The following is a 144179-nucleotide window of genomic DNA, read 5'->3' as shown; positions in this document are numbered from 1 at the left end:
GTGCAGGAGTGCACTATTTCAGATTGAGACGCCCTTCGCGGTGTGGCGAGAGCACAGTATATGCTGCGGGCAAGGGCAAAGCCCTGGGTGACTTTATTTTTCTGATTTGAGGCCGTTTCGGAGCCCGTTTTGAAGGCGGAAGTTCTTCGCAGGCACTCAGAAAAAGGCCCTGTTTTTTGCTGTGCGACCACTGCTCGGCTAGTCGGTGGAAAGGTGCCGCAGAAATTGCATCGTATGCCTGTGTATAGAGATATTGGGGGTTGCAAATTCATGCCTGTTGCCTGCTGATGCAAAATCGTCACTAGGAAGTGACTGTGTAGTGAAATACCACTTTCGCCAGTTTTGCAGATCTACCTGTGTGAGGCAAAAGCTGTGTTCTTTGCAGTGACAGAATATTTTGCAGTGTTCTGTAATGGCATCTGATTCTCTTTCATAGATTGTCACTGAAAAGCTTGACAAGAACAACTTCCAGGCATGGAAGTTTAGAATGACGAATTTCTTGATGGGAAAAGGCTATTGGGAATTCATTACAGGAAATGAAGAAGAACCTGTTCTTCCTAATGTTCCCAGTCAACAGGAAATGCAGGCATTCAAAGGATGGCATGAGAGAGCCAGGAAAGTTATGTACTGGCTGTCTATCAGTATTTCGGACTCCATGATTGTGCATATTCAGGATGCAAATACGCCAAAGGAGGCATGGGATACTTTGGCAAAAATGTATAGCACAAATACGCAAGCCAGGAAAATGCAACTCAAACAGGAGTTGTACAATGTGCAGAGAGAAAATTTGGGTATAAATGACTACCACATGAAAGTGAAGAAAATTGCAGATGCACTTGCTTCCATTGGGTCGCCAGTGGATGATGATGATTTGGTTTCTGTGACCTTGAATGGTCTAGGAAAGGATTATGCACAGTTCCGGACATCCATTGCCGTCCGTGAAAAATTTCCTGATTTTGAGGAGCTGATTGCTCTTCTAATTTCTGAAGAGCAGAGAAATGGTGGTGCATCTTCTTCAGCAGGAACTTCAAAAGAAACTGTCTTCTACTCAATGGGATGCTAATGCTACATGGGAATTGGTGCCTTTGCCTAAAGGCAAGAATGCAATTGGTTGTAAGTGGGTTTATAAGATCAAGCACAATGCAGATGGTTCTGTGAATAGATACAAGGCAAGATTAGTTGTCAAGGGGTATGCACAGACATATGGCATTGATTATGAAGAAACTTTCAGCCTGGTTGCAAGGATGGCAACCGTAAGAGCAGCCATTGCTATGGCTGCATCAAAGGGATGGTCTTTACATCAGATGGATGTAAAGAATGCCTTCTTGCACGGTGATTTGCAAGAAGAGGCCTTTATGGAGCAGCCAGCAGGTTATGTTCATGCTATTTATCTTGAGTTTGTTTGTAGGTTGAAGAAAGCCTTGTATGGCTTGAAGCAAGCACCTAGAGCATGGTCTGACAAGATAGGACAGTATCTTGTCACTATTGGCTTTCAGATTTCCAAGGCAGATTTCTCACTCTATGTGAGAAAAACAGAGAAAGGGATTATGCTGCTGGTCATTTATGTTGATGATTTGATCATCACAGGTGATAGTGATGAAGATATCCTTCATGTGAAAATGCTATTGAGGCAGAAGTTTGAGATGAAGGATTTGGGAGAGCTGCGTTATTTCTTGGGCATTGAGGTGATTAGATCACCAAGTGGGATACAGCTCTTGCAGAGGCAGTATGGATTGGACATGCTGTCCAAATATGGGATGACAGGCTGTAAGCCTATTTCAGTTTCTTTGGAGCAGAATGTGAAGCTGAGCGCAGATGCAGGTGAGCTTCTGGAGGACCCTACTATGTACAGACGCATAGTAGGAAGTTTGATTTACATGACTATTACCAGGCCAGATTTGAGCTATGCTGTTGGGTTGGTAAGTCAGTTTATGCAGGCTCCAATGAAACCGCATTTGGATGCGGCTAGATGCATACTCAGGTATGTGAAGTCCACATTGCAGTATGGACTATTTTATGAGGCTAGGGTTCAGATACAGTTGCATGGATACACTGATGCTGATTGGGCTGGTAGTATTTCTGATAGACGATCTACCAGTGGATATGTGTTCTCTTTTGGGAATGCTGCAGTCACTTGGAGCAGCAAGAAACAGCCTACAGTTGCCTTGTCGAGCACAGAGGCTGAGTACAGGGGTGCAGCAATGGCTGCATGTGAGGTAACTTGGTTGCATAAGCTACTCTATGATATGCATCAGTCTACAGATGGGCCGGTTGTCATTTATTGTGACAACATGAGCAGTATACACTTGGCAAAGAACCCAGTCTTTCATGCTAGAACAAAGCACATTGAGGTGCATTATCACTATGTGCGGGAGAAGGTTTTACTAGGTCTTATTGATCTAGTTTATGTCAGCACAGAGGATCAGGTAGCTGACATATTCACAAAAGCATTGGGCGCAGAGAAGCTGCGCAAGTTCAGAGACCTGCTTGGTGTGTAGGATTTGGGATTGAGCTCGAGGGGGAGTGTTGAGATATCGAGCTCCACTCGAGATATGCCAGGATGACTGTTGTGCGTTTATGTCACCGACTTATTAGCTGGAGATGCGGTTGGTACACCGCCCACGAATAATAGCTGGATGACAGCTATCCTTATCTACACTAGTTCGTGGCTCAGTTAGTATGCCACCTTAGTTAGTTGAGTTTGGTTTGAGACCCACCTATAGCGTTCTTCTATTTCTTTGTACCAGAGTTCTTTTGGCTTTCACAACTAAGAAGAGGAAAACTGTTTTCAGCCTCCACCTTGTGTGTATTCCCCCAATTGTTTATGTGAGAAAGCCGCAAGTGAGACTCCTTCCCTCTCTCCCACTATCTTCACAGTCTTGTGCCATCGGTGGGGTTTGTTTTTTCACCATTGTTGGTGTTCTTCATTTGCCATGCCCCGCAACCGCATGTAGGTTCACATTGGAAAAGTCCTCCATAAATAGATCATGACTCTGGCCACTCTCTACCAGGATAGATAATTGGCAATTAGGTGCAAACTACAAGGGAGCTACTTCAAGTATGCACCTCCTATAGCATCCAATGAGATAACTTACTGGTTAGGTTCATCTTATTGACAAGGTACATAAATATAGAATGGTCCACATGGAATATCATACCTTTTGAACTTGTCGAGGGTGTAAATCATGCCGAGGGCTTCTTTCTTGATCGTGCAGTTCTTCTTGGTTTTGGATAGCTACCAAATAGCATAGTAGAGTGTCCATTACCACGCTTTGGTCTTCTATGCATCAAACCATGCTAATAGTTGTGTCAGATGCATCAACAAACACGTGGAATGGTAACTTCTAGCCTAGGGTTCAACAATCGATAGGGGCCTTCATGAGCATGAGCTTTAGGTATCAGAAAGTATGGGCACATTCTACACTCCACACTAAGGGCTTTATGTTAACCTAGGAATTAAGGGGCATGTACATTCAGGAGGTGCCAAAATACCCGGTTGTGGCACTAGAGTTGGCTAAAAACCTGGTTCACTACATGTCAATAGTAGGGCATTCAACCTTATAAATTAGCTCCACCTTGGCAAGATCAAGGGTGACCTATCTTTGGAAACAATGTGCCCAGGTAGTATTCCATGGTGGAATGCAAAAGTTCACTTAGGTGGATTGAGTGATAGCTACATGGCATTTGGTGAGGCACAACTCAAGGTAATGGAGCTTATTGGAATGCCACTAGTGCATACATGAGACCATACATCATAACATTGGATGCAAAGATCCCCTGTTCGATAATAAAAATTAATTTCTATCGATCTTTCTTGGCCATGAAAACCTATCCTAGCCATTGAACCCGTCTAGGAAAGAGTACATCTCGTGGTTGGCTACAACATGCAACATGGAATCTAGGAAGCGTATAGAGAAGGGTCGGTCACAGCTGTGGTATTGAGCCTATGGTGGTCCACACAAATTTGTAAGTTATTGTATTTCTTAGGTATGATGACTATCGAAGAGATCCATGTAGTCCAATCAATTGGGTAGACAAAGCCTACCTTAGTTTGTCAATATCTTCTTTTATCTTCTGGCCATAATTCAAGTCCATCCAACATTGTTGCTATGAACTTGGCTTTGTGTCATCCTTGAGAACAATCTGATGCTGGTAGAAGTGAGGATAAATGCTCTTCATATTGGTGTAACTTGGACCAAGGAAAGAAATCAACCAAGGAGCCAAGTAGGTTTTGAATGCTTGACCTGAATTCAAGAGTGAAGCGAGAGCTAACCTAGACCATCCCCAGGTCAGAGTCTATGCCAAGGCTAACATCAATTAACTCATCTTCTTTTACCCTTCAAGACTATAGTAACTCACATTCAAAGGATTGCTTAGCTTGAATAAGCCCCCTAATATTGGGGTCGGCTTCCAAGTTAATCGAGCTTGAGGTTTGATAGTTCAATTTCTTTTACACTTCAAGACTATAGCACCTCATATTCAAAGGATTTCTCATTTTGAATAAGCACCCTAATCTTAGGATTGGATTTTTAAACGTCATGCAAGGCACTAGAAGAGGTCCCTTCTTCCTCACCATGGATTTGTGGCATCTTTTCCTATGGGAAGTCATACTTGTTAAGGATCAGCACTACATATACGTCAAAGAGGCTGATGAGGTTGGGGTTTTTCTTCAAGAATTCATCCTCTATGCATGAGACCATCGATCATATTGTTGCTAGAGGTGCCTATGAAATGGTCACTTTGCCTTTATTGGCATCTTGACCTTTCTCTTCTCTTCTGGATGCTGATCTAATTAGAGTGCCAATTTTTCTTGAGATGTGCCTACCAAATCCAAGGCCTTCCCAATGACATGGGGTGGACACCACTAATATCCTCCATCTATAGCACAACAATGACAATTATTAATGTGATTTTTGCAACAATAATTGTAACCCCATGGAGAAGGCTCATCGATTTTACATGCCGTTGATTTGCCATTCTCTTTGCAAATAGAGCTAGCTCCCAACTGGATAATCTAAGCCTATGATACATATCATCAGACATGATGTTGGCCCTTGGGCACACTCAAAATTGATTGGCTCCTTAGAGTTTCTATTATCACTATGACATTTTCATCATACACTAGTCTTTCCAGGCCATCTAACTACAAGTCTAGTTGTGTGGCACAAACTATCTAACATTGATCAGACCCATGTTACAAACCATCAATATTGCTCTTGCTAGAGTGACCTCCTTTCAAATTGGTGTAGTCAACTCATTTGGACCCAGAAGCTACTTTCAAAAAGTTGGTACCAAATTCAACAACTACTACACCAGCATGTTGATGTACAAATCCTTTAATGGCTCCTCTTGATGCCCCATAGCTATTTTGGGATAAGTATTTTATTTTGAATTTGTAAGTATATTTACCTTTTTTAGTATTTGGAGGAGAGTCGTGCAATGGAAGCATTGAATGAAGAATTAGAACATGTAGAGGTGTGCAATGGAGGGGACTGTTGCAAATTGTTTTATGATTTTAATGTTACTTTTTTAAAACAAATAAAGGTTGGTTTTTTAGGGTTTTTAGGTTTGGTCTCTTTAGAAGAACCTCACTTTAGGTCATTTTCACGTCCACTTTTTAGTTCTAATCTTCTTGCCACTATCCTTACTTGCTTAGACATTTGATAATCTATTGCACTAGTTCACACCATTTGTCTTCCTAGTGATGGACTCCTCTAGAGTAACATTCTAGGATTGGATATCATCGATTATGAATAGATTTGAGTGAACAAATGTACTTATTCAATTGGCCAATTCTCTTGGAAAGGTGGTGTACACACCCTTCAGTATAAAATCAAATCAATAAACAATAGATATATCATTGTAGAGCCATAAGAGCTAGACTTGATGAGAATTTGCGAGATGGAAAAACAATAATAGTACTCAAATTATGCTACAGGGTCAAAAACTTTCCATGAACATTCTACTTTCTATCATTCTTAACAACATTAATAGATTGACCAATTCTCTTGGAAAGGTGGTGTACATATACACCGTCTTGGTGTAGAAATACACCCTGAAGTATAAAGTCAAATTAATAAACAATGGATCAACTATTACAAGCCACACATGCCGAGACTACACTAGAAGATTTCATCATTAGTCTCTCTTATCTGCTCAGTAACCCACTCTTCAATTGACTCCATGTCTATATCCTCAACATAATTACAATGAAGGAAGAAATTCAAGAAGTCACAGATTATTTGTTGATAATTTCTTTGTGAGGCCCTTATTGTTTCTTTAGCATCCGCATCAATCACCCATACCGAGTGCTACAATAACAAAGGTTGGCTTTGTGCAACCTGCATACAAAATCGGGGTGTGCTTTATCCTCATAACCTTCTGGCTGCATCATATAAACCTCTTCCTGCAAGTCACCATGCAAGAAGGCATTTTTCACATCCATTTGATGCAAAGACCATCCCTTTGCAGCAGCCATAGCAATTACTGCTCTCACGGTTGCCATCCTTGCAACTGGACTGAAAGTTTCCTCATAGTCAATTCCATATGTCTGTGCAAAACCTTTGGCAACCAATCTTGCCTTGTACCTGCTAACAGACCCATCAGCATTGTGCTTTACTTTGTAAACCCACTTGCAGCCAATAGCCTTCTTATCATGAGGCAAAGGCATCAAATCCCAAGTGTGGTTTGCATCCAAGGCAGCCATCTCTTCATCCATAGCTGCTTCCCAATTTTTATGCCCTGCTGCATCCTCAAAACATGTGGGCTCTGGCTCCTCTAGAACCTTGACCATATAAGCATAGTGATGTGCTGTATACCCATCATATCTCAGCCTGTCAACTGGATACTTAATACGAGTGGACCTCCGTACAACTGGATCAGTTGCAGGAGTCTTTAAATCATGCCTGCTTTTCCTTGCACCAGGTGTAACAACAGAAGGAATCCCAAGTTCCTCATCAAGGCTCATTTCAGAGCCACTTGACTCTCCATCAACATGAGAGCTACCAGCAGACACATCAAACACTGGAGCATGGTTCACTTTTTCTTTTCCCTTATGTGATACCTGCACAACACTATCAGGACTGCCATGTGACGATTCACTAGATCTCAATCTCCCTGTCCATGCATTAGATCCACTAGTAGAGGACTCTCTGGGTCCACTCCTGGCTTGAGATTGCTGCTCTGCATTTATTGCAGCATTCCCATTTCCTGCATCTGCATCTCCTACCATAACAGTTGGTGCATACCAGCTGCTCATTTCATCAAAAACAACATCTCTGCTCACTTGCATTTTGCGGGTGGAAGGGTTATAACAGCGATACCCTTTCTGGTGCTGAGCATATCCAATAAAGATGCATTTTTCTGCCTTTGGATCCAGCTTTGTTCTCTTCTCATCAGGAACATGAACATAAGCTATGCAACCAAATACCTTCAAGTGAGAAATATCTGGTTTTTGGCCTGTATACATTTCTTCAGGCGTCATGCCATGGACAGCTGCAGTGGGGGTTCTGTTCATAATATAAACAGCAGTTGCTACTGCTTCAGCCCAAAAATAATCAGGCATGTTTTTCTCATTTAGGATCGCCCGTCCTACTTCTGCAATATGCCTGTTCTTCCTTTCTGCAACCCCATTCTGCTGAGGGGTAGACCTGCATGAGTACTTCCTTTGAATTCCCTGTTCTTTCAAATATTCACAAAATTCTTCTGAAAAGTACTCTCCCCCTCCATCAGATCTTAGCACTTTAATATGCACACCTTTCTCTTTTTCAACCATGGCCTTAAAAGCCTTGAAATGGCTGAACACTTCACTTTTGTGCTTCATAAAATAAATCCACACCTTCCTAGTGTAGTCATCAATAAACGTCACATAATAATGGCATCCACCAATAGAAGCAGCTTTGGTTGTCCAAACATCTGAATGGATCACTTCCAAAGGTCTTCTGCTCACCTTAGCATTTTTGGGAAATGCATGTCTGGCCTGCTTACCCATTTGGCATGCTTCACATACCTTTTGCATTCCCTCAACTCTGAATTTAGGCAAACCTGCAACAATGTTTTTCGTTTGCATAGATTTCAGCCTTTGTATATTCACGTGCCCAATGCGCTTGTGCCATATCTCAATATCTGCAATGACACCTCTCCCATGTGCAAACATAGCAACTTTCACCTCAGGCATATCAACATCCAAGGTGAACATTCTGCCATTTTTGTTGCCTTTCGCAACCAAGCGGCACTTATTTTTCAAGTCCTCAACGAAGCATCCATCAGGGTTAAATCTAACCTGCAGACCTTGCTCAACCATCTGGCCAACTGAAACCAGGTTCTTAGTGATTTTTGGAACATGAAGTACATCTGCCAAGTACTTTGTTTTGCCATCCTGCATAGCCAATGGCACTTTACCAACCTGCGTAATTGGGTGCGCAGTATCATCACCTGTTTCAACATAACCTGGCTTATCCAAATTTCTGACATCATGAAACCACTCACCATGACTGGTCATGTGGTTAGAGGCACCTGAATCAACATACCAAACATCATTGCAAGCTGCAGCATCTCCTGACATGGAGTTAACCATATGCTGCATCACAAAAAGGTGCTCATTTCTGTCGTCACCATGCCCACTTGATGATGCATAGTTGCTTTGCTGCAACTTTCCACTTTTGATGTCATTCTGCTTTTTATAGCATGTATTCTCCTTGTGTCCAGGCTTTCCACAATAATAGCATTCTATGCTGCTATTTACTTGCTGGTTCCTTTGCCATGAACCACGGCCTCTTTGGCTCCCCCTGCCTCTAGAGCTACCACGTCCTCCTCCATAGGACTGGTTTTCCTGTTGTTGCTGTTGGTTCTGATTTCCTGCACGGCCACCAGAACGGCCTCTTCCTCTACCCCTGCCTCTACCTGTATTCGAGTAGAAAGCAGTCTCTTGAGAAGTTGAGGTGGCTGAACCACCATTCCTTTGCTCTTCACTCAGCAAGAGAGCAATAAGTTCCTGAAAATCAGGAAATGTTTCACGGACTCCAATGGATGTCCGAAATTGTGCATAATCTTTCCCAAGACCATTCAAGGTCACGGACACTAAGTCCTCATCATCAACAGGTGCTCCAATGGAGGCAAGAGAATCTGCAAGGCCTTTCACCTTCAAGGAATACTCATTTATATTTAGATTTTTCCTTTGCACATTGTGCAACTCCTGCTTTAGCTGCATCTTTCGTGCTTTGGTATTTGTGCTATACAGCTTCACCAATGTATCCCATGCCTCCTTAGGCGTCTCTAGATCCTGTATATGCACAATCATAGAATCTGAAATGCTAACGGACAGCCAATACAGGCATTTTCTGGCTTTTTCATGCCATTCTTTAAAGGCCTTCAATTCAGCAGGAGTGGGAGCAGCACCCAAAACTGGTTCTGCAGTTTCACCACTGATGTAATCCCAAACTCCCTTTCCCATAAAGAAGTTTGTCATCCTGAACTTCCATGCTTGGAAGTTGTTCTTGTCAAGCTTCTCACTGACAATGGTAGACAGATTCTCAGACATTTTACAAATCACGAATTGCAACAGCAACCTGTAAACACAGCAAATGCCTCAGAAGGGCAAATAGCAAAACTTCTGCAAAGAGCCTCACAGGGGCAGATCTGCAACACTGACGAAAGTGGTATTTCACCACACAGTCACTTCCTCGTGACGATTTTGCATCAACAGGCAACAGGCATGAATCTGCAACTCCCAATATCTCTGCACATAGGCATACGATGCAATTTCTATGGCACCTTTCCACCGACTAGCCGCGCGGTGGTCGCACAGCAAAAATAGGGCCTTTTTCTGAGTGCCTGCGAAGAACTTCCGCCTTCAAAACGGGCCCCGAAACGGCCTCAAATCAAAAAAATAAAGTCACCTAGGGCTTTGCCCTATCCCGCAGCATATACTGCGCTCTCGCCGCACCGCGAAGGGCCTCTCAATCTGAAGCAGTGCACTCCTGCACTTCTGGCTGTGCTACCTGCAGAGATTTGCTCCCAAACTCGAAGTAGGAAAGCAACACTGGTCCTCTTACCAGGACACCACAAACTTGGCTTTCTTTCTTGAGCTCCTTACCACGAACAAGGCTCTGATACCATGTAAAGAATAAGGGAGAGAGATAGGAGACTCAAGTTCAGCTTTCTTCACAACACACAAAAGAGAGAGGACACAAGGTTGGAGGGTGAAGCCTTTCTTCACTTTTGCACACAACAACAATACAATAGAAGAGGGAAATACCCTATATGTCAAAACCTAGAATACGTGGTTCATATGTGAACCCAAACCAAAAACATACGTGGTAGTCTAACTACACCACGAGTACAACTAACATAGACGGTGACATAAATGATAGTCATCCAGGAGATATGTCGGGGATAGAGCTTGATATCTCAACACAACCATCGTAAAAAATTGGATGCGAAGTCACATAAATGCATCATGGTTGGCTATAGTGAAGAAAGCAATGCATACAAGTTGTATGGTCCCATCAACTGAAAGGTTATTATCTCTAGAGATGTAATCTTTGATCAGAATCAAAATGTAAAAATATCAAATACATAGGAGATAGATGCACCCATTACTCAGTCATCTATAGAAAGAGTGATGAAGAAGAGCAAGAATTGATAGAAGCACCCTGAGAAGAGCCACAACAACTCAGATAGTCTACTAGGGAAAGCAAACCTCCAACCAAATTGACATATGATCATAAAGGCAAAGAAATTTAGGATTGTTGACTCTATGCCAACATGGACTTAGGTAGAATAGAATGTGTGTGTAGAGTAGCAGTAAAGCTCCGCTTGTACTTGCATAAGGCTAGAAATAATCCCTCTTAGAAATCCAACTTGCATGTTCTACATGCAAGTTCTACATGCAACTCCTGCATGCGAGTTGTACATGCAAGTTCTACATACGACTTCTACATACAACTCCTACATGCAACTCCTACATGCAAGTTGTACATACGAGTTCTACATGCAAGTTCTACATACGACTTGTACATGCGAGTTGTACATGCAAGCTCTACATATGACTTCTACATACAACTCCTACATGTGAGTTCTACATGCAAGTTGTACATGCGAGTTCTATATGCAACTTCTACATATGACTTGTACATGCGAGTTCTACATGCAAGTTCTACATACGACTTGTACATGCAAGTTGTACATGCGAGTTCTACATGCAAGTTCTACATATGACTTCTACATGCAACTTCTATATGCAAGTTCTATATGTAGAGAGAGAATGTGTTACAATCTCTACATACAGAGAGAGAAGCTCTCCAGCTTGTATAAATACCCCATAATGAAATGAAGCCCACACTCTTTGGGGCATTGTGTTGAGTTCTACTTTGGTATTCCAAGCAATCGTCTCAAGTGTCCATGCTTCCTTGCACTCCACATCCAAAAGCATGTCCTAACCTTGCAACTCCTCCTCCCCTCTCCTCCAACCTTGCAACCCATCCTCTCCCTCTCCTCCTCCCTCCTCCTCATCCCTTCTCCTCCTCCCTCTTCCTCCTCCTCCTTCCTTCTTCTCCTCCTCCTCTCTCCTCCTCCCTCCTCCTCCTCCTCCCTCCTCTCTCTTCTTTCCCCCATGCTCTTATACCTTCTTCCTTTCCCACTCCTATGCTCCCCCTAAACCCTTTGTTCCTCAACCCTTAAACTCCATGATCTATGAGGGAGACGAGTTCTCCACCATGTACTCTACCCTAAACCTTGGAACCTCCGTCTAAACCTTGGAACTCCTTCTAACCCTGGAACCTCCTTCTAAGCCTTTGGAACCTCCTTCTAAACCTTGTAACTCCTTCTAACACTAGAACATCCTTCTAAGCCCTAGAACCTCCTTCTAACCCTGGAACCTCCTTATAACCCTTAAACTCCTCCTAAACCTTGCAATCCCCAATGAAGGCAAAAGCCTTCATTACCTCAATCATGATGATACACGTTCCTTTTACACATGCATGCACTTTGTTTGCTTACCACACTTAAGCCTATGTCTCTCACCGAAACATGACTCGAGGTCCTAAGCTACACATATACTACAACCGACAACCCTGATATATCTGTACGTGACAAAAAGACTTGGAACCCTGCATACTAAGAATACCCTAATCTTCCTACAGAAGCCGTAGGAAAGAGCTAACAAGGTTGAAAGCACCAACTATGCTCTTATGACTTCCATCATGGCTACAGAAGAGTCAGTGTACTTCAAAGATGCACTTGACAAGATAGAATGGCAAACTGCTCTATGAATGAGGAAATGGAAGCTTTGTACAAGAATAATTCTTGAGAATTATGCAACCTTCCACTAGGAAAGAAGGCCATAGCAAACAAATGGGTATACAAAGTGAAGTACAATCCAGAAGGAAGTATTAAAAGATACAAAGCCAGACTAGTTGCAAAAGGATTTGCATAACAATATGGTCAAGACTATAATGAGACTTATGCTCCAATAGCAAAGATGGATTCCATATGCTTCTTGATATCACTAGTGACACTCAATAGATGGAATGTGTATCAGCTCGATGTCAAGAATGATTTTCTCAATGGATATCTAGACAAGGAAGTCTACATGCAACAACTAGCAAGCTATGTTGAACCAAGGAAAGAGAATTAGGTTTGCCATCTCAAGAAAGGTCTCTACGGCTTAAAGCACAATTTAGGCATGTCCGCATCCAACGTAAACATCCTACCCTTCTTCTTCCCTTTTGCTATCAAGCGACCTTTATTTTTCATATCCTCAACACAGCATCCATAAGGATTAAATCTGACCTGCAGGCCCTGCTCAACCATTTGATCAATAGAAACCAGGTTCTTGGTGATATTCGGGACATGAAATACATCAGATGGGTATTTCTTTTTCCCATCCTGCATAGATAAAGGAATTTTACCAATCTGCATAATAGGATGTGCAGTATCATCACCAGTCTCCACAAATTTTGGTCTTTCCATTTTCCTTGCATCATGCATCCATTCTGCCTGTCATGTGGTTTGATGCACCTGAGTCAACGTACCACACATCATTGCTTTCTTCTACACTTGTCATAGAATTGGTCATGTGCTGCACCATAAACAGATGCTCATTTCTATCATCACCCTATCTACTAGAGGATGCATAATTGCCTTGTTGCAATTTTCCATTCATGATGTCATTCTGCTTTTTGTAGTAGTCTTTAGCCATATGACCCATTTTACCACAGTAGTAGCATTGAACATTGCCGTTTGCATTTTGGCCTCTCTGCCATCCATCCACCACGACCTCTTTGGCTCCCCATGCCTCTAAAGTTACCACATCCTCCTCCATAGGACTTGTTTTCTTGAATTTGCTGCATATTCTAATTTCTACCACGACCTCTAGATCGGCCTACTCTACCTCTGCCTCTACCTCTTCTAGCATTTGAATAGAAGATAGCTTCTTTTGAAGTTCCTCCTGAAGAATATGCACAACCATTTCTCTGCTCTTCAGAAATTAGAAGAGCAATCAACTCCTCAAAATCAGGAAAATTCTCATGGATAGCAATGGATGTCCGGAATTGTGCATAATCCTTTCCTAGACCATTCAAGGTCACATAAACTTAATCATCATCTTCCACCACTGGTGACCCAATGGAAGTAAGTGCATCTGCAATCTTCTTCAGCTTCATGTGGTAGTCATTGATGCTCATATTTTCTCTTTGCACATTATGTAACTCTTGCTTGAGCTGCATTTTTCTGGCTTGTGTATTTGTGCTATACATTTTTGTCAAAGTATCCCACACCTCCTCGGCGTGCTTGCATCCTGAATATGCACAATCATAGAATCTAAAATACTGATAGACATCTAGTACATAACTTTTCTTGCTCTCTCATGCCAGCCTTTAAATGCCTGCAACTCCTATTGATTGGGAACATTAGGAATAACTCATTCTTGTTCAACTCCAGTAATGAACTCCCAATAGCCTTTTCCCTTAAGGAAATTCGTCATTTTAAACTTCCATGCTTGAAAGTTGTTCTTGTCAAGCTTTTCAGTGACTATCTGTGAAAGAGCATCATACGCCATTATAGAACACTGCAAAAAACACAACTTCTGCCTCACAAGGGCAAATTTGCAAAACTGATGAAAGTGGTATTTGACCACACAGTCACTTCCTAGTGACGATTTTGCATCAACAGGAAATAAAAATGATTCTATCACTCCCAATATCTCTATGCACATGCATACGATGTAATTTCTGTAGCAACTTTTCACCAACCTGCGGAATAATGGCTGCATAGCAAAAAATAGGGCACTTTTCTGAGTGCTTGCTGAAAACTTCCACCACCAAAACGGGCCCCAAAATGGCCTCGAATCAAAAAAATAATGTCACCAAGGGTTGAAGCAAGGTGTGACATTGGGAGAACACCTTAATTGGATGAAGACCATCCTACAACAATTGGTAGATCTCAAGGTACAGGTTGAAGATGACTATTCAAATGCAATCTTGCTCACAAGTCTTCCCCTAGCATACGGTGAGATAAGTAAAATTCTTTGTGTAAATGCAATCATGTCTTTAGACAATTTCTTGTATGCCCTATAAAAATAAATAGTTGAAACATTCACTAAGATTTGAAACTTTTATCGGAAAATATTTAAGAGTTTTGCCAAGATTTACATCTTTTACTTCAAAATTTAAAAGAAAATATATAAACGGTTACTATGTTCCATCAATATTGTGAACCTTTAAAAAATAGCTCAATAAACTTTTGCCAAGATTTATTATTAATATATTATGATAGATTTAACTATGTAGTGCCCATGCTTCCAGGTGTCTTGATTGGTGGAAAAGATTATGTTTTCCTCCATGATATAGAGTGTATGTTCAATTTGAGGGAGGACTATGCCATTTCCCTTATTGCCCAGGCTTCAAGGCTTGACAAGGAGGTTGGCATAGAGGATGACCATTCACTACTATGATTGGAAACAACTTTTGATCCTGCAGAGGCCCTTACTATTTGTTTCAAAGAGGCTGAAAAGTTCCAAGAGCCAGGTGAAGCTGCCTTCCAGCTCACACAGGAAGCTATGAATCTCTCAGCACTATACACGGAAAGCTTAAAGAAGAGGCTGGACTGGAGGGGAGAGGAATAAATCTTTGGAAAGATGAACTGCTTGTTGCTTATGAAAATGAGAAGGTACGATCTTGTTACTTCAAATCAAATACTTTGTCTTCTGCTTAAATGTTTTGTAGGTTATGTATTGTCTCACTCCAATCTTTTGATATGTGGCAGCTACAAATTGAGGATGACACATTCCTCCAGAGAACAAGTGGAAGCAGGCCGGCTGGGTTTGGCAAATTGTCAAGCCTAGCTCATTATATTCATGATCTAGGCAGTGCTAAGATCTTGATTTACCATAGGCAGTTGAGCAACAATGGAGAAGCCATTATTTACTTCTTAAAATGTTTGTCCACGGTTTTAGGTGGACATGATCTTTCATGGCAAAAGGAAAAGATCATTTTGATAGAGAAGTTGTCTGCCATAGATATATTTGGGGATTATGTGAATAAGCAGGCCTCTAGGGCCTCTTACTTTTTGTCTTAGACTTCTTATGCATTAGCATGTGGTGTTAAGGAGCCCAAATGTCTGGAGGGCTATGGAAAACATAAGCTCATAAGGTTTCGAGAGCCACCCATGATTGCATCAGGTGACACAATCCAAGAAGAAGAACACGTGGAGACAGCCGAAGAAAAGGATACCCCTCCCAGACAAGCGACATCAAGCATTGATAAACAGACAGTCGACATCAAGCCAATAAGGAAGAAAAAGAGCCCAATCAAGATCAAAAAGAGAGTTCCGATCGGCAGGCCCTGGGAGAAATAGGATTTAGTCATCAAATATAGCACAGACATTGTATTGAAGTTGAACTGATTTGTACAAAGTCTTTAATATCTGGTATGATCTTGTATAAATGAACAATAAGTTGAAGATGAACTGATTTGTACAAAGTCCTTGGGATAGATAGAGTGGTGTCATTAAATATTAAACAAACAATATATTGAAATTGTGAACAAATTGTATTACGTTTAGATCACATGTTTCACAAAAGAAATACTATTAATGGAGTCTCAAATCATATAGGCATAACACCAAGAGTCACTTGTTCCACAAAAAAAAATTCTATTGATTGAGTTTGAAAACATGTGGACATAACACCAATAAGTTACAAAGTGCTATTCATGTTTACTTATCCATTTATGGTTTCTAAATATCTTTGATTCCCTCCATTGTCTATGTCTCTCTGCTGCCATTGAATTGTCCAAAGTTTGTCTTCATCTTTGCTTTTGGGCTAGAAGAAAAGCAAGCTTGACTTTGGAGCTTGCAACTTTTCTTTTAGCATGCAGCCTCTGTAGTATGCCTCAGTAAAACCATTGGAAGACTTCCTTCAGACTATTTGCCTTTTGACTCCCTCCATAGTGTTGTGCATGTCTGAAAAATGCATTACATGCCATGTAGTGAGACTTCTTCATGCCTTGGGTAGACCAAATTGCTGGGCATCCATACTTTTTGACAAAATAGGGAAGGTGGTTGTAGATGATATGCTGTAAGACATAAGAATCCATAGTAAGTAATTAAAAAAAAGAGGATCACACTTAAGTAAAAGAAGAAGATAGAACCTTACCATGTAATGAGTTATATTGCAGGCTCTCCATGCGTCTTTCATTGACTTCCCAAAATGTTTAATTGCCTCTTCATAGTTCTTGTAATCACTCTTTGTCCATGTTACTTTGTCACAGAACATGAAGGGTTGATCAAGAGACCTCCACACCTCTGCCTTCACATTTCATGCTTCCCCATTTGCCTCATGATCTTTCACGGCATTATGGACTTGCTTCCACAATCCATAATTAATCTTTGAAACTGTTCTACCTTGCCTTCCTTGCTTATTGTGTTTGGGTCGAGACAAGAATCTTCTTGCCTTAACACCACCAATAGAGGGCTTGATTGCTACCTCCTTGCCATTGGTAGACTTTTTAAAATCCTTTGCGATTTGAACATCTCCTCCATGCAGACCTATATCGGATAACACTTTTTCCAATGCTTGAAGAGCATCCTTTCTATTTTTTTTGGGACGGAGTTTCCAAGCAAATCCAATATACAAAAATACCAATTTCTCAATAATTTGACATAGACCATGCAATGTGCAGATGTGAACATTACATAGTGGAATGTCCAAAATGGCCTTGAAGTCAGGGTCAACTTTATCTCTATTAGGTGCTCTCTTCCACCATTTCTAATCCATTACTTGAGCTGATTCTTTGCATAAAGACAAGGAGACTTTGAGTTGCCTCCTTTACTATTGTTATACATGCACTTAAGTGTTTTAAGATCCCCCGCCATGTGCCACTCTACTTGAAAATCACCTTTTCCTGCAACATGGAGATTCTTGCCTTGCACTTGTCTTTTAATTATTCTTGGTATTTCCGTGTGGTGAAACACCCAATCTAGTGTTTCATGGTCTTCTATCTTCACCTGCCAGATTATAGAAAACAAAAGTCTTACTATAATAGATTTGAAAACAATGACCAAAATCAAGTACGAAACAAAAAATGATCATACCTGGAACGAGCCTAACCACCATATGTGTTTCTCCGACTACACACTAAAATACTTCGAACTCGCTTCAGTCAATGAAGTATCAAGTGCTCCATTCATCAATGTAATAGTAACCCTTTCCATTTTCTTTTCCTTTACAACCTCACACTCATCCAGTTTGATAACAAATTTCAAAATGCCTTTGCACTCCTCAAATGTTATTCTATAAATCTCGACCATTCTTCTTTGAAGTTGTTGTAGATCTACAAATATATTGTTCCAAGGGTCATACACAGTGGTTCCTTTACCACCATGAAATATTTCTTCAATATGGATATATTGCCCAATAAACTCATCTATACTTTCATTCAAATGACCTCTTATCCTCCACACGATTGCTAGTTTGGTAATAAAACTCGTTTAATCCTTTGATCTTTCAAAGTTGAGGATATCGCATGGAAAATCGAACTATATCCCTTCCTCCTAACTCCACTAACATCAAGAGCCTCTTGGATTGTAGTGCCATCAACTTGATTATTGGATACAAAGTCCTCTACAACATTGTGTTTGACTGTTTTGTATTTTTTTTCCTCAATCAAACCTTTTGCTACACCACAAGAAAGCAATCCTTTCATTTGTTTAACAGGAAGAAGGTTCGGATCCATATTTTCTTTTGCAGGTTCCAATAATTTCCTATAGTAACAACACAATATGCCTAAATCATTCAACACTTCCATTCTTGTTTTGCGGTAATGGATGAAATAGATATAGTCATTTGAGAGCCTTTTTGAGTATACAAAATGATAAATTTCAATCTAACCTTGCTTCTTGAATTCTTCACTTGCATCCACCAGTCTCAGCCTTCAAATTTGCAATGTTTTTAATCTTCCTGCTTCGTAGTCTGTCTCCAAGCATGGTTCTCTTCTTTCTTGCTCTTGTCAACTCTTTTTTACTCTTTGAATGCTCCTCAATTTCATTCTGCAACTGCTGCTCCAATTTTGTATGAATGGCTATCTCCTACATCCTGGCCCCCTTTTCTTGTAGGTACATCATTTTATACGTTTCTACAAATGCAGACTGCACTAAAATATAACCAAGAAGTCCATTTTGTCCATCGCCGGCAAACCTCAGTAATGTGGTGGGATTGACAAATGGAGGTGTAGAGTTTTTTACTTGACATTTTGGATATATGCTTCCATCGCACCATAAGTCAATATGTTGAAGCCCTTCTCTTCTCATATTTTCCTGCTGTTGAGCATTCAGCACTGTATCCTTTCGTCTTTTTTGTGCTGGAGCATATTGTTCTTCTAAGTCGATGTGAAGATGGTGTAATCGCTTCTCTGAGATAGTGACTCACTAGTATCGGCCATTTTTTGTGCTTCTAAGGTTGTGAAGTTCGCTTGTCAATCTCATAGTTGTTTTGTGACATGAATCGTGGAAGTGTGGCGGTATCCATGTAAATATCTTGAAAACGTGCAATCACCAAGTTCAGTGATGGATTCTTTATGAAAGGCCTACACACGTCGACAAAAGAGATGCGGAATCTTTGGGAAACAAAAAAAAACTAAGGAGATATTTAATGCAAAATCGTGTTTGTTAGACAAAAGATTATCTTATTCCTTTCTGAACTGACAGTTCTGTAGTCCTTACTGACAGTTCTGAGCCACATTTCTGTACTTTACTATTTTTGAGGTCTTTTAGAAGAGAAATAAATCAAAAAATAGTGAATTTCTTATAGGGCCCCAAAATGAGCTCCCTTTTTCCCTAATCTGAGTTTCCTTCTATTGCATGTAGTCTTTTATGGCCATCTTTGTATCGAGTCACATGTAATAATAAAATTAAGTATTTCTTAGCTTGGTAAGTTTAGATGTTAGTATTTTCACCCTTGCCCCTTCCCCCCCCTCCTCCCCAAATAAAAAAGCATGTTGCACACACATGTTAGTGGGAAAAGGGGGGGACGAGGGGGGCAACATGTTGCCTCCCCCCCCAACCACACACACAGATACACAGACACATACACACACACACACACACACACACACACACACACACACACACACACAGGTGGGGGGGCAATGAGGAGGGAGGAGGAGAGGAAGTGAGGCATTGGGGAGAGAGAGAGAGAGAGAGAGAGAGAGAGAGAGAGAGAGAGAGAGAGAGAGAGAAGGTAGGAGGGAGGAAGAGGAAGGGTAGGAGGGAGAGGAGAGGATAGGAGGGAGGGATGGAGAGGAGAGGGTAGGACGATGGAGAGGAGAGGGGGCAACAAGGGGGAGGAGGAGGAGAGGAGGTAACTAAGGGTAAGGAGGAGGTAAGAAGAGAGAATCAAGAGGAGGAGGAGGAGAGTAGGAAAAGGGATTACATAGGAGGATTATTTGAAGTGTGTGCAAAGTATCATGCCAGTCAAACACTTGCACGTTTAAATAAGACACCGAAAGAGCATTTTTTATTATTGTGCATGATACTTGGTGAAAAACATGGTGTATTGCATCCACAACCATACAAAATATATATGATAGGAACCATACTTTGCATGGTCCCATCAGGCACTTGCACATTCAATAAACCACCCTGATGCACCTTTTTTTACTATTGTGCATGATACTTGGTGAAAAAACATGGTGAAATGCATCACCAACCATGCAAACCATATCTGATGGGCATAATACTTTGCACGTGCCTCATGATAGGTGAGTTTGAGGTGCATGCAAAGTATGGCACCCATAGAATACTCGCAGGTTGGAATATGTGACCCCGAAGCATGTTTTTGATTGTTGTGCATCTTACTTGATAAAAGTCATGGTATAATGTGTCTTTAACCATGCAAAACATGTCAAATGGACACAATACAAAACATGTCAGATGGACACAATACTTTGCACACTACATAAATAGGTAATATTTATGTGTTTGAAAAGTATCATGCTCATTGCATACTCACACGTTTGAATAAACCACCCCAAAGTGTGTTTTTTATTGTTGTGCATGATATTTGATAAAGACCATGGTATAATGCATCATTGACCATGCAAACCATATTAGATGGACATGATACTTTGTACGTTCCCTAAGATAAGTGATATTTACATGCGTCCAAAGAATCATTCCCATCAAACACTCGCATGTTTGAATAAGCCAGCCCAAAGCATGTTTTTTGACTCTTGTGCATCATACTTAGTGAAAAACATGGTATAATACATCCTCAACCATACAAACCATATCCGATGGACATGATAGTTTGCACGTGCTTGAAGATATATGGGATTTATAGGGACCATGGCTGCATACAAATGCCTACATGTGTTGGAATTACTGGGCCTTGGAATAAATTGGAGGAACCATGGCCGCATACAAATTCCCACATGCATTGGAATTACTAGGCCTTGCTAGAGTGAAGAAACATGGGCATGGGCAAATACGCTCACTAGAGGTAGGCACATGGGCATGAATGCATCACTAGAATAAGCTTTCCTAATCGATCCCTCCAAGAAGGCCCTAGAGAACTCGATTCACATGGCTACCCCAATTCATCTTGGGTATAGCTTGTCATAAAAGCTCACTAATTTGTGAAGAAGAGGGGTGTGTCAGAGAGATTGACCTCTCGACATGCTACTATGGAGAGGATCAATACATGGTTAGAAATCATCCAAGCTAGAGTAGTTAGAAGGACTAGTAGCTTTCTGATGGCATAACACTACACTTATATCTGAGTTTCATTTGTAATGGAAATTCTTTTGATGGGGATTAGGTTGGACCCAATTTTGGGCCCAGCGTGCATGTGGTGGATACATAATCTTTGCATCTTTATGGAGTAAATGAGGTGGACGATTGAGATATATGTATGTGTATGAGAATGAGCATATTCTATTGCGATTAAGCTATACATGTGTATATGGGTCCATGAGAAGGAGCCATTTGGAATCACAATCAATTATGTCTATGTATTCATGAGGACGACCTATTCCAACCCATGTATCTATCCACATGTGTGCATGAGTAGAGATGTCTACAACACATAAGTATATGTGCACATAAGTATATGTGTTGATTGGGTAAGTGGAAGCCATGTGGAACAGTATCCATCTACTTAGATTCATAAGAAGGATATGCCAATTCCATGTTTGTGTATTGGGTTGTTTGATAGGGAAGAGTGTGAATCATAGTTCCCCTTCACAAATCCCATATACACCTTTGACTAGACAAAGAGATGTTTTGTGAGAGTAGCCCCCTTCTTGTTAGATCATCTCAGGTTTCAACAACCATCTCAGAGGCACGATTGGCTTACTATTGTGCACATTATGCAATGTCAGTTAATGATGACATTACTCAATATAGATAACCAAATTCAACCCAACTTGTCACCTATCCACCAAAGCCATAGCTGGCCTTGCCAGCACCACCAACTACTCAGAATCAAGTGTTAATCAACAATCAAGTATGGACCCAACCTTCATGAGGCATGTATAGAGTGTCAGATATCCCTTTACCCCCACCAGTCCTAGGTCCTCAACAACCACATCCGCCACGCATCACTCATAAAAGTTTTTGTTTACCTCTTTCTTCTTCTCTTTCACTTTCTCTTTTATTTCCTGTGTAGATTTTTGGTCTTTAGAAAAACAAAAAATCTAAATTTATATGATTGGACTTATTCTAGTCTTACAAAGGTACATGTCTGCTTTAACCCATTTTATTTGGCACAAAATACAAACTTTGTCCATTAATCCAATGTAGAGAGATCTTTCTACCTGCTTTACATGGATCCTGATACAACAGAGGCTAAAGCTTCAACCTCTAATGCATGAGGTAGATCTAAATGACTCTCTTAAAATATTTCTGATGCACATTGAATTCTGAACCCACAAACTGTAAAAGAATAGAGAGATATAGTAGCACAAATGTTTATATTATACCAACCATAGAAGTGGAACAAAAAATCTCTAGGAAAGAGCTACAACATCTAGCAAACTGCTAAGCAAAAGACAGCTAGAGAAAGGATGCATAAACCTAAGATATGAGGGCAAAGTAAGATGGCTATGTTCTTCTCCTATATGCTTCAGTGGGAAAAGAAACTTAGCGACCTATGGCTCCTTTTATAGGTAGCCAAGGTCCTGACCAAGCCTACTTGGTTTATAAAATGATCCAACCAAATCTAGGCCAATTTGGGTCTATCAAATTCGATCCGACTATAGGTTTGCCGACATGCTTGTAACCGACCTTCTACTAGGCCCTGCTAGACCTATTAAATAGGCCTATCGCTATTGCACAAATCTATTGTTTTTATTTAGTTGCCTTCCTGCATACTGTTTCAACGGGAAATGCAGGATGGGACATGGGCCATACAACAAGCGCATGCTCTAGGTATGTCACTATACTAACTAGATTTACTAAACGTGCATCATCCTCATATGGGGGGTTGGTGATCTATTTTAACACTCCATCTCAATGACTCACTGTGTGCCTATATGCATGCATCACATGAGGTGCCGTAGGTAAGAGATTTCATGAACACAGCTGAGATGATGTGGGAAAGTCAAAATATACGTAAACTCCAGAATCTCATTGGTGATGAGGTGCTAAATCAATGGTAATGGGCTTCAATTTGTTTCCTTCATGCATGAAACCCTAGGGCACCAACACCCTTTAGTAAGAAAACCTATCCAAATCTTAAGTATGAGATGATTTAACAAGATGCCATGAGTAGAAATTATTCAAATTAACACGGTTGTATTTTACACTAAAAGAGCTTCAAATATATCTTTACACCTTGAAATTTGGATAACACATGAAAAAGTTACATTAATTTGAAAGGAGATGGGTTTTCATATTTTAGTGTATTTTTTGTTTTACCCCCCCTCATCCAAAAGACCCCCCCCCCCTTGGGCTTCACATATTATGAAAAATATGTACAAATCTTAAAATCTTGCATATTTTTCAAGGTACATATCTTATATTTTGTGGGAAGGGGGACATAAAATTTTTAGATTTTTCCCTTGCATATTTGAATTTTTTAAGGGAAATCCATGCATATTATATATGGTATGGTGCAATTTACGACATCCTCAACTGGGTAAGTAGAGGATGCTTGTACAATACCTTTTTGTGGGTTTCATTTGGTGTGTATGATAGCATCCAAAATTGAAAAGAAAACTGAAAAGAAATCATAGTAGTATGTGCATATGCGAGCACAATGACTATGTAGGGAAAGCATGTACAATGAATACAACTTACGTGGTCCTATACAAGATGTGTATTTTTCCCTCTTAAGTTGTGGGTCATCCTTCACCTTTGGGAATAAAACCCAGAAGATAGGCCGAAAGGGAGAGGAAGGAAATGTGCAGAAAGTAAAGTTCACCTGGATCAAAGACTGGTCAATCAAAAGATGACTGCATGAAGAACTTTGTGTATGGTTGCATGCTAAACATGTCAAAGTTGAAGATGTCATAAGTCGCCGTGGACTGTGCAGTTGCTCTGAAGAAGAGGCATCCGAATGTGAAGCTAGCCGGTGTAGCTGTGAAGATGTGATCCGGTAGGCTATGACATACTAGAGATTCACCAACCCAAAATGGGTTTAATACTTTGAAATTTTCTTAATAATGGTAAGATCCATGCAATCACAAATTTAAATGTGATTGGATACCATTTTCATTGTAAAACATGCACATTTTCATGCTTTTAATCATGCACCATGCGTAAGTGTCAAAAGAACATGCATTGGTCTTCTTATACCATCACATGTATGTGTCTCATAAATACTATATTTTTCAAAGGCCTTAATGTTATTAATATCCATGCACTCACACATTTTTATGTGAGTCAAATAGTGTTTGCATGGTAAAACATGCGTATTTTCTTTTTGTTCATGCACCATGCATAAGTAAAAAATATGCATCGGTGTTGTTCTACCATCAATCGTATGTGTTTGATGGGTATGATAATTTTTAGAGGCCTTAATTTGATAAAGAAAGATCCATGTGCTCACCAATCTTGATATGATTTAGTATCTTTTCTATTGTACATGCATGTTTTCATGTTTTTTATCATGCAATAGGTATTTTGTAGAGGTCTTGATATGGGTAAGATCCATACACTCACAAATTTTGATGTGGGTACAATATTGTTTGCATGGTAAAATGTGTATATTTCATTTGCTTTTTCTTGCTTACATGTAAAAAAATTATATATCAGTATTCTTCTCCCATCATGTGTGTGTGTCCAATGGGTATGATACTTTATAGAGGCCTTAAATGAGTAAGGTACATGTTCTTGCAAATTTTATTGTGATTTGTGATATCATTTTCATGGTAAGACATGTATAAATATTTACGTGCTTTTTTATCAAGCACCTTGTTTTAAGTGTCAAGAGGATATGCATCGATGTGCTTCTACCAGCATGCATGTCTCCAATTGGTATGATACTTTGCAAAGGCATTAATACAAGTAAGATCCATGTTCTTGCAAAATTAGTGTGCTTTTGATAGCATTTACATGGTAAACATGCATATCTCAAAGCTTTTTTATGAAACACCATGCATAAGTGTTAAGAAAGTATGCCTCAATGTGCTTCTACCACCATGATATACGTCTAATAGGTATGATACTTTGACAAGGCCTTAATTTGATTAATATCCATGTGCTTGCAAAGTTTGTTGTGATATAAATATTAGTAGCATGGTAAGACATGCATATTTCTATGTCTTTTTTCATGCACCATGCATAAATATTTAAAAAATGCACTAGTATGCTTCTACCATAAAGGGTATGTTCCTAATGGATATGATTCTTTGTGCAAGTATCAATCTATGTGATAGTCAAAGAAAAATGCATCGGTGTGCTTCTACCATGACCATATGTGTGAGAGTTGTGGTGCCATGAGCACATGTAGAGCAAAGGTATGAGTAAAGGGCAACCTGCCACATGGCATGGAGGAGATATCCCACATGTGAGCAAGCATATGGATGTAAGTACCCTCACCTATAAAAGGGAGGTTCATTTGAAGTAATATCAATCAAGCACTTTGCACTATCTCAAGATTCTCTTTATGAGTCCAAGCTAATCTATCTTGGAAACTAATTGACTTGAGGTACATGTCATGAGCACTCTCTTCATCATCTTTGCACTTAGGTTGCATCCTCCTTAGATTAGTGTTGTATTAGGATGTTGTCTTAGTGAGTAGGAGAGTACAATCCTCACTTTGTCATGGTATCAGAGCTTAGGTCTAGTCTCCTAGATCAGTTATAGGCTTACAGTAGGAGTTCATGGGTTCTCCTAGGTTAATTTTAGTTTTTTAGTTGTAGATGGAGAGTGTTGTTCTTGAGTGTTCTTTGTGAGAGAATTCCATCCATGAAATTTTGAGATATTTCCGTTCTTGTGAGAGAGATTTGAGAGAAAAGCTTTTGAGAGAAGGCTCTAAGCCCAAGCTGCTGCGTGACTACAACAGCCCACTATGCTTCATGCCAAGCCCACTACGACAAGGTCTCTTGCTATCTGCAGCTCTACTCAGCTCATGGGCGCAACGCCCTACCTATGACTAAAGCCTCACGGCTAGCCCTTAGCAAGCCAGAACTAAGGCTCTAAAGCTCCTCAAGTCTATAACGATGACCTCCAGCCTCGACTCTTTGCAATGATACACAACACGGAGGCAATAGTTGGCTCCTGCAACACCAAGGCGGATGAGCTCTATCTGCAAAATAGCCGAAAGCTTTAAAGAAAGCTCCCATCTCCATTGACGGTTCCATCACACCTGAGCACACGGGCTCACGACAACTCTCAACCTCTCAGCTTGACCAGCGAGCCTCTGCATCAACGTCCATCTCCAGATCGGCCAGGCTCTCTAAAGCCGACCTCTACCAGCAACTCCAAGCCTCACAAGCCGGCCCGACCCTGCACGAACTGCAGTGACTCCAACGAAGCCAATAGCTCCATCAAACATCGCTTCTCCGATGATGTAGCACCTCTGCAACCAACCGGATCACCACGCTCCATGAACTCGCCAACAACTTCCCACCGCAATGCTGTCGTCGCTGCAAATTCTCCGCAGCCTCAAAGTTTCTCTAAGGTGTAACCTTAAGACACGTGGTAGATAATAACTAACCAGGGTTAGTTAGAAACATCCTTGGTTGAGTTTGTGGTCACACTAGGGTTAGCTCACCCTTGGTCAAATGGCAACCATGGTTAAAGATAGGGTTAGTTAAGCCACATCAGCATGCTAATCTATCTTGGAACCTAATTGACTTGAGGTACATGTCATGAGCACTTTCTTCATCATCTTTGCACTTAGGTTGCATCCTCCTCAGATTAGTGTTGTAGTAGGATGTTGTCTTAGTGACTAGGAGAGTACGATCCTCACTTTGTCATATGATTCTTTGCATACTAGGTCTTAATATGAGTGCGATCCATGCACTTGCAATTTTGGTTGTGATTTAGAAATTATTTGTATGGTAAGACATGCATACCTCTATGTTTTTTTGTGTCCAATGGGTATGAGGCTTTGCATAAGTCTTAATATTAGTAAGATCCATGCTCTATAAAGTTTTGTGTCATTAAAATATCATTTGCATGGTAAGACATACATATTTTTGTGTTTTTCCATCATGCACCATATGTTAGAGTTAGCTCAAATGTCCACCTCTCATGTAACCCACCAATATTCTGTGTACCCAATGTTGTAAGGCCCCCATATGAGGAGAAGCCATGATGGGTATCAGATATTGGGAGGGATCCCCAGTTTAGACACTGGAAGGGGTCTTAGAGTAGACCAGATGGTTATGAGACGGCTTAGGAGCCAAGAGTAGATACCCGTCTGCACAAAGGGGGGGTTCGGGGGGGCGATAGCCCCCCCGATAGCAGGGGGTCCGGGGGGCGCAGGCCCCCGGTGGGGGTCTGGGGGCAAAGCCCCCAGCGGCAGGGTCCGATGGTATGACCTATGCGCGATCCTTCATCTGCCCGACGGCATGTTTTCTGAAGGGTCGGTGGTCTTCCAGGCCGACTGTCTATTAGGCCGACTGCCTATTACAGGGCCGACCGTCAACCACTTTCACTATATAAGTGGCCACCCCCTATCATCAGATCACCAGTTCTTCACGCTCATAGTCCTCCGTCCAGCATCTGTCTAGATCACCATCGAAGCTCTGTCTGTAGAGCGCACGGGTGGACAGCCAACCATCAGTTGTATCAGCAGTTTGGTATATCAGAATTTTTGTATTCTCTCCAGCTTTCCATCGTGTACTTGCGTTTTGTTGTTATCTTCCGCTGCGTACTATTTTCTTACATGGTATCAGAGCTCAGGCTATCTGAGTAACGACTTTATTGCAAGTTCAACGAGCTTTGTTAGCAAAGGCTACTAGGAGTGATGGCTGCACCAACCCCGTTGCGAATTCGTCCACCTACCTTCAATGAAGGCAAGCTTGATGGGACGAATTATACTTTGTGGAAATTCAAGATCAGCGCGATCTTGGATTCATATGAGCTTCTGGATACTGTTCTGGGATTGGATCCAGAACCGGTTGGATCACCGAATCCAAACAACCCCAACGTCATAACGCCACCGAATGCAAATCTTCTTCGCGCATGGAAACGAAGGAACGCAGATGCACTCTGCGCTCTTGTTACCAGTTCAAGTGATTCTGTTTTGACTCTGATTCAGCACACAGACAAGGCAAGTGAGGCTTGGAACATACTGAAAGGTCAGTATGAAACGCGGAATCAGACCAGAATTCAAAATCTGGAGAATATGCTTGCTGCAGAGAGGTGCTCTGATGGAGAATCAGCTGAGACATTCATCACACGGATCAAGAATCTACGTGATCAGATGGCGGCGGTTGGGATTACAAAGACCAGCGAAGAGTTGGCCAGAAGGTGCATTCGGATCCTTCCACAAAAGTACGATGCGTTGGTCACGACACTCAACATGCAGGTAAGAAATCCACCCCTCACTTTTGAAGAGTTCAGCGCGATGCTTCTAGAGGAGGAGATGCGAATGAAGACCCGCGATGGCGGAAGTGATGCAGCATTCTCAACCACATCCAAAGGGAAGGGTGGAGAGAAGAAGAATGGTAAGAAGAAGAAGTTTTCAGGTAAGTGCCACTACTGCAACAAAAGCGGTCACATGATCAAGGATTGCAGAAAGAAGCAGCAGGACGAAAAGAATGGCACTACACAGTCTTCTTCGAAAGGCAAGGAATCTGCCAACACAGTTGAGACTGAGTTGGAGCTATGGGTTGCAATTGAAGAAATATGCTCCTCAACAGAAGTTTCAACAACGAATGATTCGTGGCTCCTTGATAGTGGAGCGTCCCGTCACATGACCAGAAAGAAGGACTGGTATAGCTCTTTCAAGCCTCTACAAGAGCCCATGAACGTGACGGTCGGTAATAATGCAAAATGCCCTGTGGAAGGTACAGGTACTATCTCTCTTTCCATTCAAGAGGGTGAAACTAAAGAGCTTTCTGATGTATTACTAGTTCCTCAGCTAAAGAAGAACTTGCTTTCGGTTGCTGCGATAACTGATCGCAACTTGGAGGTGCGTTTCAAGAGGACCGGAGCAGAAATCCTTAATGCAGCGGGCAAGGTGGTCGGCAAGGCAGTAAGGAAGAACAATCTCTACGAGCTGACGGCACTAACAGTCTCTTCAGGAGTGGGCATCAGTAAGGTATTGCATGAAAGATTTGGTCATCTTAGTTATCCTATTCTTTTGGAAATGCAGAAAACAGGGATGGTTGCACACTTGCCTGCACTCTTAAAGGTGCAGGAACCTTGTGAAGCTTGTATGATGGGCAAGCAACAAAGGAAGGCTTTTCCACATGAGAGCGGCTATCAGGCAAAGGCTCCTCTAGAATTGGTTCATGCTGATCTCAGTGGGAAAGCTCCGACTCAAGCTTTGGGGGGATGTAACTACTATATGCTTATCGTCGACGACTACAGTAGATACATGTGGGTGTATTTTTTACGAGATAAGGCTGAAGCTCTTGGAAAATTCAAACAGTGGCAAAAGATGGTGGAAAACGAAAGCGGGCTGAAGGTAAAGAAGCTTCGCACGGATCGAGGAGGAGAGTTCCTGTCAAAAGAGTTCGACACATACTTGCACGAGAATGGCATTAAGCGCCAACTCACGACTGCACATACTCCGCAACAAAATGGTGTTGTAGAGCGTCGCAATCGTACTGCCATGGAGATGGCACGATGCATGGCACTAGGTAAAGGATTGCCTAAGTCTTTTTGGGCTGAGGCAGTCAATACAGCAGTCTACATCCTCAATCGAAGCTTCACAAAGGCCTTGACGGGCAAAACACCTTTGGAGGCTTACTCAGGTAAAAAGCCTTCCGCTTCTCATTTCAGAACATTTGGATGTGAGTGCTTTGTTCATGTTCCAGATAGCACCAGAAAGAAATTAGATCCAAAGAGCAGAAAGTGTATCTTCATGGGCTATAGCCAGGAGTCAAAGGCGTACCGGCTATATGATCCAGAGGCAAAGAAGATCGTGGTCAGTCGTGATGTGGTGTTTTGGGAACAGCCACATACAGTGGAGGAGGAGGTATGCCCTTCCACTTTATCATCAGCCGTAAAAGTAACTCACCTTGTGCCCGTATCTAAAGCAGAGTTGCAGAATGAGGAGGAGTACTTCGAGGAACAGACTCCACCAACACCACAACATGCCTTGGCTCCACAAGGTAAGCCACTTCCAAAGTGGGCAAGGCAGCTCTTTGATGAGAAGAATCCGGTTCCAGACTTGGCGGAGTCATCTGCAGATGGACTTCGACGATCAAAGAGGATAGAGGAGCAGAAAAGGGCTTCTGAACACATAGTCAATATGGCCTTGATGGCTGAGATTATGAAAGTTCAAGAGCCTACGAATTTGGATGAGGCAATGGACGATCCAAATTGGAAAGCTGCCATGCAAGAGGAGTATGACAGCATCATGAAGAATCAGACTTGGGACTTGGTTGATCGTCCAGAAAAAAGGAAGATCATTGGTACCAAATGGGTATGGAAGGCCAAGTACAAATCTGATGGATCTTTGGAAAAGTACAAGGCTAGGCTTGTTGCACAAGGATACTCTCAAGTTGAAGGCTTTGATTTTGAGGATTCATTTGCTCCTACAGCAAGGATGACAACTATTCGGGTGGTACTTGCCTTGGCTGCTCATAAGCAGTGGCCGGTGTTTCAAATGGACGTGAAATCTGCGTTCTTGAATGGACATCTCAAGGAGGAGGTATATGTGTTCCAGCCACCAGGATTTGAGGTGCCCAATTCAGAGAACAAGGTTTGCAAACTAAAGAAGGCATTGTACGGGCTGAAACAGGCCCCAAGGGCATGGTACCAACGGATTGATAGCTTTCTCATATCTATTGGTTTCTCAAAAAGTGCTTCTGATGCTAACCTGTATGTTTGTAAGCAGGATGGCAAGTATGTGGTAATAGTCCTTTACGTGGATGACTTGATCATCACAGGAGATCATGAGAAGATGCCGCAAAAGTTGAGGGAGTCGTTGAGTTCCGAGTTTGAGATGACAGATTTGGGGCTCATGCACTTTTGCCTCGGCATTGAGGTTTGGCAAAAACCTGGCAGGATTTTCATCTCTCAGCAGAGATATGCTCGCGAGATCTTGAAGGCATTCGATATGACCGAGTGTAAGGACGTGGTCTCTCCCATGGAGGTGAATGGTAAGCTCTCAGTGGAGGATGCATCACCACTTGTCGACATCAAGGAGTATAGGAAACTTGTGGGGAGTCTCATTTTTCTGTGCAACACTAGACCTGATATCAGCTTTGCAGTTGGTGTACTTAGTAGGTTCTCAAATCAACCTCGAGAGAACCATTGGAAAGCAGGGATGCGTGTGCTAAAGTACGTGAAAGGTACACTGGAGTATGGCATTACCTACAGAGCAGGGAAGACCTTGGCGGGTTACTGTGACTCAGATTGGGCGGGAGATTGTGATTCTAGAAAGTCAGTTTCTGGATATTGTTTCTCACTTGGTTCAGGAGTGTTCTCTTGGATTAGCAAGAAGCAACCAACAGTGGCACTATCTTCGACGGAAGCTGAGTACAAGGCAGCATGCATTGCTGCTTGTGAAGCAGTTTGGCTAAGGAGGATCCTGCAAGACATAGGAGTTCCAATCGAAGATGCGACGGTTCTGAAATGCGACAATCAGAGTTGCATGGCCATTGCAAAGAATCCTGTGTTCCATGCTCGTACAAAACACATAGAGATCCAGTATCACTACGTACGAGAGCTCATCGAGGATGGAGTCATAGAGCTGGAGTATTGTCCCACAGAGGATAATTGCGCAGACATCTTCACGAAGGCTCTTGGGAGTGATTTATTGTTGCGGCATCTACATCGACTCGGCATTGGTCCGATCACATAGTTCATCTTCGGGTGAACATTGAGGGGGGGTGTTAGAGTTAGCTCAAATGTCCACCTCTCATGTAACCCACCAATATTCTGTGTACCCAATGTTGTAAGGCCCCCATATGAGGAGAAGCCATGATGGGTATCAGATATTGGGAGGGATCCCCAGTTTAGACACTGGAAGGGGTCTTAGAGTAGACCAGATGGTTATGAGACGGCTTAGGAGCCAAGAGTAGATACCCGTCTGCACAAAGGGGGGGTTCGGGGGGGCGATAGCCCCCCCGATAGCAGGGGGTCCGGGGGGCGCAGGCCCCCGGTGGGGGTCTGGGGGCAAAGCCCCCAGCGGCAGGGTCTGATGGTATGACCTATGCGCGATCCTTCATCTGCCCGACGGCATGTTTTCTGAAGGGTCGGTGGTCTTCCAGGCCGACTGTCTATTAGGCCGACTGCCTATTACAGGGCCGACCGTCAACCACTTTCACTATATAAGTGGCCACCCCCTATCATCAGATCACCAGTTCTTCACGCTCATAGTCCTCCGTCCAGCATCTGTCTAGATCACCATCGAAGCTCTGTCTGTAGAGCGCACGGGTGGACAGCCAACCATCAGTTGTATCAGCAGTTTGGTATATCAGAATTTTTGTATTCTCTCCAGCTTTCCATCGTGTACTTGCGTTTTGTTGTTATCTTCCGCTGCGTACTATTTTCTTACACCATACATAAGTGTGATAAAAATATGCGTCGGTGTGCTTCTACCACCATAAACGGATGTCCAATTGGGTATGTATGGGGTAGGACATGTGCATACCCATGTTTTTTTATTATGCACCATGCATAAGTTTCAAAGAAAAAATGCAACAATGTGCTTCTACCATAAGAATGTGTGTCCAATGGGTATGAACCCGCAAAGTTTGTTGTAATTCAAATTTCCTTTGCATGGTAATACATGGTTTTTTATCATCTACCATAAGTGTCAAAAAAATATGCATTGGTGTGCTTCAAGTGAATCTCTCGCTCTCTCTCTCTCTCTCTATATATATATATGTGTGTGTGTGTGTGTGTGTGTGTGTGTGTGTGTGTGTGCCCGTGTGCATGCGTGCATGCGTGCGTGCGTGCGTGCGTATGTACACACGCGCATGCGCTCTAGTAAGTCTCAACTTGAAGATCGATTCTCTTTCAAAGAATCTCATTCAAGTGTCTCCTCCAAAGCTCGAGGCATGTTAAATCATTGTTTCGTGTAACTGACAAACTCAAAGGCACAAACCCTCAAAAATATTGTGAATCTTGATGAAAACACTTTGAAATAGAGAGGGAAACATAGAGAAGGGAAGAATAGCAAGATTGAGCATAAGTACTCTCAGAAAGCAAGCAAATCACATCTCACTCAAAAATTTCAAACTTTTTGAAAGAATGAAGCTAGAGAGGGATGGTACACATGGCAAAGATGAAGAAAGGCGATATAGAACCCATACAACATGAAGAAGCCTAAATTTAGGCTAGTACACTAACACTAGCGCACATAACTATAGCATTGTAAATGTTCTAACATCCTCTCCATTAGTCAAACTCTAATTTTACAAAAGAGTGATCTTCCATGTTATTTTAAGTTTCTTTTGTATGTAAATGAAATTTTACCATTTATAATCTTTATATTAAACTTTTCTATCTCTACTTATGTTAATTTTGAGCTGCTCTCATATAGCTAGACGCACCAATATAATCTATTTAGAAAAAGTATTCAAACACTGGAAATCTTATAATAATATTAAGCTTTGACTTTAATTAGTGTCAAGTAGCATAGTTCCTTATAGAGTCCTCACTTTGACCTTTTACTACTACACCTTGCTTTTGAATAGGTTGCATTCATCTCAAGTACATCATCGTGGATGTAAGTATACACTACAATCACAACAGTAATCATGCTTGAAATATAATCATGGTAGCAAAAGCAATCACCAACCAATTATTGTTCACTAAGAAATATAATGGACACATATCAAACTTCATCTCAATTATAATCTTAAAGGATCAAAGTAACTACATACTTCTCAAGCATAAAATATCTCCCATCACCACCAACACTTACTCTTTTCTTTGCCAAGCAAGGAGGTATTCGAGAATAATCAGCTATTAAGATCACATGATTGTACATAGGTTAGTGTGTGGATTGAGTTAATGCAAATGGGCATGGGGACGACATAGCCATAACCTATGCTACTTATAGCAACATTACAGAACGTTGTCCAAACCCACTTGTGAAACATCCTGGCAAGTGACTAAGCTCAAAGCTCAATAGATGAGGGTACAATGTAGTAGCCCATCAACAAGCACAGAGCTGAGGCATGAAGGAGACCCAAGAAGATCTTGGGTGAAGCAACCAAGCTTGTACAAAGTGAAGGGAGAACTTACATTAGAGCCCTCGAAAAATTGAGCATTTGAGTGGCAAGTTTAAAATAGTGGATCTCATGGGAGAGTGGCAGATTTAAAATAGTGCTACACATAGCAACATTATAGAACACTGGGCGAACCCGCTTATGCAACGTGGAAGTGACTAAGCTCAAAGCTCAATCGATGAGGGTACAATGTAGTATCCCATCAACAAGTAGAAAGCTAAGGCATGAAGGGGACCCAAGAAGATCTTGGGTAAGCTTGCACAAAGTGAAAGGAAAACTTGCATTAGAGCCATCGAAAAATTGAGCATTTGAGTGCAACAATCGAGGATTTGACGGAAGATGAAGGGCTACTTCAAAAACACCAATAAGGTGACAAAGTCGAGGAGCCACAAACAAGGCTTTAGTTACTATGTATGGCCCAAGCATCCTTGAATACCCCCAAGACATTGGAATTGGTAAAGTCACACCGAGCTTCAAAGCAATCGAAAGTGACCAATAGTTGATGACACAAGCACACGAGGGACATGGTAGCACGAAGAGCTCATGGAAGAGGAGCTTACAAGGCAAATTTGATTGCCACTTGGAGATTTCATTACCGTCCTATCCAAACGTAGTCTTCACCTCGTTTACCATGTGACATTCTCCAAGTACGTAGTGAAAAATATATTTTTACCCCTGCATCTCACTTAACTCTCCGAGGCTCAGTATTTTACTCGAACCTTGTTCGAGCACCAAGGTTTTCAAGGTTTTAAGAAGTTTTCGCTAAGACAATAAACAAGTATTATTTCAACAATGTAAATGCTATCTATACAAAACAACATTCAGCTTCACAACATTAAAGGTCGTTAGGCTTGCCTTGAGAAGGCTTTATTTGGGAGGAAGAGAGCTAGCTCATTAAGGGCAGTTCAAGCTCTTGGGCTTTGAAAATGGTATCAACACCAAATTTGAGAGACCATGATCTTTGATTTAAAAATTTATCACAAAGGGTTAAGAGCTTAAGAGTGAGCTTGAAGTTAGAAAGTCTCATCTGAAGTATTATAACTGTACCAAATGGCTAGTTTCTAATAAGGGTAACTTCTGATGAGAATTCCAAGGCACTGGATATTCTCACTACATGTTTCAAAGACTGTATGCACAATTAATGAATGTAGCAATGCAAATGAAATCTGAACTAGACTGGTAGCAATCTACGAAGGCAAGTCATTCAATGAACTTACAGGTATAATTCACAAACATGAGAATGGAGGAAGGTGAAATTGTCATCGATAATATGAAGCCTTTACAAATAAGAAATTATTGGAGCTCGTGGAACTACCTACTGACAATTTTTTTGTTGTAGATAAGTTTACTATTTCACCTTAGTGGACAAAAGATATAAAGGAAAATTGGTTGCAAAAGATACTCTCAACAAGGATTGAATTTCTAAGGACAAATTTTCACCAATGGCCGCAATGAAGACTATCAAAGTGCTATTATCATTTGCATGCACTTTATACTTGTCAGGGATATCAAAGTGTTAGGGAGCATCATCAGTAGTTTTCCTGAAGCATAAAATCCGCACTACATTACAAATGTCAAAAACTTGATCCAATCCATTACAAAACATGGATGCAATGGTCTTTGGAAAACACCTGTCAGTTTCACATATATCCTGCGACCATTTATCTTCCAAGGCGAATCCATACTGACTTGCCACATCAATCACGAAAAGCTCATCAACTTGCCTTACAACATGGCATATTAACAACAAAGGCTCTGGCTTTCCAATTGCAGCTTCAGCAATAAGGGCCTTGGCAGTAGCGAACAGAAATGGAATTGCTTCTGCCACATAAGTTACATCAGTGCCAAAGATCATATCAAAACCTCTGCCGCTGGTCTTCTCCTTTGCTTGTAGTATATGCTCTGTGCACCCCCACTGAAGAGTTTGAGTAACAAGTTTTCCTGAAGGAATCAAGTGCCTATTAGCTTTCACATTATCTGCAAGTAGAGCTAGAGCATCAGAATCCCCATCAGTGGCTACAACCAGATCCGCCACCATGGCTGTGACAATTGAGCAAATGCCCACAGAACCACAGCCTAGTTCAAGAACAGTTTTGGAGGCAGTAGCACCATTGTTTTTTGCCAGTAAAGTAGCAAGAACAAGAGCTGAATCCCACAGCATTAACCCAGTATCTTTACATCTATGTTGATTTTCTCTTGACAAACACGTCAGTTGCAAAGCATAACCATCCAACTCAATGTGAATCATCTGAAGAAGAAAAAAAAAAATCAGTCCTTGGAGGAGAGGACACTAAGAATTGCATTTAGATCTGCTGTATAAAACAAATTCCCTATTTTATGTACTTGCAACAAAACTGTTGCCATCTGATTAGCCAACCTCTCCAAATATATATATATATATATATATATATATATATATAGACAGAGAGAGAGAGAGAGAGAGAGAGAGAGAGAGAGAGAGAGAAACACACACTCGAGTATATATATATATATATATAGAGAGAGAGAGAGAGAGAGAAACACACACACACACACACTCGAGTTTCATACAAGTTCCCCAAAATATTGTCACCAACAAGAGCAAGTATGAGATTATGAAGTGGGCCACTATCATCAGAAAATAAACAAGTTATCCATTACATGGTGAATTCCCCTTCCTGATTCTGTTTATTGGTCCATTGTTGAAGCGTGGCCAACCCCCTTGGAATTGGCAAAGGGTGAAAAAAGGTGCGCTTGGTACTGGGCCCTGGCTGACACGTGTCATTTGGTGGCTTTGAGTATTCCCTTATAAAAATGGGCACTCCTGTGGTCCTTGGATATAAGTAGGAGGAAACCCCTATACTGCATGCCATCGGCTTTTGGGAGTTAAAGAGGGCATGTGTGGCTAGGAGATGGGGGATTGGGAACCCCTGTGCTCAGCGCACCCCGTTTGGACTCATGGCAGCCTGCAGTGGGATCAGAGCCTGGACACTATGGACTCTTTGGTGGTGGCTGTCTCTGTTGGAATGTGACTGTGCTGCAGAAGTGTCGCGATCTGTGGTGGCATTACATGTGACTTGATTTTGGCAGCAGCTCCTTGCACCAGCAGCTGTCTATCAGTTGTTTAGTGTGACCAGGACTTTGAATGCACTTTGGGAGGGCTTTGATTTGTTCTACCCCATGCAGTTTGTCCTACGTTAGCCTCAATTGTTGTGCTGGCCTTTGGTTTAGTCAGTACTTTAAGGTGCTTGGCCCACAGAGGGCGTTGAAGTATGGGCCAACCGCCTTGGTAACCCTCTTGTGTGTCTTGGCTGATAGGATTGGCAAAGGGTGAAAAAAGGTGCCCTTGGCACTCACTGAAACATGTCATTTGGTGGCTTTGAGTAGCCCCATATACAAATGGGCACTCTTGTGATCCTTGGAATTAAGGAGGGTGGAAAACCCTTCTCCTTCATCGCACCAGCTTTCCCACGCTCCCAGGTGGAGCGCAGGGTGTAGATGATATCCTGCCAGATGGCAACCAAGGTAGCCGAGGGGGGAATCGGATGCTCACCGATTACTAGACTACAACGAGCAACCCAAATGTTCCACGACGTGAAATCAGCTACTACCTCCCACACGCTATCTTCTGGAGGGGAATGAGGATCCAGGCTATCAAAAGGGACCGCTTCATGGAGCTCTATCCTCTGAATGCTCTAACCCTGTATCCAGTAAGTTGAAGATAGCTCATCAATCTGGAACACGTGACCTCCTTCACAACCAGGCTACCATCCCCCAGGTGTAGTCCCTCTGAAGGCTCTGCGTGCGTGTCATAATCCGAAGGGCTCCCATCTAGATCCTCTCTGCGCTATGACAGCTCCAAAGACAGTGAGGAATCGTCTCCAAAACTCCAGCAGTGCTCTTTTGCTGTTGAAGGCGACTCTCCTGGAAAGGGTACGGTTGTATGAGGCTAAACTGTACTGTACAGAAGGCTACGCAGGGCTACGTAGGTACGACTAGGAGGTTAGATGGGCTGAACTAAGCTAGAACAGAAAGGCTAATCGGTCTGGGCTAGACGCGGGCTAAGCAGAAGCGTACGGGCTAGTCGAGCTAAGCTGAGCTGAAGCATACGGAGCGTATGGACTGAGCAGGAGCGTACAGACCTACGGAGTGTACGGACAGAGTGCAGGAACGTACAGACGGAGAGTGATCTGAGCAAAGAGGTTACGGGGGGAGAGATAGGAGAGCTGAAGCGGAGAGGCTGAGGAGAGGGCATGTGGCTAGAAGATGGGGAGCCCCCATACTTGGCGCACCCCATTTGGCCCCGCAGCAGCCTTCGGTCGTGCATAGACATTACTCGTGAATCAAAGAGGGCAGCTCAGATTCTCTGGTTCATTTTCCCCCGCCAATTTTAGAAAGCACAGGCAGGTATGCAGCTGCACTTCTAATATCCAATAATAGACAAAAAGAAGACAGCTTTTTAAAGGGTTACTGGTAACTGTGGGCATGCACTCCCTACAAGTGGTATATACACACTACTCTTGCTAGAACAGAGTGAAAATACTGCACATGAATCAAATGGAAGTACAGTGGCCATAGCCAGAACAATCCCCGCGCTAAGCTCCACAATAAATCCATCACAAACAGGAAGTGAGAGCTACAACTATAGAATAATCTCACTGAACAAATAGCATGGTTACACATGGCTTGGAACCTGTGCAAATTTTCCATGTACTTCCTACCTACAAGAAGCAGCCAATATTAACCTGAGATGTGATACAGACGTCCAAACCAATGATTCACCCCGAAGTGCTAATATGTTAGAAGTTGACATAGCTGCACTATCAAGGGTCTTATACTCCGTACAATATTGTATTGAACCCAGGGGTTGACCTACCGTAATCATGGTCAATGAACAGTGAACCCCACTTACAATGTTTTGGGCTAATGGTTGTTTATTTATAGATTGTAGCTAGGCTCATGTGCCCTAAATATTTATCTCACTGAACCAAGAGAACCTCATCTATATGAGGGGTCAAATCATGCCTTCCCAAATTCACAATATTATTACATGGGCCCACATGCTTGCTGAAGGAGCTCTTCACTTATGAGCAGGAAGGCCCGATCTACGTTAGAGCTCTTGATGCGGATTGAAGGAACACGTCTAAAACTCAAATTCGCTGACTTGAAGGCTCTACTACCATGCTAAAGAAACCATGATAGTCGACGAGCTATTTTTTTTATTGCACACTAAGAAAACCCAATGGTAAGGGTGAAATAACACCCCATGTGCATTTGTAAGTCTCCCAGGGTATGCTGCTTCTTTCTGATTCAAAATTAACTGTGATCCTTTCAAGATTTCAATGGAAAGCATGTCAAGATCAATGTTGGATAATCAACTACTAGAGCAACCAGCACCAAATGAAATGATAAACTCCAATCTGGAGAAGTCATGAACCAAGCTTTGCTTACCTCCAGGTCGGGAATTCCAAACATATCAGCTGCAATGCCCTCTGAAAGCTCTACCTCAAGTCCTAAACCGCAAATATCAGGTAATTACAATTAATTCATCAAATGCTGTTTTCCCTATGTGAAATGAGAAACATCTTACAATTAGAATAATCACAAGAAAAATCATGCAATCATTGTATCTTTATTAGAATAATTACAATAGTAATCATGCACTTTAGCTCATCCCAATTTCAAAGGCACACTTCAACCTCTTGGCATGGGTTAAAGTAAATTTTATTAGCTTTGTTTTTTTCTTTCAAAATCCTCCTTTTTCCTCTTATCTTTTGAAAAAAAGCAGCTTCTGTGAAGGATAACGTCTCTGTCAGTACTCGTATAAATATATGTAAGGAATCACAAAAAAATCAAGTTAAAATATGTAGGAATCTACAAATGCCACTAAGGGCCTACTGGGAGATGTGAGAAAAATAATCCATGGTCGCACTCCCTCAAAAAAAATGCTCGGCCCGGGAAAAGCCCTGAACCCTACCCCAGGTGGCCATAAGAGTATGGACGATGTCTTTAAAAATTATGTAAAAGGACTGAGAAGTGTATGTCTAAGTGCTTTCTATGGTCTTTGTACATCTGAAATGCCATATTACCATGCTAGAGTGGAGGCAAATGACCTAGGGGTTCATATCTGAATCAAGAGTCCACTTTACGAGCCTCTTCCCTTAGTTGTGCAGTCACTCAAGACAAAGAAAATGGCCACCAAGGTGCTGGTTGCTTTGGACAAAATGACGACCCAGACTGAAGGTAATCCTAGATTCGGGATGGGTGTGTGATGTAGCAAGTGTAATAATCATGGCCATACTCGAACAAGTGATAGTTAAAAACCAAGAATTGTGCCATTTGCGTGATTACCTAAACTCACACCATAGAGGAATGCTATTACAATGGGAAGAACCACATGGCGAAAGGCATTGGACGGGGGCTGTTCAAGCCCCAGTACCGATGGTTACGGACGTTCAGCACACAACCCAAACAAAGGTGAGATCCCCTGTGGTTAAACATTAAGAAGAGGTTAAGCAAGTCCCTGATAAATACCAGGAGGGTTCATCCAAGAAAACAAAAGTAATATGGTCCAGGTGGAAAGTTATGAAGCCAATCGGAGGTGGAGTTGCAATCAACAGCACATTCTCCCCAAAGGGGAAGGTACAGTTCTTGCAACCCAACATACATTACAGTGCAGCCTTCGATTGGGGAGCATAGAAATCCATAAGGGACCATGTGGTTGGTCTTATGCTCAAGTGATTGATGCAAGAAAGCAAGCAGGGGTGTGGAATTTAAATACAAAGACCATGGTGGGCCGACATGAATCACACTCTGGGGTTGTTCTCTTCCAGCCCCTTCTTTCTCCACTATCCTCTTCCATTTCCTCCATCCACAATGGTTCTTTCTCTTCTACTGTTATGATGGCCTACCTTGATCCCATTCAACCAACATACATTACCGACAAAGCCTTCGATTGGGGAGCATAGAAATCCATAAGGGACCATGTGGTGGATCTTATGCTCAAGTACTCTGGGGTTGTCCTCTTCCAGCCCCTTCTTTCTCCACTATCCTCTTCCATTTCCTCCATCCACAATGGTTCTTTCCCTTCTACTGTTATGATGGCCTACCTTGATCCCATTCTTGCATGAAAATTCCGCGCTAGCATGGTTGTGTTGTCCTTTGAGTACCTGCCTATATCCTCTCCCAAATGCATGAAGGGGTCATCTCGTGATATGTTGCCATTGTTTTTGTATATGGGAGATCATGGAGGTGCAAAATAGCAAACTGCCATGCCTACATTTTGTTCCCGTGCAGCGATTTTCTATCCAGAGATATTACTTATGTGGGCCTTCTTTAATTACCTTAAATGAGTTCTCCCATTCTTTGTTAATGTAGCATGCTATCCCCCTGAAATCTCGCCATCCTATAAACGTTTTTGTGTTCCTTTTTAACTTTTTTTACAAACCTTGCATTTCTGGGATCTCATTGCCCTCATGCTCCCATGTTTCTAATAATATGAGCCTGACGTTTTCTGAGATCTCCTCTTCCATTGCTAGGGCATTGCCATCCTCCCACACTCCATACTTTGATCCTTAGGATCCCAAGTGTGAGACGTGCAGTGGAAATGAACAGAAATTGAGAGAGAGGGAGAGAAAACCTCACACACACCACACTGAGAGGGAGAGAAAGAAACAAGAGAACTGCAAGTGATCTCTGGCAAAAGCCACTCTACACCGGGGGGGGAAACCTCTGCACAACAGGCTGCTCAAGAACTCCACAATACTGCTCAACAGCCACTAAACTGAGATGAACAATGAAGGAATGAGGGGCCCTATATATAGCCCCTGCACCCCTAGTCTCAGTCAGCATACTAGCAGGGCCAACGAGCCTGCTATATGGGCCGAGACCCACAGCCCTAGGGGCCGACCCCATCTGCTCTACAAAAGGAGCTGCCTAGCAGCCCTATATGAGGCTGGTCCCCTGCTCCATACAGGCCGGCCTGAGGGCCAGCAACAGCCCTAGGTGGCCGACCACATGCTCCTCCATAGATGGCCTCCAACCTGCCCTCCATAGTGCGCCTGATCAGCAGGAATCTGACCCGCAACCCCACCAACTGCCTCTAAGAGCTGTCACGTGGCAGCAAAGCAGGCCAGACGGAGCCCTCAACATGGCCGTACAAACCCGCACCCCTCTTGGGATCCTCCATAGCCATTGTGGCAGCATATGGACCAGCAAGAGGCCTCAGATAGCCACACGACCCTACTGTCATTCCTACCCTAGTCTATCCTCACCGGGGGGGGGGGGGGGGGCACACCCACAACACATGCCCTCTCCCAACCTAGTCTAGCCTCACTCTAGGCAAGCACACCCACAAGCAAGGCCCTCAGCCACTAAGGTGACATCAGGAGATGTTGACCTCCAACACACCCTCTCAGCTCTTGGATGGAACATGGACGCCATCATGTGATAGAACAACTGGAGGAATCCATCATGTGATACTCCATCGCTGAAGACCGCCACACCACTGTCAAAGAAGCCCCCTCTTGGCTTGAACCGCCTCAGCACGATCACCGGAAACCTGGAACTGTTGCTCGTAGACCACAAGTGCTAGGTAACACTCCTATGGTTTGGTACTGGTACAATAAGTCATCGGGTACAACAATCCAACTGCTGGTATTGGTACATCACTCCAACAGAAGGTACTGGAACAAATACTACCACCAGCGCAAGGTATGCTTTGCTGCATGGGCACCTATATCTCAAAGCTAGATAGTCCCCTCTCAAGTCCAAACTGGTACACTCTCGTCGGATCGATGAACTTCAGTGCTCCAATGTCGTCAGGCATATAACAACTCACAAGGATCAATCAACTGTGTCTTGATTTCCACACTGGCAATCTACTGACTCATCCGGATCTCCAGCAGCTCATCAAACAATAGCTACAGCAGAATAGTAGGAGATCTCTTTGGATCTGCCAAGTCATAACGTCCAAACAAAATACATACCGGTAACATAGTGCCACCACCTGAGTCAACGAGAACAACTCCTCGTGGCTTGACGTCCTTCCTAAAACCCGCCTCTGTGAAAGACACCCTTCCTACTGCACCTGACTAGCAGGTACCATTGCCACAAACAAGCAAGCCATCCTTCAAATCGATCCAGAAAGCTTGCTGGCAACGCATCCTGCCCCGTGCTACTAGAAGGCTGGAGTATACGTCGTAGCAACGGTAACACTGTCCACTTGGTTATTGGTCCCCTCACCGTTCCTTTGAGGACACTGCCGCCAGTAGTGACCTTTTTGGCCACGGCAGTTACACATACGGGATGCCTTGCTGCTCAGTTGACAAAGCCTCAGGCTCACTTCATAGCAACCCATCGGAGAGATTCATCGTGTATGATCTACAGATTGCTCCTCCTGGTAAGCACCATCGCGGACTATTCCTCCCAGGTCAATGCATTCATTCTTCTACTTGTTATCAAGGACGAAAAAAGGCCCCATACTGAGAGGATAACTAGGATAGGAGAGTTATGACCATGTCCTCGGATGATATTCGCTTTCCCGCCTAGAGGATCTCCTGCTGAAGTTCTTGTGACTTGTTGAGGTGCTCCGGCATCGATGAAGACTTCTTGGGATCCAACACCCTCATCTGGACTTCTAGGGAGACCCTCTTCATGGGAGAATTCCATTATACAGGGATGCCAAATGTCCCATAAACTCTTGGCCACCATCATGTGCTTCACGTGAGTAATCACCTGAGGAGTATAGTTAAGGAAAGTAAACGACCTTACCCTTGCATTGACACGTTCCCAGAGCTAAGATTGGATGCAAGTGGATAGGGTCTCGCAACTCCTATTAATACAAAATCTGCCAGATCATACGACTCCAACACAGACTCCATCATCACCCGCCAAACTCCATAATTGAGCCCATTCAACTAATAGTCAATCGGGAACATGGGAAAAATTGGGATCTTTGTCTTGTTCTCTATCATCTCGAACAAAGCCGCCATGTTGGAGTGAAGAGAGAGCTGAACTGAAAGAGAAGGTGGATAGGATAGAAGGGGATAGAAGATTGAAGAAAGGAGAGGGCTTGGAGACGAGGATGAAGGGGCTAACAGCCCAATGTACCTTCACTCCTCGCTTCCCTCGGAAACACCTCCTCTCTGATATGAAAACACCCTTCAAAGTCACCCCTTGGTGAGCACCCAAACAATCCACTCCTCGCACACGCTCCTCAATCCGAACAACACCCTAAACCTCCTCTCTGTACACTCCCTCTACTCCTCAGGTCTCTAGCCTAGCATGGCTCTGATACCATGTGAGAAGTGCAGCGGAAATGAACAGAAAAGGGGGGGGGGGGGGGAGAGAGAGAGAGAGAGAGAGAGAGAGAACCTCACAAGCACTACACTGAGAGGGAGAGAAAAACAAGAGAACTGCAAGTGATCTCTGGCAAAAGCCCCTCCACACCTAGGGGAAAACCTCTGCACAACAGGCTGCTCAAGAGCTCCACAAGACTGCTCAACAGCCACCAAACTGAGATGAACGATGGAGGGTGGAGGGGGGCCTGTATATAGCCCCTGACCCCTAGTCAGTCAGCATACTAGCAGGGCCGACCAGCTTGCTATGTAGGCTGACCCCATCTGCTCTACAAAAGGAGCTGTCTAGCAGCCCTATATGGGGCTGGTCCTCTGCTCCATACAGGCCGACCTGAGGGCCAGCAACAGCCCTAGGTGGTGGACCACATGCTGCTCCATAGATGGCCTCCGACCTGCCCTCCGTAGTGCGCCTGATCAGCACAAATCCGAACCACAGCCCCAGGTGCCTCTAAGAGCTGTCACGTGCATGGTTGTTCTCATCGAAGCTATACTTATATATTAATATAAAATCCTGGCAAAATTTTATCGAGCTAGTTTTTTAAGTTTCACAAATTTGATAGAACATAGTAAGACTTTTATATATTTTCTTTTGAAATTTGAAGTAAAGATGTAAATCCTAGCGAAACTTTGCTATTTTTCTCATAAAACTTTCAAATCCTGCCGAATATTTCACATGTTTATTTTAAAGAGGGCATACAAACTCTCGACATCAATATAAAAGTTTCGCTTCTTAACGAAAATAACATGAAAAAATCATCCATGGTCACGTGGCAGCAAAGCAAGCCAGACGGAGCCCTCAACACGGCCATAAAGACCCACACCCCTCCTGCGATCCTCCATAGCCATCGTGGCAGCATATGGACCAGCAAGAGGCCTCGGATAGCCACGCAACCCTACTGTCAGTCCTACCCTAGTCTACTCTCGCAACTCAGGCCCTCTCTCAGCCTAGTGCAGCCTCCCTCTGGGCGGGGGCACACCCACAAGCAAGGCCCTGGCTCACTAAGGTGACATCAGGAGATGTTGACCTCCAACACCAAGACCCTATGCATTGTAGCCCCTCCTTCCTTTTCTGTAATCTACCTTTACTTTCTTTTATTAAATATGCATTCTTTCCCTCTTTTTTTGCATTTTTTATCATCTCCATCTCCTTGATATTTTTGAGAGTATTGGCTTCACATGCATATATCCAGATATAGTGCCCCTTGAGATGGTGCTTGTGGTTAAGTACTTCGATTTTGGATTGTGCACCATGGAATTTTACAATCAAATGCCTTGCTCTGTCCCCTTTCCTTCCTATCCTAAAGGAAGCTCGCCATTGGATTGCTGAAATGTGCTTTGTTTTCTACAATACATTGCTTAGGATTCTGCCATGTTTTCCTCCTCGGTCTCTTCTACTCCCTCTATTCTGGTTTTTAGAGCATGCTCTTGCTGTTCTTGTTGTTCTCTCAGAGAAATGGTTATCTTGTCCATTTTACTTTTCACTAAGTCATCGAGGGTAGAGATGATGCCTTGGTGCTTAGTTGTCTTGATGTCTTGCATTGCTCAGCGTCTCCATGTTCTAGCTTTTGTCCACTCCATGCACTTTCTATTCCATCATGTTGAACATAGCATTTCCTGTATCCACTTTGCTTTCAACTGGATCAACTTCTGAGCAAGCTCCTTTACACTTTCCTATAGCTGCCTAGGTTCTTAAATAAGCAACGTGTTTTCTGAATGTAGATCACACACCCCTCATAGATTTGTCCCTCGGTGGGTCTATTGATGAGGATAGAGGGGCATGAAGCCCTTCACTCCCCGTGGGATGGATATCAACACAGTAGGCATTTGTTAATGTTTCAATGTTGGTTGTTTCTGTGGTCAACTGACCTAGCAAGATTGTACTAACACGGCTTGTGGTCAATGTGCCAACAATTAACTGCTTGTATACAATTTTCAGTGGAAAACGATAGCACATCAGCTTACAACACCCAAATGTGCCCACAAATTATAGTGAGACATTGACCTGCTTAGTTATCAGCAATGCCAGGGTCAGCTTTGTTGCAAACAGTTCAACATGCAAGGGTGCTTCTGACCAAATCTCATAACTAATGTGAAGCTCCCCTAGACATTGCCATCAGATGTTTTAACCTTAGCATTGCACAAAAAGACGATTCTACTTTGTGAATTCCTTTTCCTTCTGACCTTTGTCACAATCCTTACTCAGCTTGGATTCTCTTGATGGTGTCAATCTCATCAAGTTTCATATGTGGGAGCTTCTCAAAGGGTTGGCCTACAGAAATCACAATGTTACTGAAGAACCAGAAGCTTTGGTCGATTGTCAGCGGAGACGAGCTTTGCACCTGTTCGCCCATGATAGCTCTTGGCCGTTGATGCTTAAGGGCAAGCTCTTGAGAATGAAGAGATTGTGAGAGCAGCGGAAATTGAACAAAAAGAGAGCACACCCACCACAAGAAATGAACTGCAAAAGAGAAGAAGAGGGACTGCAAGGGATCTCAGGGGAAATCCCTCGACTGCTGGGCAAAACCTCTGCACAATGACATGAATACAACAATGGGAAGAGAGAGAGGGGGGGAGGGGGGCGGGGGGGGCTATATATAGCCTCTCACCCCCTCCATTTAATATGCTACAACAGGGCCGACCCACCTGCTCCATGGGGCTGACTGGGCAGCCACAAGGGGGTCGGTCCACCCCTCCTCCTGGCATGGGTGTACGGCCCTAGGAACGTGGACAAACAGGTCGGGTTCTACAAACTAGGGGTGGCCTCATAGGCCCCTCAACCTGGCCTATATAATGCACAGCAAAGGGGCTGGAATCGTGCCGGCAAACATGACCTCCAAGGCTACGAATCAACCTGGATCTGTCCTATACATATCCGCATAGACAAGCAGACCCCCAGGTCCCTAAGAAGACCCAGATAAGGAAGTATAAGGCTGGTCTTAATCCAAAGATACAGGCTTTGTGGCAAGTTTGATGCACATGCAGGATCCCACTTCAGTCCCTTCTCTATATGCCGGGATAGTAAAGAAGAAGTCACCCACTCCCAGTCTGAGAAAGAAGAATTTCCCAAGGCTCAAAGGAGGAAATTTCAGCCTCAGAAGCTGATGGGAAACCAAGCGCAAAAATTCTATAAGGGGAAACCGCAGTTCACTCCTGAACAGATGCCACTATGTGAAAAGAGGACAAATGCTTCAGATGTGGCAAAGAGGGGCATGTGGCTGCCAAGTGCCCTGAGAGGTCTTCAGGCTCGAAGGAGCAAAATAAGCCTCAAGTACCACCTAGGCCGGTGGTGGGTGGAATTCTTGATGTCTTGGGAAGAGTGTCAAATCTAGAGAAAAGAGAGCTGTTGCTTTCATGGGACAAGAAGATAAGAGACCAGGAAGCACTTATTCTGTTTGATCCAAGGGCTACTGATAACTCCATATCAAAACACACAACCCTGAGGCTGGGAATAAAGACCAAAGAGTTGGATAGGGCCCTAGATGCCAATCATATCTTCCATGGGGACCCTTGGCCTGTTACTCCCTTGATTGGGAAGCTCCGTGTCCATGTACAAAGTCACATAGATCAGGATGATTTCTTCATTTCCCCTCTCAAACATCATGATGTAGTTTTGGGAATGCCTTGGTGTCATCGTAAGGCAGTGAAGTTATCTCTTCCTGAAAGAGTGCTTCAGTTTGTACATAGGGGTAAAGTGCAATGTATCATTGCCAGGAATAGAGGGGAGACCATTCCCATTGTATTTGAGGTTTCTGTTGGCAAGGCAATAAAGTCTGCATTTTCAGTACACATGGTTTTCATTAAAGAAAGAGATTTAGAAGTGCATGCTGATTTGAATGATGCTGATAGAGAAAATTTTCAGTTTCTTGAAATTTTTAAAGATTGCTTCTCAGATGCATTGCCAGGGGAATTACCCCCTGAGAGACCAAAAGACCATTGTATAGAATGATGCTTGGCAATAAGCCAGCCAACAAACCACCTTACAAGATCAGCGCTGATCAAGTACAAGACTTGCTGTCCAAAGGCTTAATTCAGTCCAGCACCTCTCCATTTTGTTCCCCTACACTCCTTGTACAAAAGAAAGATGGTTCATTTCATATGTGCGCTGATTATCGCACACTAAACAAGATAACCATCAAGAATAGATTCCCAATTCCGGGCATAGATGATGTGTTTTTAGCAGGATACATCTGAAAAGTGGATATCACCAAGTCCACATACAACCACATGATGTGCACAACACAGCATTATGCACTACTTTTGGTTTGAATACTTTGTAATGCCATTCAGGTTGACAAATACCCCTACTACCTTTAATCAAATGATGGATTGTATCTTCCATCCTTACATGCAATTCATGGTTACCTTCTTCGATGACATCATAGTTTTTCCAAGTCTGAAGAAGAGCACAAGGAACACCTTGCTACGATCTTTTGGGAGCTGCGTAATCATCAGCTCTATGCCAACAACAAGAAGAATGATTTTTTCCTGAACGAGATCCACTATCTGGGGTATATCATTTCCAAGAATGGAATTCAAAAGATCTTTGTACATTGTGACTATGGACTATGCTACCATATAGGTTAAGGCTAAGGTAGGCTTCTCCCTACTCGTCAAGCTACCTCCTCCCTGCCTTCTCCCTTCCCCCTTCCTCTCCACTCTCTCCCCACCCTCCTTTTCTCTCTTTGCTGCTGTCCATTTCCCGCACTCCTTCCACCTTTTGATGTCCCCTACTTTGCCACGCCACTAGTGGCTAAGGGCTGCCCTTCCGCTCGTTTGTCTGTTGCACCTGTTGGCCCCCTTTTTGGATATGTGCCTAGCCGTTTCACCTTCTCAAGAGCCTGGCAACTGGTCATATAGCCCCTCGCAAAGTTCGGAAGCCCAAACGAGGTTGCCATTGGGTGGTGCAAAGGATGTCACGCAAGGTAGGAGCAGTTCCTCGCCTCTACCCTTGCCCGTTCTGCCTTAGGCCTGCTCGACATTGTGTTTTCTCTTGAAGAACGAATCTTGGTGGCGACCGTGTCTAGTCAGAGGGGCTCACATGGCAACACCCTGGACTCCCCAAGCCATTAAGGTTCTTCTCTCTCCAGAGGACAAACACCAGATCCAGAAAGCCGTATAGTCACTATAAGACAAGGCAGTGGTAGGCAGGATACTTGGCCCAGGAGCCAGGTTCGTGAGAGCTTAGCATTGGATAGGGACCACGCCTAGGAGGTCACCATTTATGGCAGAGGGGTTTTCCTTCTCCATATGAGTTACCAGATAAAGAAGAGAGGGACATGGACAGCACATGACAGTGTCAGACCCAGGAGATGAGGGCACAAGGGGGCTGAGAATAGCAATGTGGAACTGCGATGATGCCTTTGGTCTGTGACCCTGGGGGTTTCTTTGAAACATACACCAACAGAGACATGATCTTCTACACCGAGACCCATGAAAGCCCAGAAAGAGGGCTGCCGACAGTGACGGAATATATCTGGGAATCAGCCCTCAAGAAGGAGATGAGAGGAGCTAGTGGGAATGAGCCCTCAAGAAGGAGATGAGAGCAGTCTAGCATACATATGCATGCTCTCTCTATGATGTCCCGGATCAAGCATCACCTTACATGTCCTCTATGCCCAGACCCACTACGTCACTGGTTTTCTGAACAAAATGTACAGGCTGCCCTTCTCCAACTTCATAACCGGATATCACCAGATCATGACGGACTACGCACTAAGCACTTTGCACATGGACAGGAGGTCTTGACCCCGGTCCAAGCACAACTGTCATGCACTTCACATGCAACACAGAGAGGAACCAGAGCACACACGATCGAGGTCCGGTCTATTTCAGCCCTCCTCATAGGTGACTCCCAGAGACAAGGCGTCACCCTTAACGTAGCCCACCGCATCGAGAGGCAGCTCAACAAACAAAATACAAGAGCTCCTCATATCTCATCAGAAAGCCACCAGGTTACCTGGACCTAGCCATGCACCATAAGCTCCACACCGTCATAATTCTCCCTCTTCCTTCTCTTCCTTATCCTCCTTGTCTCCAATTTCTGCGATGATCACCCTACCTATATGCAGCCCACTTCTCTGCTTCCCTCGATGCCATTACTCGTACCATACCTTCCCTTCGGTGCTCCTGTTGTAGAAGTGTGAGGTTGTCATCCAGGTAGATCCTGGTTCCCTTCACAGTCACTCTCGTGCTCATGAGGTTCTTTCTATCCATGGGTGTCCGGAACTTCAGCACTACTGGCTTTGTAAGTTCCTCATGCTTGCCCACCCTCCACGCTGTCTCACAAGTGAGATTGACCCCCATTTTGGTGAATAGTATCTTGGAATCTGCCATTGGAGTGTCTCCCATTGGTAGGCCCCTCACCAAGACCATTAGCGCTTTGCTGGTCCTTCTCTTTTCCTCCTCAAGTGCCTCGGAGACGATAACTCAATTCCAATGCATGTACTTCATCCTGGAGGCTGGTATTGGCAGCTACACATTCCACCTTGCCTTTCTCCCATTCTTCTCTTTTGGAATTCTCTTTCCTCCACTCTTCTTGTATCTTCCCACCCTGCTTCTTCATTTCATTGAGTACCTTATCCACAAGTGTGTTCTCAGCCAATAAGGCCACATTGGTGGCTTCCAGATTATCTACCTTCTCAATGAGGGCTGTGCAAACCTTATGGAGGCTGGTAAGGACACTTTCTGCAACCTTGTTAAGTGTCCTTGATCAGTAGGTTGCCATCGCAATATATAGGGCTTGTTTTCCCCATTTATCTTCAACACAGCCACGTGTAGGCATTTTGCAAACTCACTGTTTGACCCTGTTTGTTTGCAGAAGTATGATAGTGCAGAAATAATGATATTCCTTACATATTTTGCTACCCTGAGTGACCTTCATACATGCAGGTATGTCTCCTTTGTCTTCTCTTGTCTCTTGTCTTGTTTTTCAATGTTGCATTTTATTGATGTGTGGTTGGAGCCTCCTCTTCTTTGTTTCTTGATTCAAAATTTAAGTTTTCTTGATCTTCTTGGCTTCCTGTAGGTCTCGAGCTAGTTGTGTATGGAAAAGCCTGCTTCTTGTATGAACTAGGCCTCAAATGGGGGGCGGGGAGGCCTTTGTATGGCATGAGCACTAGGGGGGGCAGAGATGCACTAGGCAGGGCGGAGCTGCCTCTAAGGCAATCGCGACCACAGAGGGCACAGCCCAAGGGAGAGTGGCGGGGAAGGCAGCTGGAGAGATGTTGTGTGAGGCTAGAGTGTGGCCTGAGAAGTGTTCCGGGACCTGAGACGTCACGGGAGGAGTTTTGGATGACGGCCGAGCGGGGGGGGGCTAAGGAGTGTCATAGAGGATGTAGAGGGTGGCGAGGGGGGCTGTGGGTGTCGAGGAGGCATGTGGGTGGGCTGAGAGGTGGCGGAGGGGACTGAGGGGTGGCAAGGGGAGTTGAGGGGTGAGAGAAAAGGGGGGGGGGGGGGGGCCTGAGGGGGTGGTGGGAGAGGGGGTGACAGAGTTCTCGAGACTTCAAGGAAGCCTCATCTTTTCGTTCGGTTAGCGGAGGCATGATGGCTCTTAGAGAGGCTAGACCGTTTTTATGTGGGAGACTGAGGGGCGGCAAGGGGAGTTGAGGGGACTGAGGGGTGGCAAGGGGAGTTGAGGGGTGAGAGAAACAGGAGGGGGGGGGGGGGGGGGGGGGGCGCTTAAGGGGGTGGTGGGAAAGGGGGTGAAAAAGTTCTCTAGACTTCGAGGAAGCCTCATCTTTTCGTTCGGTTAGCGGAGGCATGATGGCTCTTAGAGAGGCTAGACCGTTTTTATGTGGGAGACTGGGCTCTGCATAGGGGCGGAGCCACGGGTATCTTGGTAGGTACCACGATGTCAGACCATTCCCCAGTGATTTTATAGCTTGAGCAGCCCCGCCAAGGGCTTCCCTAGAAGGGAATCCGCACCCGTAACTCCCTACTGGCAAGAGCAAGTGGTGGAGGAGGTAGTCACAAAGGTTTGGCAGCAATCGGCAGTTCAGAGATCGAATGGGTTGCGTGGGCCGCAGAGGCCATTTAGAGGAGCAGTGAGGAGCTACAATCTCAAGCCTTGCACCCTCGGAGGCTACTACAGGCACGAGGAGAGGGCCTTGAGATGGGACTTGGCCTCCATTGAGCGCCTCAAAGAGTAGGACATAGATAGATACAAGTGTGCACACCTGGATCTTCAAGATACGGAGTTACGATAGGTATAGTTCTCCTACCACTCCTCTATATGTGACAAGATGACCAAGCGCTTCTTTCAGAGTACATGCCCTCGATCAGTGGGGACCAATTGCGGTGGCTGAGAGGCTCGGATAGCACTATGCATTCAGATCCCCATAAGATCCTAGAGATGACCACGGAGTACTACCAAAGTTTGTTCCAGGCAGACGAGTCGTCCCTCCAGGTGGGTGCTACTAGGGAGACGGTCTCGAACAATATCCCGTCAGTCGTGTCGCAGAGCATGAGCAGGCAGCTAGAGCAGCTGTTTACCAATCAGGAGCTTTCAGAGGCTCTACAATCACTCCCTACTCAGAAGTGCTTGGGAGTGGATGGCTTGACACCAGCTTTCTTCAGGTGCTTCTGGACGCACATTTGCACTCCCCTTCGACAGGCCTTTCAGGAGATCTTCGACACCATCCTTCTTCCTTAGTCCCTGAGTAGGCGCTAGATTTATCTGATCTTGAAAGGGGGCGACAGAGTAGACCTGTGACAGTGGAGACCGATTACCTTGCTGGACATAGCCTACAAGATCCTAGCAAGGGTCTTGAGTCAGCGTCTGCAGCCTCATCTGGTGGACATCATTCATGACACGCAAACACGGTTCATCGAAGAACACAGCATCTTGGATAACATCTTCACTTTCTGGGAGGCACTTGATTGGGCTCAAGAGGATTCCCAGGGTGGAGTGGCCTTTCTTGGAGGGTACTATGCAATGGTTGGGTTTTCCCAACAAATGGATCAAAGGAGTCTCAGCCATGTATGCAGTCAGATGTTCATAGGTGGCCACGCAAGTGATGCCTTTCCTCTCTCATGTTCAGTTCGGCAGGGCTGCCCCCTCGCACCTTTCTTGTTTCTTTTTGTGGCAGAGGCTCTGGGCTACTTTCTGCACTCTCAGGACGGGGGGCTCATAGCGATGAGACTTCCTTTCTGGTAGGAGGAGCTGCTAGACTTGGTAGGAGGGATCTGGCTATGTATTGCATGGCTTCAGGAGCCAAGATCAACTAGGCCAATCAATGGGCTTCGTTATAGCCACTGAAGAGATCCAGGAGATCTGAGAGTAGAGGGCAGCCTTTGGTTTCCAATGGATCCCACGGGGGCAGATACGCTATCTCGGGTGCCAAGTAGGCATGGAGATCTCCACGGAGTAGCAGCAGATAGCCCCGATGTTGGAAAGTGTGCAACACAAGCTTCTCTACTAAAGCTCAGTCAAACTCTCTTTAGTAGGCAAAGCCCTAGTGGTGAGCCAGGTTCTCCTCGCCACGGCTTGGTATATAGCCTCTCGCTGGTGTTTTCACAAGGGCTATATGGGGCAACTAAAGCATCTGGTACGCAATTTACTTTGCATAGGTTTAGACTACACCCGGAACACCCATGCTAGAGTGGTTTGGCAGACAATGATCTTGCAACTCGCCCAAGGGGAGCTCAGCATCATTGATCTAGAGATGCAGAGCAGAGCCCTCCTTGGCAAGTTGGTAGTTGCTCCAGGCTCGGAGCCCTGGAAACTCTTGATGCAGTGCAAGTTACTCAGGAACACCCCCCGCACTGGTGGTCCATGGCAGTCATCTTTCAAATGGATATTCTCACCTACGCCTCTCACAGGGAAGGGCTCCCTCCAGATGGGAAGCATGTTTGGAATCTGGAAGCGACTATTGCTTGGTCTCATCAGAGCTGAGCCCATATCCAAGGAGTTTGACAAACATTCATTGCTGTAGCACCTGGAGGTTGAGAGGCGCATGTTGGGTCAACAGACGCATATCAGCTCAAAACAGTGGGATAGTGGTCCTACGTGCTCCTTTGCGGCTTGGAGGCAGCTTCCTATGGAGAAGGAGGACAGAGACCACGTACTGTCACACATCAGAGGAGTCGAGGCTAGGGCGGCAGAGGTAGATGCAATGATATCGAACTCTTGGTGGAAGGGACTGAGCACCACCTGGACTCCACACTGTACACTGTATAGTTCCTCAAGTAGACGCTTTGCCGCTTTCAGCTGCAAGTTCTACGAAGTAGAGGAGGGAGGCCAACTGCTAGTAGAGTTGGATAGTGATCAAAGGGACGAGGACATTGTGGATGGGCTTACTTGGCAATTGTGGGATGGTTGGGCAAGAACTGGACCATTGACCCGGACATGATCTTCTCAAACAAGGAGGGAGCACATTGGCGCCTATGGCTATGGGAGGGGCGTCCTCTCAGGGATGTTCAGTGGGATCCAGGGGAGTGGTTCTCGCCCGAGCACTCTGACAAGGTAGAGGAGGTGGCCTTCCTCTCTTACACAACATGTATAAGTCACCGCTTGTAATTGGAGGCAACAACATGGACTCCCTCGAGGGAGCGTCACTGGGTCGAGCAAGAGGTTCCCAAGGAGATCACTCCCCGGTGGGTGAGGAACGGTTTAACAGCGCTCCGATCACTCCTCTAGTCCAGCTTGCGCCCACGCAATATTTTTTACTTCTTCTGGATGGTAGCACATGGGGGCTTACCCATTGGCCCTTGGTTGGAGCATATGAGGATGGACAGCAGATGCCACTGCTGCATAGAGGGCGTGACAGAGAGGATTCCTCACTGCCTTTGGGGATGCCCAACAGCACAGAGGATATGGTCAACAACTCCAAGGATAGCGGCGAGTACGCAACGCATGGGGAGGGACTTCATGTGGGGGATGGTGGCTTGGCTCACAGAGGGGGCGCATGCGTTCTCAATCGATCCCAACTCACCATCCTTTTGGATTCATGGATAGACATTGACCAAGATCGAGGCACACAAGACAATTCCTCCCAGACAAGCATCCCTGTACCTGTAACAGAGGACAGTGGGCAAATATGCTGTCAATGTATCATTTTCATATTGTCCATTCCGGGAGCACAGGCTAATGCTTTTTCTTGAAGACCCCATGTAAATAATGCGACTATTGCCTATCACAGGGATCTTGAAGACATGAGGGAGCAATATGCCTATGATGCACATTTTGGTGAAATATTGCTGCAAATGCAAGAGGGGCAGTCTTCAAGTCAATATTCCCTGAAAGAGGGGTATTTAATGAAGGATGATTGCTTATGCATCACCCGAGATATAAGGCAAAAGATTCTACAAGAATGCCATGCACATCCATATGCAGGGCATAGAGGAATTACAGCTACCACTCAAGCTTTAGAGAGGTATTTTTATTGGCCAGCTACACAAGTTTGTTACGGAATGCCCTACTTGTCAAAAGGTCAAATATGACAGAGGGAAGGCACCATACCTATTAATGCCTCTTGGTGTGCCTCAGGGACAATGGAAAAGTATCGCAATGGACTTCATCTTTGATTTGTCACAATCAAAGACAAGGAATGATGGGATATGGACAATCACAGAAAGATTCTATAAATAGGCTCATTTCATCCCGGTGCGAAAGACTATAAAGGCTGATCATATGGCTAAATTTTTTATGGCCCAGATCTTCAAGCACCATGTTATGCCTAAGTCCATTGTTAGTGACCGAGATCCCAGAATGACCAGCTTATTCTAGAGAGCTTTATTTGATAACATGGGGACGAACTTGAATTTTTCTTCTTTCCACCTTCAGACAGATGGTCAAAGTGAAATAGCAAATTCAACAATGTTAGATCTTTTGAAATGCTACATGGCTGACCAAAAATCAGATTGGGAAAAGTACCTTCCACTTGTGGAGCTTGCATATACCAAAATTGTTCACAACTCCACAAGGAAAGCCCCGTTTGAGGTCATTTATGGAAAGGTGATTCTGCCACCTATCCTAAGGAACAAACACGAGATACTTCCGGCTGATCAGTATGTCAGAGACCTGCAGACAGCTTTCAACCAGGTTTTGGATAGCAATAGAGAAAGGGTGAGGGTGCGAGAGATAGGGTGGAAATGTCAGGGGCAAGTGAGAGGTGGTGTGGGAGTGGAGAGCTCTTTAAACAATGAAATGAAAATGAGGGCGCATTCTTTTATATAGGGCCCAAAATCCTAATTTTAAAAAATGCTTGTTTCAATAAAAACCCTTAAAAAAGTAAAATCAGTACAACCTTGAGTTAAATACTTATAATTGACATCCAATAACACAAAATTTCTCATTTATACTGCAACTCATGTCCATTATATGTTGGCTTTACTGCGAATCACATAACTAAATTTACAAAGAAATTCTAAAACTTATGCATGGGCATCCACATCGAAAGAGTCCACACCATCATTTTCATCTGTCTCCACCCATATGTGCCCTTGTCTATGACGGGTTGCATGCCACCTTGCATGATTCTGTCTTGCATTTGATGAGTTGTATATCCTTCTTCGACATTCCACGTTAACATCTTGCACTGCATGGGACACTAAGGACTCTTTGAATGCTAGTGTTGCAGTTGCTCTTATTTCGATACGCCTGTACCACCATTGAGCCGAGGGGATGTCACGAAGTCGTAAATACTCCAAGTCAAAGTTCTAGTTGACCATTCATTTGATCATAATTAAAGATTTCTTCATTTAATTAGTATTTTCCATTGGTCAAAGTATAGACTTCGGTCAAAGATACTAAACTCAAATTAAGTAAGCTTAGACTTGGCTTAGGCCAAGAGGATTGACTATGGTTAAGAGAATTTCATAGCTGACTTCGATCAAAGAGTGTTGGCTTCGGCCACTAAAGCTTGGCTTTAGCCAAGGAGGGTTGACTTTGGTCAACCAATATATTTTTAACGAGGGTTTTGGCTTTAATGAAGGCACCTTGACCCTCGGTCAAAGCCCATTAATTACAGTCAAGAGGGTGGAACTCGGTCAACCAGAGTATTTTCTATGTTATGTGCACATGTTTGCTTAGTGGGGATGCCCACAGAGACTAGGATTAGTCTAGAGTTTATTTTTCCACTCGGTCAACCAGAGTATTTTCTATGTTATGTGCACATGTTTGCTTGGTGGGGATGCCCACAGAGACTAGGATTAGTCTAGAGTTTATTTTTGCATGCAAGTGCTAACAATTAATGGGTGCCATGGTTATGTGCTATGCAGGTACCAAGAGGGGTTGAAAACCCAAAGCCTTATGGAGCTTAGCAAGCAATCAGGAGAGACTCCGTGTGACCAAGTGCTATGAAGGCTCCAGAGTTGCCCTTTGAGGCATGTAACTAGGATTTAGGCTACGATTATGACAAGTGGCGTGTTGCCAAGAAAGTGAGCGTTGAGAGCCCTCTGTAAAGAGGAATTCACGTATGTTGGAATATCAGCCTGCGAGCTGAGACTTTGTACTCCGAGCTGGCACCTTTCTTCTTCTGATCAGCCTTCTTCTTTTTGCAATCTTTCAAAAAATGTCCTGGATCATCGCAATAGAAGCACTTCTTCTCTTTCTTTCTCTTTTTCTTGTTGTCTTCATTCGAATAGTCTGCTCCATCATCAAATTTGGGCTTGCCTTTGCCAGGCTTACCCTTGCCCTTGCCTTTGCTCCTTTCCTGAGCCTTCCCATCCTTATCCGTACTGTCGTACCTCTTTTCCCCAGCTTCTTGCTACAGCAGCAACGGAGCCAGCTTCTCAAAAGTCACCAATGCAGCCCTCTGCCCTACAGTCATCTTATTCACAAAACTACTGTAGCTCCAGGGGACATTCCAACAACAACCTTGCCATTTTGGTCAAGCTTGTCCTCTGAGCAACTGCCGCCAGCTGATCCTGCACCACCTTCATCTTGGTGATGTGTTCCTGTACCAATTCCCCTTCATCCATCCTCATGCCGTATAGCTTTGTCTCGAGATCCAAGATTCTTGCGTTCATTGTCGAGCTTATACATATCCCTCAATGTCATCCAGGCCTCGAAAGAAGAGTTCGCCATCTGTATGTGCAGAAGCGCCGCATCAGCCGTCATACCCACAATGATAGCTAAGGCCTCTGCATCCCGGATCTACTAAAAGAGGGTCCGCTGGTGTCAACACTACCACCAAGGTTGATGTGGCTGGAGTAGTTACGATGGTCTGAGCCAACAGCTCTGCCCCCATCACAATTCCCCATGACTCCCTCAACACCAAGTGGCTCCAAACCTTCATTTTCCATAATGCGTAATTGGTCCCATCAAGCTTGCCTGTCTCACCAATTTGGGATCTAATATCTATTGGCCATGATAATGAACTAAAAGAGGTAAAGAGTGTAGAGTGTCGTACAGCTATCTGAACCTGAGCCTCCCACGTGGGTACAATCCTTCACACGCCTTTTTGAAGCTGAACCTCCCTCATGGATACAATCCTTCAGACACCGAAGCTAATTCCTCCGAGCAATGAATCAAGATCGTCCTTCAGCAAGGTCCTTGCCTTCAAGCTCCACTTCCTAAGAACTTCCCTCAGGGCTCTAAACCATGTTAGAAAATGAAATCCCTATAAAGGGTATCCTACAGCGGAAGGCTGATAGATGGGCCCAGGAATTTCACATGGAAGTGTTTCACTATGGAATCAAACTTCATCAACATGTGTGTACTTCACAAACATTCATGTGTGCAAAAGTCAAGTTACCCAAAGTTTGGAGCCAATCACAACCAAGTATGATGTCAATGGGGCCCAAATCCAACGCAAATAAGTCAACCATGCAGGAGTAATTTGTGGAAAGGTTAATCACAACATCAGTGCAAATCCTCTGGGTGGTAGTCAAGTTCCCATTAGTGCTACCACTATCCACAAGAACATAGGCTTCGCTATATAACTCCAGTTGTGTGTCCCATGCAATTTCATCATCATCCACAGCTTCATTACCCTGAGCTTCCCTGTAGGGGTCACAACAGTTGTCATGTGCACGGATTGTGGCACACGTTAGACACAATCCGACATCCTGGAGTACACAGGACTCTGTCTCTTGTGAAGCATACCTTTTATTGGCCTAAGATGCGTGCATTTATTGAAAACTGTGTGGTAGGTTGCCGGGTCTGTTAGGTTACTAAGGCAGAATGCCTTAGAAGCGCGGGATTATTATAGCCATTGCAAATCCCGGGTGATAAATGGGAAAGTATTTCCATGGATTTTATTACCGGTTTGCCTAGAATGCGCAAGGGTCATGACTCCATTTGGGTCATAATGGACCGTCTGACAAAAATGGCTAGATTCTTACCTACTAGATCAACCATAGAGCTACTCAGTTGGCTCACAAGTTTGTCGACCACTTGTTTAAGCTATATGGTTTGCCTTCTGACATAGTCAGTGATAGGGACTCGAAGTATACCAGTAACTTCTGGACACTTGTTTTTGAGAAATTGGAAACTACTCTAAGTATGACCTCCTCATATCATGCACAATCTGATGGCAGTACAAAGAAGGTCAACCAATTGGTTGAAGATATGCTTCAGGCATATGTTTCTAAGAGACAGTCTTCATGGGAAGATTATCTCCCCATGATAGAATTTGCTTATAACAGTGCAAAGCATTCAAGTACTGGCTACAATCCTTTTATGCTTATGTACAGGTTTCAACCTAAGTCACCAGTTATGGTTGGGTTCAAGGGAATTCAAAATAATGCTGCGAGGACATTTTGCAAGACATGCAAGAAATGTTGCAGTTTGCCAAGGAGTCTATAGAAGTGCCCAAGATCGGGACAGATTTTATGCTAATAGACATCGTTCACCCAGAGAGTTCTCTGAAGGGACGATGGTATATTTACGTATTCCCAAGGAATCCAAGAGCCTAAGTACTGGTTTGGTTCCGAAGTTATCCCCCAAAAATTGTGGTCCATTTAAGATTTTTAAAAGAATTGGACCAGTTGCATATAAACTAGAATTGCAACCTGATGTTAAAATACATCCAGTGTTTCATGTCAGTAGACTGAAAGAGTTACTAGGTGCAGATGATCAACTTGTTTCTCCTTAAGAAATAGTAGAAGTTACAGATTTGACTTTTATTCCACATGAACCTGAGAGTATTCTTGAATTTCGTGAAAGACAGATTCATAATCGAACTATCACGGAATACAAGATCAAGTGGAAGGATCGTGTTGAGTAGGATGCAATATGGGACATTACCGAACCTCCAGAGGACATTCCCGGGTTTTTTAGCGAACTCAAGCGTGAGTTCTTTAAGGAGGGGAAGTATGTCATGTGCACGGATTGTGTCTGACGTGTGCCCTAGGCACACAGGACTAGCTCAAGCAGCCTAGGGAGACTAGGGGCGAGGCAGGTGATTCTTAGGTTGGGTTGCAAGGGCAAATGGCACAAGCTATTTATAGCTGCCCGGGGCCCAAGTCTACATAAAAGGGGCCCAAGGGGCTCAGTTTTCAGTAGAGTAGGGAAGAGCAAGTCAGTTCTCCACTGCTCGTCTAGTCCTGGATTGTGTGTGGATTAGCCCAAGGCTCAGCAAATCGATCCAAGGCTCCTTGAGAGCGCAACCTAGTGGTATGGGACACCAGGCTGGTTGGGATCATGGTTGGGAGATGTGCCAGTTGCCAGCACCTCAACCTATGGCTCGGAGGGGGCATCCCAATCTAGGGCCATGGTTGGGTAGTGAGCAAGCCTGCGGATTCCTTTATGGCTCTATGATTGGTTTCTGGTGTTTGTTTGCAGGTCAGGTCACACAAGAGCACTGGGGTCGTGTCAACAGTCATCAGAGCTTTCAAGATGGTAGGAGCTATGCTTTCCCACTGCTGTAAATGGACTATGTGGTAGCTGTGAAGAGCAGGGTAATGAATTCAAGGTTTTAGATCCTTCATAGCTCTCAGCTCACAATGGTTGTGGCCACTCGGATAGAGCACATAATTCTTATCATCCATCTCATCATCCCTAGAGGTGTCTTGTCCACAATCATGGAATTCTTCAGCCCCTTCAGATCAAGATGATTCACCCTTAGCATCAGAGGCCTCCATAATCATACTCAATTTGCCATGCGTTGATTTAGCCTTGCACAACCTACTATGATCCACTCCTCATTTCTCTCAGGTCCATCCCTCTCACACCATGGCCCGTATCTAGACTGATACCATACATACTTTGATGGCCAGTTGGGCGACCATGCAGGGTTCCTTGGGCAGCCTCTGCCAAGAGGGATATTTTTCATGGGATTCTAGAGATGCACAAGCTCTATCAGTGATTTCTCTCTCTGTCAAGAGGTTCATTAGTCCTCACATTCGGTCATGCAAGACATCAAAGGTAGCTTGAGAGATATTAGAGAGTATGTTTGCAGCAAGAAATGATGCCAGAGTTTCCTTTCTGAAGCGAGAGCTTTCACACGCATATGGATGAGGGAGATTCCATGAAGACTCACCTCACAAAGCTTCAGGATTCGAGGAAGCAATTGCTGAACATTGATGAAGTCATTCCAGATTCAGAGATGATTACCACCACTCTGAATTCTCTTCTTGAGTCCTATCTTGGTTTCCACACCTCGCTGAATTTGTGGCAACATGGGCTGGCGAGCATGCCATGCTTTCTAAGTTAAGCCCAAGGAAAAGGGGCAGCAAAAGCAACATGCCAATCAGCCCGTACATCAGCATAAAGCTGATTCAGGACAGCCCTCTTATAAGGCTAAGGGTGATGTAGATAAGCCTAGAAAGAAGGGCATTTGTCACTACTGCAAGAGGCCAGGTCATTATATAGGTAAATGCAAGAAGCGCATAGCTATAGAAAAGAAAAGGGATTCAGGTATGGCTGTGTCAAATGCATCAGTTCCTCATTCACATGATGGGGGAGATGTTACAGCCAACTTTGTGGAAGAGCACTATGCCTTTCTGTCTTGCACTTCAGATTTTTTAGTGGGTAGTTCAGATGCTACAGCCACTATTGAGGATGACCCTTATGCTTTCTTAACTTGCAATTATAATTCTTCAAAGGACGCATGCCCCCTCAGTGTCAATCAGACACTGAATACTTGGTATTTTGATAGTGGTAATTCAAAGCACATCACTCCTAAGAAGAGCCTTTTTGCATCTCTGCATCCTCCACCTACTGAAAAGAAGATGGCTTGTGCTGCAAACAATTCTTCTAATTCAGTGTGTGGAGTGGGGGACATTATTCTCACATCCCACGTGCTTGTGGAGTTTTGACATAAGTTGTCAGATAAGGCACTCAAATGCATTTTTGTTCGGTATAGTGCACAAAGCAAAGGCTATCGTCTCTACAATCCTGCTTCTCGCAAGATTTTTGTTAGTAGAGATGTCATCTTTTCTGAAAATTCAGCACATACACATACTGAATTTACAATTCCAGCTTCTTCAGATGATGTTTTTGAGGGGATGCTTCGTATAGCATTTGGTTCCCCAACTGAGGTTCAAGCTGAAAATCAGAATTTAGAGCAACCTCCTCCTGATCCACATGCCCCAATTCAGCCACAGGTTGATTTTGTACCTCCACAGGGTGTGGATAAAGTTGTCAGGCAAGAAATTCAAGAGATACACGCAGCCAAAACAGTCCCGAATTGGTTGCTACAGACTCTCAGGGAGAGTAGGCTTGAGGCCCCATTGGCTGTAGGACTGTAGTGCAGTAAGGCACATAGGGGGGGCTCTTTCAGTTGAGACAACATATGCAAGGGCTCTTCTTGATGAAGAAGAACCTGACTCTTTTGAAGAAGCAAAGGATAATGTGCATTGGATGCATGCCATGCACAATGAATTGCAGTCCATTGAGAAAAATCAAACTTGGGATGTTGTGGATTTGCCACCAGGTAAGCATGCCATTGGTACCAAGTGGGTTTTCAAGGTGAAAAGGAAGCCAGATGGATCCATAGGCTGGTTGCCAAAGGCTATGCACAGAAGAAGGGCATAGATTATGAGGAGACTTTTGCTTCTACATCCCCGATGACCACCATATGGCCAATTATTGCCATGGCTGCAAATTTTTTTTGGAATGTCCATCAGTTGGACATAAAAACAGCTTCAATTTACAGCCAGGCTATTGGATGCCTCATTTACTTGTGCAATACACAACCCGATATTCAGTATGCAGTATCTCAGGTGAGCAGATATATGCACAGCCCAAAGACAACACATTGGCAGGCTATAAAACGCATCTTCCGTTATTTGCAAGGCACAAAGTCTTTTGGCTTGATGTTTCCCAAGGGGGGTGACTTGCAGATGCATGCTTACAGTGATTCAGATTGGGTTGGAGATTATCATACCAGGCAGTCCACTGGTGGTAATTGTTTCTTTTTGGGCAAAGCTTGCATTTCTTGGCTAAGCAAGAAGCAATCTACAATGGCTACTTCCTCATGTGAAGCTGAGTACAGGGCAGCTTTCACAGCGATAGTTGAATGTGTTTGGCTGCAACGTTTGTTCGCTGATCTTCATCTCTGATTGGAGGGTCCTTCTCCAATTCTCACTGTTGGGGTAAAGGCACATTGCCTACCCTTATATTAAAGAATTAAAGTTAGGACACCTATGACTGTCTTAAGACAGTCATAGGGTAAACCTAATCCTAATAAAACTTAAGTGAGTTTGTGGTGTGGCTCACTCATCACTTCACACCCGCACTATTGTGTCTCTCTCACTCTCACTCTCTTGCTCCCTTTCCAACTTTTCTTCGTCCTCTCAACTGGTATCAGAGCCATCCCTTTTCTTTTCCCTCCTTCCACTCCCTCCTCTCCCTAGCCTACCCCTACCGTACGGACAGATTCGTACGGCTGTACGTCGTCCGTACAACCGTACGGACGGAGCTCGAGCAGCGAGCTGTGGTGCAAGGCGGCGGCGTCGAGCAGCAAGGGCAGCTCCAAGGCGGCGGCGTCGAGCAGCAAGGGCAGCTCCAAGGCGGCGGCGTCGAGCTGCAAGGGCAGCTCCAAGGCGGCGGCGAGCAGATCTGGGCGCAGGCGCAGGCGTTCGACTCGAGCTGGGCGCGGGTCTTTTTTTTGGCACAGCAGCTGCTAGCTGCTAGCCTGCGCAGGGTCAGCGCAGGCTGTGCGGGATCAGAGCGCGCAGTGCGCTCTCAGGTACGGAAATCCGTACCTGTTGTACGGATTCCGTACCATAGCCGTACAGGCGTCCGTCAGTACGGACGACGCCGTACTGTTTCCTTGGAAACTGCGACAGGGAGGAGTTCGTTTTTTTTTGGGAGCTGCGTCAGGCATCTAGGCACGCAGGCCTAGGTAGCATTCGAGGAGGAAGAAGAATAAAATCTCGTTTTTCGAAGAAAATAGAGCAGATATCAGGTTATGTATCTGACAGTGTATATATGCTTTTACTGGGATTGAATCTCAGTTTTCGGGTGAGCAGATCATAGGGCTTTTGCCTGGCAGTTGGTGTTTTCTATGCCTTGAGGCAGTGTGTAGCCAGGGAGCACACATTTGCTTTCTTTCCGCAGTGCATTTGGTGACATTTGTTGCAGGTCACATTCTTTGTACACACTCTGAAAATCTCAGTTGAGCCACGCTTGGTCAGGGCGCATCGAGTTTACTCGGTCCCTAACTGCCCATCGTTGACAGTGCTCAAAAGATTTTCTTCTGGGTGTTTGTACTTTGTGGTTTGTGTTGTTACTGAGTCCACAGAGGCAGTCTATGCTTTGCACATTGTCAGGTACAAGAGTCAGAGAGATTTTCATATTGCATGCTACCTCATTGTTGAGGTGTTCTTCACTTGATTCAGGTGTCAGATCAAGGGGCTTTTGCCCAGACTTTGTTTGACAACACTTGGGTTACCTACAGATATCTTCAGCTGCATTTTCTCCCCTTGGTATAAGGGTGATTGCTTGGGATTTATCCCATTTACTGTTGCAGGTTTTGTGACAGGCTGAAGGGTCATTTACTGTTTTTGGGGTGTTTGTCAAGTGATTTCTGCAATTTGAGTCAGTGACATACCTCATCTGAGGTGGGAGAAGTGATCAGTACAGTCAGTACAGCAGTGTTTACAGCAGTCTGAAATGGTTTTGTCAGATTAGTATGCACTGTTAAGCTCTTGTTGAGCAGCAGCAGCAGTCTGAAATCACTGTTTTATGCCTTCTTTGAGCTCAGAACAGTTTGTCAGAAGGTACAGTATTTGCAGGGACATTTACTGTTTTGCTGCAGATTTTACTGACAGTAAAAACAGCACCTTTGAGAGTGCTTCTGGCTCTTGAATAGAGCAGGCTTTTTCTGAGAAATCAGAACTTTTTTTTATTCAGTCTTTTTACTTCCAGGGAGTCAGGTACTTTCCTCATCTGATATGGCATCAGGAGGAGGTGATTCTTCAATTCTAAACATAAAGAAACTGGAAGGAGCACATAACTATGCATTATGGGCAGAACAATGCTTGAATGTTCTTCTGTTAAAGAAGATTGCTAAGCCCATAAGGGTAAAGGGTGTCAAGCCATCTGATATGGCAGCTGATGATTGGGAAGAGCTTGATCTGTCTGCGAGGGCAGCTATCATGCTCACTATTTCAGACACTCTTGTGTTCAATGTACAGGCTGAAAAGACCTCTTATGGTCTATGGCAAAGACTAGAAGAACTGTATGCCCAAAAGAGCTCAGCCAGTAAGGTTTATTGGCTGAAGAAGCTGGTCGATCTTCGCATGAAGGAAGGTACAGCTATGACCTCACACTTGAGTGAGTTCAATGCTATCTTTACACAGCTGATTGCACAGGGGTTGAACCTTGATGAGGAGTTCAAGGCTACTTTCTTGTTGTGTACTCTTCCTGAGAGTTGGGACACTTTCAAGACCACCCTGTCAAACTCAAATGCCACTCTTATTTATGCTGATGTAGAGAGCTCTCTCCTTATGGAGGAGATGAGCAGGAAGAATAATGCGGGCAGCAAGTCTTCAAATGCTTTGCAGGTACAGGATAGAGGCAGGACTCAGCAGAAGGGGAGATCTGCTAGTAAGTCCAAATCCCGCAGTCAGTCCCGTGGCAAAAAGGACATTGAATGCTTTTATTGTGGCAAGAAGGGACATGTGAAGTCGAAGTGCTTCAAGTTCATACGGGATCAGAAAGCCAAGAAGGCTGAAACACAAGATGCAGGAAATGCAAGCAAAGGCAAAGGCAAGGCCAAGATAGTTGAATTGGATGCAGTGAATGTTGCAGCAGAGGACAGTGACAGTGACATACATGATGTTTTATGCTCTTCTGCTGTAATAGCACATGCTTTGGTTATTGATGGCCATGACATGCACACCTGGCTCTTGGATTCAAGTGCCTCTTTTCATGTTACACCTCATAGGGAGTGGTTTACTTCCTACACAGGTACTCATGGAGTTGTTCATCTTGGGAACAACTATGCATGTCAGATTGCAGGGGTTGGCAGTATACAGATAGTACTTTCTGATGGACAGTCATTTATGCTTGATGGTGTTCGCCATGTGCCGCAAATCAAGAAAAATCTGATTAGCACTGGCTTATTGGATGACAGTGGTTACCACACCACATTTGGAGATTCCAAATGGGTGATTACTGATGGCCATACTGTAGTGGCTGAGGGTTTTAAGAGTGATACCTTGTACCCTCTTTATGTTTCCAGTGTGGGTAATCATGTTGTTGCCATAACCGAGCTGCCAAAGGTTTCATTGTGGCATAGCCGGTTGGGACACATGTCTGTTAAGGGAATGCAAGAACTGTCACGTTTGGGTTATCTGCCGCCTCTCTCTTTTTCAGATTTGCCTACTTGTGATCATTGTATTTTTGGCAAGCATTCTGTGACTCCTTATAAGAGGAGAACTCCCCAAAATAGAGCACCACTTGATCTAGTGCACACTGATTTGTGTGAGATGCCACAGTTATCACTAGGGGGTGCCAAATATTTTATTACTTTCATTGATGATGCCACACGTAAGGTGTGGGTCTATTTCTTGAAGCATAAGGGAGATGCCCTAAATGCTTTCAAGAGATTTGTCGCTCAGGTGGAGAATCGGACAGGTCGTAGGCTGAAATGCCTCAGATCCGATAATGGGGGTGAGTATGTGTCACATGCTTTTGTGCAGTTTTGCCAAGCTAAGGGCATCAAACAGGAACTCACAGCCCCTCATAATGCATCTCAAAATGGTGCAAGTGAGCGGATGAATCGAACTGTTCAGGAGAAGGTTCGATGTATGTTGTCTTATGCTGCATTACCCCATGGCTTTTGGGCAGAAGCCGTGCAAACAGCAATTCACATTATTAACAGGTCACCAAATAAGGCTTTGGAGTTGAAAGTGCCAGAGGAGGTGTGGTCTGGCAAGCCACCTTCATATAAGCACTTACGGGTATTTGGCTGCGAGTGCTTTGCTCATGTACGCAAAGATCTACGCACCAAGCTGGATCCAAAGTCTATCAGATGCATCTTTATGGGATATGGTGATGAAGGTGAAATGGGGTACAGGTTATGGGATCCCGTTAAACGGAAGATTATACGCAGCAATGATGTCATCTTTAAAGAAGATAGTGTACACAAGGAACCCGTGCAACCTGTGGAATACAGGAGGGTTATTTATGATGATGTTGGACAGCAAAGAATGCCCATTTATATGCAGCAGCAGCCTGCTGCAGATCACCCTGTTCAAGAGGGTATACAGGCTGAAAATCAGCCAGATAATTTTGCCAATGATGCACCACTGGATGTGCCAACAGATGGGGCTGTAGAACAGCCAGATATGGTGGTACAGCCACCCGTCATGCATGAAGAACAGGCTGGACAGCAGCCTAATCCGGAACATTTTGTGAGGAGGAGCACCCGTGCACAACGGCCTCCTGCCAGGTTTGTTCCAGGAGCCAATAATGTGGCTGATTTTATCATGTTAACAGATTGTGGTGAACCTTCCAGCTTCAAGGAAGCTATGGGAAGAGCAGAGAAAAAGAAGTGGGAGAAAGCCATGCAATCAGAAATGGACTCCCTACTTCAGAATGATACATGGGACTTGGTGCAGTTACCTGCAGGCAGAAAGGTTTTGCCATGCAAGTGGGTTTACAAAGTCAAAGTGGATTCAAATGCTTTACCTCGGTATAAGGCCAGATTGGTTGCCAAGGGATTTAAGCAGGAGAAGGGCATTGATTTTGATGAGATTTTTTCCCCTGTAGTCAAGATGACTACTTTGCGAGCAGTGTTGGCTCTTGTTGCTCATGCTGACATGGATTTATGTCAGATGGATGTGAAGACAGCCTTTCTTCACGGAGATCTCCATGATGAGATCTATATGAGTCAGCCAGAAGGATATGCTGTTAAAGGGAAAGAGCAGCTTGTATGTAAGCTCAAAAGAAGCTTGTATGGACTCAAGCAGGCGCCAAGAGAATGGTACAAGAAATTTGATGCATTCATGCAGTCCCAAGGGTATCATCGGTGTGAGACCGATCATTGCTTATACACCAAACGGGCAAAGGATGACAGTTTGATGCTACTCATTCTATATGTGGATGACATGCTTATTGCCAGTAAATCTCAGCATGAGATTAGTGCTTTGAAGAAACAACTGCATAAGTCTTTTGACATGAAAGACTTGGGGGATGCAAATCATATTCTTGGCATGCGTATTACTCGTGACAGGTCCCAGGGACTTTTGTTTCTGTCACAGCAAGAGTATATTGACAAAGTACTACAGAGGTTTAAAATGGAGGGGGGGAAGTCCATTAGTACCCCGTTACCTCCACATTTAAAACTCAGCAGTAAGGACAGCCCCAGATCAGATGATGATAAGGCTGAAATGGCCAAGGTTCCGTATGCATCTGCAGTTGGATCTTTGATGTATGCCATGGTTGCCACTCGTCCGGATATTGCTTTTGCGGTGGGAGTCATCAGCAGGTATATGGCAAATCCAGGCAAGCGGCATTGGGAAGCAGTGAAAGGTGTCTTGAGGTATCTCAAAGGTACCAAAGACTTGTGCATATGCTATGGTAGGCAGGATGCATTGGTGCATGGTTTTACAGATTCAGACTATGCAGGGAATGCAGACAACCGGAAGTCTACTACCGGTTATATTTTTACATTTGCAGGAGGTGCTATATCATGGGTGTCTCGGTTGCAGAAATGCGTTGCACTATCAACCACAGAAGCTGAATATGTTGCAGCCACTGAGGCTTGCAAGGAAGCAATATGGCTTACTCGGCTGGTGGGAGATTTGGGCATTACAGGAGATATGCCAGTTCTGCATTGTGATAGTCAGAGTGCTATCATGTTGGCAAAGAATCCGGTCTTTCATCAGAAGACCAAACACATAGAAGTGAAATATCATTTCATCAGGGAGGTACTGGAAGACAAGCGTCTTGAGCTTGTGAAAGTACATACTGATGATAATCCTGCAGATTTGCTAACTAAGAGCTTGCCTACAGAGCGGTTTGCACATTGCCGCCACATCATGGGATTAGGATGAGACCATTCTTACTTTATGGTCTTGTATACAGTAACTGTATATTGCTGTATTTTTATTCTTTTCTCCCCTTTAGGCACATTGGCCTTTAGGTGGGAGGTTGTTGGGGTAAAGGCACATTGCCTACCCTTATATTAAAGAATTAAAGTTAGGACACCTATGACTGTCTTAAGACAGTCATAGGGTAAACCTAATCCTAATAAAACTTAAGTGAGTTTGTGGTGTGGCTCACTCATCACTTCACACCCGCACTATTGTGTCTCTCTCACTCTCACTCTCTTGCTCCCTTTCCAACTTTTCTTCGTCCTCTCACTCACTGATAGTCAAAGTGCTATAGCAGTGGCAAAGAATCATGTGTTTCATGCTCGCACGAAGCACATTGAGGTTCATTATCATTATGTCAAAGAGAAGTTGCATGCAGGGGAGATCAATATGATTTATGTGTCAACACATGACAATGTTGTAGACATCTTCACCAAAGCACTTCCACGTGAGAAGTTTGAGGCATTTCGCAGTGCCCTAAACTTATCTTCTTTTGGTGATTGATCACTACCTTATACACCACATTGGCACTGCAGGGGGGTGTTAGAACTATTATTATATTCTAGGCAATGGCCAAAGTAATGTGATAAGTGGGTTAGGGGCACTTTCCCCTCTTAGAGGTTTTTCCCCCTAACCACTGTTTAATCCCTAACTACGGTTAGTGATTAGATAGGGTTTTGTCACTTAGACAAAACCCCTCATCTCTCTTTTGTACTTCACTTCATTCAGTCCACTATTGAGTGACCTACGTTCAGCTCACTCTCTCTTTCTCACTCTTGCTCTCCGTTTTTCTCACAATGACATGATTTGGTAAATTGAAACTGTAGATCATTGACTGACTGCCATTGCCTCCTACGTCAAGCAAAAAGTTGCAATGTAAGGTCAAACCCTAACGATTTGGTCATTCCAGCTCATAGGGAGAATCAGGAGATCAAGAGCTCTCTATTAATGCACAAAGCCTCAAAATCTGAGCACTTTGAAAATCCGACCCTCTAGATGGGTGACACATGGCAAATCAAAATCCCTGGCACTTCTGGGGATGCATTTTTGCACAGAGGGCTCAAGATATGATGGTCCAAATATCAAGATCATTGGACTACAAAATTCACATGATTTTGCCCAAAATCTGCTCTGATACCAATTGAAACAAGACTTCTACTAAAGCGACTAGCAGGAATTGCAGAAATAGAGGGAAAGAAAAGGAAAAGGTCACTTGTACTAGAAGAGGACATGGGTTAGGACGCTCCATGAGGCTGGCCAGCTTGGTGGTAGATTCAGTCCTCTTGCATGTACAGCCCAGTTAGGCTGATGCTTGAAAATATCATACAGTTAGATGTGGAATCTGAATTGTATTAATCATGAATGAAATGCAAGTACAGCTGAGCCCCTTTTTATAGGCCTAGGAAAGTGGGCCAGCACAGTAGTGTATATGGGATAATACAACAGAGGAGCCACGTGGCAAGCCCAGAATCAAGCCAAAAGAAAATATTTAAGCGTTTTCAATGAGTGAGACCACTTTTTGGCTAACAGGGCCCACTATCTAACTGCTAAACTAGAATTCACTAGTGTTACAATTTTCTTTGTCTTCTCTCCCCCCCATATGAGCATCTCCGCTACTAGCCTTTTCAGCCCTTTCCCTACGTCTTCTTTCGTTATGATGTTGTTTGTTGCTTCAATGGGAAAGTCATGATTTACTTTCTCTTCCCCTTCCCTTTTGTAGAGGTCTTTGATGAACTGTATCATGTCTTCCCATGTTGCTTTCCTCATTGTTCCTGCGAGCTAGGTAGCCAACATGCATCCAAATCTGTGTTCACTCAGTAAGGAGAACATCTATTGATTGCATGGAACTACAAACACAAAGCAAATGACACCTGCAATCATAGGACTCCAAAGCTTACAAGTTGATTTTACCATCTATAGAGTTGTCATGATAGCTTTCAGATTTCCTAGAACCACTGGTGTTGTCTCCATGAGAACAGGATGCTTCCACGAGGCAGAAAACTCCTTGTATCCAGCGCCTGAGAAATATTGATACCACAAAAAAGGCATGGAGTCACTGAATTCGCTCCTAATGTGCAGCCCCTTCAGAGCATGTGCAAAGTAAAGGCTCTTACACATATACATACAGACATGTGTGTGTATGTACACAAAATACATGTGCATGTGTACACACATGCACGCACGCGAGCACATGCACACATATGCATATATATACACATACTTATACATATATATACATACATACATACATACATATGTATGTATGCGCGCACGTGTGTACACACACACATGTATATATGTATATATTGGTACACATACATGTAATATAAATGTATAAGTGTGTGTCTGTGTGTGTGCGTGTGTGTGTTGGGGGGGGGGGGGGGGGGGGGGGAGTTTAACATCAGGGTATAAACCGGGAGCCGAAATGACTCATCAGACGTCAATCAAGGATTACACACACACAACACCACAAACCAGTGCCTCAAGGCTTAAACGTGAAGAGAGAGAGAGAGAGAGAGAGAGAGAGAGAGAGAGAGAGAGAGAGAGAGTTCACATCAGGGTACAAACCAGGAGCCGAAACGACTCATCAAACATCAATCAAGGATCGAACACACACGCGTGACAACACAAACCAGAGCCTTAACCACCAAGACCCATGTGATCTTACAAAACTTGGTGGGGAAGGATGGCTTATACATGGAGAGAGAGAGAGAGAGAGAGAGAGAGGCACGCACACTATATATAGGCTTAAAGGAAATTGAACCCTCTAAAAGATTATAAGTTACTTTACCTATCCATCACAATTTCTCGGGCACGGTTTTCTACTTTCTTTTCATGAACCTTGACTGTCTCACATGAAAAACCTTCGTTTTTGAAAAGATCACACAATCCAACCTCCGTGAAGTAGAATGCACGCTGCAGACCAAGGTCCAGTGGAGCAAGCATGATTGTAAAACCTGCTATATGCTGAATGAATTCATTTTCCAAGCCGAACAGCTCATTTAATACTTACAGTACCATCACCTCTGACATAAAAATTTTGACTGATCTTCTGTACTTTACTGGAAAACCTTTCCTGCATAGGTTATAAGTCAAACATTAGCTGATGTAATCACAGAGAACTGTTCTAAAAGGCTCAAAAATTTACATATAGAAGTATCAGGATTTAAAACCCTTGCAAAAAAACTGTATTTAATTTCCATGTGCACGACAAGGGCAGGCTAACTAAGGCTACATACCTGTGGATGTTCCCATAAGCTCTACGCTGGATGTATTAGAATTTTAGATGCTACAATAACAAGATTAATATATTTTGTGCCATAATATGTGGGCCATAGACAGAAGGTCCCTAATGATCATTCATTGTGCTGTGCATGCTATGACAACCTTGTTTAAATAGGCATGGCAGGTATGTACATACAAATTTCACTGGAGCTCCTGCTGCCAATTCTCTACTCTGCATATGAAATTGATTTTGCTGATTTGAGGACCGTGATACAATGATTTCAGTATGTAGCTGATATTATTTCACTTCAATATTGATCTATATCCCTCACAGAGGATATCACCCCTGGATCCCACCTTCAATGCCATTGCTAAAGTTAAATAGAACAGGTCTCTTCTCAATTTTCTTGACGTGGAACTACAATATAGTGAAATGTTCACAAAAGCCACATTAGATATAGAAACACATAGTAACAGCATGTCAGCAAGCATTTATTCCATGCTCTTCGATTCACTAACTGAGATCTTAACTCTCAGAACTCTCATTGAGGAGGAAAGGCACCATAAGTAAAAGGTATACTGTTTCAACCATTTCTGATTTGAGAGAAAGAGAGATTTCATTGAGAGAGTACTTTATTTGTGAAGTATTCTTCCTTTAACTGAGAGATATATAGGGAGAGATCATACATTTCATGAGAGATTCGTAAGTAATTTGTGAGGTAGAGAGCTTTGAAAGCTCCCATTTATATAGGAAGAGAGAGTTCTTATGTTCCTTTCATTCTGAAGTTTTTCCATTATGTCTCTCTCTATCCGAAGGCTCAGGAGGAGCTCCATATCTAGACACACAACAGCCACTTCCAAACGTCTCACCAAACGACCGGGCGACTCAACCTTCAAGCTTTCGGCTCTCTCCACACCTGGATATCAGACGACGACCTGCAACTCCCGGCTCCCTACAGCTGGCGGCTCACAATGGCCTAAAAGCTCAACTACTCACAGCAAAGAAGCAGCTCAATTCTCTATAGCATCTAAGGCAACAGCTCCTACACCAAGCACCCACGAGCAGTCTACGAAATCTCACTATCAACTCCATCGACCAGGCAAACACAGCAGCAACCGACTCATCTGCTCAACCGACTGCCAGCCACGACTTGTCACTCAGCAGCACTCTGCAGCCCACCTTCTACAACAACCGAACCTCAAGCTGGCACTGCCCCCTGCAAGGCACACTGCCCCCTGCAAGGCACACTGACCTCTACAAGCACACTGTGCACAGTGCATGTGCACACAGGTGACACATCAGAACACTGCTCCACTGGCACACCCCTTCCAAGGCACAGTCATTGCATGTGAACCCCTGAGTGCCACATCATCACTGAGCACATTTTTACCCTTTTTACCCCTCCACCTAGATCAAGCCGTATCTCTTGATCCAGGAAGAATTTGAAGACGCTCCAAAAAGAAAAAACGCTCGATTTTTCGTGCTCTACGCGCTCGTCACATCACGCGCACATTTTGGTGCAGGTATCACACACTTTTGAGCCTCGCCGACGAATCCACTTCCTACACGTACATCAGCCTCTACATCAACGTATCTGACCCATCACCTAAAACGAACAAAGAAAATGAATTATTTGTTGCTTCTTCATCGCTCGACGGTTGGTCTAGATCTAGTTCAGAGTAGATTAGATCATCCATAGCAAAGAGAACCCCAAAGCATCCAATCGAAGCCATGCCGAAAATTTCCTAAATAGTTCCTACTCGGAGTCAATCCCAACGCTCACATGCGGTTTCACATCATCACATTACCTGAAACCTGATGTTCCATAGTTCAGTGAGCCGACTTCAAAGTGTTCAAATACATTAATCGATTGTTCAGTGGGCAGACAGAACATGGTTTGATTTCACACACACATGATTGTTCAGTGGGCAGATAGCACATGATTTGATTTCACAAACACATGCCATCATTGTAAAGCCTATTTGGCTATTTTTCGGCATTGTGCACATCATTTCAAGCCTTGTAAAGCCTCTTGGCTATTCCTAGCATCGTTTGCCACAAGCCTTGTAACAGATTGGATTATATATTGCAGTTCTATCTTCACCGACAATTCAAATTTCAGTTGATACAGTCAGTGTATTGAAGTTGATTCAGATAGTGATTTCACAAACACTTTGAGTACATTTCTTGCATCATGTCTACGACTAGCAACCTCACTCTGGAGGCATCTGCTAAGCTAGACAACTCCAATTACGGCACATGGAAATACTGAATGGAGACCATTCTTGTACTTTAAGACAAATGGGAGTATGCCGATGGATCTACACCTAGACCATTGGACGATCCAGCCAGCGGTAGCTGTAGGTCATATTCTCCCGGTTCTAGTGATGCCCTATGGAACCTGGTATGTGCCTTGTAAGCATAGTTATAGGCACTCTAGTGTTTTAGTGCCTTTTATGCCACATAGGATATTTAGTCTTATGTGACACCTAGGACACTTACTCCTAGGGTCTACTTTTCAAGTACCTTGTACTTTCTTTTCTCTAGTCTAGTTGACGTGACGGCTTATCTCCATCGACTCCTATACTTGCTCCTTTTTCACATCGTCCCTACAGTGGTATCAAAGCTTGGTTGGACCTACCTCCTGCCCCCGGACTTGCACCTGCTCCATGTACCCCCATCCGTACGACTGTACGGAAGTCCGTACAAATCTTGCGTTAGTGTCTGTACTTGCTCCGTACGCACCTGCGTTGTACTTGCTCCGTACGATGTACCTGCTCCGTATGTTGTATCTGCTTCGTACGTACCTACGTTGTACCTGCTCTGTCCGCTGTACCTACGTCGTACAATGTACCTGCTCCGTACAAGTGTATCTTCAAAGCACCTGCTCTGTACAATCGTACTTGCGTCGTACCTACGTTGTATAACTGTACTTGCACAGCAGATGTTCCGTACAAGATACCCACTCCTACAGTGGTATTCCGTACAGGTATACCTGCAGTACTGACCGTACAACTTGTACCTGCTCCAAGTGTTCCGTACAGTTTCGCACGTGCGAAACTGTCATCAGGGCGTACTTGTTTTGGCATTGGCTATGAACCAGGTACTTGGTTCTTGCTTGCTAGACCTTTTCTGGGTCTCAGTGCAGTCACCTACAAATATTTGCAGTGTTGGGGCTTTTGCAGGACATTGGCAAATTTGAGACTTTCAATTCTTTTCACCTCATTTGGTTGCAATTTCTTGCAAGAACATTAGCGTTTTGGGATTTGGTCTGCAATTTCTTGTTTGATTGCAGTACATTGGGTCAGATTGCAGGACATTGAGTCACATTTGCAGGACATTGGGTCAAATTATAATACATTGGGTCACATTTGCAAAAATCTCAACAAAATTTGGGGTTTTTCTGTATTTGCCCTCTTTTTGGCCTATTTGCCCTCATTAAATTTGGGGCTTTTGCCAAATTTGCTGTTTTTTGCAGTGAACATTGCCTGACACAGTCACATTTGGGTCAAATTTGCATTTGCCCTTTGATTTGGGCTGGAAATCTGCAGAACATTTACTTGCAGACATTTGTTGTCATTTCTGGACAGCCAACTCTTTGCAATGATAGCCTTGAGGCTTTTGTGTTTACAAGTCTCTTCTTTTCACGGTATCCCATTTGCAATGGTCGGCAACAATCATGATCTATTTGGCATTCTTCATGAAGATGATAAGTTGGATGGCACCAACTATCCAATGTGGTCTTATCTAATGAAACATATTCTTGTTGCAAGGCATTTTTGAAATATTGTTTCTAGAATTGATTTGAGGCCATCCAATGCTACAGTGGTTGCCCCTACTGCTGGTCCCTCTGCAGAGGGTACTCCTCCTAATGCCTTATCCTCTAGCACCCCTGCTGTTGCTCCTCCAACTCAGGAACAATCAAGATGGGATGCAAGAGATGCAAATGCACATTCCTGTATTGCTTTATCATGCAAGAGAATCATTATTCCACACATTCGGTCTTGCAGGACAGCAAAGGATGCTTGGGATAAATTGGCTTCTCTTTATCAGATTCGCAATGAGGCACGTGTTGCATATTTAAGAAGGCACTTGCAAGAAGTCAGTATGAATGAAGGTGACTCTATGGATGCATACCTGACAAAGGTCACCTCATGGAACAACTTGCCAATATTGGTGAGGTGGTGCCAAATTCTCAGCTTGTCAGTATCACATTGAATGGACTGCCAGATACATATCAAGGGTTTGCTACAACCCTTCGATTAGTGGCCATGGGTAATCCAGACCACTACTCTTTTGATCAGCTAGTCACTTTGTTTTGCAGGAAGAGCAAAGTCGAGCTAATAGACAAGCTATTATTCTTGATCATGCATTTGCTTCACAGCAGACAGGAAGAGGCAAGGCTTCCAAGCCTATGGGCAAGCCTAAATATGGGCCTAACAGGATTGACAGTTAATGCCTCAAATGCAATTGAATCCCACGAGCCAGCGAATGCCTCACATGCACTCTCCAGGATGATTGGGCATGGGCTGTCCATTCCTCCTTTGATCCCTCCCAAGTTGATGCACTCTTTACTGCTAATGATGCTCAGTCTTGGTATTTTGATAGTGGTGCTTCACATCTTGCAGACAATTGTTTCATTCCTTAGCTAATGCACCTCGTGGGAGAACTGTCACATGTGCTAATAATGCCTCCAATGCTGTAAAAAGAATTGGAGATGTGCAGCTTACATCCATTTCAAGCCATCCTGTCACTCTAACTAATGTTCTTTTCATGCCTCAAATAGAAGTCAACTTGATTTCAATTTCAACAATTGCCACTTCAGGTTTCAGAGTGATTTTTGATGGATACAGATGCCTAGTATATGATCTTCGTGATGACAATGCCATAGTTCTCACTGGCACTTTGAAAAAGGGGCTTTATCACCTTGATGATCACTCAGCTGCACTCTCTATTGAAGCATTTGCTATTTCAGATTCACAGCTTGCTGAAACTCATCTTTGGCATGAGAGAATGGGTCATCTCAATTATGGAGCTCTTGCCAAATTACATTCACAGGACATGGCAAATGATGTACCTCGAATTCACACAGTTTCCAAACATGTGTGTGAGGCTTGTCTTTTGGGTAAGATGCATCGGTTTCCTTTTCAAAAGAATTGTCCAAAACTCTCACAAAGGAAATTGCAGCTAGTGCACAGTGATGTCCGTGGCCCAATGAGGATAAATGCCATTGGGGGGTACAAATATTTCATGACTCTCATTGATGACTTCACAAGATATTGCTGGGTATATGCTTTAAAGGCCAAATCTGAAGTGTTCTCATGCTTTCAGAGGTGGCTGAATATAATTGAGAATGAATCAGGATGCAAGCTTGTCACCCTCAACACAGATAAGGGGGAGAGTATATGTCAAAGGAGTTTGATACTTTTTTGTCTTCACGGGGCATTGTTCACTCATGCACTACTCCTTACGCTCCTCAGCATAATCCTGTTCCTGAAAGGAAGAACAGGTCCACTATGGAGATGGCCAGATGCATGCTTAAGGCCAAGTCCTTGCCCAATAAATTTGGCTTGATGCAGTGATGTGTGCTAACTATGTGCTGAATAGATCACTTACAAGGGCATTGAAGACTGTTGCACCTTATGAAGCATGGAACGGCACGAAGCCTTCACTTTCACACAGAGTTTTTGGGTCTCTTGCATATGTTCATGTACCATCTCAGCTGAGACATAAGCTTGAACAAGGCAATCAAATGCTTATTTATTGGTTACAGCCAGGAGAGCAGAGGGTATAGGTTATACCAACCAAATACTGGGAAGATTATTGTCAGTAGAGATGTAATCTTTGCTGAACCTCCTCTTGTGGACTGCAAAGCTAAGCCAGAAGTTGACATGTTTGATGCCTTTGACTCTTGGTTACCTCTGCCTTCCTCAGAGGGGGACTTTGACCAGCAACATGAGCCTCCTGCAGGCCCTCCAACAAGCAATGATCAGCCAGCCAGTACCCCATGCTGATTTGCAGGTTTCTCTTCCAACACAAAATGATCCCACTATTCATGATGCAGTGATTGAAGAAACAGCTGTCAATAGACAGCAAAGGCAAGTTCCCAGATGGCTTCTTGATACATTGAGGGACAACAAACAAGATCAGCCTTTTGCTTCCCGAACAAGATCAGGGAATAGACAGATGCATGGTCACTTTCTTGAGTTTGCACTCCTTGCTACAGCTTGCAATGAAGAGCCTTTGTGTCATAAAGATGCTTTTGACAGCAACGAGTGGATGGATGCAATGAGAGCTGAGTTACAATCCATTGCCAAAAATGACACATGGGAATTAGTAGATCTCCCTCCTAGCAAGCATGCCATTGGTACTCGGTGGGTCTACAAATTAAAAAGGAAATCTGATGGCAGTATAGATCGACACAAAGCCCGTCTTGTTGCAAAAGGGTATGCCCAACAACAAGGCATTGACTTTGAGGAGACCTTTGCTCCCACATCCCGGATTACTACTATTAGATGTGTCATTGCCATTGCAGCCCATCACCATTGGCAAGTGCACCAGCTTGACATCAAGACTGCTTTTCTTCATGGGGATCTGCAGAAAGAAGTTTATGTGACACAACCTCCTAGCTTTGAGGTTGTTAATTCTGAAAACAAGGTATGCCAGCTTAGAAAAGCCCTTTATGGTTTGAAGCAGGCACCCAGGGCATGGTATGCCAAAATTCATGCACACTTACTATCCCTTGGTTTTCAAAATAGCCCCATAGAGCCGACTCTTTATGTCCGTGGAAGTGGATCTGATTTTTTAGTGCTGATTTTATATGTGGATGATATGCTAATCGGGCCCACATACTCAGCATATTGCAGCTTTCAAGGCTGATTTGCAGTAGGCTTTTGAAATGTCAGACATGGGACAGCTACACTATTATTTGGGCATTCAGTTTGCTCATGTTGAGGGGGGTATCATGATGTCACAGTCCAAGTATATTGGACAGCTCCTTGATCATTTTCAATTCGAGGATTGCAAGCCAATCTCTACTCCAGTGGACCCTAGCTTCAAATTTTCAGCTCATAATGGGAGCCCACCATGTGATATCACCCTTTACCAGCACGCTGTTGGATGTCTCATTTACTTATGTCACACCAGACCTGACTTACAGTATGCAGTATCTTAGCTCAGCAGGTTCATGCACATGCCCAGTTCACAGCATTGGCAGGCAGTGAAGAGAGTCTTCAGATATCTCAGAGGCACTCAGGATTTAGCCCTCTTCTATGGTGATCAGGGTTCACTTACTATGCATGCTTACACGGATAGTGACTAGGCAGGTTGTCCGACACCAGAGTGTCACATACCGGCAATTGTTTTTTGCTTGGCAGTTCGTGTATCTCTTGGCTCGGCAAGAAGCAACCAACAGTTGCCACATCTGGCTGTGAGGCTAAGTACAAGGCAGCCTTCACTACTGCAGTAGAGTGTGTTTGGCTTTGACAGTTACTTACAGATCTTGGCATTCACCAGACATCTTCCACTATGGTCTACACTGACAGCCAGAGTGCTTTGGCCATTGCGCGTAACCCAGTGTTTCATGCGCGTACCAAGTACATTGAAGTTCACTATCATTATGTTCGAGAGCGGTTATCAGTAGGAGACATAGAGTTGTCCTACCTTCCCACAGAGGACAACATAGCAAATATGTTTACAAAGGCACTTCCTCGTCCCAAGTTTGAAGTCTTCTGACAGGCTTTACACTTGGTTCCCTTTGTTACATGATCTAACATACCTTGGACATTCATAGGTGGCTATATCCTTTTGGATGAACATGTGCCACCATGACCAAAAAATACCAGGTATTCTGAGACGTTTCCAGTATACTTCAGCCCATACCATGGAGGGGGGTTTGTAGGTCATCTTCTCCCGGTTCTAGTGATGCCCTATGGGCCCTGGTATGTGCCTTGTAGGCATAGTTATAGGCACTCTAGTGTTTTAGTGCCTTTTATGCCACATAGGATATTTAGTCCTATGTGACACCTAGGACACTTAGTCCTAGGGTCTACTTTTCAAGTACCTTGTACTTTCTTTTCTCTAGTCTAGTTAACGTGACGGCTTATCTCCATCGACTCCTGTACTTGCTCCTTTTGCACATCGTCCCTACAGTAGCTCTACACCTGTTGTCACAGCACCAGCAGCGGGATCTACAGCTACACCAGCAGTTTCCCAACATGTAGCAGGTCTTGCCATTGCCCAAGCACAGGCAGAATGGGACAAGAAAGACAAGTATGCATATCATCTGATCAAGCAGAATGTGCAAGATGTCATGCTAGGACAACTAAACACTGTCAAGACATCAAAAGAAGCATGGGATATGTTCGCAGCTCTCTACGAGTCCAAGAACACTTCCAGGATTCTCACACTAAGAAATCAGATAAACCAGAGTTTCTGCAACAGCAATGAAACTGGTCATGCTTACGTACTCAGGATCAAAGATTACAACAATCAACTCGCAGCAGCACAGGAGACCATGAATCCAACATAAATTATTCAAGCCATCCTAAATGGACTAGGAGAGGGACTAGAATAGGAGAGGGATTCAAGTCATCCTGAATGGACTATGTGACCAAGATATCTAGGATGCCAGGTTGGGGTGGGCGTCTCCCGGCACAACAGTTCGCTCCCGTGTTGGAGAGTATCAGGAGAAAACTCATCTTTTGGAGTTCAGCCAGACTTGACCTTGCATCCAGAGTTGTGGTTGTGAACCAGGTCTTATTGGCCACTGCCTGGTTTGTTTGCTTATGTTAGTGCAGATCTAGAGGTTGTGTCACTCAACTCATGAGACATATCAAGAACTTCCTATGGAGTGGTTTAGATGGCACCTCAGATGTTGTAGCCAGGGTGGCTTGGAAGACCCTCATTCTCCCTACGGGAGAAAGAGGTACTTGACCCTGATCCTATTCTCCTTGCGCTGGGGTCTTGGAGACTTTGGCTATATGGTGGTTCCCCTATTAGGTTCTTGTAGTGGGACCCGGGGGAGTGGGAATGGATTGATGAGGGGCACCAAGAGAAGAGCTTCCCCTTCTTTTGCTACACAGTTAGAAATGCCCGGAGATTTCAGCTCAGCAGTAGAGGTTGGAGGCCCTCCAGAGCACCACATTGGGATAGTTTTCATATTTCCACAGTTGTGCAGAAGAACTTTTGGCGTAGGCTCTAGAAATCCCTCGGGAATAGAAAGATCATTCTTTTCTTTTGGCTTTCTATTCATGGAGGGATTGCAGTGAGCCTGTGGAGATCCAGGTTTAGGCTGACCCTACTTGTCCTCATTGTCACATGGCAGTTGAGTCAGTACAGCATTGCCTTTGGGAGTACAGATAGGCGAGGATGATCTGGAAAGGTGTTGCTAGGATTTTCAGCATCTTTCATACAACACCTTTCTGTATGACCTGGGGTTCAGTGGCTTGGTTATCTTCTTACTGGCCCACAGGTGTTTTTCGAGAAACATGATCCAGATCAAGCATTCATTGTACGACAACACTCAGTGGAGTCTTGTTCCCTCCAGGATCTTCCCTTCACTCCTTTCAGAGCTGCTCATGCCTAAGTAGACACGTCTTGGGAGATTTTGGCTAGCATTACAGCTTGGCATATTTGGAGAGCCAAGTGTACAATGGTGATGGAGGGTATTCAGGTTCACACTTCCCAGACTTTGGCCAGCAGTATTTGGACCGACACAATACACACTCTGATGGCCATTTGGGCGAGCATGCAGAGATTCTCCAGAGCAGCCACTCCTAGGAGAGTTACTTTTTTCAGAGTTTGGAGAGGATCTCCTTTCTTCTCTGAGTCTCCCTCAAGGTTGAGATGGCATTTTCAGCCTCCGCCTTGGTTCTTTATTAGCTCATTTTGAGCTGTTTTTTCCTCATGCATTGCATGATGTACTCCTGCATTTGAGCTTGCTCTTGCCATTTTCATTCATACTTAATGAAGTAATTTTCTTGAAAAAAAAAGAATCTAGTCCAAAGTACCACCATTCAACAGCAAATTCCGACACTGGAAGAACTCCAGTCGGTTTTACTTGGTCAAGAACTCAGGACTCAAGCCATTCACACACGCAAAGGTCATTCTAATGATTGAGCATTCACAGCTTCAAATAGAAGCAGAGGCAGAGGTAGATCATTCTAGCGAAGTGGTCGTCATCAACAACAAAATCCGAATTAAAGTCAGAATCAGCATCAGCATCAGCAAAGAGGAAATCATTCCAATCGAGGAAGATTCCAAGGACGAGGGAATGCATCCACTAACGTGTTAAACATTCAGTGCAACTACTATTATAAGTTTGGACACTATGAAAAAGATTGCCGCAAGAAGCAGTACGACCAAGGCGGTCAATCCAAGTTCAAGGGAAAGACATCACTATTGCACTTTTGTATGTAGATGATCTGATTGTGATCGGAATCTTCATCAAGAAGCTAAAACAAGACTTACTTGCAGAGTTCAACATGAAAGATCTTGGACTTATGCACTATTGTCTTGGAATTGAGTTCTAAAGACATTCAGACAGCACCTTCATGAGTCAGCTGAAATATGTTAACAACCTCCTGAAGAAGTTTCATATGGTAGATTGCAAGATTGCAGCCACTCCCATGGAACAAAGTTTGAAACTTACAAAGGATTCAAAAAAGCCTACGGTCAATGACAAGTACTATCGGAAGCTCATCGGATCTCTTATATATCTGACTATCACACGGCCAGATATCTATTATGCAATAAGCTCACTAGCACAGTTTATTGGCAAATCCAAAACAGTCTCACTGGAATGCAGCCAAAAGAGTCTTGAGATACATCGGAAGTACAAGACAGTTTGGAATAGAATATAGAGGAAGTCATCCAAGGTTGCATGGATATTGTGACAGTGACTATGCCGGAGATCATGAGACCAGGAGATCAACACAGGGATATGCATTTTTCCTTGGCCAAGATGCTATATCATGGTTGTCAAACAAACAGCCAATTGTTTCTTTGGCTTTGATTGAAGCAGAGTATAGGGCTCTCACTACAGGTGCATGTGAGGCTTTATGGCTCAAAAGACTATGGTCAGAAACACATTACTTTGATGAATCAAAGCCAATAACAATATACTATGATAATCAATCGGCTCAAGCATTGGCCACCAAGAATCCAGTATATCACTCCAAAGCACATTGATGTCAGAGAGCACTTCATCAGAGAAAGAGTGTTACTTGGTGACATCACACTGTAGCATTGTGATAGCAAAGAGAATGTTGCAGACATCTTTACCAGACCACTCGGTAGAGAGCTTTTCGAGAAACATCGACAAGCTCTTGGTTTGACGTAGAGGAAGGACATTCCCATTAAAGGGATGTGAGTAAATGTAATGCTCAATCCTTCTTCAATTCCCCAGAATCATCGTCTTGAGGGAAGGCCTACTTCATGATGTTGATCTTGAGAAAAGGTGTTGAGAGACCACGCTCAACATCATGTGATCATATGTGCATAGCACTAACCCAATAGAGTGCTATAAAGGAAAGGGTTAGATGCCCTAACCCTAATCCTAAAAGGGTTTGTATATGTTCTATGTTTTCAACTAAATCTAGCGTACAGTTAGTCATTTGTGGTGTGCTCTCTAGCTATGCCCTCTCTCCTCATCTCCACTCTTCTCCTCTCCCCTCTTCATATTTTATTAAGAGCCTTGTTTTTTGGGAAAAAAGATCAAAATCAGTTTCAGAGGAGCCAAATCATCACTTGCGAGCTGCCAGAGCCTGCTAGGTGCTACTAGAGCCAAATCGCCATCTGCCAGGAGCATCCAGAACCTGCCGGGAAAAATTGCCATCAGCCAGGGCCAGTTTCGGTGCATCCAGAGCCTGCGAAGAGAAATCGCACCTGATCCAGGAGCTTGTTGCAGATTGCGATTTTTGCCAGGGTGTTTCTTTACAGATTGCAATCTGATTTCCAGGCCTTCCGAGCTGTTCCAAGTGGCTGCGACCTATTCCAGGGTGCTTCCAGGTGATTGTGACCTGTCTAGGCTGCTATTGGAAATTGTGATTTGCTTTCCAGGCTATCTAGGCTCTGCAGGAAACTTGCGATTTGATTCTAGGGAGCTTCTGGGTGTTGCTGCTGATTTTGGTAACTTTCCAAGCATGGGTGTTCTCTTCTAAGCTGCTTTTGGGGCTATGCCAGAGCAGAATCAGCTTTTCCCTGCAGGATCTAGGGTCTTCCAAACCCGATGACCTATCTTCTATGGATACTGGGTAGAAAAAGGCTTGCTTTTTGTATGCTTTTGCCGTTCCTTGATTGGTTGTTGGCTAGTTATTGCGTTTGGGTTTCTTTCATCGCAAAGAAAGGTTAATTTATGATGTTTAGCAGTGGCCAGAGAGGCTATAGATTGAGGCAACCTGTTTGGAAGTGCTTTGTTGATTGATTGCACCAGAGTTTGGCTGTTGAGGGCTTGTCTTGCAGTTGTTCAGCCGTGTCTAGCTGGTTGGGCACTTGGTTGCACAATTGCAGGTGTGTCACACACAATGGATGCTTTTGGGGTCTCTTTTGCATGCTTTGGTTGGCTGAGGACACAGCGTTGTCTAGTAATTGGATGCCAATTCACCATTTGGAGTTGAGCAGTGGATGATTTTGGGGTCTCTTTTGCATGCTTTGGTTGGCTGAGGACACAGCGTGGTCTAGTAATTGATGCCAATTCACCATTTGGAGTTGAGAAGGGAATTACAGGGTAGGCCGGATGGGGAGTCTACGGGCATTGGTTTGCCAGGTTTGCCTGTGGTGCAGCTTCCCAGAGACCTTTGTAATCAGCCGCTTGGCTTCAAATGAATGTTAAATAAATACCACAAGGGGCGCCAACGTTTGGGGCCACTTGGTGTCCTTGTATCTGAGTAGGAGTGCTCTAGCTCCCTTGTGATTTAATCTGTGGTGCATAATTATTTGCCAATTTACTGTGTATGCTGTAATTAAGTGGATCCTACCAACCTTTACATTGTTAAGCTGGTTTCAGTAGCCCCTCCACTGAAGATGATATAAGGACTATGTCATCAATGTATAGCAATATCTATATCATGAGGCCGCCGAATAGTAATCCCTCGCTCCCTAGGCAATCTATGAAGAATGTGATCTCATCGATGTAAAGTCCGAAGAGAGTTGATGAGAGGGGGCAGCCTTCCTCCACCCCAATCGTGCTCTCGACCCAATCAGATAGACTACCTAGGCACTGACTCTGCCTCTGACTGACTCATATAGGCTTATCACACCCCAGATTAGCGTCTCTAGATCTACATCTCCTGTAGTCTCTTGATCATGCAGGATCGTCGATGTGCGAAATGCTCAGTCCATGGGCCCTTATAATCCTGTGCTTTCCAGTTGTGGAGGCGGTGAAGTGCAGCCCATACATTCTATGTAGTGAACAAGTGACAGGTAGTGGCCCTGGGCAGAGGACATATCCGGTGGTGCCTGCCTCGGGACATCATATAAGGAAAATGCATAAGTGTAGCTTACCTCAAGGTCAATAATGGGAATGGGTGCCTCGGGACATCATATAAGGAAAATGCATAAGTGTAGCTTACCTCTGGGTCAATAATGGGAATGAGTGGCTTCCCCTCCAAAAGAAGCCCCCATCCATTGGTCAGGTCTCCTTGAAATGATCTGATGATCTCATCCATCTTGTGTGCGAGGAAGGCCCGTCTCTTACGACGTGTCAACCATCGAAAGATCCAATGTGTCTCAGATGACGTCAACTAACCCAAGGCTCGCTCCCGTGTGAGGTGAGCTCGTGTCTCTCTGCACTCGTCATCAAACCAAGGGTTTTGAGGCATCTTCCCATCTTGGGCCCGTTCGCATCAGGTCGTAGGAAAAAACCTGGTGGCACCGTCCTATACTACAGAGGCAAGAGTGTTTGAGGCTAGGGTGAGGTCTATATCCTCCTCCAATAGGGTAGGAAGCTCTCTGGCTAAGTGACTCACATATACTGGATCAAGGGCACGATCAGAGTGGATCTCAGTGCGAGCAGGTGTGGCGGGAGCTCTCCCTGTGATTGGCGTAGTAGCAAAGATACGGAAGGCCAAATATGAATGGTCGATTCAAGTGGGGGAGGGGGCACTGTGAAGTCATGTATCCGCGACATAAAAGCTAAGGGGCCCAGTAGGTAGTCCACTGTGCTCCCTCCCCCCCCCCCCCTGACAATGGCCATCTCTGAAGGCCATTGTAGATGATGATATCCTGGACTGCTTCCAGCTCAAGTGTCGCTTGTATGTTGTCACATGTGAGGCTGCAAAGTGTCTCAGGATCCTAAGCTCTATTGCATCTAGCTCCGAAATCATATGGGGATCTCCCTCATATGTGAAGTCTAGTAGGCCCACTTGCCTATCCTTTGTCCTTGCATTGAAGTCCTCCAAAAGGAGGGTGTCTCTCTGTCTGGAGAACTCTACGATGCCATCATGTATTGTCTCAAATGGGTTGTGTCCCTCTATGATGACCTCATGAGCACACCGCCATGAAGATCATTCGGGCATCTAGCAGTAGGACTTGTATCCACATATGACGTTCATGCTCCTCTCTTCATACCACAGATATGAGTGTTCCAAGTGTGTCTTGAAAAGTACAGCCACGCCTCCAGAGCCTCATACCCCACTGTCTCTTCTCAATTCTCTACTCCCAGGTGTATCCTATCAATGTGGGCAGCCCTCTCTCTGGGCTCTCATGTGTCTCGGTGTAGAAGATGATGTCTTTATCTGTGTATGTCTCCAAGAAACCACCCGGGTAGGACCAAAGGGTACCATTACAATTCCATACAGCCATACTCAACTTGGTCTGTGCAATCCCATCCTGGATCCGACACAATCACAATTCCCCTTCTTCCTTCTCCCCTCCCCCCTTCTCCCCCTTGTTTGCTCTTTCCCGGATAATCACTTTGCCATCCCTGTAAGCAGCCCATTTCCCTGCTGCCATTACTCGTGTGATCCCTTCCCTTATGTGTTCCTGTTGTAGAAGGGTGAGGTCATCATCCAAGTAGATTTGATCCCCTTCAAAGATGCTCTCATGGTCATGAGGTTGGACCTATCTACCGCAGTTCGTAGTTTCAGCACTAAGGGTCTTGTTGATATCTCCATCTTCCCTACCCTCCAAGCTGCCTCACAGGTACGGTTGACCCCCATCTTGTTGAATGAAGTTTGGGCATCTGCCATTGGGGTATCTCCCACTATTAAGCCAGCCTCTGACTATGACATTCGTTCTTTGCTGGCCCTCCTTTTCTCTTTCTCTAGTGTCTCAGAGATAAACTCTTTTTTGGGGGCTGCTTATCCTTTTTTAACCACTTCTATTCACTCAAGCATCACTGCTTTTCCCTTATTGAGCTATTGTGCGAGCTCGGCATGTTTACCATTCATGGTAGCCTACATGGCCGACATCTCTTTCTTCAGCGAGAGAAAGAAAAGAGAAAGAAAGAAAGTTTATTAAAGTCTTCGGAAGACCGATGGGTCTATGAGACTGTGAAAAACCTGATACAACAAGCTGTGGTAGTGGAGCTACTAAACGAGCATCCATACCAATGCAAAATGCAAAATGCAAAAAATGCAAAAATGCAGAATGGCAGTACTAAGTCCTAAGTACAACATAGTCATGTCGATGGTCGACTATATATCAATCTCAGCATCATCATCAATATCATCATCATCTTCAGCAACAACAAGATATCAGGATGGATGAGGCAATGGAGGCATGAAGTCGGCAATAGAGTGTTGTTGGCCACTCAGAGGTGCGTGGTCCTGGCACGTCTCCTGGTCATAGCTCTGCGTCTAACCAGGGCTACTGTGACCCCCGTCGGTTGGGCTCCGACTCTAAACAAGGAGGGGATGTCTCCAAGTGTGATCTGTGTGTCGACCCTCTGTCTGAGCAGTCGGGTCACGGTCTCCGGGTCACAGTCATGTCGAGGCCTCGTCTTGTTGGGGTCCATGTGATCTAGTTGAAAGAACTCCATGATAGAGCTCTGAGAGGGATCAACCCAGGAAGAAGTCTGCTCCTGTCTCTGTGCTCGGAGTATCCTCTCGCGGTGTCTAAGTGCCTCATGAATGAAACCTACCAAACACCGCTGGTCTGGGTAGGAGAGAAAACCGGCTAAAATCCCATAATTATCCCTGAAGAGGCAGTGGAAACGTCCTCGGATCTCATAGTACACAGGACACCTGAAGATGAAATGCTCCTCTGTCTCAACCTCCTGTATGTCACACAGTATGCATATGCGCTGCTCCCTAAGTAGTCGCTCTGCTCTGCCGCTCTCGATGCGAAGTCTGTGTGAAGAGACTCGGAACTGCCCAAGAGAGATCCTCAACGAGTGGGGTAGGTGAATCTGTGTGTATCCTGGTGGGTCAATGAAACCCTCCGCTGTGATATGTAAGAAGTGATCTCTGTAGAAGCTAAGCTTCATTGGGAGTTCACTCGGTCCCAACCAGGTCCGAAAAGTGTGTAGCTATAGTAGATCCTCATGGATAACCTGGTTGACCTCGTGTGATAAGAGGGGAGAAAACGGAGCATCCATGCTATACTGGAAGGGAGGTAGTCTATCCATGTGGAGCCCCAGTCGCTCAAACCATCTCTCTGTACGTGCATACCAGCACCTCTGATCTTCTCCTGCTGCAAGTGCCATAGAAGAGGATAGAGCTATCCATGGTAGCCTGCTACGCCCCGAGGTATAATCCCCATATTCCCTAACTCGGTACAGATATGTGATGACCTGAAATGCAACATCTAGCTGTAAAAGTAATAGAGTCTCCCTGTGTCGCCGCATCTCCATCAAAAAAGAGGCCACGCAAGTGGATCGGATGGGAGTGGACCGAATCCGCGGCCCTCCTGAAAGAAGCAGTGATGCGTCCTCAAATCTCATAGTAAGCAGGGCAAACACATAGGAAGCGCTCCTCTATCTCCATTGCTACCAGTGTACATAGTCTGCAGTCCATTGCTCTCTAGGTGTACCTACAGCTCTCCCTACCTTGATCCTCAACTAGTGAGATGAGACCTGCATCTGTTCTATGGCAATCCTCAGTGCATGGGTAACTTGTCTCTCCTCTAGATACTGGGCCAGATGATCAGTCCATCCTCTGATACTCTCACGAAGTGGTCCCATTAGAACTGGATCTTGGTAGGGTTCGGGGTGTGTATAATGGGGGTAGGTCCAACCGTATGATAAGGTTCATCCCTTCAAATCCCATGAGATGAGATCGGAAGTCCGAACTATATTGAAGGCAAGGGAGGCAATCCATTTGAATTCCCTAAGACCAAAACCATTTGGAGATCAAGCATACCAAGTTTTGTTGTCCCCGCACTCTACTAGTTGTCGAGATGATTCTAGAGCCAACCTAGGTACTCTCCATCTAGGAAGGCCCATACCATGTGTAGATATGTCACTATCTGGAAGATGGCATCAATCTGCAGTGGTGTCATAGTGAACTCAGCCAGTATGATCTCGTGAGGGACTGGCGGCTTACTCCTAATCATCCTACACCCCATGGTAACCTATAGCCTCTCCAATCTCCGCCACTCAGTTGTCAGTAGATCACATCCCCAAAAAGGTGCTGCATACATGGCTGTCAATCTCACTAGTGTATCAAAGAGCCACCCCTTCATTGGGGGATCCTTAAAGTATTCCTGGAAGAAAGAGAGAGAGGGAGAGAAAAAAAGAAAGAAAGAAAGGTTATTGAAGTCTACGAAAGACCGATGGGCCTATGAGACTAATAAAAAACCTGGTACAAACAAGCAGAAGGGTGGAGCTACTACGAGAGCATCATCACCCATGCTGAATCCTAAAGATACAGTCATATAGCATCAGTGGTGTCATGAACATCATCCTCATAAGTACAATGTGACCTCATGATGGTGTAGATGTGAAGGAGGAGGATGGAGCGTTGGTGGCTGTCAGTGGGTGCAATCCATCTCAATCTCCTGGCAATGACCCTGCTCCTTACCAAAGCTACTACAACTTATGTGGGCCGTGCTCTAGGTTTGAAAAAGGAGGGGAGGTCGCCAAGTGTAATATGCATGTCGATCCGCTGTCGAGTGTGGCATCTCTCGGGCTTTGGGTCTCTGCTACGTCTCTCGGCAGGGGTTGTGTGGTCCATACGGTCTGAGAGAAAAAACTCAGTAATCCTACTCTGAGAGGGATCGGACTGTGTGTCGGAAGCTTGTCTTTACACCTCAAGTAGAAACTCTCTATGCCGAAGTGCCTCGTGAAGGAAGGCAGCAAGACACCTCCGGTCTAGGTATGTAAGGAGCCTAGTGAGGAGCCCAAAACCGTCTCTAAAGAGGCAGTGATATCACCCACGGATCTCATAATATACGGGGCACCTGAATGCGAAGTGCTCTTCTAACTCGACCTCCTGTCGATCCCTCCTTGGAAATCCCCTCAACTCATCCACTCTCAATACGGAGTCAGTGCGATGACACTCGAAACTACCCGATGGCGATCCTCAATGAGTGTGGTAGATGGATCTGCGTCTACTCTGGGAGGATGATGAAACCCTCCTCCGAGAAGTTGAGGCAGTGAGTCCCTATAGAAGTTGAGCTTCACTGGAAGCTCCATCGGAGCCAACCAGGTCCTGAAAGTGTGTAGCTGTAGGTCGTCCTCTCAAATGATCTGGTTCACCTCGTGGTATCCAAGTGGGATATATGGAGCATCTAAGCTGTACTAGAAAGGAGGCAACCTGTCAATGTGGAGTCCCAATCTCTCTAACCACCTATTGTAGGCCATTCTATGGGCTATCCATAGGTGTCACTTATTCCATGGTATGTGCCTTGTAGGCCTAGTTATAGTCAGTTAGGACTATTGGTACAATTAGTACATGTAACACCTAGGTCCGTTAGTACACTTAGTCCAGTTAGGGCAATTAGCCCTAGGGTTTTGTTATGTTGGCTCCCCCTTGAGCCTCCACTCTCAGTTTTGCAGCAATCTTTTACAGCATCTCGTTTTTCTCCTTCTTGCTTCCATTTTTGAGCTTCCATTGCTTGTCATAGCCAACAATGGTATCAGAGCAGGTCGGGAATCCATTCCCTCAGCCATTGACAGCTTTCCCAAGCTGTTTGGCAGCCTCTGGAGCCCTCATTCTTGCTGGTCTTGCTGGTTTTCACACTCCCACGAGTGTTTGAGGCCTCTCCAAGCTTTTCCATCGCGAGAACTTCTCTTTTGGCACAAGGAGTTTGCATTTTGGAGCCCTTACTGCAAAGGAGACGCATTTTGGAGCAATTTCGAACTCTTTTCTGCAGCATACCTAGCTGTACGGATTTCGTACACTCTGTATGGAACTGTACGGATGCTGCAGGCTGCATTTGTTGCAGGAAATTTCACACGTGGTCCATACACACTATACGGACCTGCTGCGCCAGTGTACGGGCCTGCTGAAGCTGTACGGAAGCCTTTGCAGCCTGTTCAGTGTTCATTTCTGCAATTCGGAGCTGTCTAGTGATGCCTCCAGCTGCATGCTGGCTGTTGGAGCCCTTTTGGAGCAGTTTTCTTGCTGCCTCGAGTTGCATGCCAATTGTTGAAGCTCTTTGGAGCTTGTTGAAGTGATCTGGAGTCCACTCCTTGAGCCCATTCTTCCTCTTTGGCATCCCTTTGCCTCAGGCTGTGAGTTCTCCTCCATTGGATCTCTTTCACTCCATTTCTAAGTGCTCTCCTCCTCGTGGGAGCACTTTCTCTTGCTGTAATTCTCATTTCCAGCCCTCATTTGCTTGCATTCAGAGCCCTACACTGCTGTCCTTTCGGGCTACATCATTGGTAAGCGGTTCTTTCCAAGTTTTGCTTCATTTGCATTTTAGAAAGGCCGCATGTTGCCTTGGAAGGCGTCGTGTTGCCTTTTACGAATTTTTCTTGCAGCAGGTACACCATACCTTGATGGGTTGCCTGATTCTTACGAAGGCTTTGCTACTATATTGAGGTTGGTTGCACGGGATGATGCCAATCATTTCTCATTCGACCAGCTGGTTGCTCTTCTTCTTCAAGAGGAGCAAAGTCGTGCGAATTACAATGCTTCTATGGCTAGTGATCAAGCCTTTGCTGCCCATCACAAACACAAAGGCAAAGGCAAGGGTTCAGCTGGTAAACCCTCTCATTCCCATGCCAATCATTCATATGGTGCCTCTTCTTCAAGGGATAACAAAAAGAAGAAGAGATGTAATTATTGCAGGAAACCTGGGCATGATATTTCTGAATGCAGGAAGCGCATTGCATCTGAAAAAAAGAAGAAAGAGTGGGGTCTTGCAGTATCTAGTTCTTCTAGTGCAAAAGATCGACATGAGTCCACTAATTTTGCACAAGACCAGCATCGGGCTTCCTTGGTTACATGTCATTATAATCCTGATGTTTATAATGCTTGCATGGCAGTTTTAGATGTTCATGATGCCTGGTTCTTTGATAGTGGTGCTAGCAAGCACATCACTTCCTGCTTGAAGTTATTCAGTTCATTAGAGCATACATCTCAGGGGGCATTGTCACATGTGCCAATAATGCATCATATACCGTGAAAGGTATTGGGCAAGTTGCTCTTACTTCTGTCTGTGGTGGTATTGTTACTCTAGAGCATGTGCTTTATGTTCTAGGCATTCGTAAGAACCTCATTTCTATTTCAGCCATTGCTACATACGACTTTCAGGTTCTTTTTTATGGTGTTAGGTGTGCCATGTATGATGCTACACATGCCTTTACCATGGTCTTGCCTGGCACATTAACTAGAGGTCTTTATAGACTTGATGCTTATGATAGATGTTTGGATGATGATGCTGCACTTGCAGATGCACATGCCTTTGCTCTTGATTCTACCGTGGCATGAGAGGTTTGGACACCACAATTTTGGAGCCTTGGTGAAGTTATATAAGGATAGTATGGTTGTTGATCTGCCCAAAATGCATATGCCTACAAAGCATGTTTGTGAACCATGCCTGCTTGGTAAGATGCACCGTGCTGAGTTTCCCGAGCATGGGAGAGTTGGTGCTTCACGCAAGCTTTATCTCGTTCATAATAATGTTTGTGGACCCATGAGGGTTGTAGCTCTTGGGGAATTCTATTAATATGTCACTTTTATTGATGACTTCACCAGGTACACTTGGATTTTCGCATTGAAATCCAAATCTGAAGTTTCTTCATGCTTCAAGCACTTTATTGCCTTGGCTGAGAATGAGAGTGGGCTGCACATTGCTCACCTTAATACAGAGACGGGGGGGTGAATACATGTCAAAGGAGTTTGCTGTTTTTTTTGTTTCCCGTGGCATAAATCATCGATGCACGGTGCCTTATACTCCTCAACAGAATCCCATGGCTGAGCGGAAAAATATATCAGTGATGGAGATGGCCAGGTGCATGTTGAAAGCCAAACATTTGCCTAACAAGTCGTGGTTGGATGTGGTCATGTGTGCAAATTACATCTTGAACAGATGTCCCGCAAAGGCATTGCAGACTATCACACCTTATAAGGCTTGGACGGGTCGTAAGCATCGCATTTCTCACGTGAGGACTTTTGGATGCTTAGCTTATGCTCATGTGCCTTCACAGACACGCACTAAGTTGGATGATGAAGTTGTCAAGTGTATTTTTCTTGGGTATAGCTCAGAGTTTGTTAGTCAGGATGTTGTGTTTGATGAATCTTCCATTATGCCTTTGCTGGACTGTCAAAAACAGCCCCTTGTTGATGCCCCAGACATCTGACAGCTTAATGCCTTTGTTTCCATCTGATGCTCGGGATGATGTTCCATCTGAGGATGTACCTCCTCCATCTATTGGTCATTTGCAACCACATGTGCAACCAGATATTCAGCCTGATATGCCTCTCATTGATCAGGAACATTTGCACAGGGCTCTTGACCAGGAAAGAGCTGAAATCCAGGAGCCCAAAAATCAAAATTAGTCTACTACTTGTCTCATCACATATTTTACTTTTGTTCCGCAGTGTGTATCTCGGTTTGGGTTGCCAAAAATACAATTAATTGCTATTGATCAATTGCCAAATCTGTCGTGTTGCAAGTTCCCACGCTTTGATGTGCAGGATCCATACTAGCTGACCCGATGGAGATAGGTGATAGTCTCGAAGGCAGCATCTAGCTGCAACGGGGTAGCTCCGAACTCGGCCTAGGGGGAGAGAGAGAGAGAGAGAGAGAGAGAGAGAGAGGACTAGAAAAGAGGAAGAGAAGGTGCAAGAAGAGGCGGGGGGGAGGGGCAGCTGGGAAAGTGGGAGGGAAGGAAGGCTATGGTGGAAGCACAAAGCAGGGAGAGCAGTGCGAGATACGTCTGCCTTCATGGCACATTCTAAGGCCAGCCATTGGTGGGCAGCCAAAAGAATCCTCATGTACATCGAAGGAGTCCAAACCTCTACAGCTGCAATGGTTTCATGACTGATTGGGCAGGTAGCAGAGACAAAAAGTCTTCTACATTACGAATTGAGAGGGTAAGGATTCAGTCTTTTCTCACCACCTTTGTTGTGACTGTTTTCAAGGGTTTTGTGTGGATATTTGGGAAGGAGATAGCTCTCCCACCTCTGCTGTAATGATTGTACTTCGGTACTTTCTTGTTTTGAATTGAATATATTACTTTTTGATAAAAAGTCTCCTTTTATTGGCATATTTCATAATTAAAAAAGTATGCCTGATTATCCAATGGATCACTTGAACTTTCCTAGCTTTCATAACTGACGGCACTGCAGCCTCCCTTGTATGCTTTCAGTACAATGTTCCAAATAGTTTCTCTCCTTGAAATAGTTTCTAGAAATACACACTGTAATTTTCTGTCTAGCTTAGAGAAACACTGCCCCAGCCAGTTTATGTCATCCATACATCACAGTAAATGATAAAAGATTTTATAGTTCACATTACTGCAATAACTGACTGACCTGAGCAAGGTCACCAACAGCATAGTCTCGTACTAATACATGACCATTGGGCTGCAAAAAACAAGCACCATGATTAAAACAAAAGCACCTTAACTTCATTGTATGTCGGATACACATTCGAGTTTTCATTCATGGACAAAGGCAATACCTTCAGTACATTTTTGATATTCTGAAGCACATAAGGCATCTTGTCTGGCGATATTGCAGAGAGTGTAAAGACCTATTAAGGAGCCAATGCAGATTCATTTGGTTTCAAAAAACAGAAACTCAAGAACCATGCCGCACCTCTTGCAGTCATAAATTTTCCCAGAAACTAATGCTTCATATGATTTTCTCACCAACATGGCAATGTCAATCGAATCAACTGGAATAACTGAGATCAGGTCATCACAAGTTACGTCGCAAACAAATGCATGGATGTGCTTCTCTGTATACTCCGTATGGGTCTACAAAACATTTAAAAACATGGAGAGTACTGAAACCTAACAGTGAACACCACCGACGACTGGACCTTTAGAATATGAATTTAAAAAGAAAAATCCAATGCTCACATCTTTAGAAGTTACTTCAAGCCTTCAGAATGTTCTTTTTAGCATAGTTGAAACTCTAGAGCAAATTTTCCACCTTCACTAAGTTGACAGCACGTGGTGAAAAATCACACGCATAGATAAACATGTTTGGATATGTTGCAAGCAGTGGAAACACAGTATTTCCAGCACCGCATCCAATCTACCCTGCCACAAGATTAGCAGAATTAGTCTTAACCTTGCATTTACTTCAAACAAAGAATACCATAGAAAGCATATCATCATGAACATGTCCAATAATACAGAAACAAGGACGGATGATTATGTGATAAAAATCTTCAAAAGAGCTAGACGCAATATTTGGTCACTAACAAGGAAAGCCGACTGAAAATGCAGCTTTACAAAAACCTATTTGTATTGCAAAAGAAATAGATACACCACCTTGACATTGAAAATCAACACAATAATGAGATAATAATAGAAATACAAAAATTAGAATATCCCCCAAAAGCAAATAGTGTTGAGCAAGAGTATGGCCTACCTCTAAAACCACTTTCAGTTGACTGGAGAGTCCCGAAGGCTTCATTTCTTGAGTCTTGGTTGAAGGCGATGCAGCCTGAGCTTTTTAAGATCATACAATTAATATGCAAACAATTGACCAGTTACTTTCCTAATTTATAACATTGGAATTTGTTGTTGTGTTGAGATTTTGTGGAAGTGAAAAAAACAAACAAAACGCACGTGCAAGAATATTCCATCTAAGGACCACACCCATAAGAAGAAAGGACTACAAAGCCTAAAATGGAAAAGGTGAAGGATAATAAACCAAACAAAACAAAGACAATGGAGCCCTAGAAGCAAATATAACATGGTTATGGCAATGACTATGTTCTTAATAGGTAGAGAAGGTCCCCAATTTTCATAGCATAGAACCATCCACCACAGGTACACACACTCTCTCATAAGACTAGACTATATTTAATCTAACATTTTGAGGAAGCAAGAATAAAAAGGAGCAAAAAGAAAGTTTCCTAATGTATTGAAAGCCCATAGGATTTAAGAAGGCATTTCAAATCGCATAGTTACATAAGGTTCAAAACATAGCATGATGTCCTCCACATATTGATGTCATAGACCATGTATGTCTTGTGTCGTGTGAAAATCTTGGAGGAGAGGAGCAGAAGAGCGAGAGATTGAAACTTTAAAAGTGATAAAGGCTATGAAATTTTTTCATTTACATACAAAAGATTACTAGAGCCCAAATTAGACCCCAACACAGCATCACCAGAGCTCCTTAAGTGAAAATTTTGATAATTCAAGTGCATGTAGTTTCTATGAATTTGCTAATTGACTAAGTATGTGTTTGTATTTGCCAGCTCAATTATTGATGTCTTTTTTAAAAGTACACCTACCTCCAAAAATAGTGATTGGAAAAAATAGCATGATGTGCATCGCTAAATACAATTGCTACATCCTAGTTTTGCCTTATTATAAACTTTGGTTCAACATCTTATTAGCAAAGAAGACAAATCAATTTAAGCGAATCTAGGGAAGCTATAATGTAAGATATTATAAAATCTCTAGTAGCTAAATATGTTACATTAAACTAAGATTACAGAGTGATCACCACTCTTCCAAATTTTATAAATCCCCTATATAAAGGAAAGGGATCACGATAAGGGTCATTCGACTGAGGATATAGAACATGTGTTACAATGACCAGTTAAAGATAACCCAATATTAAGAGTGGGTCTACTAGGTTGCTTGAGCCCAAATAGATCAATAGAAGCCATATATTTACCGTACTTTTGAGCACATGGCACTCATGCTTAATAGGATGCTCCAACATACATATGCCATGGTCATATGTCATTAGAACGAGATGAGTTTATATTTGACTACATGCTCCAATACACGAAAAGTAGAGATAGATATCTTCAAGCTGCCAATATGTGTCACATTATGAGTCGAGACCTTTTACACATCTCTAGGATCCTTCCAACCATCAAGTCAAAGGCTCATTATCGACTAGATAGAGAAAAGACACGAAAGACTTATTTGCGCAAGGCTATTAAAAAGGTCAAACCCTAGCTGTGACCTTATTTCATATTCTCTACCTTAATTCACCCCGTATTTTTACCTTGTAGTGTGGCTCTTCTTGTGTTATCTTCCTACCCTAAAACAAGGCCCTTATTGGCTTGTCTTGATGTAATAAGACTCCTTACAAAACTTATCTAGCTACTCGTTGTGGCTTCTATGTCCCAAATGCACATTCCAAGCAGTGATTGCTCAAATTTGTGCCTCTTTAGCGACTTTGATGCTCCTTTTTCTCACATTTTCGATGGGGGCTTTATTGATCCTCCAGGACTCGGATTCATTTCCCCCATTCATTGAGGATATCTATTGGGCAATTGTGGGTTTCATCCCATCAACTCCGCAATTGAGAGTGGGCGAGCTGAGGGAGTATCTAGGGAGAGGCGGATTTTTACCTTGTGTGATCTATAGGAAATGAAGTCAAATGCTTAGACGTACCAAAATTTAGATATATCCAAGCATCCTCTAGCATTAACGAAGGTGAAGAAGATGCAATGAAGTCTATGTGAGAAGTTGTGCTTACATCTAGGAGGAGTTATACATTAGAACACCTGACTTTGCAAAGTCCAAAGATACACGGTTGTACCAGTAAAGGTTACATTGACTTGCACAAAGCAGCAAGAACATAGAATATGTTATTGTACCTGATGTGATAGCTCTAGGATTTCAAGATGACATTATGAATATTTTGAGCTACATGCATGCCGCATAGAGTCACTGCAAACGGATTAGGGTAACGCAACCTTTGTGCCTCGATATAAGTATTCACTGAAGAAGTGTGTTAGTAGCTTATAAATATAAAGGATTATCTCATTTTTACTTACCACTTCAGTCACATGTCAACTACGTAAGAGAGTTCTTTTGTACACAAAAACTACATTTGTGTTCTTTAAGACAAAGTTTAGATTTCAAAAATATTACTGGTTTTATAGCTCACTGTTTCAAAAAGGCTACTTTCAATTAGAAAAAACACAAATAAAACAAAGCTGGCACTTACAAATTGTTGGAAATAAACTCCCCACTCTTTATTCAGGTAGTGTCGATCCTTAAAAAACTGCACAAAATTTCAAGATGTGAGCGTGTAAAAACATTTTCACGAAACAACTAGTATTACACTTCATCAATTAATGCAAGAAAACATTTTCACGAAACAACTAGTATTACACTTCATCGATTAATGCAAGCCCAGCTTTTGGAAAGCACATGCTTTCTAGTTGGCCGGTCAGTCTATAAATTAAGGGCCTCTAGGCTCCCAACTGTATTGAGAATTGCACCCAGACTTTGCTCCCTCGTGAGCCACCTTAAACAAAGAGAGTTCTATTCCAATAAAGACCTCCCGGGGCGGGAGGGAGGGGCGTATTGGGGGGCGGGGGGGTCAGCTCTTATTTCTGGCCCCTAGCGGTGTGTTTTTTTTCTCTCCCTCCCTCTATTGCGATTCTGCCCAGCCTCTTTTAAAAGTTTCCCAAGATGTCTCGCAGCCCTCCAACCTGTAGACGAAGTGGTTTTCATTGATGAATTGTTCTTTAGTGCTGCGAATTGGTTTTTGTTGCTACGATTTGGATTCCAGCCACCTGTGGGCACGTTTTCTGAAGTGCGATTTAGCAAAGAAGTTTGTGATTTGACTGTTGAACCTAAGTTTGAGGTGTGGTTAAGGATTCATATGTGTGTGTGTGTGTGTGTGTGTGTGTGTGTGTGTGTGTGTGTGAATGTAATGCTTCTAGTGTGTGTGTGTGTGTGTGTGTGTGCCCATGAGCCTCAGCTCCCTGTTGCGCTGCATCAACGCCCAAAAACCGGTGTTTTGGAGCAGTTATCACCTGCTGTACAGCCCGTCAGAGTTCCATACAGGTGTACGGCCTGTACGGACAGTTCCACCTGCTGCAGTTTGCTGCTCCCAGTTCATCTCCGGTTCCTGGATCGTTTCCACACAGGGTTTTGCTTGCGGACTACATCTACGCGCTGATTTTGAAGGCTTTTGCTCCCGTTTCTCTCCTCTTGAGTCTTTGGGTCTGGTGCACCTTTCCCATCCCCAAAATCTTCCCTTTTCCTCTAAAATATAGTTCATCTGGGTTTTTTTACTGGTTTTTTCTCTCTTTTTCCTCTACAAAACTGTTTTTTATTTTCTCTCGACCTCTACATCCCTCTTTCCCTTCTTTCTCCTTACAAATATACTCTTTTTCTCTTCTCTGTGGGCTTCCTGTGGCCTTTTTTTGGGACTGGTTTTTTTCCTCCACTATCACTTTACAAGTACCCCACTTGGAATGGCATGGCCGAGATTCTCTGTCGGGAAACTCTTTGAGGGCTGAGAATATCTATTGGTCTAAACTATTCCACCCTTCTTTGGCCATACAAGAACCCAGACGTTCTTATTTTCTCTCCTTCAAAGGCATTTCATCTATGGCGGATGTACTTCAGGATGATGGCACACTTTTATCTTTTTCTATGGCTGCTAGCAAATACGGTTTGGGAGCTCATTATCGTCCTTTATGGCATAGAATTTCAGCAATGCTTCAACCATTCTTGCCGGTACCTCGTTTGGAACTTCAAAATAGGCTTGAGGATTGGATTTTACACTCTTCTTCCTCTTCAGCCCGTCCCTTGAAGCTCTCACATATCACAGTGTCATCTCTGTATAAAGTGTTATTACTTCCACCTTGGATTTCTGACAGAGCAAATACTGTTTGGCATATGGATCGCCCACTAAAGTGGTGGAGAAAATGGCTGCGTCTCCTTTGGCATTACAAAGTCCCTCTTCGGCAACAGCTTTTCCTTTGGCGAGTCCTACTTGGCATTTTTCCATCTGGCCAGTTACTTGCACACAGACATATTGCTCCGGCTGTTTGTCACAGATGCCTGCACTCTACTGAATCTGTGCTTCACATCTTTTGGTTCTGTCCACATACTTGTGACTTCATCGCTCTCATCCGACAGAGGCTATTTTTTGTATGGGTACGCTACTGGGCACTATGGACTTTATGGATGGACAGAAATCATAGAGTCTTTGGTGATCCACTATTATCATCTTTTATTTTTTTCAAACGATCTCTGCAGCAATCATTCTATGATTGTGTTCACACTCGTTTGATTGATCAGGATGTGTATACAGCTTATACTGAGATCTTTAGTTGAGTAGTAGTTACTCCATTTTCGAAGTAACTATGAATGTAATTATTTTACAGCAATAAAAGATTTCTTCTCACCAAAAAAAGTGAATGTAATGCTTCTCAATGCAAAATTCCTTTTACCCAAAAAAAACAAAAAAAAAAAGTGTGTGTGTATGTATGTATTTGTATGCATGTGTACACACACACACATATATATAAGTGTATACATATACATACATAGACTCGTATACGTGTGTACATGCATACAAAGGTATACATACATGTGTGTGTGTGTGTGTGTGTGTGTGATAGAGAATGTGTGTGTGTGTGTGTGTGAGTGTCCCACAGAGCAAATACTGTTTGGCATATGGATCGTCCAATGAAGTGGTGGAGAAAAAGGCTGCGTCTCCCTTGGCATTACAAAGTCCCTCTTCAACAAAAGCTTTTCCTATGGCGAGTTCTCCTTGGCATTTTTTCATCCGGACAGTTACTCGCACATAGACATATTGCTTCAGCTGTTTGTCACAGATGCCAGCACTCTACTGAATCAGTTTTTCACATCTTTTGGTCCTGTCCAAATACTTCTGATCTCATTGCTCTCATCAGACAGAGGCTTCGACAGCGATTTCCTACTGTTACTTTTGGCAGATTTTTCTGGTTGTTTGGCTTTCATCCACAGAGACAGGGTTTTGATTTATTTTTTGTATGGGTGCGCTATTGGTCCCTATGGACTTTATGGATGGATAGAAATCATAGAGTCTTTGGTGATCCACTCTTTTCATCCTTTCTTTTTTTCAAACGATCTCTGCAACAATCATTCTACGATTGCTTTCAGACTCGTTTGATTGATCAGGATGTGTATACAGCTTATACTGAGATCTTTAGTTGAGTAGTAGCTACTTCGTTTTTGAAGTTACTATGAATGTAATTATTCTACTGAAATAAAAGATTTCTTCCCACAAAAAAAAAAGTGTGTGTGTGTGAGTGTGTGTGTGTGTGAAAGGTGTGTGTGAGAGAGAGAGAGAGGAGCACAATCGTGCCATCCCCACGAGCCTGCTAGGATCCGATGCCTTCCAGCCACCGTTGTGTTTTTCTACGGCTTCCCTTACAACCTGTACGGCTACCCGTACAGGCCGTACGACTGTTCCGTACAGGCTCCAATCTACCCGCAGCGTTTCGTACAGGCCCGCATCTGCTGCTGCTCTTCCGTACCTTTTCCACAGTCCCCTAGGTGTTTGTGCTCTGCTCGTGTGGTGTTTTGTGTGATCTAAGTGAGGTCTACGCCGCTCTGTTCTTTTCGTCCTCGTCAGGCACCCTGTGCAGCCCCGTCCGTACAGCTGTACGATCGCCGTACAGCGTCCGTACGTTTATACGATTCCGTACATCTGCGTCAGTCCTAGTTCCCATCTGCAATTTCACGTACAAAGCCTGGTACCTTCTTCTTACAGGGGTTTTTTCCGTACACTTGTCAGTCAGACCCCTCTCCATGCAACTCCTTCCGTACAGTCCTGTACTTCCTGCTGTACAAATCCTTGGGGTTTTTGGGCTCCGCTGTCTTCCCTAACAGTCTTCTGTTCCAGCCATAATTTTACATTTCCCTCTGCTATCTCCTTACCAACTATACTCTTTCTTATCCTCTTTGGTGGACTTCCTGTGGATATTTCTTTGGGACTGGTTTTTTTGGCTTCCACTACCCTTTTACAGGTACTTCATTCCTGAGCTCCCTTTCATACAAAGTCATGGCAGAATATTCATATGAAAAAACGTTTCAAAAGGAGCGCTCGGCTCCCTGCAAGAAGCAAAAGCAGGTTGAGGGTCAGCATGACCCGATGCATGATACTCTTGAGAGGCAACTGGTATATGATGTCATGCATGAAGGATTTGCAGATACGAGGAAAGAGTGGCCGGATGCCACCTGCTGCAGAGATAGGTAACTGGCTGACACGCACTTTGGCTGGCTCGTTTGTTCGTAAAGTACACTATGCAGGTTATCATGGTGGATGAGACACAAACAAATGCTTTTGGAACATTCACCTCTCCTTTTTGGGCAGCAAATGGTACATGTATTGCCATGGTCTCCCACAAGGGACTTTCAGGCTTTAATCTGACACAGATGCCCGGTTTGGGTTGAAGTTGTCGATTTCCCACAATGTATTGCCTCGCTTTTGCCTAAAATTGTAGCATCTTTAGGTAAAGTGGTCTGCCCACCACAGCCAAATGGCAACTCAAACAGATTTTGCATTCTCTGGGATACTGATAATCCCACACCGGACTCTTATTCAGTCACGGTGAATAATGTGAATATGGGAAGTGCCTTTTATAAACTCAAATGGGGTTTATTTGAAGGGGCTTGTTTTGAGTGCAAAAAGTTTGGACACATGGCTTCACAGTGTCCAATGAATCAGCATAAAATGCCTCGTACCACTTTGCCGGTTCAAATGCCTATCAAGGATGCTCCTACTCCAGTTGCCAATAAAAATAAAAGCAATAGACAGCCTTCTAGGAGTCAAGATAAAGGCAAAACTCCAGTGGCTCCAAATGGGAATTTCACTTCACATTCACCCCCTGCTATTCAATCCATGACCAAGGGACAGCAACCTCCAACTGATGGCTGGCAAAGTCCAAAAAAAGTTATTTCTGCTCGAAGAATTCCACCCCCCTGCACTTGGAATGCTGCATCTTCTAGCGGAAATACCCCAGAGATAAATACAGGCATTGGGATTACATGGGCTGTAGTAACAGCCAGCAGAATACTCTTCCCTAAAGAAGAGGTTGCTGCTTTGCTGTCTACTTCTCAGGTGGCTACTTCTTCTCAGGGGCAAGGCCTTGACCCTGAGATAGAAATGCAAGGCTGACCCCATAAATTTTGCTGCTGTACATAGTTGTTATATTACTATAAATACCTGTACATATGACTGCTCACATCAAATGCTTTACACTCAATGTCCAGGGCATGTGTGACAGTAGGAAATGGAAATCTGTGTGGCTGTACATCAACAGATTTCAGCCTGACATAGTGGCATTACAAGAACACAATCAACATATCTATGCAGGCAAGACAGGACACTACTGTGGATATGATATTTTCTATGCTGGGGAGCACTCTTTCTCAGGGGTAGTCTTTCTGATCAAACATGAGTTTCAACCAGTCATTGCTTTAAATGACAACAAAGGCAGATGGCTCGTTCTCCAATGCATTATTAGAGGAGAGGCGTTTGAATTTGCTTCTGTTTATGCACCTCAGTCCTCTAGAGAAAGAACTGCAATTTGGGATGCCATGCAACAATATCCATGGAGATCTCATGCCTACATATGTGGGGATTTCAATAATGCTCCACAACAGGGAGACAACACTTCCAGACATGACCATATGTTATCTCCTGAAAGGCATGCATGGTCTCAACTACTATTGCATCTGGATTTGGTTGACCTTTGGAAGGAATTGCAGCCTTTGTCACCGGGCTACACTTTTCAACATAATGCTTTTTCCGCTTATCAGGCACGTCTGGATCGATGGTATAGTGTAGCTCCCCAACAAAATGGGAATTTTACATGCAAAATGTGGATTGACTATGCCTTTGTGCATTCAGTCCATGCACCACTATGGTTGAGGTTATCTTTTCATAACATGCCTGATGATAGATTGCCACAAAGGAGACATCTAATCATAAACAATAGCTATTTGAAACATGCTGATTTCAAGGCAATGGTTACTGAAGCATCTCATTGTTTATCCTCTAGCAGCCATATTCATGTTGATGGTGCCTGGGATTCTTTTATTTCCAAAATGCAAGTTGTGATCAGAGCTTATGGCAAGTCTTACATGAAGACTTTGAGGGAAACCATTGCTCAGGCCAAATCCACTTGTCAAGATCTCACTGAACTCAGCCATCATCGTTCGTTGTTCATGCATGAGCAAACAACATTATGCCAGGCCAGACATTGTCTTAAACTTAATGATCACAGGAAACTGGCCAAATGGGAGACTAGAGCAAGACAAAGAGCCTTTACAGATAAAGGTTGCTCTTCCAAAGAATTTTTCAAAAGTTTACATCAGAGGAGAATCAAAACAGAAATTTGCAGAGTGCTCCTGCCTGCTGATGGATCATGGACTACTTCACGGTCACAGCTTGCTTCTGTTTGTGCGCATCATTTCTCTCAGCAATTTGGCTCTGCAGCTCCTCCCTCGCAACAGATTCTTCTTACACGAAATTTACTGTTGCAACATGTTTCTCCTATCATTTCCCATACTCAAGCTTTGGATTTGGAGGAACCCTTTACCGAGAGGGAACTGTCAGATGCAATCAAATCCAATGGCAGATGGAAATCTCCAGGATGGGATGGTTTAACAGTCGAATTTTTTCTAGAATATTGGCCCATTTTGAAGCATAAATTGCTATATATGGTGAATGCTGCGTGGCAAAATCAGCAAATGCCGGACACATGGAAGAGAGGTCTTGTTAAACTCCTTCCCAAAAAACAAATTTGTGAGTCTTTGGCAGACTGGAGACCTATCACTCTTATGCCCGTAATTTACAAAGTCACTACCAAAATGATTGTTGATCGGCTAAAGGGGTTTTTACATGATGGGTTGCATCCTGCTCAATATGGCTTTGTCCCGCGTAGGCATATCACAGATAACATTGCTAATGCCTACATTGGAATTGAATATGCCAAATACACACAGCAGGATGTTTTGTTATTGCAAGTGGATATTGCCAAAGCCTTTGATACTATTCAGTGGGATTTTATTTCATCGACTATGCAGGCATTGGGTTTTGGCACAAAAAAGCAGCAACTCATCACTTGGCTATATCAAGAGAGTAAAGCTGCCTGCATACTATCAGGGGATATTTCTCCATCTTGGACTCTTGGTTGTTCTGTCAGGCAAGGATGTCCCCTGAGTGCTTTACTTTTTGCCATAGCCACTCATCCTCTGCTTCAATATTTGGATCACCTCTTGGACACTGACCAGCTGCACGGCTTGGAGATTCTTGGTAGTCATAGCATGATTGCTCAGGCATATGCTGATGATTCATTCTTTACTCCAAAAAATACTCAGGCTGATCTGTCCATGATTATGCACGCTCTTTCTACATATGGATTGGCTGCTGGCCTTCAGGTAAATTTTCAGAAATCAAAATTGCTGCCGTTACATGCATAGGAATGGCACAACCTTCTGTGGCCTGGGGAAATTGTCCCCGCTTCTCAATTCATTCGACATCTCGGTTATCCTCTAGGCTGGGGACTCACCCGTTCACAACAAACTGATTGGGTGCTAGCAAAGTTAAGGGCAAAACTTGAATATTGGAAGCTTGCAACTTGGCCATTACATGTTCGTCTGCGAATCACGCAATCCATTTTGATAGCCTACATACAATTTTATCTGCCTCTCACTATGTTCACTAAGGCAGATCTGGTTTCATTTATGTCAGCTATCATGGAAATTTTCTGGCGTTCAAAACATGGCAAGAAAAGTCTCAGATTACTCTCTATGCATCGTCTCTGTTCTCCAAAGATGCACGGGGGTCTGAACATTCTCAATATTCAAATGCATTTACTTGCTCACAGAGGGAAAATGATGATACAATTTATGCAAGGAGATCAGCCTTGGGCTTTCATGATCCGCTCTCTCTTATTACATCTTCATACATCTGCCTTTGGGAATTGGCAGCCTACTCAGTGGGATTTTTTATTTGGCTCTATCCAAGGCAAGATCAGAGACTGCCCTTTTGTCTCTCGTCTGCTTCTTGATTGGAAACACATCTTATCCCACTTGGTATGGCATGGCAGGGACTCTCTGTCGGGCAACTCTTTGAGGGTAGAGAATATTTTTTTGTCTAAAGTATTCCACCCTCCTTTGGCCATACAAGAACCCAGACGTTCTTATTTTCTCTCCTTCAAAGGCATTTCATCTGTGGCGGATGTACTTCAGGATGATGGCACAATTTTATCTTTTTCTATGGCTGCTCGCAAGTATGGTTTGGGAGCTCACTATCGTCCTCTATGGCATAAAATTTCAGCAATGCTCCAACCGTACTTGCCGGTACCTCATTTGGAACTTCAGAATCGGCTTGAGGATTGGATTTTACGCTCTCCTTTCTTATATGTCCGTCCTTTGAAGCTCTCACATATCACAGTGTCATCTCTGTATAAAGTGTTATTACCTCCACCTTGGATTTCTCACCGAGCAAATACTGTTTGGCATATGGATCGTTCAATGAAGTGGTGGAGAAAAAGGCTGCGTCTCCTTTGGCATTACAAAGTCCCTCTTCGACAACAGCTTTTCCTATGGCGAGTTCTCCTTGGCATTTTTCCATCCGACCAGTTACTCGCACACAAACATATTGCTTCAGCTGTTTGTCACAGATGCCAGCACTCTACTGAATCGGTGCTTCACATTTTTGGGTTCTGTCCACATACTTCTGATCTCATTGCTCTCATCCGACAGAGGCTTCGAGCGCGATTTCCTACTGTTATTTTTGGCAGATTTTTCTGGTTGTTTGGCTTTCATCCACAGAGACAGGGTTTTGATTTATTTTTTGTCTGGGTGCAATAGTGGACCCTATGGACTTTATGGATGGACAGAAATCATAGAGTCTTTGGTGATCCAATCTTTTCATCCTTTCTTTTTTTCAAACGATCTCTGCAACAATCATTCTATGATTGTTTTCAGACTCGTTTGATTGATCAGGAGGTGTATACAGCTTATACTGAGATCTTCAGTTGAGTAGTAGCTACTTCGCTTTTGAAGTAACTATGAATGTAATTATTTTCCAGCAATAAAAGATTTCTTCCCACAAAAAGTGTGTGTGAGTGTGTGTGTGTGTGTGTGTGTGTGTGTGGATCACGCAGGATCAGGCAGGATCAGGCAGGATGATGGCACCTAGACTACCTCTAAATCAGAATTGGAATCGCAATGCTCTAGTCATTTTCAGCATCTCTTTTCTCCTCAGCCTGATTATTCGATGCAAGTGAATGCAGCTAGGTCTCAATTTCTTATGCATGTTCAGCCTATATTGTCTCAGGAACAGGCTCATGCTTTGGAGCAGCCATTTATGCTTAATGAACTGGATGATACTTTGAGTCATTTACGTAAAGGCAGCTCTCCTGGTTGGGATGGATTGACTGTTGAATTTTTCCGTGCATTTTAGGGTGATCTCAAGGACACTCTTCTTCTTATGATCAATCATGCTTGGGCAGAACAAACTCTTCCTCCTTCTTGGAAACATGGCCTTGTCAAATTGATCCCCAAAGAAAGGTTGTGTGAGACAATGGCTGATTGGCGGCCCATATCTCTTATGCCAGTCATTTACAAACTCATTGCCAAGATGATTATCCTTAGGGTTCAATTTATCTTGCAGGCAGGACTTCATCCCAGGCAGTATGGGTTTGTTCCCAAAAGGCAGATCACTGACAATATCTCCAATGTTTTGCTTGCAATTGAGTATGCCAAATATTCTAAACAAGATGTTCTCATTCTGCAAGTGGACATTGCGAAAGCATTTGATACTGTCCATTGGGATTTTATTTCTCAGACTATGCATAAATTGGGATTTGGCCCTCGGCTGGTCCATGTTATTTACTGGTTGTATTCTCATGCCACTGCGCAGTGTCTGCTTGGTAGTGGGTTGTCAAGGACATGGACTATGACCCGTTCAATGAGACAGGAATGCCCTCTTAGTTCGCTACTCTATGCCATTGCTACTCATCCGTTATTGTTGCATATGGACCATCTTGCAGATACTGGGCAGCTTCATGGCTTGCAAATTCCAAGTGCACATCCGTTTCTTGCACAGGCATATGCTAATGATTCATATTTCATGCCCAGGAATTCTCAACGTGACCTCTCTCATTTGATGCATACTTTGAATGATTTTGGCATAGCTGCTGGACTGCATATCAACTTTCAGAAATCGAATCTTCTAGCATTGAAAGAAGCTGATTGGCATGCACTTCTCTGGCCAGGCCACATTATTTCTTCTCATACCATTGTGAGGCATTTAGGGTATCCCATTGGCTGGAATATTACCCCTCAACAACAGCTTAAATGGGTGCTTCAAAAGATTAACAAGAAGCTGGAATACTGGCACTTGTCAACTTGGCCTCTACATGTTCGACTTCCGATAGTACAGTCTATCATTATGGCATATGTGCAATTTTATTTGCCTCTTCTTCACTGGTCTTTTATAAGCATTTGGCTTCCTATATGTCCCAGGCTATGGAGATATTTTGGAAAAGTAAATCTCACAAAAAGGCTTTGCGACTACTTCCCATGCAGTCTGTTTGTTCTCCTAAGACTCATGGGGGACTGAATATTCTCAATCTTCGGTTTCATATGTTGGCAAGAAAGAGCACTATGATTGCTGATTTTTTTCAGCAAAAACAGCCATGGGCTATTATGTTAGCAGCTATGTGTGGAAACATGAAGTCCCACGCATATGGGCATTGGATTACAGATCACTGGGAAGCAATCATGACTACATTTCAGGGGAAAATTCCTGGCTGTCCTGTTTCTACCGCTTTTATTCATGATTGGAAGAGAATTCTCTCTTATGCTAAATGGTCAGGTGCTTCCTCCCATCATGGTAATTTTCTTCGTTTGGAAAGCATCCATTGGAGCAAAGTGTTTGAATCGCCTCTTGCTTTACAGGCACCTATTAAAGCATATAATCTTATGAAATTGGGCATAAGATTTATCGGAGATGTGATGGATCAACATGGTTATGTGCTTTCATTTCCACAAGCTTGCAGGACATTCCCCTTGGGTCTCCATCATAGGCCCATTTGGAGAATACTTACAACTATGTTGCAGCCATTTGTTCCTGTTCCTCCGCTGTTTGTACAGGACAGATTACTGGACTGGAATCTGATTTCCTTGTCTCCTGCTACCTGTTCACTTTCAATGCATAATTTGACATCCTCGATGGTCTACAGATTTCTTCTTCCACTGCCATGGATTGATAAGCATGCCAACGCTCTTTGGAATTTGGATAGGCCTTTATCTTGGTGGCAATCAAAACTCAAGAAAATTTGGAAAGCTAAATTGCCATTGAAACAGAGGCTTTTCTTTTAGAGATGTATAGTGGAGCTTTTTCCATTGGGGTGAAATTGGAAGCACGTCGTATTGCTTCCTCTTCCTGCCCCCGTTGCTCTCATCACCGTGAGACAGTTCCCCATTTGTTCTGGTCTTGCCCGCACTCTCAGATATTGATCACTCATGTCTCTCACTTGCTGCGGCTTCGGTTTCCCTCTATCAGATTCGGGAAACTCTTCTGGATGTTTGGATGCTTCTCATCTCATATGTCTCCATTCCTCCTTTTCTTTCACTGGGCTCGTTTTTGGGTACTATGGACTATTTGGACACAGAGATTGCATTTTAGGATGGGACAACAGTTTCCTCAAGCATATGCTTTCTTCAGAATGTCCCTCAAGCAATCTTTATATGACAGTTATGCTGCGAGGGACTTGGATGCTACTAGCCTTGAAGTGTTTTCTCACTGTTTTTGAGTTCTTCCATTAGGCTCTCTTTTGGAGTCTAATGTCATGTACATTGATTTCATGTTAATTTTATAGTTACTGGTTTACCCAAAAAAAAAGAAGTGTGTGTGAGAGAGTGTGAGAGAGTGCGGCCTCTGCTGTTCAGCCTCGCCAAGGAGCCCGTACAGCCTCCCTTGCTGTCCGTAATCCTATACGGTCGCCGTACGCTTTCCGTACGACCAACTAGGTGAGGTCTGGCTCACCCCTGCGCAGCTCCCAGCAGTCCCGTACCTGTCTGCATCGCCATCGCCGTACTTTTTCCTTAGACCCTTCCGTACGTCCGTACAGCCCCGTCCATTTCCGTACAGTCCAGTCTCTCAGTGCCCCGTCAGCATCCCCGTACAGTTTCAGTTCCTTCCGTGCAGTCTCCTCCGTATATCCGTACAGTCCCGTTTTTGCCCGTACAATCCCGTACCTGTTTCGTACAATCCCCAGTCCTGCTCCTGTACTTTTCCATACAGTCCTGTGTCTCACTTGTTAGATTCTATACCTCTCCGTACAATCCCTCTTGCCTTGTCGTATTTCAATCATGGCTTCAAGGTCCGGATGTTTGTACATATGCTCGAAAAGAAAGACCTGCAAATGCTAAGCGCTGCCCTTCACAGCCTGCAACACAAGATGATGAACTTACTATGGAAGCTCAATACATGTTTGATACACTTAAGGATGACTTTCAGCAGTCACGACAGGAATGGGGCAAACCAGTTCCAGAGGTCACATACAAATTGAAATTGCCATCCCTCGTGAATCCTCTCAAGAAGTTATCTCAAACCGCGCTAATAATTTTCTTTCCAGGAAGAATCCCAGCAGCCAAAGATGTTGCACAGTGGATTAAGTCCATCCTTGGAGAATGCTTTGTAGAGGGAGTATATTTTGCATCTAGAGGCTTTTATGAGGTGCATTTATCAGATGCTTTGTGCAAGCAGAGGCTACTTGAGCTTTCTCCCCTCTTTTACGGGAAGCAGATGGTACATGCTATGTAGTATGCCCTGGTCCCCAAACGAGGATTATCAAAGTCTTATACGACATCATTGTCCTATATGGGTTGAGGTTGTTAACTTCCCGGACTATATGCATGAAGAATTGCCAAGCCTGGCTACTTCTTTGGGACAGGTCATTTGTCCTCCACGCCCTATGGGAAACCGTAACAGGTTCTGGATTCTCTGGGACACTGATACACCTACCCCTCCTTCTATTGCAGTGGAAGTTGAGGGAGTGCACTTGGGAAAACAGTATTTTAAATTGAAATGGGGTGTGTTTGCAGGAGCTTGTTTTGCCTGCCATAAGTTTGGGCATCTAGCCTCTGAATGCCCAATGGTTTTGCATCAGCCCCCTCCCAACGCCTTGCCGCCCCAGACACGGGAAAAGAATGAGAATTTGCAAGCTAAGACAGCAAATAGAAATGGAGCAAAGAATGCCAAACCCACTAATCAGGTGCAATCACTTGCTAGAAAAGGAAAAGATAAAGAAAAAGAAAAGATGAAGGAATCTCTGGGAACTGATCGGGATGGTTTTCAACGGCCTAAGAAGGTAGTTGTATTGAAGCAACGCCCCTTTCAATCTCGTCAATGGGATGCTTCTTCTCCCTCACCTGGACAGGCTTCTACTTCAGCTCCTGTCCATCAAAATTGGGTGGGGGTTTTGAAGAAGGGCATCCCCATATGTGATTCTGAAGAAGGGAAGAATGCTATTTCTTTTATGGATCATGAGAGAACGCAGCCCATGCGGGCACAGGCTTTGCCTCTCTGACATCTTGTTCTATACTTATACTTTACTGTATATACCTCTTTCATGCATCAAACACTTAAGTGCTTTACATACAATGTACAGAGCCTCTGCAATGTTTCAAAGTGGAGGCTTTTATGGAATTATGTACATAAAATGCAGCCAGATATTGTTTGTTTGCAAGAGCATAATCAACACTCTAAGGTTGGTCTTCATGATTATTTTGGTGGTTATGACATATACTATGCTGGTACCACTACTTACTCAGGTGTATGCATAATGGTTACACATGAGCTGGAGCCTCAGTTAGCCTTCAATGACAGTAGTGGCAGATGGATGGTCATACAATGTAATGTCAATGGTGATATTCTTGAGTTTGCATCAGTCTATGCCTCCCAGACCTCTGCCATGAGGGCTTCTTTATGGGATTCTTTAAGCAAATATCCATGGAGATCTAATGCATTCATCTGTGGAGATTTTAATAATTCCCCTCTGCCAAGAGATAACACTACTTCCAGATCTCATATGCTATCTACTTCCAGATCTCATATGCTATCATTGGAAAGGCAGAAATGGGATAGCATGCTTCTTTCTGTGCAGGCTGAAGATTTATGGCTGCTTCTCCAAGGGTCAGTGCCTAGATATACTTTTCATCATAATGCACTTACTACATACTGGGCAAGGCTTGGCAGATGGTATTTGTTTTACCCACAACAATATGCAGGTTTTAGCCCTCATCTTCTCATAGATTTCTCATTGGGCTTGTCAGATCATGCCCCATTGTGGATGAATCTGCACCTCGGTATGCCACTGGATGATTTGCCACCCCTTTCCAGTAGATTATTACATGTTAATAAGGCTTATTTCCGACATCACTATTTCCAGCAAATGATCAGACTTGCAATTCATCCCTTGCCCTTGCATGCCCAGGAGGACATGGATTATGCTTGGGACAACTTTGTCTCTCGTATACAGAATGTCATTAGGGAGTATGGAAACTGGCATATGACTAAATGGAGGAATGAGGTTAAATGGGCAAAAAGGACACCACAACAATTGACTGAATTTTCAAATTTAAGGCCTCTTGCTCGGATTAAATTGATTGCTAATGATCAGAGGAAATTCAACAAATGGCAGATTAGAGCAAGAACGAAGCCCCTCATGGATAAGGGCTGCTCATCAAAAGCCTTTTTCCAGGGCCTGCATGCTACTCGAAAGAAAAACTCATGTCTGAGGGTAAGGAAGCTAGATGGCTCTTGGACACACTCTTTCTCTGATCTCCAAGATGAATGCCAAAATTATTTCCAGAAATTGTTCTCTGCTTCTGGTTCCCCATCAAATCAAATGACTGATGCGAGGCCTGAATTCCTCCAATATGTTTCTGAAATAGTGGAAATGGATGATGCTCTTACCTTGGAGAGACCTTTTACTGATACAGAACTTGATAATGCATTGTTCCACCTCAGCAAATACAAGTCCCCTGGCTGGGATGGCCTTACGGTGGAATTTTATATTTCTTTTTGGGATGATTTGAAAGATGTCCTCTTGCAAATGATCAATGTTGCCCGGCAAGAAAATCAGTTACCGCACTCTTGGAAGCATGGCATAGTCAAACTTGTGCCCAAAAAACATATGTGTGACCATATGTCAGATTGGAGGCCTATTACTTTGATGCCTGTAGTTTACAAACTCATTGCCAAAATGATTGTGTATAGGCTTCACGGGATACTGAATGCGGGCCTTCATCCTCATCAGTATGGTTTTGTGCCGCGAAGACAAAACCATGACAATATCTCCAATGCATTGACTGCAATTGAATATGCTAAGTACTCGCATCAAGATGTGCTCATATTGCAGGTAGATATTGCTAAGGCATTTGACACTGTTCAATGGAATTTTATCTTTCAAATCATGACAAAGTTGGGCTTTGGTCCAAAGATAGCAAATGCAGTTACTGGCTTTATTCTGGCTCTACTTCTCAGTGCATTCTTGGAGGTCATCTATCTCGGTCATGGACATTGGGTAGATCAGTTAGACAGGGCTGCCCTCTTAGTGCTCTCTTCTATGCCATTACGACCCATCCCCTCTTAATGTATCTTGATCATCTTACAACCACACGGCAGATGACTGGTCTTAAAATCCATGGGGCTGCATCTTTTTTGGCACAAGCATATGCTGATGATTCCTTCTTTATGCCACAGAACTCTCCCCGGGAAGTTCACATGCTTATGACCACTCTATCATTGTATGGATTGGCAGCGGGATTGCATGTTAATTTTGACAAATCTAAATTGCTTCCCCTGAAACAATGTGACTGGCATTCTATTCTCTGGCCAGGTCAGGTGGTGCATTCCAAAGATGTAGTCAAGCATTTGGGATATCCTATAGAATGGCATATCACCAGGAAGCAGCAGTTAAAATGCATCTTCCAAAGACGTCAACATAAACTGGAATACTGAAAATTTTCTACTTGGCCACTTCATGTCAGGCTCAGAATAGTATAGTCCATTGTAATGTCCTATGTCCAGTTCTTTTTGCCGTTGCTGCATGGTCCTCCAAAGATATTTCAGCCTTTATGTCTCAAGCTATGGAGATGTTATGGAGGACAAAAACTGATGTGAAAGCATTGAGACTGATAAAGATGGAAATGGTGTGCTCTCCTAGGATGCATGGTGGACTTAATATCCTCAATATAAGATATCATGTACTTGCAAGGAAGGCGACTATGCTCCATACTTTTTTCCGCCAACAACAGCCATGGACTTGTATGATAGCATCCATGTGTGTCAACATGAGGACTTCTGCATATGGACATTGGACTACTAATCATTGGGAGGTTGTCATTGGGAGATTTGTAGGGAAGATACCTGGCTCTCCTTTCTCTACTGCTCTGATACTTCACTGGAAACAAGTACTTTCTAAGGTCCAATGGGCTCCTGATAATTCCTCGGGGACAAACTCAATGAGGAAAGAAAGTATTCATTGGAGTGCCATCTTTGACATTCCACTCGCTTTACAGGAACCTGTTCGGGCATACAATCTCATGAAATTGGGAATTATATACATACATAATGTGGTAGATAATCAGGGCTATGTTTTATCTTTTCCTCAGGCCACTGCTTGCTACGCATTGGGAATGCATCATAGGTTGATATGGAAGAAAATTGCTGATTTGTTACATCCTTTTCTACCTGTTCCCCCTGTGGCTGACACAGACAGGCTATTGGATTGGCAATTGCAACCCGGTGCTACATGCTCTCATCCTGTTCCTCTACCTGCCTTGACCTCCATCAAAGCAGACAGGCTTCTTCAGCCTACTCCATGATTTCAGCAATATGTTAATACTCTGTGGCAAATCAGGAAGGCCCTCTCATGGTGGTAGAAGAATCTCAGGATATTATGGAAGTGTGAAATGCCTTTGAAACAAAGACTTTTTCTTTGAAGATGCATGACACGCACATTGTCAGTGGGAGTCACACTTGCCAAACGTCGCATTGCACCATCCACATGTTTAAGATGTCAGGCTCCTTCAGAGACTGTCCCTCATTTGCTTTGGCACTGACCGTGTTCTAGGAACCTCCTCGGGAGAATTTCAGATCATCTTCGGCTCCGTTTCCCAGGTCACAGATTTGGGAAACATTTTTGGCTATTTGGCAGATTTATGAGGTCTTTGTCTCAATACTCACTATTTCTCTCTTGGGTGAGATATTGGGCTCTTTGGACAATATAGAGTGAGCATAATTTGGCATACTTGGATCCGCAGATTCACAAGTCATATGAATCTTTCCGAGCCTCATTGCGGCAATCCTTATATGATGCCTGCCATGAGGGTGATATAGATGCTTCTTGCATAGAGCTTTTCTTTTTATGTTTCTGATCTTTGGAATACTCTCCATTTTTGGAGACTTCCCATCTTGTAAATTTATGAGCATATAAATACAGCACTGGATATTACTAAAAAAAAAAGTGTGTGTGTGTGTGTGTGTGTGTGTGTAACGTGAGTTCTGCAAGTGGACAGTGCGAAAGCATTTGATACTATCCATTGGGATTTTATTTCTCAGACAATGCATAAATTGGGATTTGGCCCTCGGCTCGTTCATGTTATTTATTGGTTGTATTCTCATGCCACTGCACACTGTCTGCTTGGTAGTGGGTTGTCAAGGACATGGACTATGACCCGTTCAGTGAGACAGGGATACCCTTTTAGCTCCCTACTGTATGCCATTGCTACTCATCCGTTATTGTTGCATATGGACCATCTTGCAGATACAGGACAGCTTCATCGCTTGCAAATTCCAGGGGCACAGCCATTTCTTGCAGACGCATATGCTGATGATTCATATTTCATGCCCAGGAATTCTCAAAATGACCTCTCTCATTTGATGCATACTTGAATGATTTTGGCATAGCTGCCGGACTGCATATCAACTTTCAGAAATCGAAACTTCTAGCATTGAAAGAAGCTGATTGGCATGCACTTCTCTGGCCAGGCCACATTATTTCTTCCCATACCATTGTGAGGCATTTAGGGTATCCCATTGGCTGGAATATTACCCCTCAACAACAGCTTAAATGGGTGCTTCAAAAGATTAACAAGAAGCTGGAATACTGGCACTTGTCAACTTGGCCTCTACATGTTCGACTTCGGATAGTCCAGTCTATCATTATGGCATATGTGCAATTTTACTTGCCTCTTCTTCACTGGTCTTTTAAGCATTTGGCTTCCTATATGTCCTAGGCTATGGAGATATTTTGGAAAAGCAAATCTCACAAAAAGGCTTTGCGACTACTTCCCATGCAATCAGTTTGTTCTCCTAAGACTCATGGCGGACTGAATACTCTCAATCTTCAGTTTCATATGTTGGCAAGAAAGAGCACTATGATTGCTTATTTCTTTCAGCAAAAGCAGCCATGGGCTATTATGCTAGCAGCTATGTGTGGAAACATGAAGTCCCATGCATATGGGCATTGGATTACAGATCACTCGGAAGCAGTCATGACCACATTTCAGGGGAAAATTCCTGGCTGTCCTATTTCTACTGCTTTTATTCATGACTGGAAGAGAATTCTCTCTTATGCTAAATGGTCAGGTGCTTCCTCCCATCATGGTGACTCTCTTCGTTCAGAAATTCAAATGGGCCTGCTTCTTCCCCTTCGCTTCCTGCTATTCAACCCTCAGCAAAAGGACCGAAACCTCCAATTGATGGATGGCAAAGTCCAAGAAAAGTTATTTCTATTCGACGACCTCCACCCCCTCGCACTTGGAATGGTGCATCTTCTAGTGGAAACTCTCCAGAGGTCAATTCAGGAATTGGGATCACTTGGGCTGCAGTAACAGCTAGCAGAACCCTCTTCCCTAAAGAAGAGGTTGCTGCTTTGCTGTCTACTCCTCAGGCAGATGTTTCTTCTCAAGGAAGAGGCCCTGACCCTGAGGTAGAAATATAGCTGATATCCTGAAAGTTGCTGCTGTACATAGTTGCTGCTATACATAGCTGTTATTCTCCTATAAATATATGTTAATATGACTGCTCATATCAAATGCTTTACACTTAATGTTCAGGGGATGTGTGACAGTAGGAAATGGAAATCTGTGTGGCTGTATATCAATAGATTTCAGCCTGATATAGTGGCACTCCAAGAACACAATCAACATGTCTATGCAGGAAAGACAGGTCATTACTATGGCTATGATATCTTCTATGCTGGGGAGCACTCTTTCTCAGGAGTAGTCTTTCTGATCAAGCATGAGCCTCAGCCAGCTATTGCTTTAAATGACAATCAAGGCAGATGGATTATTCTTCAATGCATCATTCAAGGCGAGGTGTTTGAATTTGCTTCTATCTATGCACCTCAATCTTCTCGGAATAGATCTGCAATTTGGGATGCCATGCAGCAAAATCCATGGAGATATCATGCCTTTATCTGTGGGGATTTCAATAATGCTCCGCAACAGGGTGACAATACATCAGGACATACTCATATGTTAACCCCTGAAAGGCATGCATGGTCTCAATTACTGATGCACCTTGATTTGGTAGATCTTTGGAAGGAATTGCAGCCTTTGTCACCAAAATACACTTTCCAACATAATGCCCTTTCCTCTTATCAGGCACGTCTAGATCGTTGGTATAGTGTAGCTCCGCAACAAAATGATGATTTTACATGCAAAATATGGATTAACTATGCCTTTGTGCATTCACATCATGCACCTTTATGGTTGAGATTATCCTTTTATGATATGCCAGATGATAGACTGCCTCAAAGGCAACATCTGATTGTGAACAATAGCTATTTGCAACATGTTGCTTTCAAGGCCATGGTTACTGAAGCATCTCACTCTCTGTCTTCTCAGAGCCACTTTGATATTGATAATGCATGGGATTCTTTTGTTTCTAAAATGCATGGGATTCTTTTGTTTCTAAAATGCAAGCTGTAATTAGAGGTTATGGCAAGTCTTACATGAAGACTCTAAGGAAAACTGTTGCTCAGGCCAAATTAACTTGTCAAGACCTCACTGAACTCAGTCATCTTCGTCCATTGTCATTGCATGAGCAAACAACACTATGCCAAGCTAAACATCGTCTTCAAATCAATGATCACAGGAAACTGGCTAAATGGGAGACTAGAGCAAGACAAAGAGCCTTTACAGATAAAGGCTGCTCTTCCAAACAATTTTTTAAAAGCTTGCATCAAAAGAGATTAAAAACAAACATTTACAGGGTGCTTCTGCCTGATAAATCATGGACTACATCACGGTCACAACTTGCTTCTTTTTGTGTACATCATTTCTCTCAGCAGTTTGGTTCTGCAGATCCTCCCTTGTAGCAGGTTTTGTCTACCAGAAATTTACTTTTACAGCATGTTTCTTCTATTATTTCCACTACTCAAGCTTTGGAATTGCAGGAACCTTTTACTGAGAGGGAATTGTCAGATGTAATCAAATCTTGTGGTAGATGGAAATCTCCAGGATGGAATGGTCTTACAGTTGAGTTTTTTCTAGAATATTGGCCTCTATTGAAGCATACATTGCTACATATGGTGAACTCTGCTTGGCAAAATCAGAAAATACCAGACACATGGAAGCGAGGTCTTGTTAAACTCCTTCCAAAAAAGCAAATTTGTGAATCTTTGGCTGATTGGAGACCTATCACGCTTATGCCGGTCATTTACAAATTTACTACCAAAATGATTGTTGATCGGTTGAAAGGCTATATACATGATGGGTTGCATCCTGTGCAATATGGTTTTGTTCCTTGTAGGCATATCGCAGATAACATTGCTAATGCTTATGTTGAAATCGAATATGCCAAATATGTGCAGCAGGATGTTTTGCTATTGCAAGTGCCAAAGCTTTTGATACTACTGAGTGGGATTTTATTTCATCAACTATGCAGGCCTTGGGATTTGGCCCAAAAATGCAACAAGTTATCAATTGGTTATATCAAGATAGTAAAGCTGCTTGCATACTTTCAGGGGATATTTCTACAACCTGGACTCTTGGTTGTTTTATTCGGCAAGGATGTCTCCTCAGTGCTTTACTTTTTGCCATAGCCGCTCATCCGATGCTTCAATATATGGACCACCTTTTGGACACTCGCATGTTGCATGGATTGGAAATTCCTGGCAGCCATAGCATGATTGCCCAAGCATATGCTGATGATTCTTTCTTTACCCCGAAAAATACTCGGAGCGATCTCTCCATGATTATGCAAGCTCTTTCTACATATGGTTTGGCTGCTAGTCTTCGTGCAAATTTCCAGAAATCAAAATTATTGCCGTTGCATGCTAAAGGCTGCCATAGTCTTTTGTGGCCTGGGAAAATTGTTCCAACTTCTCAACTGATTCGACATCTTGGCTAACCTCTAGGTTGGGGCTTACTCGTTCTCAACAAACTGATTGGGTGCTTACAAAGTTAAGGGCAAAACTTGAATATTGAAAGCTTGCAACTTGGCATTTACGGTTCGTTTGCGAATAACGCAATCCATTTTGGTGTTTAAAAAATGGCAAGAAAAGTCTCAAATTACTCTCTATGCGTCGTCTCTGCTCTCCAAAGATGCACGGGGGTCGGAACATACTCGATATTCAAATGCATATACTTGCTCACAGGGGGAAAATGATGTTGCAGTTCATGCAAGGGGATCAGCCTTGGGCTTTCATGATCCGCTCTCTTTAGTTGCATATTGATACTTCTGCTTTTGAGCATTGGCAGCCTACACAGTGGGATTTCCTATTTGGCTCTATGTCCTTTTGTCTCTCGTTTGCTTCTTGATTGGAAGCATATTTTATCCCACCTGGAATGGAATGACAGGGATTCTTTGTCGGGAAATTCCTTGAGAGTTGAGAATATTTATTGGTCCAAAGTATTTCACCCTCCTTTGGCTATACAACAACCCAGGCGTTCTTACTTTCTATCTTTCAAAGGCATTTCCTCTGTGGCAGATGTACTTCAGGATGATGGCACTCTTTTATCTTTTTCTATGGCTGCTAGCAAATATGGTTTGGGAGCTCATTATCATCCTTTATGGCATCAAATTTCAGAAATGCTTCAACCATTCTTGCCGGTACCTCGGTTGGAACTTCAGAATAGGCTTGAAGATTGGACTCTACATTCTTCTTCCTCTTCAACCCGTCCTTTGAAGCTCTCACATATCACATTGCCTTCTCTGTATAAAGTGTTATTACTTCCGCCTTGGATTTCTGACAGAGCAAATTCTATTTGGCATATGGATAGCCCACTAAAGTAGTGGAGAAAGCGGCTACGTCTCCTTTGGCATTATAAAGTCCCTCTTCGGCAACAGCTTTTCCTTTGGCGAGTCCTACTTGGCATTTTTCCATCTGGGCAGTTACTCGCACATAGACATATTGCTCCGGCTGTTTGCCACAGATGTCTACATTCTGCCGAATCTGTGCTTCACATCTTCTGGCACTGTCCACACACTTGTGATTTCCTCGCTCTCATCCGACTGCGGCTTCAAGCAAGATTTCCTACTATTACTTTTGGCAGGTTCTTCTGCTTATTTGGTTTTCATCCAGCTAGACATGGTTTTAATTTATTTTTTGTTTGGGTGCGCTATTGGGCACTGTGGACTCTATGAATAGACAGAAATCATAGAGTCTTTGGTGATCCTACTTTTCCATCTTTTGTTTTTTTCAAACGATCTCTGCGGCAATCATTCTATGATTACTTTCAGACTCGTTTGATTGATCATGATGTATATCTAGCTTATACTGAGATTTTCAGTTGACTAGTAGTTACTCCACTTTGGAAGTAACTACGAATGTAACTATTTCACAGCAATAAAATATTTCTTCTCACCCAAAAAAAAAAAGTGTGTGTGTACATGAGGGTGATAGACATGCTTCTTGCATAGAGCTTTTCTTTTTATGTTTCTGATCTTTGGGATACTCTCCATTTTGGAGACTTCCCATCTTGTAAATTTATGAGAATATAAATACACTGCACTGGATTTTACTATTTAAAAAAAAGTGTGTGTGTACATACATACACACACACACACACTTTCTTTTTTTTTTTTTTTGGGGGGGGGGGGAGTTTGAAATCCATATTTGTTTATATTACAAGAAGCAGTTCCCAAAGAGAGAACTTGCCATTACAAAACATCTGAAAATTTCAATATAATCTATGTGATGAGCACTAAGGCAATCATAAAAGGATTGCCTTATTGACATCCAGGAATAGGAGAACTTGGAGTCTCCAAAGACTCTATGATTTTTATACTTCCAAAGAGTCCGGAGGCCCCAATATCTAACCCATGTGAAGAAAAGATGAAAGTCTGGCCTTGGTGGATAGATGTCAAATATCCAAAAGAGCTTGCCAAAGGAATGTTAGGGGTTATTCTATTTGGTCTACTACACACACACACACACACAAACCCACAAATATATATATATATATATATATATATCTACAATACATTTAAAATTACTTAAAAGATATATGTATCGTTTAAGTAATTTTAAATGTATTGTTTTATTTCACACACACACACACATATATACATTCAAATTGCAGCTGCATTGCAACTTAAAACTATAGATGAAAGGAATGGCATAACAAACCTTATCTGCATTTCGTTTATAAAAGATATCCCAGTACTTCTTTGCATCCTTCTCATACTTATCTGTACCTTGCACATAAAATCCAACATCTCATTAGAATATATTACCGATACAGTGGTAGAAGAATCTTTACTAGATCAATGGAAGACGTAATCACTTGTATAGAGGAGTAATGACAATGACTTTTATGCTGAGAACCTTGATCCCTGAAATCATATGAGGTTAACACCTTTCTAAAGATAATGACTATAAGGTCAAACAAATCAACCGGTTCTAATGCATTGGACAGCTTTCTGTCTAGACTAAGGCTAAATCCTGCCAACAGTTCCTTATCCAATCATGTTTATTCAAATGACACCCCCAATGAGAGTAGCAGTTCCGGATTGCGTCGGTCCCAACGTCTTCAAAAGACCCCATCCGTGAATTTTGCGTTGGTGGCTCAACTTGAAGAGCCAAGGACCTTTAAGGAGGCGAAGGACAATCCTGCAAACCATATTCTTGGCATGCGGATTACTCGTGACAGGTCCAAGGGACTTTTGTTTCTGTCACAGAAGGAGTACATTGACAAAGTACTACAGAGGTTTAAAATGGAGGGGGGGAAGTCTATTAGTACCCCGTTGCCTCCACATTTAAAACTCAGCAGTAAGGACAGCCCCAGATCAAATGATGATAAGGCTGAAATGGCCAAAATTCCGTATGCATCTGCAGTTGGTTCTTTGATGTATGCCATGGTTGCCACTCGTCCGGATATTGCTTTTGCGGTGGGAGTCATCAGCAGGTATATGGAAAATCCAGGCAAGCAGCACTGGGAAGCAGTGAAAGGTGTCTTGAGGTATCTCAAAGGTACCAAAGACTTGTGCATATGCTATGGTAGGCAAGATGCATTGGTGCATGGTTTTACAGATTCAGACTATGCAGGGAATGCAGATAACCGGAAGTCTACTACCGGTTATATTTTCACATTTGCAGGAGGTGCTATATCATGGGTGTCTCGGTTGCAGAAATGTGTTGCACTCTCAAGTACTGAAGCTGAATATGTTGCAGCCACTGAGGCTTGCAAAGAAGCAATATGGCTTACTCGGCTGGTGGGAGATTTGGGCATTACAGGAGATATGCCAGTTTTGCATTGTGATAGTCAGAGTGCTATCATGTTGGCAAAGAATCTGGTCTTTCATCAGAAGACCAAGCACATAGATGTGAAATATCATTTCATCAGGGAGGTACTGGAAGACAAGCGACTTGAGCTTGTGAAGGTGCATACTGATGATAATCCTGCAGATTTGCTCACTAAGAGCTTGCCTACAGAGCGGTTTGCACATTGCCGCCACATCATGGGATTAGGATGAGACCATTCTTATTTTATGGTCTTGTATACAGTAACTGTATATTGCTGTAATTTTTATTCTTTTCTCCCCTTTAGGCACATTGGCCTTTAGGTGGGAGGTTGTTGGGGTAAAGGCACATTGCCACCCCTTTATTAAAGATATGACACCTATGACTGTCTTAAGACAGTCATAGGGTGAAAAACCTAATCCTAATAAAACTTAAGAGTTTGTGGTGTGGCTCATTACTTCACACCCACATCTTTGGTGATGACTTTCCCTCGTAATCCTAATAAAACTTAAGAGTTTGTATACCCACTTAGTGCCGATGACTTTCCGTCGCGGGGGCCTGGCCACTAAGTCCGAGGTATTGTTCTTTAGGATAGCATCCATCTCTGCCTGCATGGCAGCCTGCCATTCTTCACCCAAGTCTTTCATGTCAAAAGACTTATGCAGTTGTTTCTTCAAAGCACTAATCTCATGCTGAGATTTACTGGCAATCAGCATGTCATCCACATATAGAATGAGTAGCATCAAACTGCCATCCTTTACCCGTTTGGTGTACAAGCAATGATCGGTCTCACACCTATGATACCCTTGGGACTGCATGAAGGCATCAAACTTCTTGTACCATTCTCTTGGTGCCTGCTTGAGTCCATACAAGCTCCTCTTGAGCTTACACACAAGCTGCTCTTTCCCTTTAACAGCATATCCCTCTGGCTGACTCATATAGATCTCATCATGGAGATCTCCGTGAAGAAAAGCAGTCTTCACATCCATCTGACATAAATCCATGTCCTCATGAGCAACAAGAGCTAACACTGCTCTCAAAGTAGTCATCTTGACTACAGGGGAAAAGATCTCATCAAAGTCAATGCCCTTCTCCTGCTTAAATCCCTTGGCAACCAATCTGGCCTTATACCTCGGTAAAGCATTTGAATCCACTTTGACTTTGTAAACCCACTTGCATGGCAAAACCTTTCTGCCTGCAGATAGCTGCACCAAGTCCCATGTATCATTTTGAAGTAGGGAGTCCATTTCTGACTGCATGGCTTTCTCCCACTTCCTTTTCTCTGTTCTTCCCATAGCTTCCTTGAAGCTGGAAGGCTCACCACAATCTGTCAGCATAATAAAATCAGCCACATTATTGGCTCCTGGAACAAACCTGTCAGGAGGCCGTTGTACACGGGTGCTCCTCCTAACAAAATGTTCCGGATTAGGCTGCTGTCTAGCCTGTTCGTCATGCATGACGGGTGGCTGTACCACCATATCTGGCTGTTCTACAGCCCCATTTGCTGGCATATTCAGTGGTGCATCATTGGCAAAATTATCTGGCTGATTTTCAGCCTGTATACCCTCTTGAACAGGGTTATCTGCAGCAGCCTGCTGCTGCATATAAATGGGCATTCTTTGCTGTCCGACATCATCATAAACAACCCTCCTGTATTCCACAGGTTGCACGGGTTCTTTGTGTACACTATCCTCTTTAAAGATGACATCATTGCTGCGTATAATCTTCCATTTAACGGGATCCCATAACCTGTACCCCATTTCACCTTCGTCACCATAACCCATAAAGATGCATCTGGAAGACTTTGGCTCCAGTTTGGTGCGCAGTTCTTTGCGTATATGAGCAAAGCACTCGCAGCCAAATACACGTAAGTGCTTATATGAAGGTGGCTTGCCAGACCACATCTCCTCTGGCACTTTCAACTCCAAAGCCTTGTTCGGCGACCTGTTAATTATGTGAACTGCTGTTTGCACGGCTTCTGCCCAAAAGCCATGGGGCAATGCAGCATAAGACAACATACATCGAACCTTCTCCTGAATAGTTTGATTCATCCGCTCACTCACACCATTTTGAGATGCATTATGAGGGGCTGTGAGTTCCTGTTTAATGCCCTTAGCTTCGCAAAACTGTACAAAAGCATTTGACACATACTCACCCCCATTATCGGATCTGAGGCATTTCAGCCTGCGACCTGTCCGATTCTCAACTTGAGCGACAAACTTCTTGAAAGCATCTAAGGCATCGCTCTTATGCTTCAAGAAATAGACCCACACTTTGCGTGTGGCATCATCAATAAAAGTAATGAAATACTTTGCACCCCCTAGTGATAGCTGTGGCATCTCACACAAATCAGTGTGCACTAGATCAAGTGGTGCTCTATTTTGGGGAGTTCTCCTCTTATGAGGAGTCATAGAATGCTTGCCAAATATGCAATGATCACAAGTAGGCAAATCTGAAAATGAAAGAGACGGCAGATAACCCAAACGTGACAGTTCTTGCATTCCTTTAACGGACACGTGTCCCAACCGGCTATGCCACAATGAAACCTTTGGCAGCTCGGTTATGGCAACAACATGATTAGCTACACTGGAAACATAAAGAGGGTACAAGGTATCACTCTTATAACCCTCAGCCACTACAACCTGGCCATCAGTAATCACCCATTTGGAATCCCCAAATGTGGTGTGGTAACCACTGTCATCCAACAAGCCAGTGCTAATCAGATTTTTCTTGATTTGCGGCACATGGCGAACACCATCAAGCATAAATATGCGTCCATCAGGGAATACTATCTGTATATTGCCAATCCCTGCAATCTGACATGCATAGTTGTTCCCAAGGTGAACAACTCCATGAGTACCTGTGTAGGAAGTAAACCACTCCCTATGAGGAGTAACATGAAAAGAAGCACCTGAATCCAAGAGCCAGGTGTGCATGTCATGGCCATCAATAACCAAAGTATGTGCAATTACAGCAGAAGAGCATAAAACATCATGTCTGTCACTGTCACTGTCCTCTGCTGCAACATTCACTGCATCCAAGTCATCTACCTTGGCCTTGCCTTTGCCTTTGCTTCCACTGCCTGCATCCTTTGCCTCAGCCTTCTTGGCTTTCTGATCCCGTATAAACTTGAAGCACTTAGACTTCACATGTCCCTTCTTGCCACAATAAAAGCATTCAATATCCTTTTTGCCACGAGACTGACTGCGGGATTTGGACTTACTAGCAGATCTCCCCTTCTGCTGAGTCCTGCCTCTTTCCTGTATCTGCAAAGCATTGGAAGACTTGCTGCCCATATTGTTCTTCCTGCTCATCTCATCCATAAGGAGAGAGCTCTCCACATCAGCATACATAAGAATGACATTTGAATTTGACAGGGTGGTCTTGAATGTGTCCCAACTCTCAGGGAGGGTACACAACAAGAAAGTAGCCTTGAACTCCTCATCCCTGTGCAATTAGCTGTGTAAAGATGGCATTGAACTCACTCAAGTGTGAGGTCATAGTTGTACCTTCCTTCATGCGAAGATCAACCAGCTTCTTCAACCAATAAACCTTACTGGCTGAACTCTTTTGGGCATACAACTCTGCTAGCCTCTGCCATAGGCCATAAGAGGTCTTTTCAGCCTGAACATTGAACACAAGAGTATCAGAAATAGTAAGCATGATAGCTGCCCTTGCGGACAAATCAAGCTCCTCCCATTCATCATCTGCCATGTCAGATGGCTTGACACCCTTCACCCTTATGGGCTTAGAAATCTTCTTAAGCAAAAGTACATTCAAACACTGTTCTGCCCATAATGCATAATTGTGTGCCCCTTCCAATTTCTTTATGTTCAGAATTGATGATTCACTTCCCCCTGATGCCATATCAGATAAGGAAAGTACCTGACTCCCTGTAAGTAAAAAAAGACTGAATACAATTCTGATTTCTCAGAAAAAACCTGCTCTATCAAGAGTCAGGAGCACTCACAATAGTGCTGTTTTTACTGTCAAAAAATCTGCAGCAAAACAGAAAAAATTTCCCTCCAGTTACTGTACCTTCTGACACACTGTACCGTGCTCAAATAGGCATAAAACAGTAATTTCAGAATGCTGCAGCTGTTCCACAAGTGCTTTAACAGTGCATCATCAGCTGACGAAGCACAAAACACTGCTGTCCTGATCACTTCTCCCACCTCACATGAGGTATTGCACTGATTTTATATGCATAAACCACTTGTCATACACTGTTTTGTTCACTGAAAAAAAGAAGCTCCAGACTCTTCAGCCTGTCACAAACCTGCAACAGAAAATGGGACAAATCCCAAGCAATCACCCTTCTGCCAAGGGGATAAAAGGCATCTGAAGATCTCAAACAGTAACCCAAGTGCTCTAAAGCAAAATCTGGGCAAAAGCCCCGTGATTTGACACCTGTACCAAGTAAAACACACCTCAACACTGAGGTAGCATACAAAATGCAGCGCTCTCCAGGCACTTTCACCTGACAATGCAATGCATAAACAGCCCTGTGTACACAATAACAACACAGATCCCAACGTACAAACACTGAAGAGAATCTTTTGAGCACTGTCAACGATGGACAGTTAGGGACCGAGTAAACTCGATGCGCCCTGGCCAAGCGTGGCTCAACTGAGATTTTCCAAGGTGTCGTACACAAAATGTGACCTGCAGAAATGTCACTGAATACACTGCGGAAACAAGACCAATGTGGGCTCCCTGGCTCCACACTGCCTCAAGGCATACACTGCATAAGCTTCCAGGCAAAAGCCCTTTGAAAAATGTCACCCAAAAGCTGAGATTTGCACTCAGCAAAAGCATAAAAGTCCTCTGCAAAATCAAGGCATTACCTTCCCGCAATAAGATAACTGTGCAATCAATCACACACTGTGGTACTAGTCACCTCAAGCACGAGGGACTCGAAGGTACTTGCTATACCTTCAACACACAGTTTTGAGAGCTGAAAATGATCCGGGAATGAAGAGCAGAGTGCTCTCTCTCCTTTTCCTTCTTCTCCCAAAAAAAAACTGCAGTACCTGCTGTACTTTCTGTACCTGTGTACTTGTGCAAAGTACCACTGTACCTGCTGTACCTGTGCAGGGTACAGATCCAAAGAAAAAAAATTTTTCGAAATGCACTTCTCTGACGAAGCTCCTTGACGCAGCTCCAAATCGAAATGCACCTCCCTGTCGCAGTCCGTACGGCGGTCCGTACGGTACGGTCGACTGTACGGTGTCCGTACAGCTGTACGGACGGCCGTACATCCGTACACGACTGTACGGCGCGCGAATCGGCTCGATGCTTGCGCGCGCTGCCTGCGCCCACGCGTGCGCCTGCGTGCTGCCCGTGCTGCCTGCACCCACACGCTGCTGCCCGCGCTGCCGCCCTGCTGGCCACTAGGGCACTAGGCCCGAGGGAAGAAGGTAGGGGGAGGGGGTAGACCCGGAGTGGAGAGGGAGGGATAGGCTCTGATACCAGTTGAGAGGGAAAGAATGAGGGAGAAGTACAACGGGGAGAGAGTGAGAGAGAGGAGTGACACCAAAGATGTGGGTGTGAAGTAATGAGCCACACCACAAACTCTTAAGTTTAATTAGGATTAGGTTTTTCACTCTATGACTGTCTTAAGACAGTCATAGGTGTCATATCTTTAATAAAGGGGTGGCAATGTGCCTTTACCCCAACATATCAGGAGGACGCAACAGTGCTGATGTGCGACAATCAGAGTTGCATAGCCAATGCCAAGAATCCACTGTACCATGCGCGGACCAAGCACATCGAAGTTCATTACCACTTTGTTCAAGAGCTCATCATCGACGACGTGATCGAGCTTATGTACCGCCGACAACTTGTCCAACCTCTTCACGAAGGCACTCCCTCCAGAACAGATGGAGCACCTCATCAAACGCATGGGGATTGGCCCAAAGTTGTGACATTGAGGGGGGGTGTTAGAAACTCACTGTGCCCACCTGTGAGCCCCGATTTGAGGGGACAAGGGGCAATGAGAGGTAGGAGGGCTGGGGAAAGAGAGAGACTCAGGCTGGCATCATAGGCAACCAGCACACGGGCTGGTTGCTGCCTGCAACAGCAGGAATATACGGGGCCTTAGGCCTCACTTGGAGGCTTCTGCATCGCGCAGACTGGCTGTACAGGGCACCCTTAAATAGGGGCCTGTGGCAAGCCAAGTCGGCCCAACGAGGGCCAACCCTGGTCGGTTTTCTAGGGCCACCTGGTTGGCCACCAGGGTACCGACCCTGCTGGTCGGTCAACCCAAGGGGCCTGGGCAGTGCCTATAAAAGGCCCACTCCTTCATTGTTTCCAGCATCCAGTGCAAGACTGAAAGCCTCCTTCCAAGGCTGTGCTGTGCACTCAGTTCTGGAGCAGTTTGTGAGAGAGAGAGTCCTTCAGTATTCTCCAGCACTTTGCTGTATTTTGTATTGCTCCCTGTGAGCTGTTTTTTTCTGCCCACCATCCGGTGGATGAATATACTCTCTCTCTCTCCGTCCAAGTTATTTCTGAGTAAATGTTTATTGCATCTGTGATCATCTATAAGAGTTGAGTGTGTGTAAGAGTTGGAGAGATCTTGGGTGGAGGTTTGAGTGATTCATTCCCTCCTATTTTCAACACTTATAGATGATTTAATGAATGGACAATTGTAGAAGGTATGCCGCTTCGAATGGGACACTCCCCAGGAGGTGCAACCCTTTACAAGTTGGGCAAATGAAGTGTAACAACTCTTTAAGAAGGAAGACATTTTATGAAGTGAACACTTGTACTTTATCATTGTAATGTAACTTCTCATGAAGGACCTTTCACAAGAGGACACACCTCTTCACGCACATATCCTTTGGCGCGCACAACTCTTCCAAGTGAGACTCTTTGCTCTCAAGAGAGCCTCATTGTATAGATCACACACTTCTACATCGTATGCAATACAAATCTCTTGCTTTCTATTATCATGACAGTCACCCTTTTTCCACCTTAGCTCACTAATGATATTAGATTACTAGGATTTATTACACTTTGGGAAGATCCTTCAAACTTCATGAGATAAATACTCCATTTCCATCTAGAGTATCTTTTAACCATTGCCTTCCATTTGCTTGAAATATGCCTTAGTGCCACAACATAAGTATTGCACAAGCTTAAGCAGTTCAATTGCTGTTTTAGCACCATCTTGACGGTTTTTCGTCTATCATACACCCTTCATAAGTTCCCTCACATCAGTAAGACCTTCAACCAAGTTGTGATCTTAAGAATGCTTATATGACCACGTATCCAATGCCAAATCCCTCCACCATCAATTATGAATGATGCTAACGCTTAACCACATATAACATTCGATTTTCAAAGTCTATCACCTAGAATTCCATGTAGCATGCGGAAAATAGATGGGGAACTCAAGCATGAGAGATACAAGAGATCTACCTAATTATAGTACACTGCTTTATTTATACTGATGGCATGACCTGACTTCTGTTTTACATGCTTGCCAAATCGGCATACAAAACTGCGCATGAAACCTCCCCTAATTGCGACTGTAGAAGAGAAAGCGACTGAATGCCCCAAATGGGGGCTGGACTCCCTTATAATAGGACTGGCCCCTGGTCGACTTGGCTGACCAGCTGGTCGGTTTGACCGACCTGGCCAAGCAGACCTTGCCAACCATGTGGTAGGGCCAGCCGACCATGCCGATCGGGTCAACCAGACCAGCCTTGAAGGGCTGGTGCTGGCCCTCCCAACTGGGTCCCAAACAGGGCTACTGGGGGGTCGTGCCAGGTGTCACTGCTACAAGGGCTTTCACCCTTGTGCTGTGACATTCCATTACCATTAGCAGATAACCTGTCTATCACAAAACATATGTATATGCAGTAGATCTACACATACTACACATTGTTAATACACCTGATCCCTCCATGCAGCATACTTATATCTACGACTCAAATACCTTTGACAGTTGAAATTTTATTATTTGCTTGCTCAATGTCTTCAAGATCATTGATAAATCTCAATTGGGAAAACTAGTCCTTATTTGCTATCATGTGGCTTAATGCAGTTCTATCCACATATCATGCATTCTTTGGTTCATTGCCAAAGACCAGAGGAAACAGCATGAAACAAGTGGTCACTATGTTCTGATGGTTCTTGCACAGACTTTCTATTGATCAAAATTTTCCTTGTAATAACAAGACTTCGCATAATGGCCATGCTTTCCATACTAAGGCAATCCCTTTCTCTTTACCACTGCCTTGTCCTTGGTCACCACCATGTTAGAAGACTTGTTCTAAGTTATATTAGCATACAAATAAATTCTTCCAATTGTATTACTTGTGAACCCTCCTCTTACATAAATTTATTCCTTCACACCTCTCTCTCTCTCTCTCTCTCTCTCTCTCTCTCCCCCCGTACCGCTCAGCCTCTCCGTCCGTACCTCCGTACCGCTGTACCTATCTGTCCGTACCTCTGTACAGCCGCTCAGCCTCTCCATATGTACCTCCGTACAGCCGCTCCCGTACAGTCGCTCAGCCTCTCCCTATACCGTACAGCCTGTCCATACCTTCGTCCCATCCGCACCTAGTCCTAGTCCTCCCTAACGGCTAAACCCCCAACCCAACCTGGGGGTTAGGTTAATCTAGGGGGTTCAACATACAGCCAATTATGGACTGGCCTACCCTCTCCTCCAAGTCCCCCTCAACTCCCTCAACTCCTTCAACATCCATCAGGACTCGATACTCTATAGTTGCAGCCATGACACCCTCTCCATATGCACAGAATTACCAACAAGAAGGCTCAAAACAGCCCATCCTCGGGCAACAGGATCAGATTTTTTATCTACAGCAGGCAGTGAGAGAGCTACGATTGGAGCTAGCAGAAGTAAAGGCCCGACTTCACATTCCGGAAGGGCCTAGTAAGCAGGCAGTACTTGATGAGGCTGTAAAATCTTGTAAGGATTCCCCCCCTACCCCGCAGCTAGTCTCTATAGTCAAAGATAAAGATTCACAGTGAAGTACAAACTGCTAAGAAGGAAGTGGACAACAAAGCAAGTAAGCCTGATATTCAACTTAAAGAACACGAAGCTAGATGTGATAATGCTCTGAAGATTAGAATAGGGGGACTCCCAAAAGATTGGTATAGGATACATATAGTGAAATATTGACAAAGATCAAAGCAAGCTTGCCCAACATTGAATGGGTGAATGATGATGAGCAAGATGATGACGACTCCAAGCCAGCTTCTATTCTTCACTATAGAGGTCATGCAATCCTTACTCTTAAGTCAAAAGATATGCAAATCAAGCTTCTTCGACATTCTTACAAGTTGAAGGGCACCAAAGTATGGATACCACAAGAGCTTACACAAGCTCAACTCAAGATTAAGGCAATTGAATTAGCTAAAGTCAAGGCTGCTAGAAAGGATGGAAAATGGGCAGTTTACCGTGAAGGCGTAGCACTAATCAGAGAGTTTAAATCAAAACCAAAAGACTCTCAGTCTAAACTGATGTATGGCTGTTTACTCTTCCAGATTATCATGCAGGTACTCTAAATAATATGGGTTGCTTTTTGCACTCCTTGGGAGCTGCCATGTACCCTCCCTAAAGCAAATGTACTAGAGGGTTTCTTGCTGTCCCATAGACCTTTTGGTCTCCAGTGGAAGTTCATAGACTTTCTTTCTTTCGTTCTTTCTTTCTCTAGCAAACAATGACAATCACTGCATTGAGTGCTTTGCTTGTAAATGTCCTCATTCTCTTGCAATTCCTACATCAAAATACCTGCAAGTATATCTAAAATTGAAAGGTTTATTTGGCTAAAATATCTATCACAAGCAGTCTACGTGATACAACAAGACCATTGAGGGTACTTTGCATAATTTCATGAGAGCATATCCCCTTCCCAAATATGTGTGAGATGAAATTTCAACTCCTTTATCTAAAGCAAATGATCCTTGATGTTGGTCCCTTCCTTTTTCTCGAAGATACAAATGTTCTTAGTGCTAATATGCTTAGTATATGAATAGTTTGAAATATGATTTTAGCCTTCTTGCACTAATTTTACAATATTGCAATACAGAACCGTATTGCTTTTGCATTCTCTACAAAAGAAAGAGAGACCGTTGATTGTTTCTTGTGAGGCATTACATGGCCTTTGCCCTCGGCAAGACGAATAGTATCGAGTATGAGAGTGTGTCGAATCCCATCTCTAGCCCAATTTGAATCAGAATAAGCTACCTTTGTAGCAGGCCTTCACTTTGCATCATCAATAGACCTTCTCCTTGATTGCTCACATGTGAGCCATCCAAGCATACTTTAGATGCTTAAACCTTGTCCTACAATCGGTGAAACCTCCTTGCTCCTGTGGAACTACTCTCAGGGATGTAATCCTTTAGTACTCTTGGTGTTCTTATAAACTGAAGTGTCCTTCGTTAGTGCTTTTGGCTACTCTGTCTCACACTTACATCTTCAATTGGTTATATCATCACCTTCTCACAAATCACTCATTTAGGCACTTCAAGGGTGCAATGGGAACAACTCCCTTGGGGTTGAGACTTTGTCTCTTGAGCATGGTAGATTCAAAGCGCGCACCTAATGGGTAGCTGCCATTTGAAGCATTTAGGCTTTTTGAAACGCTTCGAATTGTTAGGTGTGCTCCTTCCGACTTTTTTTTGAGCGCACGTTCTGCGGGGGGGGTGCTTTTTCACGGAAGCTCACCCAGATAACATCACCATCACGCATGACTCCTCCACTTGGACCTTGGCATTCGTTCTGCTCTCGGGTCTTGCCTCTCTCACTCTCAGTCCCTTGCCTTTCTCAGCCCTTACTCAGCCCTCTCTCAACTCCTTGCCCTCTCTTAGCCCACACTCATCCCTGTTGGGAAGGTGGCAACCCTCTACAAGGGCCGTGTTGAGTAGATGGATAAGGACCACGTGGGCACTCGTTTGTTGGCATGCATGGAGGCGTCCGTGGTGAGAGTCTAGATAAATTATCCATAGTAGCCCATGAAAAAGGATGCATGTCAGTTGCATCTTTAAGAAAGTGACATCAGGGCTTATACCTAAATCCCATTACTACACAGTTGTGATAGATTATCTTGAATCACCCAAGGCACAAATCTAAGATGCTTGCCATCTGTGGAAATTCATTCACCGAACCTATCTATACATCTCTAAAAAATTGTTGTAGTTACTGTGACCAAACCTCTCATGCCACAATCTCAAGTTAGTTCTCTGATCCTCGACTACTGCCACTTTTTAAAGCACTGACTAAAAGGAGATTCAACTTAAGAAGTTTACAACATCAACCTTGGAGAGTATCTTTTCTCCCTTGGTTGGTGGCGAATGGAATACTCCCACTACACTCTTCTTGCTATCTGCCTGTCGCCGATGAATTTAGATGTGTATATTCATGGGCATCTGCAGCTTATGGCATGACAAGTTAGTGAGAAGCTTGCGCCACAACGTCTAATAACAATTATGCATTGGTGAGAACATACCCTTTCCTAGAATGTAGAGTTGCATGCAATTCGAGCAAAGAATTGGCTACCTTAGGAACCCATACTAAAGACTTTACTTGAAAACCGGTCACCAACCTACAATTTTCACGCGCTGTGTATTTACAAGAGACACGTGGATAACGTGGACATTCTCGATATGCAAAGACTTTCAAAGAAAAAACCGATTTTACATTATACATGATAAAACCATAAACAATGAAATTTGAAGAAACATGTCCTTAAAGCTCTCACTAAACTGGAAATCAGTGGCTTGAATTTGTCTGTGATTCCCATTGAAGCCCCACTTGCTAGTGCTGTAGTTAAGCCCTATCCTCTATAGACACAATGCAGCTAATTACTAGGACCCACAACGTAAGTACAGCAACTTCACACGACGAGAGCCAGGAAGGGTGACCTATGATACCCACGATGGATCTTATGGTGGAAAATGAATATGCTTCATGTAGTTATCTTTTTGCTTTCCCTTCTTCAAGATTGACGTAGCTTTGGGACAGGAAGTCTGATACTTAGCTAGATTGGGCATTTCATCAAGTAAGCCGGGAGCCACACTAAGAGGAATATTAGTTCCAGTCTGGCGCAAAAGGCACAGCCACAGGGAAAAGTATGAGAGTGCAGGATTTACATTACAACAATTGGAAAATCATCATACCTCGCCAAAATTCCGAGATTAAGTCTGTTCTGGGAGGATAGATTTGCAAGCTTTTTCGCTCTTGTGCATCATCCATGGTTTTCGATCCGTACAAGCAAGCCCGATAAAGCCACCAAAGTTTAAGCTCTCGATCAACTCTCTCTCGAAGTTGCACCTAATTTACATGAGCTTCTTTTTGTAGCGTGCCTATGCACGCACACATAACTATTGCATGTGACCTTGTTCATTAGAAGAGAGAGGTTTGAGCATAATCCTCAAGTCACGGGAGGCCGGTCTGTGCATGAGTTAACCACTGTTGTGGACCTTGTATCCACGAGTCCAAGGGGGTGTGCGCCTCGATAGGACCGCAGGTGGGTGAGTGTGGGGTGGCTGTGTAAAAGAAAAAAAGAGTGACTCGTCTTGGAGCTACTACAATCTTGTGAAAAAGAAGGGTACTCTGACTTCATATTGAAGTACTTCAAACCTAGAATCTCATGTCATGTTTTCAAGGCATGTATGTAGAATAGGCTCTCCTGAGAATGAGGATATATGGGTATGTTTTAGGAGTGTCTTTAGTGGCTATGCCACATCATGCAAGCTTTTCATTTTGTTTAAGCTACATGCAATTTTATGTGTTGAATGACCATAGTGGATTTCAAGAACATATTCCATCCACTGTTTCACTTTTGTATTAGTGTATAGTATGGTGGCGATGGTTTTACCATATTGTGGTTATAAAGATATAGGTATGCATATGTGAAGATGATGGTCACGAGTTATTAAGTAGAGTTTTGTATTTTTCCTTCATCAAAGGTTTTCACATAGAAGTTGTAAGATCCAAATTATTTGGAATTGTTAGCTATTATCCTCAAGAACCTCATGAGAATTTTCTATTCCATTTAACGTAACACAAATCACAATTCACAAAAGATATCTTAGAGTCTCAAAAGAGAGATCCTAAGAACTCACACAAACGAACTCATTCACAAAAGAGATTTTAGAATCTCAAAAGTGAGTCCTAAGAACTCACACAAAGAAACCTCTTTTTTCTTAGGACCTTTAAGATTGCTTTAGAAACGTCCAAGGCCAACCTTCTTTTATTTTTCTTCTTTGATCTCTTAAAAAACAAAGTGCGAGATGAACACTAAAAGCTCCTCTGTGTGCATATATAGGATCACAACACGTATTCGTATTTGTACGAACAGTTATTCGTATGAATACTTGCTTATTCGTACCAATAAATTGTGTTCATTCGAATACTATAAGATGATGTGGTGGATTCCTTAAAAAACGTGATGTGGCAGCGTTTTTTTTTCCTCATTTAGTCTCCCCATCAAATCATTTGAGCAATTTTCTCGTAATTTTCGAATCACAAAATCAAATTTTTCTACTTGATTGGGATTACCTTGTTCCTATGGGCCAATAGGCTTCTATGTTTCTAAAGTAGGTATCAATTGTGAGTGGAAAAGATTTGAGTGTGTATGGAGTTTATTTTGTTTGTGTGAGTTCTTAATAATCTCTTTTGACATTGTAAGATCTCTTATGAGAATGTAAATTTGTGCTTCTATTAAGTTTAGAGCTCTGTGGATCTTGTTCTTAAGATTTCCAAATTGTAATTTGTAAAAAAAAAATCTTGTTTGATAAAGTTCTTTAGATCTCATGTATGTGTGTTCCTAAAATCTCTAAAACTATTCTTTATTTTAGTTTATAATTTATTTAATTTTAATGTTGGTAAAATAGTTTTATTATTGCATACATGATTAATTTCTAATCAAGTTATAAGTTCTTACACTTATTATTAAAAGAATACATATGTATTCTTTGTGTATGAACTTTTAAGTATTCACATTCTTACACTTGCTTTTGAATTAATATTTTTTATTCTTTTAATAGTATGTGAATGAATGTTTTGTAATTTGTAGTCTGTTGTCTCTGTGCCAACATGGACTTAGGTAGAACAGAATGTGTGTGTAGAGTAGCGGCGGCAAAGCTCCACTTGTACTTGCATAAGGCTAGAAATAATCCCTCTTAGAAATCCAACTTACATGTTCTACATGCAAGTTCTACATACGATTCCAACATGCAACTCCTACATGCAAGTTCTACATGCAACTCCTACATTGGAGTTCTACATGCGAGTTCTACATGCAACTCCTACGTGCAACTTCTACATGCAACTCCTACATGCGAGTTCCACATGTAACTCCTACATGCAACTTCTATATGTAAGTTCTACTTGTAGAGAGAGAATGTCTTACAATTTCTACATGCAGAGAGAGAAGCTCTCCAACTTGTATGTGAGAGTGCTCTCAACAGAAGCAAGAATGGAAGAAGGAGAGAGAGAGACAGAGAGCCACACAAGTTTTGGTGGGTGCAGAACCACCCTAATCTTCTTTTTCATTCATTTATATGTGTGTTTGAGTATTGTACATAACCGGGGTTAAGGCACAGTGACCTTTAACCCCCACAACCTCCCACCTAAAGGACAATGTGCCTTTAAGGGAGAACAACCAGTGAGCATACTATCCAATGCCCATCAATACACGACAATACTCAAACCGCTGACTAGGTAGACTCTTCGTCAGCATATTTGCAGGGTTATCATCTGTATGAACCTTGACAAGCTCTATGCGCTTGTCCTCAAGTACCTCCCTGATGAAATGGTACCTGACCTCAATGTGTTTGGTCTTTGCATGAAAGACCGGATTCCGTGCTAGCTGAATAGCACTCATGGAATCACTATGCAATGTCGGTACACCTGTATGAATCCCCAAATCTCCCACTAGCCGATCAAGCCATATAGCCTCCTTGCAACCCTCTGTGGCTGCAACATACTCAGCCTCTGTGGTAGACAAAGCCACGCACTTCTGTGCACGAGACATCCATGACACTGCACCACCTGCAAAGGTGAACACATAACCAGAAGTGGATCTCCTACTATCCACATGCCCTGCATAGTCTGAATCTGTGTACCCAAGTACACGCATGTCTCCTTTACCAAAGCAGATGCACATCTCCTTGGTACCCTTCATGTACCTCATGATGCACTTAACTGCCTCCCAATGCCTCTTTCCTGGATTAGCCATATACCGGCTAACAACTCCCACTGCAAATGCAATGTCTGGTCTAGTAGCTATCATAGCATACATAAGACTCCCAACTGCTGATGCATAAGGAACCTTGGCCATCATGGCCCTCTCCTCATCTGATTTGGGACTATCTGTATGACTCAGTTTCACATATGGAGGCAATGGAGTACTCACTGCCTTCCCCCCCTCCATATTGAAACGCTGCAATACTTTTGTAACATACTCTTTTTGTGAAAGCCAAAGAAGTTTCCTACTCCGATCACACGTGATGCGCATACCAAGAATATGACCTGCAAGTCCCAAATCCTTCATATCAAAGGCCTCATGCAACTTGGCCTTTAATGCATCTAGCTCATAAGTATTCTTGCTAGCCAATAGCATATCATCCACATATAGTGCCAGGATTATCAGGCTACTATCCTTAGCCCTTTTAGTGTAGAGGCAGTGATCAATTTCACTCCTTCTAAAACCCTGGGACCGAATGAAAGCATCAAACTTCTGATACCATTCTCTAGGTGCTTGCTTAAGACCATAGAGACTCTTTTTCAGCTTGCAAACTAAATGCTCTTTGCCCTTTTCTTCAAAGCCTTCCGGCTGCACCATGTAGATGTCCTCATGCAAATCCCCATGCAAGAAAGTTGTCTTGACATCCATTTGCATAAGCTCCATATCCTCTACTGCCACTAGTCCAAGCATGCATCTAAGTGTGGTCATCTTCACAACCGGAGAGAATATCTCATCAAAGTCCACACCCTTCTCTTGCTTGAACCCTTTAGCAACCAAATGGGCCTTGTACCTAGGCACATCATCACCTGTGACCTTCATTTTGTAGACCCATTTACATGGCAATGCTTTCTTTCCATGTGGCAAAGAAACCAAGTCCCAAGTCTTATTCTTCATAAGTGAACTCATCTCTGATTGCATAGCATACTCCCACTTGCGTTGATCCTCACGCATCATAGCCTCTTTGTAGCAAGAAGGCTCCCCGCAATCAGTAAGCATCACATAGTCTACCCCTGGAACAAACCTATCAGGCGGTCTAGACACTCTAGATGATCTTCTCAATGGCATTTCAGCTTGCTGTCCCACTTGCATATCAGCCACATTTGGCTCATCATTTCCACCAATAGATGATCCATCATCTACCCTTGATTGTATACCTGTGGGAGTACTTGGTTGTACCATTTCTTGCACATTTGGTGCATGGACAGCTTGCTGTCTATCAACATATGCAGGTGGATTCACATCCTGGAAAGTGATTCTCCTCATTTCCACATCCCTCATGGGTGCCTTATGCATCTTCTTCTCATTGAAGACCACATCATGGCTGCGTATGATCTTCTTTGCTTCTGGATCCCAGAGACGATAGCCCATCTCTCCACTTTCACCATAACCTAGAAAGATGCATTTCCTAGACTTAGGATCTAGCTTCTTTCGAAGCTCTTTTGGCACATGTGCATATGCCTCACACCCAAATATACGCAAATGAGAGTAAGAGGGCTTCTTGCCACTCCATGCCTCTTCAGGAATACCACCATCCAAACTCTTACTAGGTGATCTATTGATCACATGCACTGCAGTCTTCATTGCCTCAGCCCAAAAACCACCAGAAAGACTTGCATTGGAAAGCATGCATTGCAACCTTTCTTGAATGGTACGGTTCATCTTTTCTGCAACTGGATTTTGCTCTGGAGTACAAGGGGATGTGAGCTCCCTCTTAATCCCACGTGTATCACAGAAATGCTGAAAGTCATGAGAGAGATACTCTCCACCATTGTCAGTCCGTAGGCATTTAAGTGTTCTACCTGACTGATTCTCAACCAAGGCCAGCCATTTCTGAAATACCTGGAACACATCACTCTTTCGAGCTATAGCATAAGCCCACACTTTCCTAGTTGCATCATCAATGAATGTCACATAGTATTCAACCCCGCCTAATGACCGTGTAGGCATGGGACCACATACATCTGAATGCACCAAATCAAGCATTTCAAACTCTTTCTTTCCCCTTCTTTTATGGGCTGATTTAGTCTGCTTCCCATAGAGACAATGCTCACAAAATTCAAAATCAGAGAAACTCAAATGCGGTACATAACCCAAACGGCATAAGAGTTTCATTCCATTCTGGCTCATGTGCCCTAACCTGCAATGCCACAAAGAAGTGCTTGGCTGCTCGGTTATTGCAACAACATGATCAAATACCCCTGATACATGTAAGGGATACAAAGTCCCACACTTGGCACCCCGGGCCAAAAGCATAGAGCCCTTTTGAATTTTCCAACTCTGAAAGCCAAAAGTAGTGTGAAAACCAGCATCATCTAGCTGACCCACTGAAATAAGACTCTTGGTCAACTTAGGCACATGTCTCACATGTTTCAAAACAAATGCAGACCCATTTGCAAAAGAAAACTTTATGTCACCTGCTCCCATTATGTCACATGCATAGTCATTTCCAAGATGCACACAACCTATCTTTCCACTGTCATAAGTGGAGAACCATTCCCTATGGGGAGTAACATGGAATGAAGCACCAGAATCCAAAATCCAATCCTGGGAATATGCATCATCTGAAGTGGTAAGCAACTCTGTAGATAAACTAGACATGAAGAGAACATCATTGTCACTATCATGTGTGACTGCATTGATCTCCTCGATCTGCACTTTTCCTTTGTCCTCCCTTGGACTCTCTTCCTTTTGATTTGCACCCCAATTTGCATTCTTTTTCTTATCCTTTTGCTCTCTTTTCAGCTTGTAGCAATCCTTTTTCATATGGCCCTTCCTGCCACAATGGTAACACTCAATGTTCCGTGCCTTGGATTTGCTACGAGACTTCCCTCTTTCTTGGGACTTCCCCCTGAACTGTGATCTCTGCCCCTTTGCACATTTAAGGCTGCATCCTGCTTGTTGCCATCCATAGACTTCCGTCTAATCTCCTCGGCCAACAAGCTACCCACAACATCATCAAATTTCAGTACTCCACCAGGTGCAGAGTTACTGACAGCTGTACGGAAGGTATTCCATGAGGATGGCAATGAACATAAGAGAAATATTGCCTTAGTCTCCGCATCAAAATTCATTTTCTGAGCCTGAAGTTGGCTGAAAATAATATTGAATTCATTCAAGTGAGAAGCAATGGAGACCCCTTCCTTCATCTGCAGCTCAAACAACCTCTTCATGAGGTAAACTTTATTAGAGGCAGTTTCCTTTTCATAAGTGGCACACAATTTCTTCCACAAATCTTCCGTAGTCTGCTCATTTACTACTGTGAAATAAACTGACTCTGCAAGATGAAGTCTAATAGTAGACTTTGCTAATGCATCCAACTCATTCCAATCATCCTCAGACATATTTGCAGGCTTAGCTTCAATCCCTGCCAAGGGTTTAATCTGCTTCTTTTGAATAAGCACATCCCTTATCTGTTCTTTCCACAAAGAAAAGTTTGTCCCATCAAACTTTTTAATGCTGAAAAACTCCTTTTCAGGCATGGAAGAGGATGCCATGATGCAAATAAAGCAATGAGGGAGGAGGAGGAGGAGGAGGAGGAGGGAGGAGGAGAGGGAGAGGATGGATTGCAAGGTTGGAGGAGAGGGGAGAAGGAGTTGCAAGGTTGGAGGAGAGGGGAGGAGGAGTTGCAAGGTTAGGACATGCTTTTGGATGTGGAGTGCAAGGAAGCATGGACACTTGAGACAATTGCTTGGAATACCAAAGTAGAACTCAACACAATGCCCCAAAGAGTGTGGGCTTTATTTCATTATGGGGTATTCATACTGTGGGGGTTAAAGGTCACTGTGCCTTAACCCCGGTTATGTACAATACTCAAACACACATATAAATGAATGAAAAAGAAGATTAGGGTGGTTCTGCACCCACCAAAACTTGTGTGGCTCTCTGTCTCTCTCTCTCCTTCTTCCATTCTTGTTTCCGTTGAGAGCACTCTCAACTGGTATCAGAGCTCGGGTGATCTAGCTGAGCGTGCGTGAATGCTTGGAAGCTCAGCAGCTCTGTGGGAGGAAGGAGAAGCTTTGTGGGAAGCTTTGTGGGTGACTTTACTTGCATCCGAGTGTGCAGAGACCTTGGAGGAACCTTTGGAAAAGTCACTTTGGCTTTACGAAGTGGTTTTGAGAGCCTGTTAAGAGCTTTCAAAGAAAAAAGTCGTTTTTTGAGCTTTTCCCTGTTCCGTTCGATGACAGAGACTCCCTATTGACTTGTAGAGGAAACTATTGCTTGCTTTTGGTGTCCACATTACTTCAGGAGCTTGGAAACACCTTCATTCTTGAATCTGGGATCATTTCAGTGGATTTCTGACTCACTGTGTCAGTTCCTGCGTTTTTTGCTCGGGTGTTGGAACTCAAGTTTGGAGCAACCATTTACAGATCTGTCAGTTCCGGTGGACTCAGGAAGTCCCAAAACTTCTATGTTGCTCATCATTCGCACTCCGGTGGAGTTTATAGATAGCTCTGTTTCCAAAAACGTTTTTCAGTCCGTGTGTTGGACCCAGTGATTGAGGCCACGGTTTCCAAAACCGTCTGTCCCATTGCGTTCCGGATGCCCAAAAACCCCTACCTATCAGTTCTTGCGTGATTCGGTGGAGGATTTTCAGAGTTATAAATCTCTGTGTATT

General features: G+C 43.6%; 1 protein-coding gene across 3 annotated transcripts; it reads right to left on the bottom strand.

The window, feature by feature from the left end:
- Positions 1–35736: 35736 nt before the first annotated feature.
- On the bottom strand, positions 35737–136888 carry LOC147886044 (S-adenosyl-L-methionine-dependent methyltransferases superfamily protein). 3 transcript variants are annotated; one of them, XM_087396347.1, is made up of 13 exons: positions 136491–136888; positions 123228–123295; positions 99779–99835; positions 97229–97303; positions 96785–96889; positions 96499–96606; positions 96309–96380; positions 96161–96211; positions 73083–73145; positions 72861–72985; positions 71981–72087; positions 39732–39793; positions 35737–36549 (listed from the first exon to the last, which is right to left on the bottom strand). In XM_087396347.1, exons 1-13 carry the CDS (start codon positions 136564–136566, stop codon positions 35818–35820), a joined length of 1701 nt encoding a protein of 566 aa, XP_087252473.1. In that variant the 5' UTR covers positions 136567–136888; the 3' UTR covers positions 35737–35817. The 3 variants fall into 3 exon arrangements, with proteins under 3 accessions (XP_087252473.1, XP_087252474.1, XP_087252475.1); XM_087396348.1 differs by having other exon boundaries at positions 123228–123289; XM_087396349.1 differs by lacking the exon at positions 96499–96606 and having other exon boundaries at positions 96309–96374; positions 96848–96889.
- Between the last annotated feature and the right edge of the window lie 7291 nt (positions 136889–144179).

This window comes from Dipteris shenzhenensis, chromosome 25, assembly GCF_047967505.1.
Source record: "Dipteris shenzhenensis isolate YYH24624 ecotype China chromosome 25, Dip_SZ_1.0, whole genome shotgun sequence".
NCBI lineage: Eukaryota > Viridiplantae > Streptophyta > Polypodiopsida > Gleicheniales > Dipteridaceae > Dipteris > Dipteris shenzhenensis.
The sequence above is the reverse complement of the archived record's forward strand: the minus strand, read 5'-3'. Positions and strand labels throughout refer to the sequence as shown.

Excerpts from the sequence above, each read along its gene's own strand:
- LOC147886044 (XM_087396347.1), bottom strand. The coding sequence starts at position 136,566 with ATGGATGATGCACAAGAGCGAAAAAGCTTGCAAATCTATCCTCCCAGA. Across the intron at positions 96,212-96,308 it reads ATATCAAAAATGTACTGAAG|CCCAATGGTCATGTATTAGT; the intron begins GTATTGCCTTTG and ends TGTTTTTTGCAG. Across the intron at positions 72,986-73,082 it reads ATGTCAGAGGTGATGGTACT|CGTGCATTCTACTTCACGGA; the intron begins GTAAGTATTAAA and ends CTTGGTCTGCAG.